Source organism: Hemiscyllium ocellatum, chromosome 50, assembly GCF_020745735.1.
Source record: "Hemiscyllium ocellatum isolate sHemOce1 chromosome 50, sHemOce1.pat.X.cur, whole genome shotgun sequence".
Classification (NCBI taxonomy): Eukaryota; Metazoa; Chordata; class Chondrichthyes; order Orectolobiformes; family Hemiscylliidae; genus Hemiscyllium; species Hemiscyllium ocellatum.
Window position 1 is genome coordinate 5,203,739 of NC_083450.1, and position 136,644 is coordinate 5,340,382.

The 136,644-nt window shown below is 47.1% G+C and overlaps 2 protein-coding genes across 5 annotated transcripts in view; both read right to left on the reverse strand.

Annotated features, from left to right (window-relative positions):
- Window positions 1-15,590: 15,590 nt before the first annotated feature.
- bnipl (BCL2 interacting protein like) lies at window positions 15,591-86,329 on the reverse strand. Of its 4 annotated transcripts, none has more exons than XM_060820534.1 (10): window positions 86,135-86,329; window positions 47,438-47,533; window positions 44,976-45,046; window positions 40,045-40,272; window positions 29,175-29,348; window positions 26,563-26,665; window positions 23,844-23,975; window positions 23,027-23,113; window positions 22,204-22,302; window positions 15,591-18,464 (listed from the first exon to the last, which is right to left on the reverse strand). In XM_060820534.1, the coding sequence occupies exons 1-10, from the start codon at window positions 86,191-86,193 to the stop codon at window positions 18,425-18,427; spliced, it is 1,089 nt and encodes a 362-aa protein (XP_060676517.1). In that variant the 5' UTR covers window positions 86,194-86,329; the 3' UTR covers window positions 15,591-18,424. The 4 variants fall into 4 exon arrangements, with proteins under 4 accessions (XP_060676517.1, XP_060676521.1, XP_060676519.1 ...); XM_060820538.1 differs by lacking the exon at window positions 86,135-86,329 and adding an exon at window positions 61,452-61,567; XM_060820536.1 differs by lacking the exon at window positions 86,135-86,329 and adding an exon at window positions 61,405-61,567.
- Window positions 86,330-110,863: 24,534 nt separating this feature from the next.
- prune (prune exopolyphosphatase) overlaps window positions 110,864-136,644 on the reverse strand; it is a 29,725-nt gene continuing 3,944 nt past the window's right edge. Inside the window, exons 2-8 of the mRNA XM_060820670.1 lie at window positions 129,273-129,368; window positions 123,879-124,084; window positions 121,746-121,930; window positions 119,198-119,356; window positions 117,257-117,351; window positions 114,179-114,337; window positions 110,864-111,882 (exon numbers count right to left, since the gene is read on the reverse strand). Coding sequence (XP_060676653.1) covers window positions 111,466-111,882; window positions 114,179-114,337; window positions 117,257-117,351; window positions 119,198-119,356; window positions 121,746-121,930; window positions 123,879-124,084; window positions 129,273-129,368 — 1,317 coding nt within the window. The 3' untranslated portion in view covers window positions 110,864-111,465. The remainder of the gene's footprint in view (window positions 111,883-114,178; window positions 114,338-117,256; window positions 117,352-119,197; window positions 119,357-121,745; window positions 121,931-123,878; window positions 124,085-129,272; window positions 129,369-136,644) is intronic.

Consider the following 136,644-nt stretch of genomic DNA (forward strand, 5'->3'; position numbering starts at 1 on the left):
TACTGAGTACAGACCAGCGAGTTATTATATAGCAGGATTTTCCAACATTAGCTCCAACTCTGACCATGTGCTTCAGAACTACATTTTTATTCTTTAATGGGATGTAGACATTAAAACTGGCTGCATTTGTTGCCTGTCCTTAAATGCCTTCATTGTTAGGGCAATGGGTAATTAAGTAACTTGTAGGCTAGACTGGATAATCATGGCAGATTTCCCTCCCTAAAGGGCATGGGTGAATTATTTGGGGTTTTACGGAAATTTCTGTCTGAAGGATGTCATAAAATCTCCACATTGTGGAAGCAGGCCATCGAGTACACGCCAACCCACTCCATCCCTGTAACTGCATTTTCCTTGGCCTAACCACCTAATCTGCACAGCCCTGGACACCGTGGGCAATTAGCATAGCCGTCCTAACATGCACATACTTGGACTGTGGAGGAAAATGGAGCACCCAGAGGAAACCCACACAGACATGGAAAGAACGTGCACACTCCACACAGTCACCTGGGGGTGGTATCAAACCCAGGTCCCTGGCACTGAGAGACAACATTGCTAACCACTGAGCCACTATGCTGCCCAGGTCACACTGTTTTGAGGAAAAGTAGGTAGTTCTGGGCCTAGGTTCCACCCTGCTGTAGTGGAGATAAAGAATGTTTATTTATGGGATCTTTGCAAAGTGCAAAATAACTACCACATTTATGTACGTGATAAATGCAGTTGAAAGTAGTTTGTTGATGTGTATATGTGGTAAGGGACTGGTGAAATGCAAGTATTATGACATGTTTTAATGTGGTTTCTTCCTTTAATGAATTGCCACATTCCTAATGACATGACTAACAGTAAGAATTCAATTTGTGAGGAATCACCACACATAGAAGTGCCTCCTCTCTCTTTTCCCCATCTCCCCTGCTCCAGGATAATTTCCAGTATAGCACCAGAGTGAACAGTGTCCTGGTTTCAAATAATTTCCATCAAATGAATTTTCAAAGTACCTTGCAAGCATATTGGGAAATATTCATATTTTTTGGTAAACTAAAGTATGGTTCTCAGTCATAATGATGATTTCATTTGGTTTTGGTGATCTCAATCATAATCAGTAGGTTGGCTTCGGTGATTGAACAAGTTGTTTCTGTTCTTGATTTATGTCCAGTGGTTAGTCTTTAAAAAAAAATATTCACTCATAGGATTCACATCCTTAGCACTGATTCCTGGCCAGCATTTATCCTTAGTTGCCCTTGAGAAGGTGGTAGTGAGCTGTCTTCTTAAACCACTACAAGTCTTACAAGTAAAGCACCACTTCCATTTCCTACATGTTTGACTTGCAAAATGTTGACAAAAAGAAGTGAAGGCCACCAAATGAAAGTTAATTGATATCCTATTTAATTCATACAGTACAGTGCAGAGAATCTCTCTGTGATACACAGGAGTTAAAAGTCTGCAGGATAATTGTGGTAGCCCAACAAATTCTCCAGTTGATGATGCTGAGGTTAGCGGCCTACTGATCCTGTTGGGAAAATTGAGATAAAGGAAAGTCAAGCTGTGAATCGTTTAGTGTTCCAGTCAGAGAGAACAGACGCACAGTTTGCACAGCATCACATAAACCATTTGAACAAGAGTGCATGATTCTTACGTGTCTTGAGAATACTCCCCTGCATTAGAATTTATGACTCACTTTGTACCACTGGGGGAAATAAAGGGATTACTGTTTGGTTAACTGTACACCTTCTTCCTTGTCTGTACACCTTGTCTGGTCAGCCTCTCTGGTGCATTTCTCCCCAGTAAGTTGTTTGTCACAAGAAATTGTCCTAATTTGCATGTATTTTAAAAATCTTCCACTTTCTTTGTGCAAAGTCATAGCTCATTAGCCCCTTGGTAACCAAGCAACTGAACAATGAAGTCCCTGCAATGACTTAAATCTACACTCTGCATTAAAGAACTTTATAAAAATGTTACCAGGATCAGGGAAATGGGAATCATCTTGATGTCTGTTGCTAAAGTGACTTATTATAAAGTATGTTAAAAATATACAGCACAAAAAAAAACGGCCATTCAGCCCCATCTGCCTGTGCTGCTGTCAAAGCTTTTAATGAGCTGCTTCCTCTAATTTTCCATTCCTGTCCCAAACTGCCCGTGCAGACAGATATATAATAAAGCTTCATGAGAATTACACAAGAATGACAGGCTTGTCCCAAAGCATTTGACAGTTAACGAAGCACTTTTGAAATGTTGAATGTAGGAAACATCCAATTTTCACACAGCAAGTACCTGCAAACTATAATAAATTACAAGATAATCTATGGTGGTTTGAGGGAAAAATATTAGCTCCAGGTCAAGAGTGAGTATGTCAGTCTTCCTGGCCATACATGGGATCTTTTACATCCACCTGAGAGAGCAGATGGTATTTGATTTATCTGAAAAATGGCACATCCAACAATGCAGTATCCCTCTGTACTAGCACTGGGAGTGAGTCTTAAATATAACCTAAAGGTCTGGGTTGGGAACTGATCCCACAGCATAGCTAGAGATTTGTGTAGTACAATGCAGAGCAAATCTTTTTTTAAAAAAACATGCCATAAACAATTCTGCAGCTTATTCTTTGAGAAAGCAGCAGACTTGAAGATCATCCAACAGAAATTTTAAGTTATCACAGAGGTTGAGTCAGTTACTGAGTCATTGTAGTTAAAAGTACAGACCAGGATATAAATTTAAATGCTGAAATTAGCAACAAGAATGGAAATCAGGTAAACCATATCACCAAGTGGTTACTTGAATAAGTCATTAGAGAGAAGATCTGCCAGAAGTCCTTCCTGTGACCATCCCGCTTATTGTGATGATTTTATTTGATCCCTGGTTTTGATGACCTTGATCATGGTCAGGGGGTTGGCTTCAGTGATTCAACAAGTTCTTCCTGTTCCTGATTTACTGTGCAATGATCTACTTGTCAGGAAAACAATATGAACAGTTTCTGACTGGAACATGTATAAAGCCATTGGATTTGTCCAGTTTACAGTAGACTGCATTTTGAGTAGGAAATACTTGCAGGTACCTCTCCCTTTCAGACATAATTGAAGAGAGTTGCACCAAAACCACGAGTCATAGAATCCCTACAGTGTGGAAGCAGGCCATTTGGCCCATCAAGTCAACACCAACCCTCCAAACCCTTATACCAGCCTCCCCCTTGCATTTACCCAAATTAAACTACATCTGCCACTCCTCAGCATTGACCTAATTAAATGAATATTTTTCACAGCTTTTACTGTTGTGGTTCTGTTCGCCGAGCTGGAAGTTTTTGCTGCAAACGTTTCGTTCCCTGGCTAGGGAACATCATCAGTGCTATTGGAGCCTCCTGAGAAGCGCTGCTTTGATGTTTCTTCCGGTATTCCGCTATAAATAGCTATAAAGAAACATCAAAGCAGCGCTTCTCAGGAGGCTCCAATAGCACTGATGATGTTCCCTAGCCAGGGAACGAAACGTTTGCAGCAAAAACTTCCAGCTCGGCGAACAGAACCACAACAACGGACACCCGAGCTACAAATCTTCAACCAGACTTTAAACAGCTTTTACTGTGGAGAAAGAAAGGAAGGCTAGAGAACTAGGGGAAATAAATACTGAAGTTTTGAAAATAGTTCATATTACAGTAAAGGAAGTGCTGGAGGTGTTAGAAAACATAAAGGTGGCTAAATCTCCTGGACTTGATCTAGTCTATTCCAGGACTTTGTGGGAAGTTAGAGAGGAAAGCGCGGGCCACCTTGTAAAAATATTTTTATCATCTACAACATCACGACATTCAAACTGCCTGAAGTTATGAGTTGATTTGTAGAATGTGATGGTTGTATGTGGCATGCTGGAGGAATAACTGGCAGACAGTACTTTCAAAAGATAAATGACAGGAGGCAAACCTGTGGAATCACCCCCAAAATTTCTCTGAAAGGCAGAAATTCACCATCTTGCCCTCTCCAACGAAACAAGGGGTTTCTTCCAGCAATGTTTCAAAGAAAATAATTTTAACTGAAGAAGACAACTTCTATGCCAATGGAGTGTGTTTAAAACAAACCTATCCCAGAGCTTCCACTTTGTGCTGTAACTGCCAGGTAATATTTTTTTCATGCACAAATGATTTACTACTGGGCAAGCCACTGAAGAAAAGGCCAAGAATATCGAACACCATTTCATTTTATGATGGTCACACAGTGGTTATGATTACTAACAGAACAGAGAGATTCCAGAGATATGAATTCAAATACTACACAAAAAGATAGAGACAAGCTAGTGGGAGGGATGACCAGGTGGCAGATGGAATCTAATACAGAGAAGTGAGAGATAATTCATTTTGCTAACATGGGGAGGTCAGTGCAGGAGAGAGAGAAAGAAACCCACACTGCTAACTGACACAGGAGTAAACCTGCGCAGTTACTGCCTTTGTTTATGTATTGCTGGACAACGAAGTGCATCTGGGAAAAGTAACAAACAGTGAAACTCACAACTGATGGAGGTCATAGCAGAGACAGATAAGTGAATAGATTTAAGTGGGGCCTTGCTGTAAGTCTGCAGTAGTGAATAGAGTGGGTTCTTTCTTGATTATATGTTTTATTGAGATATGTCTCTTGATTGATCTTTAAAATATTAGCCATAAGAATTAAGTTAGCGTGGAGCAGTATTTTGTAGAGGAATAAGACGGGCTATTTTCTGGGTATGCAGATTAGAAGAAGCAAAAATGGTCCTCAGTAGGGTGATTTGCTCTTGTTGGATGTGGCAGTTTAGGGACAGTTTACGAGTTACTGAGGATTAAATCTGCAATAAATGCTGATAGTTGTGAATAGAATGGAATGGTTGGAGTGACAGAGGCAATGAGGAATTTACAAGAGCAAGGGGGTGTGATGGATTGCAGTTATAGGAAGGGAGAAAAGTTGCAGATACAGTCACGTAGATGAGTCAACTTTAGGAAAGGTAAGAGAGGTAGGCAAGTAGCGGAGGTCGCTTCTGTGGCTATCCCCATTTCAAACAAGTGTGCTGTTTTGGAAAATGTATGGGGTGATGGATTCTCAGAGGAATGTAGCACAAACAGCCAAGTTTCTGGTATTGAGACTGGCTCTAATGCAACAAGGGGTACGTCGGGTTCCAAGAGATCGATTGTGTTCGGGGACTCTTCAGTCCAAGGCACAGAAAGACTGTGGCCAGCAGCGAAAAATCAGAATGGTGTGTTGCTTCCCTGGTGCCAGGATCATGGATGTCTCAGCAAGAGTGCTCAACAGCGAGAGGGCCCAGCAGGAGGTCACTGAAAACATTGGAACCAATAACATAGGAAGGGAAAAGGTTGAGATTCTGAAGAGAGAATACAGAGAGTTAGGCAGGAATTTAAAGAGGAGGTCCTCGAAAGTAGTAATATCTGGATTACTCCCGGTGCTACGCGCCAGTGAGGGCAGGAATAGGAGGACAGATCACATGAATGCTTGACTGAGGAGCTGGTATATGGGAGAAGGATTCACATTTTTGGATCATCAGAATCTCTTCTGGGGTAAAAGTGACCTGTACAAGAAGGACAGATTGCATCTAAATTGAAAGGGGACTAAGGCAGGGAGATTTGCTAGAGCTGCTTGGGAGGATTTAAGCTAGTAAGGTGGGGAGATGGGGGTGAGGAGGAGACAGTGAGGAAAGAGATCAATCTAACACAGGTAAACTGAGAAAAAGAAACGAGCCAAACAGTGCTGGCAGGGACAAAGCAGAGAACAAGGTAAGACTGATAAATTAAACTGCACTTATTTCAATGCAAGGAGCTTAACAAGGAAGGCAGATGAACTCAGAGCATGGTTAGAAACATGGGGCTGGGATATAATAGCAATTACAGAAACATGGTTCAGGGATGGGCAGGACTGGTAGCTTAATATTCCAGGATACAAATGCTACAGGAAGGATAAAAAGGGAGGTGAGAGAGGAGGGGGAGTGGTGTTTTTGTTAAGGGATAGCATTACAGCTGTGCTGAGGGAGGATATTCCTGGAAATACATCCAGGGAACTGAGAAATAAGAAATGGATGATCACCTTATTGGGATTGTATTATAAATCCCCTAATAGTCATGGGAAATTGAGAAACAAATTTGTAAGGTGATCTCAGCTATCTGTAAGAATAATAGGGTGGTTATGGTAGGGGATTTTAACTTTCCAAACATAGACTAGAACTGCCATAGTGTTAAGGGTTAAGGTGGAGAAGAATTTGTTAAACATGTACAAGAACATTTTCTGATTCAGTATGTGGATGTACCTCCTAGAGAAGGTGCAAAACTTGACCTACCCTTGGGAAATAAGGCAGGGCATGTGACTGAAGTATCAGTGGGGGAGCACTTAGGGGCCAGCGACCATAATTCCATTAGTTTTAAAATAGTGATGGAAAAAGTTGACTTTCTAAATTGGAGAAAAACCAATTTTGATGGTATTAGGCAAGAACTTTCAAAAGCTGATTGGGGGCAGATGTTCAAGGTAAAGGGACGGCTGGAAATTGGAAGCCTTCAGAAATGAGATAATGAGAATCCAGAGAAAGTATATTCCTATTAGGGTGAAAGGAAAGGCTGGTAGGTATAGAGAAAGCAGGATGACTAAAGAAATTGAGGGTTTGGTTAAGAAAAAGAAGGAAGCATACGTCAGGTGATCAAGTGAATCCTTAGAAGTGTATAAAGGCAGTAGGAGTATACTTAAGAGGGAAATCAGGAGGGCAAAAAGGGGACATGAGATAGCTTTGGCAAATACAGTTAAGGAGAATCCAAAGGGATTTTACAAATACATTAAGAACAGAAAGGTAACTAGGGAGAGAATAGGCCCCCTCAAAGATCAGCAAGGCAGCCGAAGGATATAGGAGAGATACTAAATGAGTATTTTGCATCAGTGTTTACTGTGGGAAAGGACATGGAAGATATAGAATGTAAGGAAATAGATGGAGACATCTTGAAAAATGTCCATATTACAGAGGAGGAAGTGCTGGAAGTCTTGAAAAGCATAAGGTGGATATATCCCCAGTACCTTATCAGAACTCCGTGGGATGCTAGGGAAGTGATTGCTGGGCCTCTTGCTGAGATATGTGTAACATCGATAGTCACAGGTGAGGTGCCAGAAGACTGGAGGTTGGTTAATGTGGTGCCACTATTTAGGAAAGGTGGTAAGGACAAGCCAGAGAACTATACACCAATGAGCCTGACGTCAGTGTGGGCAAGTTGTTGGAGGGAATCCTGAGGGACAGGATGTACATGTATTTGGAAAGGCAAGGACTGATTCAGGATGGTCAACATGGCTTTGTGTGTGGGAAATCATGTCTCTCAAACTTGATTTAGTTTTTTGAAGAAGTAACAGAGGACTGATGAGGGCAGAGCAGTAGACATGATCTATATGGACTTTAGTAAGATGTTAAAGTTCCCCATTGGGAGACTGGTTAGGAAGGTTAGATCTACAGGGAGAACTAGCCATTTGGATACAGAACTTGCTCAAAGGTAGAAGACAGAGGGTACTGGTGGAGAGTTGTTTTTCAGACTGGACACCTGTGACCAGTGGAATGCCACAAGGATCGGTGCTGGGTCCACTACTTTTCGTCATTTACATAAATGATTTGAATGGGAGCTTAAGAGGTACAGTCAGTAAGTTTGCAGATAAAGCCAAAATTGGAGGTGTAGTGCACAGTGAAGGAGGTTACCATGGATTACAAAGGGATCTTGATCAGATGATCCAATGGGCTGAGGGAAATGGAGTTTAATTTAGATAAATGCGAGGTGCTCCATTTTGGGAAAGCAAATCTTAGCAGGACTTATATACTTAATGGTAAGGCCCTACGGAGTGTTGCTGAACAAAGAGACCTTGGAGTGCAAGTTCATAGCTCCTTGAAAGTAGAGTCGCAGGTAGATAGGACAATGAAGAATGCGTTTCCTTAATTGGTCAGAGTATTGAGTGCAGGAGTTGGCAGGTCATGTTGCGGCTGTACAGAACATTGGTTAGGACACTTTTGGAATATGGCGTGCAATTCTGGTCTTCCTATCGGAAGGATATTGTGAAACTTGAAAGAGTTCAGGAAAGATTTACAAGGATGTTTCCAGGGTTGGTGGATTTGAGCTATAGGGAGAGGTTGAATAGGCTGGGGCTGTTTTCCCTGTAGCTTCAGAGCTGAGGGATGACCTTATAGAAGTTTATAAAATCATGAGGGGCATGGATAGGGTAAATAGACAATGTCTTTTCCCTGGGGTGGGGGAGTCCAGAACTAGAAGGCATGGGTTTAGGGTGAGAAGGGAAAGATATAAAAGAGACCTAAGGGGCAATTGTTTCATGCAGAGGATAGTCCATGTGTGGAATGGGCTGCCAGAGGAAGTGGTGGAGGCTAGTACAATTGCAAAATTTAAAAGACATCTGGTTGGGTATCTGAATAGAAAGGGTTTGGAGGGATATGGGCCAGGTGACTAGATTGGATTGGGATATCTGGTCGGCATAGACAAGTTGGACTGAAGGGTCTGTTTCCGTGCTGTACATCTCTATGATTCCAAGAGCAAGCAGAGGCAATATAAGGGAAAGGATACTATTCGTAGAGGGCTGTAGGAGCTGAAGGACCCAGGTATTGTGTAGAAATCATTAAAAATGGCAGGACAGATGAAAGATGCAGGCAATAAAAACACACAAGTTTTAGCAATAGGGGAATACAGTAAAAAGCAATAAGTAATAAACGCTATGCAATAAGTAATAAACGCTATATAAAGCACTGGTTCAACTTCCACTGCAGTATTAGGTCTGGCACTGCTCTTTAGGAAGGATGTGAAGGCTCGAAATAAGGTGCAGAAGAGATTTACAAGAATGATTCCCGGGAAAATGGACTCCAGTGATGAAGACAAATCAGAAAAGCTGCATTTCTACTTCAAGAAGAGAAAGCGGAGAGGAGGTTCAAAAATCATAAGTGATCTAGACAAAGAGGGAGAAACCATTGTTGGAAGGCTTGAAAACCAGAGGGATATAAGTTTAAGGTGACAAACAAAGAAGCAGCATTGTGAGAAAATATTTTCAGGCTGCCAGTGGTTAAGAAGTAGCAGCATTGTGCAAAAATACTTTCAGGCAGCCAGTGGTTAAAAAGCAACAGCATTGTCGGAAAATACTTTCAGGCAGCAAGTGGTTAAGAAGTTGCAGCGTTGTGGGAGAATATTTTCAGGCAGCCAGTGGTTAAGCTGTAGCATTGTGGGAGAATATTTTCAGGCAGCCAGTGGTTAAGCTGTAGCATTGTGGGAGAATATTTTCAGGCAGCCAGTGGTTAAGCTATAGCATTGTGGGAGAATATTTTCAGGCAGCCAGTGGTTAAGAAGCTGCAGCATTGTGGGAGAATATTTTCAGGCAACGCATGCTGAAGATCTGGAATTCACTATATACAAGTATAGTGGAGGCAGAGGCAATCACAGCTTTCAAAAAATGAATTGGAGCATTATGTGACAAAAAAAATTTGCAAAAGAACAAGAGAGTGGGACTGAGTTGTTGCTTTACCAGAGAGAAAGCTGGCATAAACATTCCAGCCCAAACAGGCTGTGCTATAACCATTTGTTGACTCGAGAAAAAATGGCTGGACAAGCTACTTGGTTTCAAGAAAGTGGCTCAGTACCAACTTCTCAAGGGGCAAATGTCAGGGGGTGGAGAGGGTAGAGAGAGGGTTATTGAGTTAACAGCAAAAACCAAATGCCAATGACCAAGGGCGACAATCTGCTAAAGTGTGAGACCAAACTGACTCTTGTATAAAACTGAACTCCACTTCAAAGCAGGATGTGCTGGCTGCAATGGCCTGCCACCCTCCAATGGGAACCTGGCAAGGTTCTTACCTTGTTGACTGTCTTCTCCTTTGCGTTTTTCCTCAAGAACATTTTAATTTTCTGATAAAGTGCCTGGACTCCCTTCTGCAACTTACTCCAGTAATGCTTGGAGTCCAAAACGCTCTGATAGGCAATGTCATCGAGCACGCAGTCGTACAGGTTGGACTCTAAGCAGGTGACATTGGTGGAAGCGCACTGTCTGTCCTCCTGGCTGCACTGGCAGACCTTATAGTCACAAGGTTCTCTTTGGAAATAGCTAGGCTGGTAGTTCTTGGTATGGAGGATGGCACCCGTCTCCTTGTCCATAATGCCCCGGATTCGCGACATGCTACTATTAAGACAGTTGCAGTACCAGTCACTCCACTGGGCCCATGTATAAGAAGAGGTGTCTAGCGAGATGACAACAGGCATGTCCATGTGAGGCGTAGTTGTGGTCTCTTGCACTGTAGGAATTTTGCCCGGGACCTTCATGATGGCTTTGCTTCTGGTAAGAATAATGGGAACTGAAGTCTTTGGAATGACAGGCATGCGTACCTGCTTGGGCTCAGTCTTTTCCATTTCTGAATAATGTCTGGTTATTACTTCTAAACCATTGTCTAAAACAATCGGGGGTTTGCTGTCATTTATGCTGGCAATTTTGATTTTGGTTTTGTTGCCGAGTAAAATTGAAGTAGCAGTTTCAGTCCAAGCACCGTTAGCACTGGCGACCACGATCTCGTCCCCACTGCTGAGGACAATGGAAGCAGACGTTGCATTTTCTGAACCTTCAGCATCAGAGATGATGATTTCCGTCTGGCTGCTGCTGTCTGTAGGAGAGCTACTGTTGGTCCCAGTGCTGTCCAAACTAGTGACGATGATCTCATCCCCAGCTTCCAAGATGATGGGAACAGCGCTCTCTTTTGCTGTGCTGTCTGAGTTGGCAACAATGATCTCTGCTCCCTTGCCGATGGTGACTGGGGCGGCTGTGGTCTGCCCAGAGTGGCTGGAATCACTGATGGAGATCTGCGAGGAGCCCATCAGGATGATGGGGGAGGAGGAGGTGGAGGTGTGCGTCTGTCTTGCCTGGGTCCTGCTAGCAGATGGGGATGAGCTGGGGCCAGTGAAGGGCCGGAGGCTGGAGTGGCTGTCAGATGGGGCAGCAATTGGGATGGCAGTTTGGGCTGTTGAATGGCTGGAAATTTGGGTATTCAGCTGGATGGGGGACTGAGTGGGAGGCTGGGCAGTAGACTTCGAGTCATACTGCATAGACTGGGTGATAGACAGAGTGGCAGGCTTGTTAGTAGACTTGGCAATGTACTGGGCAGCAGACTGTGTGCCATACTGGGTACCAGCTTTGGTTGTACGCTGGGTGGCATGCTGGGCAGCTGGCTGGGTACCAAACTGGGTGATGTGCTGGGCAGCAGGCTGGGTACCAGATTGGTTGTAATGGTGGGCTCTGGACCGGGTGCCTGACTTGGTGGCATGCTGGGAAGGTTGGGTGCCAGACCTGGAGGCATGCTGGGCAACAGACTGGGTGCCAGACAAGGTGGCATGCTGGGCAGGTTGGGTGCCAGATAGGGTGACATGCTGGGCAGCAGGTTGGGTTCCAGACTGGGCAGCATGCTGAGTGCCAGATTGAGTGGCATGCTGTGTAGTAGCTTGAGTGCCAGACTTGGTGATGGGCTGGGCAGTAGGTTGGGTTGCATGTTGAGTTCCAGAATGGGTGGCATGCCGGCTGCCAGACTGGGTGGCGTGCTGGACGGCAGGTTGGGTTCCAGACTGGGTGGCGTGCTGGGCAGAAGGTTGGGCTCCAGACTGGGTGGCTTGCTGGGTGGCAGGTTGTGTTCCAGACTGGGTGGCATGCTGAGCGGCAGGTTGGGTTCCAGACTGGGTGATGTGCTGAGCGGCAGGTTGGGTTCCAGACTGGGTGGCGCGCTGGGCGGCAGGTTCGGTTCCAGACTGGGTGGCGTGCTGAGTTGCAGGTTCAGTTCCAGACTGGGTGGCACGCTGGGTGGCAGGTTTGGTTCCAGACTGGGTGGCGCGCTGGGCGGCAGGTTCAGTTCCAGACTGGGTGGCGTGCTGAGTTGCAGGTTCAGTTCCAGACTGGGTGGAAGGCTGGGCGGCAGGTTTGGTTCCAGACTGGGTGGCGCGCTGGGCGGCAGGTTGGGTTCCAGACTGGGTGGCTTGCTGGGTGGCAGGTTCAGTTCCAGACTGGGTGGCGTGCTGAGTTGCAGGTTCAGTTCCAGACTGGGTGGCGTGCTGGGCGGCAGGTTGGGTTCCAGACTGGGTAGCTTGCTGGGTGGCAGGTTGGGTTCCAGACTGGGTGCCATGATGGGCAGCAGGTTGGGTGCCAGACTGAGTGGCAGGTAGAACAATAGACCTGGTACCAGAGTGGGTGGTAGGCTGCTTGCTGGGCCGGTTGTCTATCTGGGCGTTTGCAATCTGGGTGGATGGTGAGGCGAGGCGGTTGAGGGCACTCCCCTCACTGGGCACTACAATCAAAATAACACCTCCGGCGACAGCCGGTGCCTTCCCCAGTGCGGCCAAGTGGGCAAGCAGGAAGGTGAGCGCAACAAAGTCCATGGCCACCGCTGTGCTCCCTGGAAAGTGAGATCCAGGAGGACTCTTGACTTCCAGCAACCATCATGGCCGCCATTAGATGGTGGCGCGGTAGAATCCGTTAAAGAGCACGCGAGGAAGGTGGCATTCAAAATGCCCGGGAGCGAGCACGTGCGCATCTCCATGGCGACGGCACTATTATGACGTTGGACGGGAGCCATTTGACCAATCACAAGCCGTCCCGCCAAAACGCGGGTGGGTGGAACTTGACGCGTGGCTGGGGCCGGCAGCCGCCCCTCGGCCTGGCTCATTCCATTTTCATCCGGGAGGGGGATGTGAACAATTTTAAACTTAATCAAAGCGTCGACTTCAGATTAAATCCCAAGGCTTTTTAGCGCCTTCGAGCGATTTCAGATCGCAAACCGGGCATACGCGTGGATGGGGCTGGTGAAAGCGGAGGTTTTCGTCTCCACCCGATCACCTCCTTCGCCGATTTGTGGTACTTACCGTGGTTCTTCGTGTTAAATTTGTGATTTATGACCGAATTATCCTTAATAAACCCAACAACAAAGCACTGGCGACCAAGTGAAGCATTTTAAATGCAAAAAAAATCCTTCTTGCATGCAACATAATGGCTCGCAGATGTTTCCACTCACCAAAGGGCACCAGGTGAATAACAAATATGGCGCCGGGTGACCAAGGTAAAAAGATTCATGTTTGAATGTTCATTATCACATGGATTACAGTTTTTTTGCTCGTTTTTGTTTAAGCTTTTGATTCAAAATGGATATTGGATCACTGCAGAAATGAGCTCATCTCTTTCCAACCCATGCCATCATTGCAGGAAAAACAAAAGCAGAATGATCCTGAGAGCAATAAGAAGGTTGTTTGGAATTCAAGAAGGGTTTTGATTGAGTAAATAGTGCACGTAATGGACATAACAGTACACAAGGAGGAGCATTCTTCCAAAGAACGCTAGGGCATTGCCATCCTTCAGCATCTCAGCTAATTAAAGCAGTTACTTGATGGCAACTTGACAAAAATAAGGACATCTATTTACGCACTGCATTTCACAACTCCACCAACTGCGAAACACTTTGCAACTTCCTTAGTTACTTGCAAACCAGAGCCATGTAGGGAAAGCAACAAGTTCCCACAAACGGCCATTGCATCAGAACCAGCTGATTTTCGTTTTTAAAAGCTGGCTGACAGATAAATATTGGACCCCTGAAAAGAATTTTCCTACTCTTCTTCAGAACAGGATCTTTGGCATCCACTAAATGGGCAGACACAGCTGCAGTTTAATGTCTCATGCTGCTGTGGCACTGGGCATGTCAGCTTGGATTACGGGCTCAAGAGTGCCTGCAAAATTATAGCACTGAACTGTTAGAAATCTAAGTGTGCCCATCTTGAACTGTAAAAACTCAGATGGATGAGATTCTCCCATTCCAAATATATGTTGCGTCCAGAGATCCCATTTTGTGCTGCTTTAGCTTTACACTAGGGTGATGTGGTTGGAGTGGTACTGATGTATTCCCTCACAGCAATCCTTTTGACTTCAATACAGCTGTAACAGAATCTTTCCAAACAAATGCTCAGAGGTACAAGACACAGTTAAGCCAGCCCCAAATCATATAATAGACTAAACTTGCTGTTTTTAAAATGTATTCCTGGGATATGGGAAATATTGAATGTGCCAACATTCATTATCCATCCCTAAGTGCTTGATCAGGTGGTGATGAATTACCTTCTTGAACTATGGAAGTCTCTGTGGTGTAGGGATATCCACAGTACCAGCAGGGACGGAGTTCTAGCATCTTCACCAGTGATAGTGAAAGAAATAGCAAGTTAGGATGTTGTGTGGCCTTGTGAAGAACTGGATTTTTCAATGCCTCTGCTACTGTTGACCTTCTAGGTGGTAGAAATCAAGATAATTTGGAATGTGCTGTCGGAGGAGGCTTGGTAAGCCACTACGTGGCATCTTGTAGATGACTGTGCACAACGTGAGCATTGTGTATGGGGGGGTGGACGGGGGTAACAATGAAGCAGGATGCCTTGTCTCGATGGTGTTCAGCTTCTCAAGGGATTCCTGAGCTACAGCCTTGTAACCAAGTGCAGAGTATTCCATTTCACTCCTGACTTGTCATGATAACTGACAGACAGACGTGGGGAGTCAGGAGGTGAGTTACTCACTGCAAAATTCCTAGCCTCAAATCAGGTCATGTAACCGGAATATTGACAATGGCTAACCTGTTTCTGGCTGTGCATCATGATGGTTACTTCTTCAAACATTGAAGATTGCCACAATGTTGCCAGAACAACAAAAAAAAAAGTCATTGCTGGAAACATTTGTGTACCAGCTTGCAAGCACTTAAGAGTCATAAAGCTGTACGGCATGGAAACAGGCCCTTCCGTCCAATTCATCCATGCTAACCAGATATCCTAAAATTGTCCAGTCCCTTTGCCAGCATTTGGCCCAGATCCCTCTCAATCCTTCCGATTCACATACCCATCCAGGTGTGATTTAAATGTTTCCATACATGCACCTGTGTCCTAGGTCCCTTTTAAATCTTTTCCGTCTCACTTTAAACATATAGCCACTAGTTTTATACTTACCCGCCCCAAGGAAAAGACCTTGACTATTTGCCCTAACCATGCTCCTCATGATTTTGTAAACCTCTATAAGGTCACCTCTCGGCCTCTGATGCTCCAAGGAAAATAGCCCCAGCCTGTTCAGCTTCTCCCTATAGCTCAAACCCTCCAACCCTGGCAATATCCTTGTAAATCTTTTCTGAATCATTTCAAGTTTCACAACATCCTTCTTATAGTAGGGAGACCAGAATTGCACTCAGTAGGTCAAAAATGCACTGACCAGTAAAAGTAAGCATACCAAGCGCCTTCTTTACCGCCCTGTCCACTTGGGTCTTCACTTTCAAAGAACTATTAACCTAGACTTGGCTGTTTGCGGAGCATGCACTTTGACTGTACAATGCTTGAGTGAAAGTTAAAGCACTGAACCTTTGGACTTCTAAGTGTGCCCACCTTGAACTGTAAAAACCCAGGTATACGAGATTCTCCCATTCCAAATGTCAGTTGCGACCAGGGATCCCATTTGCAATACCTGGTCAGACCATTTTGCTGAATTTAGAATGGATAGGATGAATAGTCACATACAGGCAGGGAAGACATCTCGTCAATTTCATAGGATATTGTCTGAATATTTACGTGACAACACTCGATGAAAGATTAATAATTGTGATGTTTATTACTTCAAGTATATCGAAAATCTTTAATTCTGTTGACAGAGAATTTCTAAATCACTAAGACAGTTTTAGAGCAATATAATATTGACATGCAGCTCTTTCTGACCCAGTGCATTCTTAAATACTCTCGATAACAAAATAATGTTTATGTAAAGAAAAGCACAACATACTTTAATGTTCTTAAATATACTCGCTGGTAATGAAGGAAGAACTACACCCAGGAAATGCATACATGTAACTCACAAATTGAGTACTAAAAGCTGAGAGAGAATTTCTCACTCAAAATAATCGCCTGCTGCTTGTTTAAAAGAAGAGACTTGGTTTTCAGCTCCATCTATTGGCTTTTCCTGGGTCTTTGGCAGCTTGAGACACTGGACTTGAATGGAGCCAGTGGTAACAGCGATTATCAGGTTGGCCTAGGAGGCTACGAGGCACTGGAATGGTCTCCTGAAAATGAATTTCTCCATCTAAACCGGCCAAAAAGGTATCTTCCAGGTCGCCCCATCTGCTATACTCCTTGCCCCCTCAAGGGTATGAGACTCAGGATGAGGAAGTGGATGTCTAAGAACTCAGAATTTATGTGGAACAGGCTAATTGGATCAGGAGGTCTCTCATTTTCATTTTTTTTAAGAGACTCAGGTGCCATTTTCAAAATCAAAAAGATAAACAAGTAGTAAAATAAAAATGACAGTGGGGGGGGTTACTCAAAAAACATTCTCCAGATTTTCTAAAAATATATATTATATATACATATAAAATATTAATGGCTTTTTTCCTCCTCCCCCCCCCCCCCCGCCCCCCCAAGCCTATCATCTTGCCATGAGTTCTTTTAAGAAAGATTTGGGGATGGGGCCAAGACAGGGCTTAGACTCTCTGCAGATTCTGTTAACGCTATTGCCATAATTAGCAAATGGTGATGGAGCCCTCTGGGATGAGCTAACAACACCACGTCTTCTCTCCCTGCTTCTACCCAGGGACAGAATATTTCCTAAATAAAGACAAACTGAAGATTTAGCAGCAGTTGAGAGAGAGAAAAACAGAGTTAACATTTTGCGTCCAATAGGTCTCTTTATCAGAGCTGAAGGTGCTGGAAAGTGATGGCTTTTAGGCTAATCAGCTATTTATTATGCTAAATCATTACCTCAAGGTCACAACTTCAGAACTTGAAGACGGTTCTCCATTTTGATTTTATCCTCCACCATTCCAAGTGTCTTGTTTAGATGAGTTTGCTCTAGGCAGAGCTGACCCATTCTCTGCTATTAACACCTATTCTGCATCTATAATCACTCCTCTACCATCGTGAGCAGTCCCTTTGCCTTTTCCTCTGCACACCCCCATCATCTGTTCCAGTTGCTCATCATCTTTTGTAAGTAGCATAAGTACCATCATTTCCCAGCCCCTTCTCCAAACATTTGAAACATTAACTGTGTTGCTTTCTCCACTGAGGCCATCACTGTTGCATTTCTCTAGCGCTTCCTTTTCATTTCATATCACCAGCATCCGCAGCACTTTGCTTGATATTAAGAAAACACTCCCTTTCTATTGGCCTGATGCACCCTGTGCTATATGATAGGTAGCTTGCACTCAGAAGCCTGACCCAGGTTGATTGGGTAATAGTGCTGTGTTAAGCATTAGGTGATTGAGCCTCAAAACTGGAGTTCTCATTAAAATTATAATGGTTAGTGGTTCAACCCCAAAAGAAAGGGAAATATTAATTCTGACAACAAAATATAAAACATATTATTTTGGATATCAATTTAACTTTTTTAATAGAAAGAAAAACCCATATCGCATGAAACTAGTCTCTTGACTCGGGAACAGACTTAATGTAAACCCTCTCCCGCCTCCAACATACAAGTTTCCAATTCAGCGAAACGTTAACAAATCTTGAACTCGCAACCATCTGGTTTTAGTTCAAATTAGATCGTTTTCCCTTGGCCCAGCACTCTTCAAAACCACTTGAAAGACCGTGAGACAAACACAGAGGAAGGGCATTCATCCTTCACAAGGTAGTACAGCAAAAATAAAAAGCCCTCCACACTCACTCTATCATACTCTGACCCCATCATCCCCAAAGCAGATCCCAGACATTGATCCTAACATCACTTGTAAATGGACCCTTGATAACACTTCCTGGCAATGTCAAGGCTGGTTGACACCACCTATTGCCATTGCTGGTCAGTCAACTATTGGGAAACGGCAGAGAGGGGACACCAAAGGTTGCTGATAAAACACTCACTCTCTCTCTCTCTCTCCTGGACCCTAATTCCCTGCTCTACACATTCTAATTGTCGCTGTCAACATCTTCCTCCAACCATCCCTGGTGATCCACTTTGCACAGATTTGCAGTAGGAGTACCACTGCAGGAGTTTTAATTCCCTCCTCATCCACCTTCTGCAAACGAGCTCTTAGCTGGAATCTCGAGCTGGCGATTGCAAACAGAAATCTAGGCCAGTTTTTCATTCTCCTAAACCCCCCTTTCCTGTCCCCCAAAACCCAATGGATCAAACGAACTCAACACCCGCTGGGAATTGAACCCATCACCCCCCCCAGTCCTGTATGGTTGAGTCATTAAAGCTCATGTGTCCATTCAGAAGTTTTTCTTTTAAAGGTCCGCCGTTATGATTGTGTCGGAGGGAAATTTACTTCAAAGTTGAATGTCTTCTGCAACACTGGTCTTGAACATCCCTCTGCTGTTCTTATATTTTGTGCACCATGGTCAACTTGCATTGGCACTCAAAGAATGTCTCTTCCACGTTAGATAGAAAGCAATCCAGCAGAATTCCCCACGCTCACAAAAATAAGAAGACTTCTACGAGCTTTCTGAATTTCCATTTAACTCTGCATCCAGCCTGTTTTGGGAGAAAGGAAAAGGGTTGTAAGAAAATTCAAGGCCATTGTAACTTGTTTCCCTGATTACAGAACTCCTTCAATCACTTATAAAATTCCTCAATTCACTCAGCAGAATATTCATTGCTTTTGACTAAAGATTATTCAGAATACTTGCCACCTGTTGGATAGAGTTTGAAAAGCCAATATCTAATTGACATCTGTCTCCAAGTATACATAAGTAAATATTAGGGACAGATGACAAAAGCTCAGTCAAGGAGGTCGATTTTTAAGGAGTGTCTTAAAGCAGGGGAGAGAGAAACCCTGAGCTGAGGGTTCCAGGCAGTTGTCATGGGGAGGAGTAAGGGTGATGCCTCTGAGGGTTCAAAGAACTACGCGAAATTATACAGAGAGGTGTAGGGACTGGAGGTTGACTGAGGGGAGGGGACTGAAAGAGGTTACAGAGATAAGGAGTGTCATAGGACCCGGAGGAGAGTAGAGACAGGGAGAGGGGATGAGGAGGAATTTGAAAACAAAGATATGAATTTAAGAAATTGAATCCTTGCTGGGGTCAGGGTCCATTTCAAGCAACAAGGAGACAATGATAATTGGGACTTAGAGTAAAGTTTTAGGTGAGCTTGAATTTTTATAGGCGTGAAAATTGGAGACTGGCCAAAGGAGCTTTGAAAGAGTCAAGTCCCAAGGTAAGAAAGGCATAGATGAAGAGCTGTTGTATCACATTATCTTTGTGTATTTATTATTCTGATAATACTTTATTTATATTTCCTTTCTCCCTGTAGATTGTAGAAGTCAATTAGCTGTTATATTTAGTCATTGCCCTTTATACTTGGGATTGGTCTCATCACTTCAACCTTCACCCTCTCTAGTATACTGACAGTCATCAAAAATTATTATGCAGAAGTACGCCATTTGGTCCATGCTGTGCTGCCCAAGAAAGAGCTATCAGCTTAATCCCACCTTTGATCTGTCACCCTGTAGTCTGGGTAGGTGATGGCCTAGTGGTATTATCGCTAGACTATTAATTCAGAGATCCAGGTAATGTTCTGGGGACTTGGGTTTGAATCCCACCATGGCAGATGGTGGAATTTGAATTCAATAATAATCTGGAAATAAGAGTCAAATGCTGACCATGAAACAATTGTCAGGAAAAATCCATCTGGTACACTAATATCCTTCAGGGAATAAAATCTGCCATCCTTACCTGGTCTGGCCTACATGTGACTCCAGACCCACAGCAATGTGGTTGACTCTTAATTGCAATTAGGCAATAAGCATTTATCCAGCCAGTGACGCCCACATCCATTGAATAAATGCAAGAAAAGGTTACGTCACTGCAAACGCATGTCTGAGTACAGCATGTTTTAAGTTTGAAGAGGGGCTCTGATTCAACCATCTCTTCAGGGAACAAGTTTCAACCTCACCTCCCCACCATTGGGTAAGAAAAATTCTCAACTCACTGAATACTTCCATTCGTTGCCCGAAGTCTGTGCCTCTTTCTAGTTTTGACCTTTCCAATCCACTTTAAAAGGAACCATAGAGGTTTATTTCCATTATTTAAATCTCTCCTCAGTTCTGAAGGAAGGAACTCAAGCCTATCCAATCCTTCCTCATCACCAAAATTCAGTAATCCTTATAAATCTCCACCCCTTATAAATCTCCACCCTTTCTACTGATATCTCGTGCTTGGCAAAAGTGTGGAAACTGGAACTGTACACAATATCATACTCATGAGTCAATTCTGTGAAGAACATATAACTTATTTATTTTCTTTAGTGGAAGCTATAGTTGCATTTTGTATGGAAGGCAGATTTTCCTCCACTGGTGATCGTTTTCCATGACAGATTCTCACTTTGGCCTGTCCTATCTTTGTGCTCCAAATCAATGCTGGTGTCCAGTTTACTGCCTGTCCTCTCTGAAGGCCTACAAGGTCATGCCAGACCCTGTTTGCTCTCTGGCCTGCTGCTGGAGTCACCTCTTGAACTGTAACAGCAAGCAATGTCAGGCCATTTGGCAGTGGTGTGCCTCACTGCCATGCTACGTGCTATCCTCACACCTTGTAAGCATAGATGCAGTAGTTGGGAAGAGGAAACTTTTCTCCTCAGTAGCCCATTTACACAGAAGACAAACGTATGGGCTGTATCGCTGCTTTGACCAGGAGGGCCATGATTGTACCTTCAACCTTCTCACTGCCTCAGCATAGGGGTGCCAACCCAGTTTTCCTCCCTTGCCATAAGATGCTAGTATGGAATATGGAATTAGACTGGCAACCTAGAGGTCATGAACTCAAATCCTGCCATGACACACACTGTGCAACTGAACTGTAAACAAAAAATCAACACGAGCACCAGAAAGCTTAGCAAAATTGATAGAAACCCCTCAGTTCAGTGAAGGAAGGGGTCCCTCACACCCCTAACGCTGCATGACTGATGTGTGACTGCAGTTCCACATTGTGCACTTTCAATGCAGTGGGAGAGCTGGGTCCTCTCCCAGTCATTCACACATACCAAGAACAAATACAAAAGCTCTTGCAAAGTCAAGTTCTGCCAGTCACAATGCAGTGGTTCACCCACTGGAGAAGGTGTGAGGAGAGTCAAGTGGATGCCAGGCTGTTCCATCTTTGGGAATGGAGGCTAATTGAGTCTTTGTGCAAGGATTAGTGGAAAGTAACACTTATTGCAATCCCTGAGGGATGTTAAACGTGCAGAGAACTGGCCAAATCCAAGCAACCCGATGACTGGAGGAAGAACACCTCATCTTCTGCGTTGGGACCCTTCAACTGCACAGCACCAACGTCGACTTCCCATTTTCCTTGTCTCCTCTCCCTCCATCTCATCCCAGATCGAACTCTTCAACTCGGCACCATCCTCTTGAACTGTACTACCTGTCCATCTTCCTTCCCACCTATCTGCTCCACCCTCACCTCCAACCTATCATCATTACCCCCACTTGCATTTACCTATCACCTTCCCAGCTACCATGCCCCATCCCCATCCTCCTACCTATCTCTCAGCCCTGTTTCCCCATTCCCCACATTCCTGATGAAGGGCTGATGCTCAAAACATTGAGTCGGCTGCTCCTCGGATGCCTGACCTGCTGCGCTTTTCCAGCGCCACACTTTTCAATTCTGGTCTCCAGCATCTGCAGTCCAGACTTTCTTCATGAGAACTAGTATCATGGCAACATACCTGGATTAGCTTAGTTTCTCAGCATGGATGGGGATCATACCTGGGACCCCCCACAGTCTGCATGATGAGTACAACCAGGACCTCCTGGAGGATATCTCTGCCTGAATCCTAAGATATTCCGTACAAAGCTACTGTTAAAAATATAGGTACATAGAACAGTACAGCACAAGGACAGGCCCTTCAGACCCCATGTCCATGCCATTCTAAACTAATCCGATCTGCCTAACATGGTCCATGTCCTACTACTCCCTGCCTGTTTATGTGTCTGTCTAAATGCCTGTTAAACTTCACTAACATATACGCACATGATTTGGGTGATTACAAAAACTTTTAAAACTTGAAAACGATGGGCCTTTGATAATGCATTACAAACTTTCTTCCGACAAACTAATGTTGAAACAATACATTCACCAATTGAAATGTTTTGGTTTTGTCCTGTGCAGTCAGAGATAAACCAACATGATCAAAGCAACAATGCTTTCAGTGTAAATATTAAAATGCATAAGGAACATAATGGTAAATAAATGGAATGCAATTTCAGCTATACAGTACTTACTCTTTAATGCATTCTGGAATATGTACATGTTGCATGGGAATTAACTGTGAGAGCTCCTGAAGACTATTTACAAACCGAACTTTCCTACTGAATTTTGAACTGCAGAAGAGAAAAAGAGCATTACGTTAGCACCAGCATCAGTCAGTTCAAGAACTAAAGTATGGACTGGCGTAATTGTGGTCCCTCAGTTTAAAATATTAGTCTGGAAATCAATTCCCAACAAATAGAAAACAGAAAGGGAAGATGGAGGGAATGTGAAAGAGAGGGGGGAAGAGGAGATGGGGAGGAGTGGAGAGAAAGGTGGAGAGGGGAGGAAACTGGAAAGAACAAGTACTGAAAAAAGATAGAGGGAGGAAGAAGAAAGAGAAATGAAACAATTTGAATTTTTATAGCACCATTCACAATCTCAGGAGATTGTGCTTCATCACCAATAAAGTCACTGTCGTAAAATATGGGACAGCAGCCAACAGTGTATACTCCCATCAAACTCCCTGGAACAGCAAAGGGTTAGAGACTGTGGGAATTTGTCCCAACATCTCACTCAAAAGATGGTGCTTCCAGCAATGCAGCATTCCTTTTGGGATCATTGACTGAGATTTTGGAATGTGTTCCTCAAATTACAAGCAGTTATCAATCTCTAGTTGGCAGGTTCACCAAAGATATTAAAGGGACAGGTGGCAAATGTAGAATTAACCTACAGATTAGCCACACTTCCATCAAATGACAGACAGGCTTGAGAAACTCACTAAACCTCACCCATGTTTCTGTGAAATAATTAGGAGATGAGCAAGAAAGGATGGGTGGGGTAAAAGGAAGGTTGTACCTTATAAAAGGCCGGGTAATAGCTAATATCACTTTAATGAACCACGATGGATGCACGACAATCAGAGATTTCAAGTTTTTCCGTAACCTGTAGCAACAAAACAAAATAGTAATCAGAACACTGAACTCGACAAGTGTTTCTGTTGAGAAATAATGCTTGCTCCCTGTGTTTTTTTCATTTAGAATCCCTGCAATGTGGAAACAGGCCATTTGGTCCAACAAGTCCACACCGACCATCTGAGCAGCATTCCACCCAGACTCCCCCTATCCCTGCATTTCCAATGAGAAATTTCACCTAACCTATATATCTCTGAACTGTCTGGTAAATTTAGCATGGCCAATCCACCCTAACTTGCACATCTTTGGACTGTGGGAGCACCCGATGGAAATCCACGCAGTCACGGGGGAAAATGTGCAAATTCCACACAGACAGTCACCTGAGGGGGTGGATCGAACCCGGGTCCCTGGCACTGTGAGGCAGCAGTGCTAACTACTGAGCCACCATGCCGCCCCAATCCATGGAATGGTGGAGCAGGCTTGAGGGGCCAGTTATTCCTGCTCTTATTTCTTATGTCCTTAAATGGGACTAGTTCAGTTTAGGATACCTGATCGGTGTGGACAAATTGGACTGAAGAGTGTTTACATGCTGTATGATTCTATGACTACATGGCCCAAATCCATACCTTCCAGCATAGCAATGATTCAGGCAGTCAACCTTCTTTACCATGAATTTCCCTTGACTAGCAATTTTAAAAAAAACTCAATGTTGACTTTCAATTGTTAATTCGTCCTAACAACAGACAGCAGCAGCATCTTACCTCCGGTCAATGGTCTGGTAACACTGTTTCAACCAGCTGATTGATGGCACCCTATTGCGAGTTGTGGCACCGTTTAAATACACAATAACATAGTTTTCAGCCACCAGCAATTCCAGAGTTCCAATAACATACCTGTGGGGACAGAACACGACAGTCGCATTTCTGTGGAATGGGGTCGATTCAGTTTTTGGCACTCAGCTTTTAAGTCACTTACTTAAAAGTCACTACAAAAGGCTAACCGGTTTAAATCAATGACAGAAACTGATGTCGCCTGTAAAAGGGTCAAGAATGAAAGGGTGCAGATATTTTGCCTATGAAGCAAGTGCGATGCGAGGGAAAAAACTGAGTCAATTTTGACTCAAAACTATTTAGCTGTTCCTTCACAGTCACTGGGTCAACATCCTGGAACCTTATTCCTATAAGCTCTGCAGATGTTCTTACATCAGTTGAAGGAAGGTCACTACCACCTTCTCAGGGGCAGTTATGCATGGGCAATAAATGCTGGCTCAACTATCATAGTGGGACATGGGATTTTAAGCGAGCACATGTTCGAGCTTGAAGAATATTCCTTACATTGGGTGCCAGTTATGCCTCAGTGGATAGCATCACATCAGAAGGTCTTGTGCAGGTGTTTCAGGACATTGGGGCTACCTTGAGATGATGAAATGGAGCTGCTCCTCACTGGGGCATAAATAGCACAGTGTGGGTAACATTAAAGATCCTTAGACAGCACCTTGCAAACTCACAACCACTTCCATCTAGAAGGGCCAGGGTAGCAGATATGTGTGCCACTCACTGTACCGATTTGAAAATACATCACCACTCCTTCACTGTTGCTGGGTCAAAATTGCTAGAATCGCCTCCCCACAGACACTGGTAGAATTCCCTCCCTAGAGGCACCATAGACTGCAGTCAATCAAAAAACCAGCTGACAACCATCTTCGCAAGGGCAATAAATGCTGGTCAGCTAGCAACACCATCTCCCATTAGGGAATAACAAAAAGACATATGCAGTGAGGCATGTGGAGTAAATTGTCTAGCATTAGGTGGTAAAGCTTGTAGAATAATCTTTCCACAATACTACAGAAAAACTAAAGCCTGTTATATCTATGAATGCCATGTATTGTATTATTTAGTCTTAATATGTAATAAAGTATTTATAAAGAAGCCCAAATTTGAAGACAGTTGTTAATGTTGCCTTCTCCTCAACCAGTCTGTCTTGAGCCTAAACTCCAAGATGTGGGTATAAACATTATTCAGCAATTTTTGATTTGATTTATTATTGTCATACATATCTAGGTACAGTGCAAAGTTTTGTTTTACATGCAGTACAGGTGGATCATAACATACAAAGTGCACAAGGGTAATAGAACAGGGCGAGGAATACAATGTTAAAGCTGCAGAGAAGCTGTAAAAAGCAAGGTCAACATTAAATTTGAAATTTGAGGGGTCTATTCAAAAGTCTAATAACAGTGGCAAAGAAGCTGTTCTTGAACCTGTTGGTACGTGTGATTAAACCTTTGTATCTACAGCCCGACAGAAGAGGTTGGAAGAGATTATAGCCAGGATGGGATGGGTCTTTGATGATGTTGGCTGCCTTCCTGAGGCAGTGAGAAATATAGATAGATTCAATGGATGGAAGGTTGGATTGCATGATGGAATGGGCTATGTTCACAACTCTCTGTAGTTTCTTACAGTCCTGGGCAGAGCAATTGCATACCAAGCTGTGATGCATCCTGATACAATGCTTTCTATGGTGCATCCAGAAAAATTGGTAAGTGTCTAAATGGACGTGCCAAATTTCCTTAGCCTCCTGAGGAAGTAGAGTAGGTTCTAGTCTTTAAGGATTGGAGTCTAAACTCTAGGCCAGCTCTCCTAGTGTGTGGAACTGAAGGAGTGCTGCACGTCTGAGGTGCTGTCTCTCAATGGTGTTAAACAAAGGACCCTGGCGACCTGGCTAATGTTTATTCTCAAATTGACATCACACGTGAATACAAAAGGAGGTATGGTTGCTGTCTGGGAACTTGCCGTGTGCAAATTGATTGCCATGTTTCCTACATGGCAGCACGGTGGCTCAGTTATGGGGGCGGCATGGGTTCAGTGGTTAGCATCGCTGCCTCACAGGGCCAGGGACCCCAGTTGACTGCCCATGTGGAGTTTGCACAGTCTCCCCTGTTCTGCGTGGGTTTCCTCCAGGTGCTCTGGTTTCCTCCCACTATCTAATGATGTGCAGTTTAGGTGAATTGGCCATGCTAAATTGCCCATTGTGTTCAGGGATGTGTAGGTTGGGTACATTAGTCAGGAGTAAATGTAGAGTAATAGGGTAGGGAAATGGGTTTGGGTGGGATACTCTTTGGAGGGGTCGGTGTGGACTAATTGGGCCAAAGGTCCTGTTTCCACACTGTAGGGATTCTACGATTCTATAATACACTACAGTAGTGAGAGCTTTCCAAAAACAAACACTTCAACAGCTGTGAAACGTTTTGGGACGTCCTGAAACATCCTTTGTAAAAATCTGTTGTTGAATAAATTGCTTCATAACAGACGGCAACCAAGTGGCAGCCATGAAAGTCTGACTAGCACAACTTGGAATCTAAAATCATTCTCCCAAGGAATAATGTTCCTCAATTTCCCAAAATAGTGCAGTTAGCCAAACATCACATCAAAGGCACGAAATAGAAGGCTTTTAAAGATCAGGATATACAAAGTAGTTCATTACCTAAAGAGATTTTCCATCACGTTTTCATAATCAGGTAGACTGCTTTCCGGCAAATAGCATGAGGAAAACACAATGATTGCAGTTAAACTCTCCCCAAAGCAACCTGGTAGAAAGAGAGCAAGCATTATTGATCAGGTCAAAGTTTTCATCTTTCCCACCTCTCCACATCCGAGAGATTTTTATAAATTACCAGGTTGGTTGAAATGAAGGTTGCACACTCCTCTGGATACCAGAGAAGATTTACAAGAACCATCTTGGGGATGAAGGGCTTGTTACATGAGCAGTAGTTAGGGATTCTGGGTCTGCACTTGATAGGAGTTTAGAAGCAGCGGGGTGCGTTCTGATTGAATATTACAGAACACTAAGTGGCCTGGATAGAGTAGATGTGGAGTAGATGTTTTCACTCGGAGGAGACTAGGACCCGTTCACTTTATTACCTATTGTCTCTCCTGCACTTCACCCCATAAGACTTCAAGTTAGAGGCTTTTAAAAAATATGTCATTGCCACGCAGGCAAACATTGCTACACATCCCGGATTGTCCTTGACAACTGAAGGGCTTCCTAGGCCCATTTCAAAGACCAGTTAAGAATTAACCTCTCTGTGAATCTGCAGTCCCATTCCTGTCCAGATCAGTTCAAGGTGGATGATTTTCAAAGTACGTTAATGAATCAGATGGGTTTCTTTGTTTACACAGCAATGACAGATTCATGGCTATCTTCACTGAAACTTGCTTCACATCCAAGATTTATTAATACTTTAAATTCCACCGGTTTCCATGGTGGGATTTGAACTCTTGTCCTCACTCCATTAGCTGAAAATGTGTTGCTGGAAAAGCGCAGCAGGTCAGGCAGCATCCAAGGAGCAGGAGAATCAACGTTTCGGGCATGAGCCCTTCTTCAGGAATGATGCCCGAAACGTCGATTCTCCTGCTCCTTGGGTGCTGCCTGACCTGCTGCGCTTTTCCAGCAACACATTTTCAGCTCTGATCTCCAGCATCTGCAGTCCTCAATTTCTCCTAGAAGATCCTCACTCTATTAGCCTAGACTTCACAATTATAATGGTCACAGGCTTCCAGTCTGAAAAATAACCCTCCACCACCACCCTCTGTCTTCTACCTTTGAGTTTTGTATCCAAATGCCTAGATCTCCCTATATTCTGTGAGATCTAATCTTGCTAATCAGTCTCCCAGGGGAACCTTGTCGAATGCCTTACTGAAGTCCATTTAGATCACATCTACCACTATGCCCTCATCAATCCTCTTTGTTACTTCCTCAAAAACCTCAATCAAGTTTGTGAGACATGATTTTCCATGCACAAAGTCATGTTGACTATCCCTAATCAGTCCTTGCCTTTCCAAATACATGTACATCCTGTCCCTCAGGATTCCTTCCAACAACTTGCCCACCACCGACGTCAGGCTCACTCATCTGTAGTTCCCTGGCTTGTCCTTACCACCCTTCTTAAATAGTTAGCCAACCTCCAGTCTTCCTGCACCTCACCTGTGACTATCGATGATACAAATATCTCAGCAAGAGGCTCAGCAATCATTTCTATTGCTTCCCATCGAGTTCTAGGGTACACCTGATCAGGTCCTGGGGATTTATCCACCTTTACCCGTTTCAAAACATCCAGCACTTCCTCCTCTATAATCTGGACATTTTGCAAGATGTCATCATCTATTTTCCTACAGTCTATATCTTCCATATCCTTTTCCACAGCAAATACTGATTTGGTACAATTGCAACATTTAAGAGACATTTGGATGGGTATATGAATAGAAAGGGTTTGGAGGGATATGGGCCGGGTGCTGGCAGGTGGGACTAGATTGGGTTGGGATATCTGGTCAGCCTGGACGGATTGGACCGAAGGGTCTGTTTTCATGCTGTACATCTCTATGACTCCATTCCTCACCCTGCTCTATCCATGTCTCCAAAATGGCCGCAACATATTTCAGGAAGGATGTGGAAGCATTGGAAAAGGTGCAGAGGAGATTTACCAGGATGTTGCCTGGTCTGGAGGGAAGGTCTTATGAGGAAAGGCTGAGAGACTTGGGTCTGTTCTCATTGGCAAGAAGGTGGCTGAGGGGGGATTTGATAGAGACATACAAGATGATCAGAGGATTAGATAGGATAGACAGTGAAAGTCTTTTTCCTAGGATGATGACGTCAGCTTGTACAAGGGGGCATAACTACAAATTGAGGGATGATAGATTTAAGACAGATGTCGGAGGCAGTTTCTTTACTCACAGAATGATGAGGGTGTGGAATACCCTACCTGCCAATGTAGTCAACTTAGCCACATTAGGGAGATTTAAATAATCCTTAGATAAGCACATGGATGATTTTGGGATAGTGTAGGGGGACAAGCTGAGAATAGTTCACAGGTCGGCGCAACATCGAGGGCCGAAGGGCCTTTTCTACATTGTATTGTTCTATGTTCTACTAATCTACTGAAATTATCACTATGTCACCACTTCCCCTCAATCACGCAGCCGCTGTGGTAGAACTTGAACTCATGTCTTGGGAACATTACCAAATTAACAATCAGCCAACACATCGGTTGAGACCGGTCAAGAAAATAAACTAACCCACACTCAAACCAGGCGCCTCACCTCCGTGAGAAATGACTGCCTTGTACGGATCTACAACAGCCATGTCCACCCGATATTCCTGCTCTCCGATGTGGAAAACCCGCCATAGCTTTCCGTCTTCTGTCTCCTCGTCCGTCACGTGTCCCTGGAAACTCTCCGTGTCTGACAACGAGCGATACACCCGGGGCAGATCATCTGGCCAGGTTGGGGAAGGGTGGAGAGAAAGTAGCACTTAGGCGGAGAGCAATACAGAACTGGAGTGGTTGTCAACTCCATTTTGAAATTGGTATGAATGAGCTATTTGGGCTTTTCTTGGCTTGAACCATTCCAAATGTATTTTTGACAACCGACGAGAAAAATCATTTATTCCCCCCCCCCCCCCCACTTTCCATGCGACTCCTCCATTAACTAGGACCATTTTAAAAATGTTGGTGTGGCCAGGAAATTCTACCTCTGTCTCACTGGGTGGAACTGGAACTGGTTCTTCAAGTTCGAGCTCCTAATCTAAGTTTGTAGTCAGTATCTAATCTTCTCTCGGTTTGCTGCTCTCCAAAAGCTAAAAAACAAACCCCACCCCACCCCACAAATCCCAGCTGAATAAACTAAAGGGCATTTTCTTTATAGTTAATGTTAGTGGAGGAGTGGAAGTGAGGAGTTAGCAAACCAAAGTTTGGAATGAATTGTTTTATCCCCTAGACAAATACAGAATCGTTTTTAAAAATCACAAACTGGTCAATTAAATCTCAAAGTGGAGAGAATCAAAGCTAATTTCCAAGTGTGACAAATTTCAGTTAAGATGGAATAGGAAATCATCAGGGGGTTAGATGTTGCTTCTTAGTCAGTTATGGGTGCAAGAGTGCTTTTGATTGGTTCGTGAACACCAAAATATGTTCATGATTGGCTGTGCATGCAGGGAATCACAGCAGGCGCAACGGAAATTGACAACGCAAATCAAGTCACAATCAACAAATCTGCATGAAGGATACGCAGTCAGAGGCTTACCCATGGCTCATAAAATGGTGTGGCCCCAGAACACACACTCACTCTGGTGTGCGCGAATGATCATGCATCCATCTCACCAAATCTGTTTCCCCACCCAAACGTCCTGCACCATCTCTGCTTTGTGTCCAACACTCAAGGGCGTTTTTTTTTAAAAAAAAGAGTTGAGCTTCAATGCTGCTAAAAGGTCAGCAATGAAACCAAATCTCTGCACATGCTCTCTATTTACCAGTTTAAGATGGATTGGAATTTGAAACACAGCCCTACACGCCCTCAGCACATCTCAGGTGGAGACAAAAAATAAACTGCAGATGCTGGAACCCAAGCAGGAGGCTGGAAGTATACAGCAGGCTGGGCCGCATCAGGAGGTGGAGAAGTCAGCATTTTGGCTGTAACCCTTCTTTAGGACTGGGATAGGTGTAAGGGAAGCTGCAGATAAAGGGGGTGGGGGTTTCATGATGGTGAGATGGGGTTAAGTGAAGACAGGTTGAGTTTGTTTCACTGTGTGGCCAAAGAACTGGCGGGCTAAAGAGGTCAAGGCACTGTGGCAGTGAGAAAGGACTCATTGAGTGCACATGTGAGGGAGGCAAAGAACGTCTTCAAAGTAGGCATCCTTTGAAGAGACTTCACAGTGGTACAAACTTAGTTAGAGACAAAAAGAAACTGCAGATGCTGGGATCCAAACAGGAGGCTGGAAGTACACAGCAAGTCAGGCCGCATCAGGAGGTGGAGAAGTCAACGTTTCGAGTATCACCCTTCTTCAAGACTAGAGGTGGCTGTGAGGGGGAGCTGCAGATACCAGAGCACTTTATAGCCAATGGAGTGCTCCAGTTTGGAGATCTACATATCGTAATACAGGAAACATAGCAATTGATCTTTGCACAGCAAACTCCCACAAGGCAACTCATCAATTTTACTGATAATGGGTGGAAGGGATCAACGTTGCGCAGACTCCAGTTAGAACGATGGACATTGTTTGGATAGTACCAATTGTTGGGTTGACTCAGGAGAACAGAATTTGGAATCATTTTTCTCAGTTTACAGGATGTGGGCTTCACTGGCTAAAACAGCATCAGCTGCCCTTTGGGAAGGTTGTGAGCTGCTTTCTTGAATTCCTGCAGCCTAAAATGGTATAGAGACTCTCCAAGTTCCATTAGGAAGGGAGGGAGGAGGTCTGAGGATTTTGACCCAGTGACATTGAAGGAATGACCAATATAGTTCCAAGACAGGATGGTTAGTGTCTCGGAGGGGAACTTGCAGTTACCAGTCTCCACTCTCCTCTTTCTTAGCTGCGTTAGTAAGTCACATGTTTTGCAGCTGACGTTTTTTTGAAACAGATAAAGGCTCACCTCGTGTACAGGTAGAGCGCACACTGAGCAGGAGCGGACATGGGACTGCTGGGTAAGTGAGGCTTGATATTTGGGCGGTTGCTTTATCCAAAACACTACTCGGGTAGTGTCTTCCACCTGTCCTTCTCTGACCAAATAAAAAGGTTATGTGCACCGGATTGGTAAGGTGACTAGTTTCTTTATTTTTTTAGTTTTTCAGTAATCTCGTTGGGAATTTAGAATAATGGGATGGACGTTAGGGCAGTTGAATGTTCCTCCTGCAGAATGTGGGAGGTAAGGGTCACCAGTAGTGTCCCTGCTGACTGCACCTGTGGGCAGTGCACCCAACTCCAGCTCTTCGAAAACCGTGTTAGAAAACTGGAGCTGGAGCTGGATGAACTTCGGATCATTCGGGAGGCGGAGGAGTTTACTGAGGGGAGTTACAGGGAGGTAGTCACACCTCAGGTAAAAGAAGGTTACCATCAGGGGATGGAAAGGGAGCCAGCAAGCAGTGCAAGGAACCCCTGTGGCCGTTCCCCTCAATAACAAGTATACTGTTTTGGATACTACTGGGGGAGGGAAATGACTTACCAGGAGAAAGCAAATGGGCCCAGGTCTCTGGCACAGAGTCAGTCCCTGTTGCTCAGAAGGAAAGGGGAAAGAGGAGCAGAGTCATTGGGGCTTCATTGTTAGAGGGACAGATAGGAGGTTCTGTGCGAACAAAAGAGACTCACAGTTGGTGCGACGCCTCCCAGGGCCAGGGTTCGCCATGTCTCAGATTGTGTTTTCGGGATCCTTTAGGGAGATGAGAAGCAGCCCCATGTCGTGCTCCACAACGACATAGGTAGGAATAGAGATGGGGATTTAAGGCAGAAAGTCAGGGAGCTAGGGTGGAAGCTTAGAGCTAGAACAAACAGAGTTGTAATCTCTGGTTTGTTGCCCATGCCACGTGCTAGCGAGGCGAGGAATAGGGAGAGAGAGGAGTTGAACACGTGGCTGCAGGGATGGTGCAGAAGGGAGGGTTTTGGATTCCTGGATGATTGGGGCTCTTTCTGGGTTAGGTGGGATCTCTACAAACAGGACGGTCTTCACCTGAACCAGAGAGGTTCCAATATCCTGGAGTGGAAATTTGCTACTGCTCTTCGGGTGGGTTTAAACTAATACAGCAGGGGGATGGGAACCTAACTTGTAGTTTGAGTGTACAGAGGTTGAGAGTAGTGAGGTCAGAACTAAGGTTTCAAGGTCACAAGAAGGCACTGGCAAGCCAGAAGTTGGTTTGAAGTGTTTCTAATTCAATGCCAGGAGCGTCTGGAATAAGGTGGGTGAACTTGCAGCATGGGTTGGTAACTGGGATTTCAATGATGTGGCCATTATGGAGACATGGATAGATCAGGGACAGGAATGGTTATTGCAAATTCTGGGATTTAGATGATTCAGTAAGAATAGAGAAAATGGTAAGGGGGTGGGGGGAGACACTCAGTCAAGGACAGTTTTATGGTTGCAGAAAGTACATTTGAGGATTCATCAACTGAGGTAGTCTGGGTTGAGATTAGAAACCAGAAAGGAGAGGTCACCCTGCTGGGAGTTTTCTATAAGCCTCTGAATAGTTCCAGAGATGTAGAGGATAGGATAGCAAAGATAATTCTGAGTAGGAGCGAGAGTAACCATGTAATTGTTATAGGGGTCTTTAACTTTCCAAATATTGACTGGGAATACTATATTCAACTACTTTAGATGGGTCAGTTTTTATCCAATGTGTGCAGGAGGATTTCCTGAAACAGTACATAGACAGGCCAACAAGGGGCGAGGCCACATTAGATTTGTTACTGGGTAATGAACTTGGCCAAGTGTTAGATTTGGAGGTAGGTGAGCACTTTGGTGACAGTGTCCACAATTTGGTTATGTTTACTTTAACGATGGAAAGGGACAGGTATATACTGCAGGACAAGAGTTATAGCTATGGGGAAAGGCAATTATGATGCCATTAGACAAGATTTAGAATGCAAAGGATGGAGAAGGAAACTACAGGGGATGGGCACAATTGAAATGTGGAGCATATTCAAAGAACAGCCACTGCGGATTCTTGATAAGTATATACCGGTCAGGCAGGGAGGAAGTTGAGTGCAGGGGCCTTGGTTTACTAAGGAAGTTGAAACTCTTGTCAAGAGAAAGAAGGCAACTTATGTTAGGATGAGATGTGATGGCTCAGTTAGGGCGCTTGAGAGTTACAAGTTAGCCAGCAAAGACCTAAAGAGAGAGCTCAGAAGAGCCAGGAGGGGACATGAGAAGTCATTGGCAGATAGGATCAAGAAAAAACCCTAAAGCCTTCTATAGGTATATCAGGAATAAAAGAATGCCTAGAGTAAGATTAGAGCCAATCAAGGAAAGTAATGGGACTTATGTGTGGAGTCAGAGGAGATAGGGAAAGCACTAAATGAATACTCGGTCAGTATTCACACTAGAAAAAGTCAATAATGTCAAGGAGAATACTGAGATACAGACTACTAGACTAGATGGGATTGAGGTTCATAAGGAGGAGGTGTTAGCAATTCTGGAAAGTGTAAAAATAGATAAGTCCCCTGGGCAGAATGGGATTTATCCAAAGATTTTTTGGGATGCCAAGGAGGAGATTGGCGAGCCTTTGGCTTTGATCTTTTTGTCATCATGGTCTACAGGAATAGTGCCAGAAGACTGGAGGATAGCAAATGTTGTTCCCTTGTTCAAGAAGGGGAGTAGAGACAACCCTGGGAATTATAGACCAGTGAGCCTTATTTCGGTTATGGGTAAAGTGTTGGAAAGGGTTATAAGAGATAGGATTTATAATCATCTAGAGAGGAGTAAGCTGATAAGGGATAGTCAACCTGGTTTTGTGAAGGGTAGGTCATGGCTCACAAAGGGTTTAGATCAGAGTGGTGCTGGAAAAGCACAGCAGGTCAGGCAGCATCAGAGGAGCAGGAGAATCGATGTTTCGGGCAAAAACCCTTCACCAGGAATGGCATCTGCAGTCCTCACTTTTGCCCATGCCTCACAAACCTTATTGAGCTCTTTAAGAAGGTGACCAAACAGGTCAATTAGGGTAAAACGGTTGATGTGGCGTGTACGTTTTTCAGTAAGGCATTTAATAAGGTTCCCCACGGTAAGCTATTGCACAAAATACAGAGGCATGGGATTGAGGGTGATTTAGCAGTTTGTAACAGAAATTGGCTTGCTGAAAGAAGACAGGTTGATGGGAAATATCTTGGAGTTCAGTTACTAGTGGTGTGCCACAAAGATCTGTTTTGTGTCCACTACACTGCTGATTGTCATTTTCATAAATGACCTGGATGAAGGCATAGAAGGATGGGTTAGTAAATTTGCGGATGACACTAAGGTCGGTAGAGTAGTGGATGGGGATGAAGGATGTTGTAGGTTACAGAGGGACACAGATAAGCTGCAGAGCTGGGCTGAGAGTTGGCAAATGGAGTTTAATGCGGAAAAGTATGAGATGATTCACTTTGAAAGGAATGCAGAGTACTGGGCTTATGGTAAGATTCTTGGTAGTGTAGATGAGCAGAGAGATCTTGGTGTCCATGTACATAGATCCTTTAAAGTTGCCACCCGGGTTGATAGAGTTGTTAAGAAGGCATACAGTGTGTTAGCTTTTATTAGTAGAGGGATTGAGTTTTGGAACCTTGAGGTCATGCTGCAGCTGTACAAAACTCTGGTGTGGCCGCACTTGGCGTATTGTGTACAGTTCAGGTCACTGCATTATGGGAAGGACATGGACGCTTTGGAAAGGGTTCAGAGGAGATTTACCAGGATATTGCCTGGTATGGAGGGAAGGTCTTTCAAGGGAAGGCCGAGGGAACTGAGGCTGTTTTCATTAGAGAGAAGAAGGTTGAGAGATGACTTACTTGAGACATATAAGATAATCAGAGGGTTAGATAGGTTGGACAGTGAGAGCCTTTTTCCTTGGATGGTGATGGCTAGCACGAGGGGACATAGCTTTAAGTTGAGGGGTGATAGACGTAGGACAGATGTCAGGGGTAGTTTCTTTACTCAGAGTTGTAGGGGCGTGGAACACCCTGCCAGCAACAGTAGTAGACTTGCCAACTTTAAGGGCATTTCAATGGTGATTGGATAGGCATATGGATGAGAGTGGAATAGTGTAGGTTAGATGGGCTTCAGATTGGTTTCACAGGTCAGCACAACATCGAGGGCCAAAGGGCCTGTACTGCGCTGTAAGGTTGTATGTTCTAAAGAGCAGGAGCTGTCATAGTGTGGGAAATGCAGCAGCCAATTTGTGCACAACAAGCTCCCACAAACAGCAGGGCGGCAATGGCCCAGATCATCTGTGATTTGGTGTTGTCGAAGATAAATATTGACCAAACAGGGAGAACCTCCACCCCCCGCATCTGATGTTCTTCGAGTAGCAGTTGTGGGATGTTTTAAATCTGCCCAAAAAGGGTCAAAACCAAGCCTTAGATTCTCATTTTAAAAGATGGCATCATCAGATAATGCTGTGAGGGGAATATTGGCTTATGGGCCTCAGTTTCTTCAGTTAGACTGGAACCTTTTTGACTCTGAGGTGACAGAGCACTGCTTGCTGACCTACAACTAATACGATGGAATACCATCATGGATCCAGGAAAGGAGATAGACATGAGGTTTCACAGATATGGCCATATGGAAATGGCCACACACTGTAAGGAGGGTGGGAACGAGAGAGTAAACAGCCCTTGGATTGTTTGTATATCAGGGATAATAATGTGGAATTAGTCATAGAGTTGTACAGCACAGACACAGACCCTTCAGTCTATGTCGATGAGATATCCTAAATTCATTTTGTCCGATTTGCCAGCATTGGCCCATATCCCTTTACACCCTGCCTATTAATATATCCAGGTAAAAACAATGACTGCAGATGCTGGAAACCAGATTTTGGATTAGTGTGCTGGAAGAGCACAGCAGTTCAGGCAGCATCCGAGGAGCTGCAAAATCGACGTTTCAGGCAAAAACCCTTCATCAGACCTTTCAAATGTTGTAATTGTACCAGCCTCCACCACTTCCTCTGGCAGCTCATTCCATACACACACCTCTGAGTGAAGAAGTTTTCCCTTAGATCCCTTTTAAATTTTTCCCCTCTCACCCTAAACCTATGCCCCTCTAGTTTTGGACTCCCCTACCGATCTTGGCTATTCACCCTACTTGTGCCCCTCATGATTTTATAAACCTCAGTGAGGTCACCCCTGAGCCTCCGATGCTCCAGGAAAATGGCCCCAGCCTATTCAGCCTCTCCCAATAGCTCAAATTCTCCCAAGTCTGGCAGCATCCTTGTAAATCTTTTCTGAACCCTTTCAAGTTTCACAACATCAGGAGCAGATTGTGTATTCTTTCAGGGCCAGTGTGGAACAGATCCTCAACTTACTAGTTCCATTCAGTCAACAGCTTTAAATCCACCTTCCTCACAAATCTTCGAGGAGAAAGTGAGGTCTGCAGATGCTGGAGATCAGAGCTGAAAATGTGTTGCTGGAAAAGCGCAGCAGGTCAGGCAGCATCCAAGGAACAGCAGAAGGGCTCCTGAAGAAGGGCTTATGCCCAAAACGTCAAATCTCCTGTTCCTTGGATGCTGCCTGATCTGCTGTGCTTTTCCAGCAACACATTTTCAGCTTCCTCACAAATCTACCAATATCTCTCACAGCCTAGTTTGCTTAGCAAAGTTACTGAGCTTGCTGGGGGTTTCATTTCCATCTGGCTGTAAAGTCATGTTGTAACTCAAGGATGGAAGCAGGGGCTAGCTCACCACGATCAATCAGTGTTATACATTGACTATTTGTGAGTATGCAGTGCTCAATATAGCAGGTCACAACTTCGGGAGCCCCACTTTGGAAAGGATAGAACGTAGAAAAGTACAGCACCGAACAGGCCCTTTGGCCCACAATGTTGTGCCGGGGATTAGTCCTAATGTGAAATAAAATAACTTAATCTACGCACCCCTCAACTCACTGCTATCCATGTGCATGTCCAGCAGTCGCTTAAATGTCCCTAATGACTCTGCTTCCACCACCGCAGCTGGCAATGCATTCCATGCATTCACAACTCTCTGCGTAAAGAACCTACCTCTGACGTTCCCTTCTAAACCTGTCTCCTAATATTTTTAAAACTATGACCCCTCGTGCCAGTCAACCCTGTCTTGGGGAAAAGTCTCTGGCTATTGATTCGATCCATGTCTCTCATTATCATGTATACTTTGATCAGGTCACCTCCCTTCCTCCTTCTCTCCAGAGAGAAAAGTCCGAGCTTAGTCAACCTCTCTCCATAGGGCAAGCCCTCCAGTCCAGGCAGCATCCTCTTTGCACCCTCTCCAAAGCCTCTGTATCTTTCCTATAGTAGGGTGACCAGAACTGGACACAATATTCCTAGTGTGGTCTCACCAGGGACTTGTACAGCTGTAACAAAACCTCGCAGCTCTTAAACTCGATCCCCCGTTAATGAAAGCCAAAACACCATATGCTTTCATAACAACCATATCTACTTAGGTGGCAACTTTGAGGGATCTATGTACTTGAGTACCAGCGCACAGCTAAAAGATAGGGGAGAACATATGAAGGGAGGGCAGCTGATGGCTCAATCACTGAATTTCACTCGGGAGTTCTGATGTCACGTACATGACCTTGTCCCCACTGTAGCCGTTGAAGAAGGAGACACAGCATCTACTTAATGTCCCTTATATATGGGACCCGTGCCTCTTAAAATATAGGTCTACCACTGTCTAACTAAATGGCTCAGTAGACTTCAAGGGATTAAATGGCCTCCTCCCATTCCTAGGTTGTCTCTCTCACAACTGTGTGTCTTGTGTGAAACATACAAAACACTGGATTGACTGGGGGGAGAACACAGGACAATACAGCCCAGAGAGATTGTGCAAAATGGCTGCATCCAGCCTTTTCCTTCTACTTTCATCTTGTTGCAGCAATCCCCTACTACTGTCCAATCACACAGCTCTGCTTCCTCTAAGGTTGGAACAGAGGGTATAGGACCAGGAGTAGGCCATTTGATCCTTCAAGCATACTGTACCACTCAACTAGATCATGGCTGTTCTTACACCTCAACATCATTTTCCTGCATTTCTTAATATCTAGAAATCTTACAGTGAATCAGTCTTGAATATACTCTGCAACTGAGCCTCCACAAGCCTCTGGAGATAAAGAATTCCGAAATTGCAGCACTTGCTGAGCAAATAAATTCCTCCTTGCCTCAATTGTAAGTGGCCAACTCCTTATTCTGAGACCATTCCCTGGTTCGAGACCTTTCACACCCACTCAGCTATGGGGAAGCATCTTCCTGTTTTTCTGTCCCAACAAGAGCATTTTTCATTCTTTTAAACCCGAAAGGATACGGGTCCAGTCAATTTTATCTTTGCTCAGAAGACAATATCGCCATCACTGGAATCAGTCCGGTAAACCTTCAGTGCACTTGCTCTATGGGAGGCATATCCTTCCTTTGGTAAAGAGACAAAACCTGTATACGTGTGATCGCACTAAAGCTCTATCTGATGGCAGTAAAATTTCTTTACACCTGTACTCAAATCCTCTAGTGCTAAAGGCCAGTGCAGGAAGTAGAGTAGATTAATCTACGTCCACCACCAACCTAATTCAATAATGGGTGAACGACATTAGATTTGATTCCCTACCATATGGAAACAGGCCATTTGGCTCAGCAAGTCCACACTGACCCTCCGAAGAGTTACCCACCCAGACCCATTCCACTACCCTACATATACTCCTGACATGCTTTCTTTTCAGGGCAGCATGGTGGCTCAGTGGTTAGCATGGCTGCCTCACAGCCCTGGGTTCGATTCCAGCCTCGGGCGACTGTCTGTGTGGAGTTTGCACATTCTCTCCCTGTGTCTGCGTGGGTTTCCTCTGGGTGTTCCGGTTTCCTCCCACAATCAGAAAGATGTGCAGGTCAGGTGAATTGGCTAAGCTAAATTGCCCATAGTGTTAGGTGCATTAGTCAAGGGTAAATGGGTCTGGGTGGGTTACTCTTCGGAGGGTCGGTTTGGACTTGTTGGGCCGAAGGGCCTGTTTCCACACTGTCGGGAATCGAATCTAATGCACCTAACACTATGGACGCTTTAGCATGACCAATTCACCTAACTTGCACATCTTTGGATTGTGGGAGGAAACCCACGCAGACGCAGGGAGAATGTGCAAAATCCACACAGACAGTCGCCCGAGGCAGGAATCAAACCCAGGTCTCTTGTGCCATGAGGCAGCAGCGCTAACCACTGAGCCACTGTGCCGCCAATGTGTGCCAGAGGAAGTAGGGGAGAGGTGAACACTCCGAGGAGCAATGCTGTGCTCCCCTCTGGCAGCCTATGCGCAGGAAAGAGGGGCATCGCTGAGAGTGGAGGGGAAAACCTGCCTTCGACCATGAGAGAAATGGGGCTGCCGCAGCTACCAGAGTCACTGTCGAGCTAACATGGAGCTAACTCGATGGAGGAAGAGACAGGAAATGAATGGAGACAGTTGTTCAGAGGAGATGATTAAGAGTATTGATTAGAAGTTGATTGGTTTGTTTACCTTCCCACTCAAATTCATTACCATTCTCCGGCAACTCAAATGATTCACTATCTGAAGGAGTATCTAATTCATCTAAATTTAGATCAGAGGAATCCCCTTCCGGTTCATCTGGAGTCCTTTCCTCGGAGCGTGTGGTCTCCCCATCGCCTTCCAGGGTCAAACTGATTGCTGGCGCAAGGAGTCGCTTTTTATGCTTGTTCCCACACAGTTGTAAAGTGTTGGGCGGCACTGACGGAGAAATAAAGAGAGATGACTTAGAATCATAGAGATGTACAGCATGGAAACAGACCCTTCGGTCCAACTCGTGCATGCTGACCAGATATCCCAACCTAATCTAGTCCCATTTGCAGGCACTTGGCCATATCCCTCTCAACCCTTCCTATTCACGTCACCATCCAGATGCCCTTTAAATGCTGTCATTGTACCAGCCTCCACCACTTCCTTTGGCAGCTCATTCCATGTACGCACCACCCTCTACGTGAAAAAGTTGCCTCTTAGGTCTCTTTTATATCTTTTCCCCTCTCACTCAAACCTATGACCTCTAGTACTGGATGATTCGTCTATTCATCTTATCCATGACCCTCATGATTTTATAAACCTCTAGAAGGTCACCCCTCAGCCTCCGATGCTCCAGGGAAAGCAGCCCCAGCCTATTCAACCTCTCCCTGTAGCTCAAATCCTTCATTAGTATTTTTTAGTAAAAATTACTGTCTGCTACGTTGAGAGGAAAGATGGTCTCCAGTCAGGCCAGGCTTGTTTTCACTGGGAGCAGACACAGCCAAGGGGAGATGTGACTGAGGACTTTAAAAAATCATGACACTTTTAGATCTGGGCTTCCTACACTGCGAGTCCAAGAAGCATGGCAAACTGAAAATTCGGGGGTTGCAAGATCAGAGATGCAGAACTCTGCTATTCTTCCTCTTCTGATTCTTCCTTGTACCCTTCAATAACATAAGAACTCAAGAACTAGGAACAGGAGGAGACAATTATAGTGTCATAGAGTTGTCCAGCACAGAGACAGACCCTTCGGTTCAACTCGTCCACGCTGACCAGATCTCCTAAATTAATCTCGCCCCATTTTCCAGGAGGAAACTCAAGAGACCTGGGGATTCAAGGTACATAATTGTTTGAAGTTTGCATCACATATAGGTAGGGTGGTTAAGAAGGCGTTTAGCACACTTGCCTTCATTGATCAGACCTTTGAGTATAAGAGCTGGGACATTCTGTTGAGGTTGTAGAGGACATTAGTGAGGTCTCTTCTGGAGTACTGTGTCCAGTTCTACTCTCCCTGTCAATAGGCAGGACACTATTAAGCTGGAGAGCGTTCAGAAGAGATTTACCAGGCTGTTGCCACATATGGAGTGTTTGAGTTATAAGGAGAGGGTGGTTAGGTTGGGACCTTTTTCACTGGAACGCAGAAGGTTGAGGGGTGACCTTGTAGAGGTTTTAAAAATCATCAGAGGGTTAGATAAGATGAACGGTAGGTGTCTTTTCTCTCGAGTGGAAGATTTCAAGGTTATGGGACATATTTTTAAGATGAGAGTTTACAAAGACAGGAGGGGATTTTTTTTTAAACACAGAGCAGTTCGCCTGTAGAATGAACTGAGGAAGTGGTGGATGTGGTTATAGTTACAATGTTTAAAAGACATTTTGATAAGCAATGAATAAGACAGTATTTGGAGGGATATGAGCGAGGAGCAGGCAGGTGGGACTAATTTCATTTGGGATTACGTTTGATTAGATTAGAGTGTGGAACCAGTCCACACCGGTCCTCTGAAGAGTCACCTACCCAGACCCATTTCCCCTCTGACTAATGCACCTAACACTACAGGCAATTTAGCACGGCCAATTCACCCTGACCTGCACATCTTTGTACTGTGGGAGGAAACCGGAGCACCGGAGGAAATCCACGCAGACATGGGGAGAATGTGCAAACTCCACACAGACAGTTACCCAAGGCTGGAATTGAACCTGGGACCCTGGTGCTGTGAGGCAGCAGTGCTAACCACTGAGCCACCATGTGGACTGGTTGGACTGAAGGGTCTGTTCTGTGCTTGATGTCTCGTTGACTCTAGAAGCAGTTATTATGGAACATAGGACTTAGGCTCGAGAGATTAAACAGTCTATTCCTGTCTGCCATTCAATAAAATCTGGTTGTGGCTTCATCTCCACTTTCCTCTCTGTCCCTGTCCCATAACTTCCTGGCTGACGTTTGAATCAAGAATAACTCAACCTTGAATAAATTCAATGACAGAGCCTTCACTGCTCTCTGGGTAAGAGAATTCCGCAGAGAGAGAACGTCTCCCGCCCACCTTAAAAGCAGGAATTAGGAAACAGGAGTAGATCACTTGGATCCTCAAGCCTGTTCCACCAATCACTAAGATCGTGGCTGATCTGATTACTCCAGGTTCCCACCATCCCTGATAGCATTTCATCCCCTTGCTTATCAACCACCTATCCACTTCTGTCTTCAAAAACATTGTGCTCCCTCTTCAGGAAGAGTTCCAAAAACTCAGAGGGAAAAACTAATTCTTACCTGCTTCTCATCTTATTCTGAAACTTTTAGATCTGGGCTTCCCACACTGTGGGTCCAAGAAGCATGGCAAATTGAAAATTCAGGGATTGCAAGATCAGAAATGCATTATCTAATCCTCATCTTAAATGGTCAATCCCTTCCAGTGGCCCCTGTTTTGAGACTGTCCCACAACTTCTCCTCGTCAAGACTTCTCAGGACCTTAGAATGTTTCACTAACATCACCTTTCATTCCTGCAAACTACAATGGGTAGTAAAGGATATGGTTTGGAAAGGCACTGCCTGATGCAGAGGTGGACACAGCTTCAATAGTCAACTCTTAAAAGCAAATTTGGTAAGTACTTGAAAGAGGGGGTTAAAATAATGCAATGCTGTAGGGGACAGAAGGGTGTAACGGGATTGTCTGAAATGCTGCACAGTTTCGGTCTCCTTACTTGAGAAACTGGCACTGCAGAGGAGGTTCACTAGGTTGATTCTGGAGTCGAGGGTTGGCTTATGGAGGAGAAGTTGAATAGATTGGGACTATACTCATTGGAATATAGAAGAATGTGAAAAAAAATCCTATAGAAATCTATACAACAATGAAGGGAATAGATAAGATCTAAACAGGGAGGCTGTTTCCAATGGGAGGTGAAACTAGAATGAAGGGACGTGGCCTCAAAATAAGGAGGGAACAGATTTAGGATTGAGCTGAGCTTCTTCACCCAGAGGGTTGGAAATCTGTGGGATTCCCTGCCCAGTGAGGCAGTTGAAGCTACCTCATTGAATATTTTTAAGGCATCGATAGATGGATTTTTGGGTTATGGTGTATGTGGAGCTGAGTCCACAAAAAGATCAGCCATGGTTTTATTGAATGGTGAAGCAGGCATGACAGGCCAATGGCCTACTCCTGCTCATTATGTTCACCTTACCCTTCTAAAAGTATCAACTACATCGCTGAATAGCCTCCTACGTTGTACGATCCTACCTGTGTCTGCACTGGGAAGTGGGACATTTTAGCGTGGGTTTAAAAATGTCAAGAATTCTTCACTTTGGAGGGAAAGCTTGATGCAGACGACTGGAGGCCAGTCAAGAGTGATAAAGGAGCTCAGAATTTCAAGGTATTCAGGAGGTTTCCCAGAACATCAGCAGGAGTTAGTTAGACTGAACGGGTTATGTAGCGTAAAGACATGAGCCCTCATTCATCCGTGCCTGGAGATTGCACTGCTGATTGATCTCACATTCTGTTTCTGTCCTCACCTCGTGACATTTTGCTATATACTATGTTTTCAAATCACAGTAATTACCTATAATTTCGGTCAGACTCTCTTAATTCTGAGCAGCTGAAAAGGGAAGTGCACAGAGGCACACTGTTACTTCAAGAGGATGAACATTACTGGACTTCTCCATCATTCCTCAGCGCATTCCTTGCTTGTATTACAGCTGCATCTCATTCAAGTTTCTAGGCCTTACAAAGGAACTACAGAAACCCAGTTGTACAGTGGTCATGTCACTGGACTAGTAATATAACATTCCTACAGGCCATTCGGTCCATCGAGTCTACAAGACCCTCTGAAGAGCATTCCACCATGATCCCACCGCCCCTACCCTACCCTGTCCCTGTATCCTGCATTTTCCATTGCTAACCCTCCCTAACCTGCACATCATTGGACACGATGGGCAATTTAGCATGGCCAACCCACCCTAATCTGCACATCTTCTGGCCGTGGGACGAAAACAAAGCATCCAGAGAAAACCCACACAGATACAGGGGGATAATGTGCAAACTCCACACAGACAGTCGCCCACGGCTGGAATCGAACCCAGGTCCCTGAATTGCTGCGAGACAGTAGTGCTTATCACTGTGCTGCCCAATAGAGAATCCCAAGTTGATGATCTGGGTAAATGGGTTAGAATCCTGCCATGGCAGGTGGTAAAATTTGAATTCAGTACAAATATGGAATTTTTAAAAAAAGCTGATCAATTATTGTAAAAATGATTCACTAATGTTCGTTAAAATGAGGGAATCTGCCATCTTTACATGGTCTGGCCTATATCCTGAACCTATTTTACCTTCTCACAAGGTGCAGTTGAGTCTCAACTGCTCTGTGTCCAATAATGGATGGACAGTAAATGCCTTCCTAGATCGTGACAATCACATCCCATAAACAAATGAAAGAACAGTTTCTTTAGGTGGGTGTGAAGGGAGGAAATTAGTCTGATAGCAATGGCCATTGAAGACGCAGGAGGAGCTAACCATCAGTGATAGGTCCTTGCTGAATAATAAGGCTCTCTCTCTCTCTCTGCACACACACAGAGACAGAGACAGACACACGCACGCACGTACACACACGCATTATATAGAGACAGACACTTGTACTGATATTCACACTTTTCCATATACGCCCAGTATCATTACCCGGTCTGTTGCCATCTGTATTGGCATTCAGCTCATCCTCTGTCACAGCCTCATTGTCTTCTGGAAGAGGTCTGCAGGTTGGAAAAAAGAATATGCACTGTGGTTACAGCATGGAAGGAGGCCATTTGGCCCATTGTGTTTGCGCCAGTTCTTTGACTGAGCATTTCACTCGGTGCTGTTTTCCCACCTTAACCCAGTAACCCTGCACATTCATTCCTTATAGATTTAGACAGTCTATTCCCAATGCTATGATCCATCTATGAAGGTATATTCATACCTGTGACATCCGGCCAGCATTACATTAAATATTTAACCCAGGGGAACACAGCAACAATTACAATTAGTGCACAAAAGTTTGTAGCAGGACAGTGCATGTTTCAGTGGAAAGAAGTCTGTTTGACTTCACACTAACTGCACAGCAACCCAGAATTTTACTGGAAGCGTCAATTTGTAATTTGACTGATCATAGTCTGATCACAAGACTGATCATAATTTTTGCTATGTATTTTACAACAAGTTTAAAGTTTAACGTTGGTAATAGTTAAAAGTTTGCTTAGTTGTTTGGCAGGCAGTTACTGGTACCACATTCATCAAGTATAACTCTTGCCTCTTTGTCCTCAGACTGTAGTACCCCAACTATTGATTGCGTCTCCTGTCAATGCAGCTTCTCGGACAACAGTCTAATTCCCTCCTGGAAAGCTCAATTGAACCTGCCTCCACCACAATCTCTGGCTGTACATTAGAGTCATAGAGCTGTATAGCATGGAAACAGACCGTTCGGTCCAACCCGTCCATGCCGACCAGATATCCCAACCCAACCTAGTCCCACCTGCCAGCACCCGGCCCATATCCCTCCAAACCCTTCCTATTCATGTACACATCCAAATGCCTTTTAAATGTCGCAATTGTACCAGCCTCCACCACTTCCTCTGGCAGCTCATTCCATACACGTATCACCCTCTGGGGCAAAAAGTTGCCCCTTAGGTCTCTTTTATACCTTTCTCATCTCACCCTAAACCTATGCCCTCTAGTTCTGGACTCCCCCACTCCAGGGAAAAGACTTTGCCTCTTTATCCTATCCATGCCCCTCATGATTTTGTAAACCTCTGTAAGGTCACTCCTCAGCCTCCAACGCTCCATGGAAAACAGCCCCAGCCTGTTCAGCCTCTCCCAGTAGCTCAAATCCTCCAACCCCGGCATCATCCTTGTAAATCTTTTCTGAACCCTTTCAAGTTTCACAACATCTTTCCGATAGGAAGGAGACCAGAATTCTGGACCTTACCAAAAAAGGCACTGTATAAATGCATTCTCTGACTGCGTGGAATGGACGAAATACCTGGCATCTGCTTCTTCGCTTGCCCTTTGACCCAGATCTATGAAACTCACTATCTTGGCATTTGACCGTGCAAGAGGATATCTTGTTACATGAATATAGTTCACTGGGCAACGTGGCTTTATCAGTTTGGAGAGAGACTATTTAAAACCAAGAAAGGAAGAGAGCAATTTTATAATTGCTGCTTAAAATCAGGAATCTGCTACTCTCATTCTCCAGTTTCACATTTCACCTCTACTTAGGAAGAAGGTGAACAAAGTGAAGGCGGTGGAAAGGTGGCTCAGTGGTTAGCACTGCTACCTCACAGTGCCAGGGATCCAGGTTTGATTCCCCCCCTTCAGGGGACTGTCTGAGTGGAGTTTGCACATTGTCCCCCCATGTCTGTGTGGGTTTCCTCCGGGCGCTCTCGTTTCCTCCCACAGTCCAAAAATACCCAGGTTAGGGTGGATTGGCCATGCTAAATTGTCTCATAATGTCGAGGGATGTGTAGGTTAGGGTGGATTGGCCGTGCCAAATTTTCTCATAATGTCGAGGGATGTGTAGGTTAGGGTGGATTGGCCATGGGAAATTGTCCCATAGAGTCGGGGATGTGTGAGTTAGGTGCATTAGTCAGGGGTAAATATAGGATAATGGGGTAGGGGAATGGGTCTCGGTGGGTTACTCTTCGGAGGGTCGCAGTGGACCTGTTTCCACACTGTAGGGATTCTATGGAATGACTGCATTAAAAACAAAAATCAAAGTTGCTGGAAAAGCTCAGCAGGTCTGGTAGCATCTGTGGACACAAAAGCAGACTTAGTGTTTTAGATCGAGTGACCCTTCCTCAGAACTGCAGACGCACTCCGACTTTATAGAGTCGCAGAGCACGGAAACAGACCCTTCAGTCCAACCAATCCATGCCGACCATAATCCCAAACTAACAACTGGATGCTGAGCTTTTCTAGCAATCTCTAATTTTGTTCCTGATTTACAGTATCCGCAGTTCTCTTGGTTTTTATTTTGATCGTATTAAAGGGAACCGCAACAAGTTATAATTAAATGCAGAGAAAGGAGTCATTCCCTTTGAAAAGAAACTGCAAGCCCCCCCCCCCACCCCAATCATTGTAGAAACACACAGAAGGCATTCTCTTACTTTGGAAATTCCTCATCCTGCCACTCTTCCCGGAGTTCCATATCCTCGATCCTAACGCCTGGAGAGCTTGGATTCTCCAAATGTTCCTTCGGTACGCTGAAACAGTAAAGATGGTTGTGAGCCCTGGGTCTGCCAACTATTGGAATAGAGATCAAGACTTTGCAAACTCTGGAGGGGGTGGGGGGGGCGGAGTTTATAAAATTGTGAGGGGTATAGATAAGGTGAATGGCAGGTGTCTTTTCCCTAGAGTGGGGGATTTCGATACCACAGGGCATATTTTTAAGGGGAGATTAGATTAGATTAGATTCCCTACAGTGTGAAAACAGGTCCTTTGGCCCACCCAGTCCACACCGACCCTCCGAAGAGTAACCCACCCAGACCCGTTTCCCTCTGACTAATGCATCTAACACTATGGACAATTTACCACAGCCTATTCATCTGACCTGCACATCTTTGGACTGTGGGAGGAAACCAGAGCACCCGGAGGAAACCCACACAGACAAAGGGAGAACATGCAAACTACCACACAAGCAGTCGCCTAAGGCTAGAATCAAACCTGGGACCCTGCTGCTGTGAGGCAGCTATGCTAACCACTGAGCCACCATGCCACCCAATGTCCAGAGTGGGAAGAGGAGAATGATTTCCAAAACAGACATGGCGGGCGGGCAACCTCTTTGTTAACAGAGGGTGGTTCGCATGTGGAATGAACTTCCTGGGAGTGGTTGGTGTGGGTATGCTGACAATAATTTAAAAAACATTTGGATAAGAACATGAATAAAACATATTTGGAAGGATTTGAGTCAACCACAGGTGGGACCACTTTAGTTTGGTATTATGTACGGCATGGACTGGTTGGACCGAAGGGTTTGTTTCCGTGCTGTACGGCCCTGGAAGGGTCAGAATGTGTCCATGTGCTCGTGGTGTGTGGTGGTCAGAGGGCATCAGTATTTCGGTCACGAACCTGCCACAGGTTTCAGATCGAGTTAGAACAGCCACGTTGCCATCCCTTTTAAATCTCCAACCCACATGAAGGTGGCTCAGTGGTTAGCACTGCTGCCTCAAAGCACCAGGGTCCCGGGTTCGATTCCAGCCTTGGGCAACTGTCTGTGTGGAGTTTGCACATTCTCCCACCCGTGTTTGCATGGGTTTCCTCCCACAGTCCAAAGACCTGCAGGTTAGGTGAAATTGGCCACACTAAATTGCCCACAGTGTTCAGGGATGTGTAGATTAGGTGCATTAGTCAGGGATAAATATGGGGAATGGATTTGGGTGGGATACTTTTGAGAGGATTGGTGTGGACTTGTTGGGCTGAAGGGCCTGTTTCCACACTGTAGGGATTCTAATTCTCACATCTAACAGCTCTGCACCTCCCCAACACCTTCAGCCTTTTACCGATCTCTCCTCATTGACCCCACAGACCCAGATCTCACAGAAAGGCTACAACAATGATCACACCTTGAAAACGGGGACAAGGTAAGGAAAGGAGAAAGGTTTGGGAAGTGGTGTGTCAATGTCTCCCATTACCGACGGCATTGTCAAGGAAGAGGTGCTGATCTTCTGTGAGCTCCTAAAGGCTTCACTGCCCCCAAGTCAGGTGGTGTGGGTTCGACACCCCACACTGGAGACTGGAGCAGAAATCCCAGGCTATTGCTCCAGGCACAAAGCTGGTGGAACGCCACAGTGACCGAAGGTCAGCACTGCACTGTCAGCAGGAAGGAAAAAAAAACTGAGGGGGTGGGAGGGAAGTGAACTCTTAGAGTCATAGAGACGTGCAGCACGGAAACTGACCCTTCGGTCCAACTCGTCCATGCCGACCAGATATCCCAACCCAATCTAGACCCATTTGCCAGCACCCGGCCCACATCCCTCCAAACCCTTCCTATTCATATCCCCATCCAGATGCCTTTTAAATGTTGTAATTGTACCAGCCTCTACCACTTCCTCTGGCATCTCGTTCCATACACGCACCACCCTCTGTGTGAAAATGTTGCCCCTTAGATCCCTTTTATATCTTTCCCCACTCACCCTAAGCCTATGCCCCTCTAGTTCTGGACTCCTCCACCCCAAGGAAAAGACCTTGTCTATTTACCCTATCCATGCCCCTCAGGGTCTTATATACCTCTGTAAGGTCACCCCTTAGCCTCTGACGCTCCAGGGAAAATAACCCAGCCTCTCCCTGTAGCTTAAATCCTCCAACCTGGGCAACATCCTTGTAATCTTTTCTGAACCCTTTCAAGTTTCACAACATCTTTCTGACCAAGGTCATTAAAATTCTGCAAGTTCTCTATCGACCTAGAGATGTTTTCACTTTTTTTAAATTAAAAGGAGGGAGAGTAAGGGCCAGTCGGACTATGTGGCCATCAATTTAAGACATCATGAATAAATCCAAATTGGGAGTTCAGTAGAATCGTCCTCACCCAGAAGACAATTATGCCGAATCTGCTCCAACAGGGAGTGGTTGAGGCAAACACCAGAACTTCATTGAATGAGAAGCTGGATAAACATGAGGGAGAAAAGGAATAGAGGGATAGGATGACGAGGTATAGTAAACATTAACGCGGAGCTGAATGACCTACCAGTTTGACATAATCCCGTACATTTCTTTTATACAGCATAAGCACCAATAGACAAGAGATTCCCGACAACACAGCCACACCTGTGTGTGTGTGTGTGTGTGTGTGTGTGTGTGTGTGTGTGTGTGTGTGTGTGTGTGTGTGTGTGTGAGAGAGAATGAGTGTGTGTGTGTGTGTGTGTGTGTGTGTGTGTGTGTGTGTGTGTGAGAGAGAATGAGTGTGTGTGTGTGTGTGTGTGTGTGTGTGTGTGTGTGTGTGTGTGTGTGAGAGAGAGAGAGAAAGAGACAGAGAGAGAGAGAGAGAGTGTGTGTGTCTTTGTGTGGAGAGCATTTGTTTTTTTAAAAAAAATTATCTTGCACTCTTAAACAAACACACAGGCCCAAGCTTATTTACAATGTGGAACAATTAAACTGAAAGCAAGCTGTGAGCGAGAGAGAAAAGAGATTTTCCAGTTAACTGCCTCAACATTGATGGAGTACCTCAATTATTTAGCATGCGCAATAAGGCAGGGAGTTTCCAGAAACAGTGAGTACTGGAGCTTAGGATTGAGCTGGGTTTTAAAGTCTTCTGTATTAATTTGAGAAAATTAAAAACCAGTCATTGTGGTCAGTCGTTATGCCTGCCACACTCAATCTGTCTACCTTTGAAATGAAACAGATTTTTAAACATAAACTTCTACCATTTGGAAGGACAAGGGCAACAAATACATGGGAACATCACCACATGCAAATTCTCCTCCAAGACATGTGTCATTCTGACTTGGAATTAAATGGGCTGCTTCTTTGGTACCCCTGGGTCAATATTGATTAGATTAGCTTCCCTACAGTATGGAAACAGGCCCTTTGGGCCAACAAGTCCACACCAACCCTCCAAAGCATAGCCCACCCAGACCCATTCCCCAACCCTATATTTACCCCTGGCAATTTAGCATGACCAATTCACCTGACCTGCACATCTTTGTGACTGTGGGAGGAAACCGGAGCACCCGGAGGAAACCCATACAGACAATGGGAGAATGTGCAAACTCCACACAGAATGTTGGAATCTAACCTGGGTCCCTGGTGTGGTGAGGCAGCAGTGCTAACCACTGAGCCACCATGCTCAGCCCCAAACTGTGGTACTGTCTCCCCAGTAGTACTGTGGATGGTACCTGAACCACACAATAAGGCACCCCCTTCTCAAGGGGCAATTTCCACATCCCCTGAACAAACTTTTTAAAAAGATGGGATTCAGACCCTCCTTGTAAATCGAGGGCTTAAAATGGCTGGGTTCCTTCCACATTCTCCCCATTCTGTGAGTGAAAACGTTTCTCCTGAATTTCCAATTGCATTTACATGTGAAGGTCTTCTATTGATGATGACTCCCCTCCACCGCCAGAGTACCTCTCCTCCAGTCATCACCCAACATTGCCATGGGACCCTCTCTGTCCATCCAAAAGGCCATTCTGGGGAGGTTTTATTTCAGAAACAACATGGATATCTAGGGAGAGTATAGGGCCCCTCAAAGATCAGCAAGGCGGCCTTTGTGTGGAGCTGCGGAAAATAGGGGAGATACTAAACAAGTATTTTGCATCAGTATTTACTGTGGAAAAGGATATGGAAGATATAGAAAGTAGGGAAATAAATGGTGACACTTTGCAAAATGTCCATATTACATTACAGAGGAGGAAGTGCTGGATGTCTTGAAATGCATAAAGGTGGATAAATCCCCAGGTGTACCCAAGAACTCTGTGGGAAGCTAGAGTAGTGATTGCTGGGCCTCTTGCTGAGATATTTGTATCATCGATAGTCACAGGTGAGGTGCCTGAAGACTGGAGGTTGGCAAACGTGGTGCCACTCTTTAAGAAGGGTAGTAAGGATAAGCTAGGGAACTATAGACCAGTGAGCTGATGTCAGTGGCAGGCAAGTTGTTGGAGGGAATCCTGAGAGACAGGATGCACAAGTATTTGGAAAAGCAAGGACTGATTAGGGATAGTCAACATGGCTTTGTGTGTGGAAAATCATGTCTCACAAACTTGATTGAGTTTTTTGAAGAAATAATAAAGAGGATTGATGAGGGCAGAGCGGTAGATGTGATCTATATGGACTTCAGTAAGGCGTTCGACAAGATTCCCCATGGAAACTGGTTAGCAAGGTTAGATCTCACGGAATACAGGGAGAACTAGCCATTTGGATACAGAACTGGCTCAAAGGTAGTAGACAGAGGGTGGTGGTGGAGGGTTGTTTTTCAGACTGGAGGCCTGTGACCAGTGGAGTGCCACAAGGATTGGTGCTGGATCCTCTACTTTTCGTCACTTATATAAATGATTTGGATGCGAACATAAGAGGTATAGTTAGTAAGTTTGCAGATGTCACCAAAATTGGAGGTGTAGTGGACAGTGAAGAGGGTTACCTCAGATGACAACAGGATCTTGATCAGACTGGCCAATGGGCTAAGAAGAGGCAGATGGAAATAAATTCAGACAAATGTCATATGCTGCATTTTGGGAAAGCAAATCTTAGCAGGACTTACACACTTAATGGTAAGGTCCTGGGGAGTGTTGCTGAACAAAGAGACCTTGGAGTGCAGGTTCATAGCTCCTTGAAAGTGGAGTTGTGGTAGTTAAGATAGTGAAGGCGGCGTTTGGTATGCTTTCTTTTATTGGTCGGAGTATTGACTACAGGAGTTGGGAGGTCATGTTGCGGCTGTACAGGACATTGGTTAGGCCGCTATTGGAATATTGCGTGCAATATATAAAAGAGACCTCAGGGGCAACCTTTTCACACAGAGGGTGGTGCGTGTATGGAATCAGCTGCCAGAGGAAGTGGTGGAGGCTGGTACAATTGCAACATTTAAAAGGCATCTGGATGGGTATATGAATACGAAGGGATTGGAGGGATATGGGCTAAGTGCTGGCAAATATGACGAGATTGGGTTGGGATATCTGGTCGGCATGGATGGTTTGGACCGAAGGGTCTGTTTCCATGCTGTACATCTCTATGACTCTATGTCTGACGGTGCTCGCTCAGTATGGTGTTCAGGTCATCTGAAAGCTATTTTTAAAAATGAAGGTAGAGCAGAGGATAAGTTCAAGGGCATCAGGCAGAGTCAGAGTTGTGCGGCACAGACACAGACCAACTTGTCCATGCCGACCAGATATCCTAAATTAATCTCGTCCCATTTGCTACCATTTGGGCCATATCCCTCTAAACCCTTCCTACGGTAAGAGCGCAGGTAAGTGAGACTGAGTCCACGAAAAGATCAGCTTTGATCTTATTGAATGGCGGAGCAGGCTAGAAGGGCCGGACTTATGTATTCATATACCCATCTCGATGCCTTTTGAATGTTGCAGTTGTACCAGCCTCCACCACTTCCTCTAACAGCTCATTCCACACACGCACCACCCTCTGCGTGAAAAGTTTGCCCCTTTGGTCTCTTTCAAATCTTCCCCCTCTCACCCTAAACCTATGCCCTCTAGTTTTGGACTCTGTTGCCTTGAGGAAAAGTCCTCATCTATTCACTCTATCCGTGCCCCTCCTGATTTTATAAACCTCTATAAAGGTCGCTCCCTCAGCCTCCGACGCTCCAGGGAAAACAGCCACAGCCTGTTCAGCCTCTCCCAATAGCTCAACCCCTCCAACCCTGGCAATATCCTTGTAAATACTTTGTGAACCCATTAAAGTTTCACAACATCCTTCAATACAGTTTCATGAAAGATAAACCATGTTTGACCAAGCTGTTGGAGTTCTTTGAGGTGGTAAAGTGCTGTGGATAAAGAGAAACTGGTCGACATGCTGTACTAGATTTCAAGAAGGCATTTAGTAAGGTATCAGGGGAAATAAAAGCCTGTAATATAAGGGGTAGCAAATTGGCAATATAGAATATTGGCCAGCTAACAGAAAGCAGGGAGTAGCAATAAATGGTTTTTCTGTTCGTTGAATCACAGAAAACATTTGTGAAAGCATAAATCACAAGAGAACTAGAGCTGTAAGTAATAAAGGCAAATGGAATCTTAGCAATTAGAGTCATGGAGATATGTACAGCATGGAAACAGACCCTTCGGTCCAACCTGTCAATGCCGACCAGATATCCCAACCCAATCTAGTCCCACTTGCAGCACCCAGCCCATATCCCTCTAAACCCTTCCTATTCATATACCCATCCAAATGTCTTTTAAAATGTTGTAATTGTACCAGCCTCCATCACTTCCTCTGGCAGCCCATTCCATACACGTATCACCCAAAGTTGCCCCTTAGATCTCTTTTATATCTTTCCCCTCTCACCCTAAACCCTCTAGTTCTGGACTCCCCCTCCCCAGGGAAATGACTTTGTCTATTTATCCTATCCATGTCCCTGATAATTTTATAAACCTCTATAAGGTCTCCCTCAGCCTCCAACGCTCCAGGGAAAACAGCCCCAGCCTATTCAACCTCTCCCTATAGCTCAAATCCTCCATCCTTGTAAATCTTTTCTGAACCATTTCAAGTTTCACAACATCTCTCCGATAGGAAGGAGACCAAAATTGTATGCAATATTCCAACAGTGACCTAACCAATGCCCTGTACAGCTGCAACATGACCTCCCAACTCCTGTACTCAATACTCTGACCAATAAAAGAAAGCATACCAAACGCCTTCTTCACTATCCTATCTACCTGCGACTCCACTTTGAAGGAGCTATGAACCTGCACTCCAACGTCTCTTTGTTCAGCAACTCTCTGTAGGACCTTACGATTAAGTGTGTAAGTCCTGCTAAGATTTGCTTTCCCAAAATGCAGCAGGACTTTGCATTTATCTAAATTAAACTCCATCACAGCCCATTGCCCCATCTGATCAAGATCCCATTGTAATCTGAAATAACCTTCTTCACTGTCCACTACATCTGCAAACTTACTAACTATACTTCTTATGCTCACATCCAAATCATTTGCATAAATGATGAAAAATCGACGACCCAACATCAATCCTTGTGGCACTCCACTAGTCACACACCTCCAATCTGAAAATCAACCCTCCACCACCACCCTCTGTCTTCTACCTTTGAGCCAGTTCTGTATCCAAATGGCTAGTTCTCCCTGTATTCCATGAGATCTAACCTTGCTAACCAGTCTCCCATGGGGAACCTTGTCGAACGCCTTACTGAAGTCCATAGAGTCACGTCAACTGCTTATTGCTCAAGTATAAAGAATAGAGATGTTGCTGCAACTGTGCAAGACATTAATGAAATCACACCTGGAGTACTGCTTACATTTTTGATCCCATTATTTGAGGGAATTGTACTGAACATAGTTCAGTCGTTTACTATATTGATAAGGGGCTTGTCTTATGAAGAGAGATTGAGCAAATTAGGCTTATACTATCTAAAAGTAAAAAATGAGGTCTGCAGATGCTGGAGATCACAGCTGCAAATGTGTTGCTGGTCAAAGCACAGCAGGCCAGGCAGCATCTCAGGAATAGAGAATTTGACGTTTCGAGCATAAGCCCTTCATCAGGAATAAGAGAGAGTAGCCAAGCAGGCTAAGATAAAAGGTAGGGAGGAGGGACTGGGGGGGGGGGGGGGGGGGGGCGATGGAGGTGAGATAGGTGGAAGGAGGTCAAGGTGAGGGTGATAGGCCGGAGTGGGGTGGGGGCGGAGAGGTCAGGAAGAGGATTGCAGGTTAGGAGGGCGGTGCTGAGTTGAGGGAACCGACTGAGACAAGGTGGGGGGAGGGGAAATGAGGAAACTGGAGAAATCTGAATTCATACCTTGTGGTTGGAGGGTTCCCAGGCGGAAGATGAGGCGCTCCTCCTCCAGCCGTCGTGTTGTTATGTTCTGCCGGTGGAGGAGTCCAAGGACCTGCATGTCCTCGGTGGAGTGGGAGGGAGAGTTAAAGTGTTGAGCCACGGGGTGATTGGGTTGGTTGGTTCGGGCGGCCCGGAGGTGTTCTCTGAAGCGTTCCGCAAGTAAGCGGCCTGTCTCACCAATATAGAGGAGGCCACATCGGGTACAGCGGATGCAATAGATGATGTGTGTGGAGGTACAGGTGAACTTGTGGCGGATATGGAAGGATCCCTTGGGGCCTTGGAGGGAAGTGAGTGTGGAGGTGTGGGCGCAAGTTTTACATTTCCTGCGGTTGCAGGGGAAGGTGCCGGGGGTGGAGGTTGGGTTGGTGGGGGGTGTGGATCTGACGAGGGAGTCACGAAGGGAGTGGTCCTTGCGGAACGCTGATAGGGGAGGGGAGGGAAATATATCCTTGGTGGTGGGGTCCGTTTGGAGGTGGCGGAAATGGCGGCGGATGATACGTTGTATGCGGAGGTTGGTGGGGTGGTAGGTGAGAACCAGTGGGGTTCTGTCTTGGTGGCGGTTGTAGGAGCGGGGCTCAAGGGCGGAGGAGCGGGAAGTGGAGGAGATGCGGTGGAGGGCATCGTCGATCACGTCTGGGGGGAATTTGCAGTCCTTGAAGGAGGAGGCCATCTGGGCTGTGCGGTGTTGGAACTGGTCCACCTGGGAGCAGATGCGGCGGAGACGAAGGAATTGGGAATATGGGATGGCGTTTTTGCAGGTGGCAGGGTGGGAGGAGGTGTAGTCCAGGTAGCTGTGGGAGTCAGTCGGTTTATAATAGATGTCTGTGTTGAGTCGGTCGCCCGAGATAGAAATGGAAAGGTCTAGGAAGGGGAGGGAGGAGTCTGAGACAGTCCAGGTGAATTTCAGGTCAGGATGGAAGGTGTTAGTAAAGTTGATGAACTGTTCAACCTCCTCGTGGGAGCACGAGGCAGCGCCGATACAGTCATCGATGTAGCGGAGGAAAAGGTGGGGGGTGGTGCCAGTGTAGTTGCGGAAGATGGACTGTTCCACATATCCTACGAAGAGGCAGGCATAGCTGGGGCCCATGCGGGTGCCCATGGCAACTCCTTTAGTTTGGAGGAAGTGGGAGGATTGAAAAGAGAAGTTATTCAGGGTGAGGACCAGTTCAGTCAGTCGAAGGAGGGTGTCAGTGGAAGGGTACTGGTTGGTACGGCGGGAAAGGAAGAAGCGGAGGGCTTTGAGTCCTTCGTGATGGGGGATGGAGGTGTACAGGGACTGGATGTCCATAGTGAAAATAAGGCGTTGGGGACCGGGGAAGCGAAAATCCTGGAGGAGGTGGAGGGCTTATGCTCGAAACGTCGAATTCTCTATTCCTGAGATGCTGCCTGGCCTGCTGTGCTTTGACCAGCAACACATTTGCAGCTTATACTATCTAAAGTTTGGAAGAATGAAAGGAGATCTAATTGAGGTATATAAGATGCTAAAGTCAAGAAGATGCAAAGTAGACGTAGAAATGATGTTAAGTACAAACTGAAAGATTCTGTAAATCAGAAACCAAAACAAAATTGCTGGAGAAGCTCAGCAGGTCTGGCAGCATCTGTAGAGAGAAAGCAGAGTTAACATTTCGGGTTGAGTGACCTTTCCTCAGAACTGAGCGTGAAGAAGAGAAATTATTGCTCTCAAAGGGTCAGGAATCTGTGGAATTCACTCCCCCAGAGTGTGGTGGATGCTGGGACAGTGAATAAATTTAAAAAGGAACGAGACAGATTTGCAATAAGTAATGAGTTGAAGGGTTACGCGGAGCAGGCAGGAAAGTAGAGTTGAAGCCGAGATGAGATTGGGCACATTCATATCAAATGGTGGAGCAGGATTGAAGGGCATTGACCAATGAAGGCAAGCATACCTAACACCTTCTTCACTACCCTGTCTACCTGCGACTCCACTTTCAAGGAACTATGAACCATGGTCTCTTTGTTCAGCAACTTACCATAATGTATAAATGTCATGTTCCTCAAGCACATGTGCCTGGGTTAATATTAAGTTCTGAGGTTAGCAGAGGAGCAGGTTTCAAATGGAGTGCCATGCTTCAAGTGAATGGAGACATGATGGAGTCAGAGAGCTTTACATAAGACCATAAGACATAGGAATGGAAGTAAGGCCATTCGGCCCATCGAGTCCACTCTGCCATTCAATGGCTGATGGGCATTTCAACCCCACTTACCCGCATTCTCCCCGTAGCCCTTAATTCGTCAAGACATCAAGAATCTATCAATCTCTGCCTTGAAGACATTTAGCGTCCCGGTAAGCCCCATTTGGAGTACTGTGTCTAGTTTTGATCCCCACACCTCAGGAAGGACATATTGGCACTGGAACGTGTCCAGCGGAGATTCACGCGGATGATCCCTGGAATGGTTGGTCTAACATACGAGGAACGGCTCAGGATCCTGGGATTGTATTCATTGGAGTTTAGAAGATCAAGGGGAGACTTAATTGAAACTTACAAGATAATACATGGCTTGGAAAGGGTGGACGCTAAGAAATTGTTTCCGTTAGGCGGGGAGACTAGGACCCGTGGACACAGCCTTAGATATACAGGGAGTCAATTCAGAACAGAAATGCGGAGACATTTCTTCAGCCAGAGAGTGGTGGGCCAATGGATCCCGTGCTATGATGTGATGATATCGGGAGCACCTCTCTTTAGGGTATCGACATTTCCTCGATTTATTTTTTCTGCTGCACAGATCTGAAAACCAAAATTCATCATCTTCCAAGTTGTGGATATAAAGAGAACATTGGCTTTAATGGCGGTTGACAAATCAGTCAATCGACACCACATTTCATAGAATCCCTATAATGTGGAAGCAGGCTATTCAGCCCATCGAGTCTGAAGACCCACAGCACTGCAAACCTGCATTCCCCACAGCTAATCCACCTAACCTGCATATCCGTGGAACTGTGGGCAATTTACCATAGCCAATCCATCCTAACCTGCACATCACTGGGCACTAAGGGACAATTTCTCATGGCCAATCCACCATAACCCGGACATCCCTGGGCACTATGGGACAATTTAGCATGGCCAATCCACCCTAACCTGGACATCCCTGGGCACTATGGGACAATTTAGCATGGCCAATTCACCCTGACCTGCACATCCCTAGGTATTACGGGACAATTTAGCAAGGCCAATCCATCCTACCCTGCACATCCCTGGACAACAAGGGACAATTTCCCATAGCCAATCCAACCTAACCTGCACATCCCTGGATACTATGAGACAATTTAGCATGGCCAATCCACCCTAACCTGCACATCCCTGGGCACTATGGGACAATTTAGCATGGCCAATCCACCCTAACCTGCACATCCCTGGGCCCTGTGGGACAATTTCCCATGGCCAATCCATCCTAACCTGCACATCCCTAGATACTATGGGACAATTTAGCATGGCCAATCCACCCTAACCTGCACATCCCTGAACACCAAGGGACAATTTCCCATGGCCACTCCACCCTAACCTGCACATCACTGGGCACTACAGGACAATTTAGCATGGCCAACCCACCCTAACCTGCACATCCCTGGGCATTATGGGACAATTTCCCATGGCCAATCCACCCTAACCTGCACATCCCTGGGCATTATGGGACAATTTCCCATTGCCAATCCACCCTAACCTGCACATCCCCGGGCATTATGGGACAATTTCCCATGGCCAATCCACCCTAACCTGCACATCCCTGGGCATTATGGGACAATTTCCCATGGCCAATCCACCCTAACCTGCACATCTTTGGACTGAGAGGGGAAACTGGAGCATCTGGAGGAAACCCACGCAGATACAGGGAGAATGTGCAAACACCAACTGGCGTGACATGCTATTTAGATTAATATAAAATATCAATTTCCCTTATTTCGATGGCAGTTTGCACTTGAAATCTGCCACCCTTCCCCACCTCAATGGTCCTGCAATATTAGATTAGATTAGACTTACAGTGTGGAAACAGGCCCTTCGGCCCAACAAGTCCACACCGACCCGCCGAAGCGCAACCCACCCATACCCCTACATTTACCCCTTACCTAACTCTACGGGCAATTTAGCTTGGCCAATTCACCTGACCCGCACATCTTTGGACTGTGGGAGGAAACCGGAGCACCCGGAGGAAACCCACGCAGACACGGGGAGAATGTGCAAACTCCACACAGTCAGTCACCTGAGTCGGGAATTGAACCCGGGTCTACAGGCGCTGTGAGGCAGCAGTGCTAACCACTGTGCCACCGTGCCGCCCATATCTGTATTGAAAGGCCAGCAGCAGCACTCCAACTGTAAAGTTGGATAAAATGCAGTTTATCTAAAGTACCTGGTTTAGGACTGTCCTGGTCTCCTGATGAGCAGGAAAGATTGAATGTTTAAACAGCACCTTTCTTGATCCCCAGTATGTCCGAAAACACATTACAATAAAGTGTTTTGAAAGTACAGTGTAGGAAATCAGGCAGGCACAGAAAGATCCCACAGTCATGCATAGTCACCCATATCACCTCTTTTTTTAAAACGCATTGCTCGACAGACAAATGTCGGGAGAAAGTGAGGACTGCAGATGCTGGAGATCAGAGAGGAGAGTGTGGTGCTGGAAAAGTACAGCAGGTCAGGGACAGCATCCGAGGAGGAGGATCGACGTTTCGGGCTTCAGGAATTGGTCCCACTGCACCGGGGAGACGTCAGCTGCTCCTCTTTACAACTGTCATGGGATCTCTTATGCGCAACTGAGAGAGAGTGGGGTGAGGGCCTTGGTTTAACAGCGCAGTCAAAAAAAAAACGCACCTGCAACAATGTGGCACTCCCTCTGGTGTTAACACTGGGTACGCTGGCATGGATGGGGAGTTGGAGGCGGTGGTGGTGGGCTTGGTTCTACAGAGCGGATCCTTGAACCCCAGAGTGACATCAGTGCCATTTACCAAGGCACAGCCGAGAGACAGAAAGTCAAACAACGAGAAACAAATTTCCCAAACTGTAGAGAGCTGAAGGGCAGGGCAAGGCCGGGGAGAAGCTCAGACCGAGTTAGTTCTTGCGCTGTTTCCCTTAGATAGGATTCTCTGCTGAAGGGCATGAGGTTTCATGTCCTCGACAGAACATGTTTTTGCTCGTTACTAGATATGCATACGTTCCTGTGGTGGTGACTCAGGAATGCCAGTGAAGAAAGACGCTTGTCTGATTGATGTTTTCAGTAATGTCGGGATTGAGAGAGAGAGAGAGAGAGAGAGAGAGAAAAGGAGGAAAATATTTGAAAAGCAAGAATGGTACTTGAAGAGGAAGGGGGTCAAGGAGGGTAGTTTAAACCTTTTGAAAAGTGCCTGAAATTTCAAAACTCAGGGCTATAGACCAAGCGCTGGAAAGCTGGACAAGGGTAGACCTTTTTTGACTGGATAGGCAGAAGGGTCTCTTCTCTCCACTGTTTGACTCTATAGAACACTAGACAGGAACCAACAAATTGGACTAATAAATGCAGCACTATTTAAAATTTACAATATGTTCCTTTATATTTAAAAAAAAACACACCAAGTAACTTGACGCCTTCCATACAATGCCTCACAATTAGAACTGGTCCATCAAAAGCCTATGAGTAAAGTTACCGTGCACTCAGTCGCTCCACCAGGTGTAGTTTTCACGCAGCGCTTACCAAGCTTGGGAATTAAGTTATTGTCTGACCCAACAGAGGACAAAACCGTCCAGGTGTCCCAACTTGCTCCTCTCGAACAGAAAAGGCAGCCTCGCGCTATGCTACAGAACAGACTGTAGGCTGTTTACATCACTGCAGCTCACCTGGGGACCTGGGCATGTACTGAACAGCCACACCTAACAGTCCAGTTCCCCAGGCAACCCGACACACAATTCAGCTTTATCTGCTACTGACTATACAAATTAGAAGGCTCGATACTGCAAATTTTAGATTTGGATTGGATTCCCCTACAGTATGGAAATAGGCCTTTTGGCCCAACAAGTCCACACCGACCCTCCAAAGAGTCACCCACCCAGACCCTATGACTAGTGCACCTAACACTATGAGCAATTTAGCATGGCCAATTCACCCTTACCTGCAAATCTTTGGACTGTGGGAGGAAACCTGAGCACCCCGAGGAAATCCACACAGACACGGGGAGAATGTGCAAACTCCACGCAAACAGTCACCCAAGGCTGGAATTGAACCTGGGTCACTGGCACTGTGAGGCAGCAGTGCTAACTACTTTTTCAGCGTGCTGCCCATCTCTCTCTCTCCCTCTCCCTCCCTCCCCCTCTCTCTGTCTGTCTCTCTCCCCCTCTCTGTCTCTCTCTCTCTCTCTCTCTGTCTCCATCTCTCCCCCCGTCTCCGTCTCTCTCCCCCTCTCTCCGTTTCTCCCCCCCCCCGTCTCCGTCTCTCTTCCCCCCCCCCCCCGTCTCTCCCCCTCCCCTCCGTCTCTCCCCCTCCCCTCCTCCGTCTCTCTCCCCCTCTCCATCTCTCTCCGTCTCCCCCTCTCCCCCCTTCTCCCTCACCCCCTCTCTGTCTCTCTCTGGCATCAGTCATAAGTGCTCACTGAGTAGTGAGATACCACTTCCTCTAGTGTAGGGGACAAGTTAACATAAAACCTTTGAGCAGTGCGGGGAGGGGGTGGGGGCCAGTGTTCAGGGATGATATCAGGAAACATTTCCTCACACAATGGGGAGTGGAAATCGGGAACGTCCCCTTCCATAATGCAAAAGGTTTAGAAGACGAGTCCTATTGGACTCAAAAGTGTCAACTTTGTTTCTCTCTCCACCGATGCTACCTGACTTGCAGAATTTCTCCAGCCCTGCCTGTTTTGACTCCAAAAAGCTGGAATGAAATGGGTTCGATTAAGAGCGGAGATGGATAGTTTTTTTTTGTTGGGTTATGGAACCAAAGTGAGCCGATGGGAGGGTTTTCTTAAATTCATGGTAAGGCCAGCTTTTGTTGGCCGTCCCTAATTACCCAGAGGGCAGATAAGATTCTGGAGTCACGGGGAAACTAGACTCAGGAAGGACACACTGGCACTGGAGCGTGTCCACGGACACTCACACGGATGATCCCTGGAATGGTCGGCCTAACATACGATGAATGGCTGAGGATCCTGTGATTGTACTCATTAGAGTTTAGAAGGTTGAGGGGAGATCTAATAGAAAATAGGACGCTGGGAAGTTGTTTCCATTAGGCGGGGTGACTAGGACCCGTGGGCACAGCCTGAGAATTAGAGGGTCAATTTAGAACAGAAATGAGGAGAAGTTACACAGAGGGTGGTAGGTACCTGGAACGCATTGCCAGCAAAGGGCAGGCTCGGTAGATTCGTTTGGACAGATGCATGAATAGGTGGGGAGCAGAGGGATACAGATGCTTAGGAATTGGGCGACAGGTTTAGACAGTAGATATGGATCAGCTGAGGCTTGGAGGGCCAAAGGGCCTGTTCCTGGGCTGTAAATTTTCTTTGTTCTGTGTTAAGTTTCTTCAGCCGGAGTGGTAGGTGTGTGGAATACATTGCCACGGAGCGCAGTGGAGGCCGGGACGTTAAATGTCTTCCAGGCAGAGATTGACAAATTCTTGACCTCGCAGGGAATTAAGGGCTACGGGGAGAGTGCGGGTAAGTGGATTTGAAATGCCCATCAGCCATGATCGAATGGCAGAGTGGACCCGATGGGCCGAACGGCCTAACTTCCACTCCTATTTCTTATAGGTAAGGACGGCAGTTTCCTTCCCTAAAGGACATTAGTGAACCACATAAGTTTTTCCGACAATTGACAATTGATTCACAGTTGTCATTAGACTTTTAATTCCAAATTCTTTATTAAATTTAATTTCCACCATCTGCCATGGAGAGGGTGTTCAGCATTCCACAAACCAACGTTGAGAACGGGAAGAGGAAGGACAAGGATTGTTTAATAGTGAAGCGAAACCCCAATGTTTTAGAGGATCTGGGAGCAGGTAGGAAGGTGCAGGAGCAAAACACTGCAGAGGTTAAATAGGAGGGTTTTATTTGGATTAAAAGGAACACACCCTGGGGCCTTAAAATAGAATCACTTCTCAACTGGAGTACTGAAGACAGTAAACAGGGTTCCTTCACATCCTTCCAACAATAGGCAGCTGCTTTTGATGTTTGAAAACTGGAGGAGATCACATGTTAATTCACAAAGCGCAACCTTTTACCAACAGTAAACCCAACCAGTTGAGGTGCTGCAAATTTACAAAGCGAAAGGAGCTCACTGTCTCTTTCACAGACCTTTCTCTCCCACTCACTTTAATTTGCAGAGAGTTTACTCATGGGGGGGGCGACCTGTCATGTGCTACCCTGGCCGTTAGAAGCCAAGAAAATGAGGGGGGTTGATGTGCAACCCTCATCATTCTTTGTACTGTGTTTGTGCATCTGCCCACCTTCCCCCAGTGTAAAATCACCTCCTTCGTGACTTCCTGTTTAAGGAGCAGAGTTGTTCCTTTTGCTGCATATTCCCTGTCTTGATCTCAGCCTTGGCTGGGTCACCTCTGATTGAGAAGGGGATGTGTTCAAGTCACAGTCCAACGGCCTGAGCTCAAAGTCAAGGCTACGATCCTGGTGCTGGAGGGAATGCTGTATTGACGAATGATGCCATAATCAGGTAAGACATTGCAGCAAGGTCCCATTGGTCCCCCCCGATCCTCAAAGAACAATAGTAGGGGACGGTTGGTTGGAAGCTGGGACCAGTGGTTTCTTCCTTGTCTTGATCAACATTTACTCCTGAGCCAAGGGAATCAACACCTAATTCTGATTCTTCTTGCTGTCTCAAAATTACTGGTCACAATTCCCACATTATAACAAGTCACACGCACCAACACTAGCACCCTTGACCAGGCTAACGCCCCAGCAGAGGCACTGACACCCTCGCCGCCGATCACCTGCGATGGGCTGGGCACATTGTCCCCATGACTGACACAAGACTGCCTGAGCTGATGCGCTACTCACAGATCCGAAACGGCAGGCAAGCCCCAGGTGGTCAGAGGAAGCACTTCAGGGATATACCTCAAGGCCTCACTGGCAAAGTGTGGCACCCCCACAGACACCTGGGAATCAGTGGCCCCAGGACTATCTGAAGTGGAGGAGCAGCATCTGGGAAGGAGTCGAGCACTTGAGACTGGCTGTCAGGAGAGAAGTCAAAGCTAGGCGAGAGGAGGGTGCTGTCACATCAATGTCCCCTTCCCATGACCACCTTCTGCCCCCAAGTACAACAGAGCCTGTAGTCACTGCATCGGTCCGTACAATCATCTACGATCTCATCCTGAGAGTCATCCTCATCTGCTAATGATGGGATGATTACCACAACGACAAGAGAATCATTTTATTGACCGTAAACCAATCTGGGGCCATCCTGACGTTACAAAAAAAAGGATGTAGGTTTGCTCGCTGAGCTGAAAGGTTCGTTTCCAGACGTTTCGTCACCATACTAAGTTAACATCTTCAGTGACCCTCTGGGCTTCATCTGGAGGCCCACTGAAGATGTTACCTAGTCTGGTGACAAAACGTCTGAAAACGAACCTCCCAGCTCAGCGAGCAAGCCGACATCCGAAACCTCAACCTGAGCTACAAATCTTCTCAGGACTCAATGACAAAAAATACAGTTTATTTTTTGTCCTCTTTTTATCTGCACGTTGGGGAAGTGGCGCTTTACATTGCAAATCTCAATTTTCAATTGTTTAAAAAAATGAAAATGTTGTTTATACCTTCGGTGCTCGGCAAAACATCTGTCAATGTCATAACGTCTTCAATGGTGTATGACTCTTAAAGGCTATGGTGCTTTAGAAATATACATTTTGGGGCAAATGTTCTGAGAAAACAAAATGGAAGGCAGAGAAACGCACCCAACCAGGCGAAGCCAAACCAGAGGTGATCACATCGTAAATATGTTCTGTAATCTGGTGAGCATCTGGTTTGACAAGGTTCAACACGTTTACATTCCTTTCAGTCAGGTAAGCCTGAATATGGGTGTGCTCTGGTCAGATTCCAACAAGCTCAGTTCACCTCCAAGGCAGGGGTCCGCCCTTGGGATCAGACCAGGCTCGAAGGCGAGTAATCATTGCACGTTGTGCAAACACCGTGCTGAGGCGAAGTCTTGAAGGAAGGGCAATTGGGTAACGTGTGAAGGAACACCCTGCTGATTGGGTCAGCTCTCTAACCTCAAAAAACACTCCAGGCTGTCCCTCGAGTTGTCGACAGCCGAGAAACCATCCTCGAGTCGCATGAGACTTTCCTACACTCACCCCTCCCTTCCCCACGACTGCCTTCTGCCCCCAAGTGTAACCGAGCCTGCGGAAGCTGCTTTGGGCTATCCCGAAACGGACCCGCCCAGAGAGTGGAAGAGAGTCAGCCTTGTCTGCAAGGGTCCACCAGCAAATGATGACTTTCTCCATCCCCACGTTCCCCTCTCTCTCTGTCTTTCTCCAACATCCCCCTTCAATGCATCACTCCGATTCATTTTCACCATTCCCTGTGGGAGCAAGTCTGACATTCTCCAGATGTTTCTCCCGAATCCCCAATTGGAGAAATTCACAGGCTGCCTTATATTGTTGGCCCATTATTCTGGTCTCCCTTCTTATGCCAAAGCAGGACTCTTGGTTCTTTATAAACGGAGAGAAGATGATAAAGTCAAGAACGGTATTCAGGTTTGGACATTAAAGTCACACCAGTATAAATACTGCTTTACATGTTACTTATACATAGACTGTGATAGTTAGATTATCTAAGGTCTACTCTGTAACAGACGTTGCTGGAAAAGATCAGCAGGTCTGTCAGCACCTGTGAAGAGAAATCAACGTTAAAGTTCTGGGTCCGGTGAACCTTTTCATCTGCCTTCCTTTAAGCGATCAGTTTTCTTCGCTCATTCACTCCTCCCTTCCAGAACTGTCACCTTCTATCTTTCATAGTCACTGCACCCGAAATGTTGACTTGGAGAAAGGTCACAGGGCCCGAAGTGTTAACTCTGATTGCTCTCCACAAATGCAGCCAACTTTTCCAACAACCTCGGTTTTTAGTTTCTGATTTACAGCATCTGCAGTTCTTTCGGTTTTTATAAGGTCTAATCTATCTGTGTTCAGACCTATGTGCTCATTTGTATCACCGCAACATAGAACCGTCCGCAATGTTGTGCCGAACGTGACACCAAGTTAAACTAAATCCCTCCTGCTTGCCCATGATCCATATCCCTCCTTTCCTAGGGCATATTTATAAGCTTATCTAAAAGCCCCTTAAATGGCCCTATCGTATCTGCCTCCCCACACCCTTGGCAAAGTGTTCCAGGCACCTCTGTGTAAATAAAAACAACCTGCCCTCATCGCCTTTGAACTTTCCCCCTCTCGCCTTAAATGCATGCTCTCCAGTATTAGACATTTCAACTCTGGGGAAAAGATTCTGATCGTCAACCCTATCTATGCCTCTCGTAGTTTTACAGACTTCGATCAAGTCTCCGCTCAGCCTTCAGAGAAAACAACCCGAGTTTGTCTAGCCTCTCTTTATAACTCATACCGTCTAATCCAGATAGATTTACCAAAGTATTATTGCTCTTACCTGCTGTAATCTGTCTTATTCTGTTCTAACTAACTCCATCCACGCGGTGCTATTTATGCCCAGTGAGGAGCAGCATTATGACATCATGGCAAGGTTGCCATGGCAAGGTTCCACTGCAAGTGGAAGCATCCTCCCGACATCAAACCCTTTCATCATTTTACAACAATAGACGATAGGTGCAGGGGTAGGCCATTCTGCCCTTTGAGCCTGCACCACCATTCAATATGATCATGGCTGATCATCCTTAATCAGTATCCTGTTCCTGCCTTATCTCCATAACCCTTGATTCCACTATCTTTGAGACCTCTATCCAACTCTTTCTTAAATGAATCCAGAGACTGGGCCTCCACTGCCCTCTGGGGCAGCGTATTCCACACAGCCACCACTCTCTGGGTGAAGGAGTTTCTCCTCATCACTGTCCTAAATGGTCTACCCCGTATTTTTAAGCTGTGTCCTCTGGTTCGGCACTCACCCATCAGCGGAAACATGTTTCCTGCCTCCAGAGTGTCCAATCCTTTAATAATCTTATATGTCTCAATCAGATCCCCTCTCAGTCTTCTAAACTCAAGGGTATTACAAGCTCAGTCGCTCCAGTCTTTCAGTGTAAGGTAATCCCGCCATTCCAGGAATTGACCCCGTGAACCTATGCTGCACTCCCTCAATAGCCAGAATGTCTTTCCTCAAATTTGGAGACCAGAACTGCACACAATACTCCAGGTCTCACGAGGACACTGTACAGCTGCAGAAGAACCTCTTTGCTTCTATACTCAATCCCTCTTGTTATGAAGGCCAGCATGCTATTAGCCTTCTTCACTACCTGCTGTACCTGCATGCTAACTTTCATTGACTGGTGTATAAGAACACTCAGATCTCTTTGTACTGCCCCTTTACCTAAATTGATTCCATTTAGGTAGTAATCTGCCTTCCTGTTCTTGCCACCAAAGTGGATAACCATACATTTACCCACATTAAACTGCATCTGCCATGCATCTGACCACTCACCTAACCTGTCCAGGTCACCCTGTAATCTCCTAACATCCTCCTCACATTTCACTCTACCATCCAGCTTAGTATCATCAGCAAATTTACTAATGTTATTACTAATACCATCTTCTTTATCATTAATATATATTGTAAAAAGCTGCGGTCCCAGCACTGATCCCTGCGGTACCCCACTGGTCACTGCCTGCCATTCTAAATGGAGCCGTTTATCACTACTCTTTGTTTCCTGTCAGCCAACCAACTTTCAATCCAAAACACCTTTCAATTTCAAAACACCTCGATCAGGTTCGCTTCTTACTCTCCACTTAACAAGAGGAGAGAGCTGTAGCCGAGTCAATCTTTCCTGACAAAACCCTTTGGTTCTGGTATCATTCTCATCTGTTTTTTTTTGCCCTTGGTACACTTGGAGACGTGATCATAGAAGCCAGAATTGCACACTACTGCAGGCTAAGCAAGGTTCGTGCAAAATATTGTTGCCTTTCAGTTGTAGGCTGCTGGAAGTGGGGCGGCACAGTGGCTCAGTGGTTAGCACTGCTGCCTCACGGTGCCAGGGACTAGAGTTCAATTTCTACCTCGGGCGACTGTCTGTGTGCAGTTTGCATATTCTCCGTCCCCTCCACCTCCCTCCCCGCCATGTTTGCATGGGTTTCCTCCAGATGCTTTGGTTTCCTCCCACAGTCCAAAGATGTGCAGGTCAGATGAATTGGCCATGCTAAATGTGTAGATTAGGGTGGATTGGCTGTGCTAAATTGTCCCGTAGTGCTCAGGGATGTCCAGGTTAGGGTGGATTGACCATGGGAAATTGTCCCGTAATGTCCAGGGATGTGCAGGTGAGGGTGGATTGGCAATGCTAAATTATCCTGTCGTGTGCAACAGGGATGTGCAGGTGAGGGTGGATTGGCCATGCTAAATTGTCCCATTGTGTCCAGGGATGTGTAGGCTAGGTGCATTAGTCAGGGGTAAATATAGGGTAGGGGAATGGGTCTGGGTGGGTTACTCTTCAGAGGGTCATTGTGGACTTGTTGGGTCTATTTTCATAGTGTAGGGAATCTAATCTAATCAAAAATGAGTAATATAGAACTATTAAAGATAGAGGCTAACAGGTTGGCAAAGGAGGAGTGATTAAACAAAGAAAACTGATTGTCGAAAGGAAAGCAGATGAAATCGATACGAATATTCTTGCTTATTTACAATTTGCGGAGATCTGTTTTTACCAAAAAAAAATCAATGGTGATTTCCTTAACAGTGGTCAATAAGTCTAAGGGAAAAAAAAAGAACTAACTGTGGAATTTCCTGATACCTCCCAGCTACAGGAAACTAAAAAAAAATCCAATGACTAATATCTTACACAAGCCAAGCCTGATGTTTTTTTCTTGTCAGCAACTGGATGACGTGGTGCAGAATCCACTGGTATAACTTACCCATATCAGAGCAGAGAAGGGGCAAAGGGAATTTTGCTGGGGACTTTGTAATCACAAATTAAAATAAACTCAGTGCAGTGGCTGGAGGGTGTGTAATCAAAGGACATATCGAGACTGGAAGATCTGGGGTCACAAGTGGAAAAGTCTTTGAATAGGACAAATGTTACGTGGCTGTGCAGGACATTGATGAGGCTACTTTTGGAATGCAGCATTCAATTCTGGTCTCCCTGCTATAGGAAAGATGTTATGAAACTTGAAAGGGTGCAGAAAAGGATGTTGCCAGGGTCAGAGGTACAGGGAGAGGCTGAATAGACTGGGGCTGTTTTCTCTGGAGCGTCTGAGGCTGAGGGGTGACCTTATCAAGGTTTATAAAATCATGAGGGGCATGGATAGGGTAAATAGACAAAGTCTTTCCCCCAGGGTAGTGAAATCCAAAACCAGAGGGCAAGGGTTTAAGGTGAGAGGGGAAAGATTTAAAAGAGACTGAAAGGGGCAGTTTTTTCACGCAGAGGGTGGTGAGTGTATGGAATGAGTTGCCAGAGGAAGTGGTGGAGGCTGGTACAATTACCAGGCATCTGAATGGATACATGAATAGGAAGGGTTTGGAAAGATATGGGCCAAGTGCTGGCAAATGGGACTAGATTAATTTAGGATAACTGGTTGGCATGGACTAGGGCTCTGTTTCTGTGCTGTAGGACTCTATGACTCTACAATTTGCAAATAGGCTGCCATTATCTCTCAATCTAAATGTTCAGTACCCGTGCTGCTATTATCTCTCAATCTAAATGTTCAGTGTCCGAGCTGCCATTATCTCTCAATCTAAATGTTCAGTACCCGTGCTGCTATTATCTCTCAATCTAAATGTTCAGTACCCGTGCTGCTATTATCTCTCAATCTAAATGTTCAGTGCCCGTGCTGTCATTATCTCTCAATCTAAATGTTCAGTACCCGTGCTGTCATTATCTCTCAATCTAAATGTTCAGTACCCGTGCGTTTCTCTCTCACATCTCCTGACAAAGGAGCAGCACTCCGAAAGCTTGTGATTTCAAATAAACCTGTTGGAACTATAACCTGGCATGGTGGCTCAGTAGTTAGCATTGCAGCCTCACAGTACCAGGGTTCTATTCCAGCCTCAGGCAACTGTCTGTGTGGAGTTTGCATATTCTCCCCATGTCTACGTGGGTTTCCTCCGGGTGCTCCGGTTTCCTCCCACAATCCAAAGATGTGCCGGGCAGGTGAATTGGCCGTGATAAATTGTCCGTACTGTTAGGTGCATCAGCCAGGAGTAAATATAGGGGAGAGGAATGGGTCTGGGTGGGTTACTCTTCGGAGGGTCGGTGTGGACTTGTTGGGCCGAAGGGCCTGTTTCCATACTGTAGCGAATCTAATCTAATCTAAACCAGGCCCAACCAGGGATGCCAAAAAAGGAATAAAATGACAAAAAAGAAATCAAAAATGTTCCTGGGAGGCTGCAGTTGTCCAGGGCAGTAGATACAGGGGAACACCAACCCTGAAAATTCTCCCCTGAGCCCCACACACCATCCTAATGTATCAGCCATTCCATCAGTGGGGTCAAAATCCTGGAACAGCTTCCCCCCCGCAGCACTGTGGGGGCTTGCCCACACCTGAAGGATGGCAGGAGTACACAAAGTTATGCAGAGTAATTAGAGATAGCCCAGCCAGGGACGTCCAAATCCTGTGGACAAAGATTTCTTTAAAACCTTAGGTCGATAATGGGCGGCATTGTGGTTAGCACTGCTGCCTCACAGCGCCAGAGACCCGGGTTCAATTCCCGTCTCAGGCGACTCTCTGTGTGGAGTTTGCACATTCTCCACGTGTGTCTGCGATGGTTTCCTCCGGGTGCTCCGGTTTCCTCCCACAGTCCAAAAATGTATACGTTTGGTGAATTGGCCGTGCTAAATTGCCCGTGGTGTTAGGTGAAGGGGTAAATGTCAGGGAATGGGTCTGGGTGGGTTGCGCTTCGGAGGGTCGGTGTGGACTTGTTGGGCCGAAGGGCCTGTTTCCACACTGTAGGGAATCTAAATCTAAGATACATACAGATTCAACCTATCAGCATGATGGGGAGGTGCTAGTGTTGGACTGGGGTGGACAAAGTCAGAAGTCACACAACACCACTAATGCACCTAACACTATGGGCAATTTAGCCAATTCACACCCTGACCTGCACATCTTTGGACAGTGGGAGCACCCGGAAGAAACCCACGCAGACACGGGGAGAATGTGCCAACTCCACACAGACAGTCGTCCAAGGCTGGAATCGAACCTGGGACTCTGGTGCTGTGAGGCAGCAGTGCTAACCACCGAGTCACCGTGCCACCCTGTGCTGTATGATTCAGTGACTTCCTCCAGATCAGCTGACTCACGAAACTGGCCAGGAGAACCTCCCAAGGGAGGCAGGTGCTGTCATGGTAACTTCTCTGATGGTCATAAAAACCATCTGGTCCACTAACACTGTTTTAGAGAAGGTAGCTGGTTGGCCTTTCCCAGTCTGGCCTACACGTGACTCCAGACCCACAGCAATGTGATCGTCTCTTAACTCACCTCTGATGCCAGTAGCAAACCATTCAAATGCTGGACCTGCCACTGACACCCATGTCTCGTGAAATAATAAACATCCCCACCTTGTAATTGCTACAAACTGAAGTCCCTTGCTGTCCTTTTCTGGACACACTAAATCCTGTTCTCCCGAAACCAGTCTTGTGCCTCCTGTCCAGCAAACCCTCAGTCTTTAAAATGATCAACCTTGTTTTCAGGTATATGGACAGTCTCCCCCTGTTTCTGTCTGGCTAACACACCCCACTCTCCAACTATCCTTCTTCCATTGGATTTGTGTATCTACATGGAGTAGGCACGAGGTAGTAGGTCGAATCTGAGGAAGCGCTTTGGCGCTGTTGAGGGGGTCAGCTCTGAGGGAGCACTGCACCGTCGGGGATCGGATCGAAAGAAGTGCCGCACCACCAGATGGGTCAGGCTTGAGGGAGTGCAAAACTGTCAGAGGCGCTGCTTTCAGATGAGATAATCAACAATGCATCTGGTCTCTCGGTGACAAAACGTTCTGTGGTTCTTCATGAAGTGTAACTGAGAGTGTTCTTCCTGGTGTCCTGCCAATAATTATCCCCCAACTGGCATCTTTGACCCTCCTGAAGTCAACTTGTCAGGAGATATGTTCAGAGATGCAGGAGCAAATCTCCACAAATGCCCTCTGGACCACATCTGGAGGTTTACACCTCTACTGTGGAGGTTGATCTAGAACCAGAGATTCCCATCAGCCACTGCCAATCCAGGAACAGAGATTCCCATCAGCCACTGCTAATCCAGGAACAGAGTTCCCATCAGCCACTGCCAATCCAGGAACAGAGATCCCATCAGCCACTGCTGATCCAGGAACAGAGATCCCATCAGCCACTGCTGATCCAGGAACAGAGTTCCCATCAGCCACTGCATATCCAGGAACAGAGTTCCCATCAGCCATTTCCTATCCAAGAACAGAGATCCCACCAGCCGCTGCTGATCCAGGAACAGAGATCCCATCAGCCACTGCCTAAAAAAACAAATGATCTGAGCCATTTTTGTTGGATCTGACAGTGCAGAAAACGGGCTGCTACATTTCCTGCCATAGAACAGCAGAGCATCCTTTTAAGAAGTACCTAATTGGCTGAGGAGTGATATGGCAGCTTCTCTGATTGTGAAATTTGTTGGAGAAATGTAAATTTCTAATCCACTGCCAGAGCAATGGGGCGGATTGTCTCAATTCTAACATCTACACAGAGGGAGCACACGACCATTGTACTCGTGGTTCTGTTAATAAGGCCAAAGATTCACTGATACTGCTACAGATTCACTGCCCCTTCTCTGTGCTCCTGGTTCATTGTTCTCAGGGCTGTTATGAAAAACACAGTCATAGAGTTAAAAGTCACACAATACCAGGTTACAGTCCAATAGGTTTATTTGGAAGCACTAACCTTTGGAACGCTGCTCCTTCATCAGGTGGTTGTGGAGTATAGTAAGACACAGAAATTAGAGCAAAAGATTATAGTGTGATGCAACTGAAATTATATATTGCAAAAAACTGGATTGTTTGTTAAGTCTGTCATCTTTTAGAATGACCATGTTGGTTTCAGTTCTAACAGATGAGAGACTTAACAAACAATTCAGGGCTTTTTCAATGTATAATTTCAGTTGCATCACACTATAACCTTGTGCTATAAATTCTGTGTCTTACAATCTTATACTCCAAACCACCTGATGAAGGAGCAGCGCTCCGAAAGCTAGTGTGCTTCCAATTAAACCTGTTGGACTATAACCTGGTATTGTGTGATTTTTAACTTTGTACACCCTATTCCAACACCACCATCTCCAAATCAGTCATAGAGTCATACAGCATGGAAACAGACCCTTCTGTGCAATCAGTCAATGCTGACCATAATTCCAAACTAAAACTAGTCCCACCTGCCTGGCTTGGCCCATATCCCTCCAAACTTTTCCCATTCATAAACTTTTAAATCCAAACGTCTCTTAAGGTTACCTGTACCTGCATCCACCACTTCCTCTGGCATTTCACTGCACACATGAACTGCTCTGTGTAAAACATGTTGCCCCTCATTGTCCTTTTAAAATGTTCTTCTCTGCTAAAATATGCTCCCTAGTTTTGAACTCCCTCCACTCTAGGGAAAAGATCCTTGTTATTCATCTTATCTACACCCCTCATCATTTTATAAACCTCTAAAAAGTCACTCCTCAACCTTCTACACGCCAGTGAAAAATATCCCAGCCTATCCAATCTATTTTTATGTTTCAAATTCCTCCATTCCCATCAATATCCAGGTAAATCTTTTCTGAACCCGCTCCAGTTTAATAATGTCCTTCCTATGACAGGGTGACCAGAACTACACACAGTAGCGTACAACATCAGTTTCAAATGCTTCTATACTCCCAGCAACTTCCACTCTCACACCACCAACCACCACTGACTGACTACACCCTGTACACGCAGGAATCCCAACTGGAATTCAGGATTCTGTTTAAAAAAAAGGGCGGATCCCATTTACCGGGTTCTTGCACAGACAATGGGAGAGGAAACACAATTAATCGTGAGAATGCATGATTCAACGAGCACTCCTGAAGTCAACTTGTCAGGAGACATGTTCAGAGATGCAGGGCAAATCTCCAGAAACTCCCTCTGGACCACATCTGGAGGTTTACACCTCTACTGAGGAGGTTGATCTAGAACCAGAGATTCCATCAGAAACTGCATATCCAGGAACAGAGATCCCACCAGCCACTGCCTATCCAGGACCAGAGATCCATCAGCCACTGCTGATCCAGGACCAGAGTTCCCATCAGCCACTGCCGATCCAGGACCAGAGTTCCCATCAGCCACTGCCGATCCAGGAACAGAGATCCCATTAGCCACTGCTGATCCAGGAACAGAGATCCCATCAGCCACTGCCGATCCAGGAACAGAGATCCCATTAGCCACTGCTGATCCAGAGACAGAGATCCCATCAGCCACTGCCGATCCAGGAACAGAGTTCCCATCAGCCACTGCCGATCCAGAGACAGAGATCCCATAAGCCACTGCTGATCCAGGAACAGAGTTCCCATCAGCCACTGCTGATCCAGGAACAGAGATCCCATCAACCATTGCTGATCCAGGAACAGAGTTCCCATCAGCCACTACTGATCCAGGACCAGAGATCCCATCAACCATTGCTGATCCAGGAACAGAGTTCCCATCAGCCACTACTGATCCAGGAACAGCGATCCCATCAGCCACTGCTGATCCAGACCAGGAACCAAGTATAGGTTCAACAGCTGAAATTGCTGGGAAAGTTCAGCAGGTCTGGCAGCATCTGTGGAGAGAAATCAGAGTAAACATTTCAGGTTGAGTGACCCTTCTTCAGAATTCATTATTGGTTGCACCCTACCCCCTCAACACCCCTTGGTAGCAGGTTTGCACTCTGACAAATGGGTCACTAGACTCGAAACGATAACTGTTTCTCTCTCCACAGATGCAGCCAGGCCTGCTGAGTTTCTCCAGCACTCTCTGTTCTTGTTTCGGATTTCCAACATCTGTAGTTTGTTGTTTTTAATCCATGTCTATCTCGCCCCAACGTTGCAAAACACTACAAGGTGCTTCACAGGAGTGAAACTTGTAAAGGTTCAGAAAGGTTTTCCAAGGATGTTGCTGGGGTTACAGGATATAAGCTATAGGGAGAGGTTGAATAGGCTGGAGCTGTTTTCCCTGGAGTGTGGGAGGCTGAGGGGTGACCTTATAGAGGTTTATAAAAACATGAGGTGCATGGCCAGGGTAAATCGACAAAGTCTCTTCCCTTGGGTGGGGGAGTCCAGAATTAGAGGGCATTGGTTTAGGGTGAGAGGGGAAAGCTATAAAAGAGATCTAGGGGGCAGCTTTTTCACACAGAGGTTGGTACCTGTATGGAATGAGCTGCCAGAGGGAGTGGTGGAGGCTGGTACAATTGCAACATTTGAAAGACATCTGGATTTGGAAGGGTTTGGAGGGGTATGGGCCGGGTGCTGGCAGGTGGGACTAGATTGGGTTGGGATATCTGGTCGACATGGATGAGTTGGACAGAAGGGGTTGTTTCCGTGCTGTACGTCTCTGTGACTCAATGACTTAACCTTTTGACACAAAGTTACACAAAATAAATATGTCAGGACAAGCTTACTGCAAGAGATACATCTTCAAGGGGAGAAGATGATGTAGTGGTAATATCATGGACTTCATAATCTAATGTTCTGGGAACACAGATTCAAAACCCAAAATGACACATGGTGAAATTTGAGTTCAATATATATCACATATTCACGTATAGATACATAATCCTGCTAAAAGGAATCAGTAAATTGCTCTCCCAGTTTTTCCCTATGTCCATCACACCAATGTTTTTAAATCCCTGTCTGTGCCTGTAGGGGAATGTATAAAAGCGAGTACAGTACTTGCATAACCTTTAAAGTTTTGTTACGACTCTGGGGATAATTGGTCGTGTTGTCCACCATGCTGCCCTAGTGAGACACCCTAACGTGAATGTGAAAAGAGATGAGAAAGTTAAAATTGAGACAAAGCCAGACCAAGAGTCAGTGTAAATCAGTGAGTATGGGGAGACAGTGGAGGAATAGGATTTGGGATGTGGGGAAGATTGTGTAAACTCATCAAAAACACAATTGTACAACATGGATACAGACCCTTCAGTCCAACTCTATGCCAACCAAATATCCTAAATCTCATCTCATTTGCCAGCATTTGGTCCATATCCCTCTAAACCCTTCCTATTCATGTCCCCATCCAGATATCTTTTAATGTTATAATTTTGCCAGCCTTCACCACTTCCTCTGGCAGCTCATTCCATACATGCACCACCTTCTGTGTGAAAACGTTGCCCCCTTGGTCGCTTTTGTATCTTTCCCCTCTCACCTTAAACCTATGCCCTCTAGTTTTGAACTCTCCTACCCTGGGAAAAAGACCTTGGCTACTCATCCTATCCATGCCCCTCATGATTAGATAAAGGTCTGTAAGGTCACCCCTCAGCCTCCGACGCTCCAGGGAAAATAGCCTCAGCCTATTCAGGTTCCCCCTATAGATCAAACCCTCCAACCCTGGCAACATCTTTTCTGCACCTTTTCAAGTTTAACAATATCTTTCCTACAGCAGGGAGACCAGAATTGAACGCAGTATTCACAAAAGTGGCCTAACCAACGTCCTGTACATCCGCAACAGACCCTCCCAATTCCTATACTCAATCAATAAAGGAAAGCATACCAAACGCCTTCCTGTCTACCTGTGACTCCACCTTCAAGGTGGAGTTGATGATGAAGGGTAGGAGGCCAGACCAGATGAACACGGAATAGCTGAGATGGGAGATAACAGAAGCACAGACTAGAATTTCAACAGTATTTTGGGACGGGGGTAAGACGCGGACAGGCAACATTACAGACACATGTACAATCTTCCTGAATGCCTCACTCCAATGGCTACATACTTGCTGAATGAGGATGCTTGAGAAAGGAACACTTTCTCATATCAGACTCTTGCTACAATTAGAATCAGAGTTATCCAGCACGGAAACAAACCCTTCGGCCCAACCAGTGCATGCCGACCATAATCCCCAAACTAAACTAGTCCCACCAGCCTGCTCTTGATCCATATCCCTCCAAACCCTTTCCTATTCATGTATTTATCCAAATGTCTTTTAAACATGCACTCTCATCCAACACTTGCTCTGCAAGCTCATTCCACACACAAACCACTCCCTGTGTTTAAAAAAAAAAGTTGCCCCTCATGTCTTTTATAAATCATTTTCCTCTCACCTTAAAAAACACGCCTCCTAGTCTTGGAATCCCCCGCCCTAGGGGAAAAGACACCCGCGATTCAGCTTCTCTAAATCTCTCATTATTTTATAAACCTCCTACGCTCCAGTGAAAAAGGTCCCCGCCTCCCCTTATAAGTTAAAAACACTGTTCCCTCCCAGCAACATCCTGGTAAATCTCTTGTGATTATGAATCTCGCATACACAGCTTTGATGAGACCCCATCTGGTACTCCCTCAGCGTTGGACCCTCCAACCCTTTGAAGACAGGATAGGTGCAGGGAGAGATGTTCCCAGTGCTGGGGGTTGGGGGGAAGGAGTCTATAACCAGACGGTCAAAGTTGAAGGATACAAAGGTAGGACTGAGATGGGGAGAAATGTCTTCACCTGGACAGTATTCGCTACATCCGAACGCAGCCGAGACCAAATCATTGCATTATTTCAGGAAGGACTTGGATTCAGCAGGTGGGATTAAGGGATTGAAGGATATGGGAGACAAGCAGGAACAGGCTACTAAGTTGAATGTTTAGCCATGATCATAGTGAATGCTGAAGCAGATTTAAAGGCATGCGTGACCTACACTTGCTCCAATTTTATACGTTTCTATATACCCTGGTCACTAGCATCATAAACAATCCAAACGTCTGCTAGAGAGAAATAAATAGTTAGAAGATGGTTAAAAGGAGCAGTTGGAGCCATTAAAGAACAAAATTGAAAACTATCGCAGAGTCAAAGACTGTGGCTGAGTTGTTAAATGATCAATTTTCAACTGTTTTCACTACTCAAGTCATGGTTGAGAGATTGAATGGGCACAAAGATTAAAATGAAAACTTGTAGAAAGGTTAAAATCGCTACAGTGTAGAAGCAGGCCATTCGGCCCATCAAGTGCACATCGACCCTCCGAAGTCATCCCACTCAGATCCACTCCCCCTCCCCTATCCCTCCCAGTAACCCTGCATTTCCCACGGCTAAGCCATCTAGCCTGCACATCCCTGAGCAATTTAACGTGGCCGAATAAACCCTAACCTGCACATCTTTGAACTGTGGGTGGATTGCACGGAGGAAACCCAGGCGCAGACACAGTGGGAGAATGCACAAACTCCACACAGATGGGTGCCTGAGAGTGGAATCAAACCAGGCGTTGAAAGGCAGCGATGCTAACCACTGAGGCACCGTGCCACTCCTGAAGGTGACCAAGAACCAGTGAGATGCATCTGAGGTGTCCGAAGAATTCAAATTGTACAGAGAGCGTCTGCAATATTCAAATCCTCCTCGGAGCAGCAGTCGTGCCTCAGGACTGGAGAACTGCACATGTACACCCACGATCAAAACAACAAATAATGTAAGGAAAAATGCAGCAACGGGGCCAGTCGGCTTAACTTCATGATGGGAAAACTGGGAGAAAGGGTATCCCAGGACATAATTTCCTCAGACAAAATGTGGAATCTGGAACTCCCTCCCTAACAGCAGTGTGGACCATCACTGCAGCTCAGCATCACCTCCCCCAGGGTAGTGAGGGACAGGGAGCAGTGTGGACCATCACAGCAGCTCAGCATCACCTCCCCAGGGTAGTGAGGGACAGGGAGCAGTGTGGACCATCACTGCAGCTCAGCATCACCTCCCCCAGGACAGTGAGGGACAGGGAGCAGTGTGGACCATCACTGCAGCTCAGCATCACCTCCTCCAGGGCAGTGAGGGACAGGGAGCAGTGTGGACCATCACTGCAGCTCAGCATCACCTCCCCCAGGACAGTGAGGGACAGGGAGCAGTGTGGACCATCACTGCAGCTCAGCATCACCTCCCCCAGGACAGTGAGGGACAGGGAGCAGTGTGGACCATCACTGCAGCTCAGCATCACCTCCCCCAGGGCAGTGAGGGACAGGGAGCAGTGTGGACCATCACTGCAGCTCAGCATCACCTCCCCCAGGGCAGTGAGGGACAGGGAGCAGTGTGGACCATCACTGCAGCTCAGCATCACCTCCTCCAGGACACAGCCAGTGACATCCACAATCCTTCAATACTTAGGAGAAAATTGAGCAAAGCCAGTTGGATCTCTTAAAGGCAAAATTTGTTTCACCGAACTGGATTGTGTTTCTTCTTTGATGAGGCAACAGAGTGCGTTGGTGTATATATGGACTTCCAAATTGCTGCTGGTAAAGCAACACACATTAGGCTGATCTACCAAATGTCACCGTAGGAAGCAAGAGTGCTGGTGAATGGTTGATTTTTACACCAGAAGGGGGTGGGAACCGACAGAGGATTGTATCCTGACCAATCCCTTTTATCCTCATTGGATGGCAAGGCCAGAATTGACCACATTATCCCGCTCAGACAATTGGTTTGCAGATGCAGCAGGTAATTACGAAGGGAAGTGGAATATTGTCCTTCGTCGCTAGAGAGAAGGAGTTTAAAAACAGGGAGGTTATACTGCAGCTGTACAGGGTGATGGTGAGGCCACATCTGGGAGTACTGTGTACAGTTTTCTTCAGAGAGGACCCACTGGCATTGGAGGGGGGGGGGGGGGGCACAGAGGAGATTCACTCAGAGTTGAGGGGTTCGGCTTATGAGGAGAGATTGAGTAAGCTGGGACTGACTAGAATTTAGGTGAATGTGGGGGCATCTTATAAAATGGTGAAGGGCCTGGATAAGTATCGAAGCAGGGAGGTTGTTCCCGCTGGAGGGTGAAACTAGAACGAGGGGGGGCGTACCCTCAAAATAAGGGGGGGGGGGGAAAGCAGATTTAGGGCTGAGCTGAGGAGGAACCTCTTCACCCAGAGGGTTGGGAATCCCCGCCCAGTTGAGGCTACCTCATTGAATGGTTTGAAGGCTTTTTTGAATAATAAAGTAATTTTGGTGAGCTGGGTTCATAAAAAGGTCAGCCCTGATCTTATTGGATGATGGTGCAGGCTCAATGGGCCGAATGGCCTACTCTTGCTGCTGCTCCTTACATTTTTATTGTAGAGGGAGGTTCAGACTCAACCACATTGATGTGGGTCTGAGATCATATATAGGCCAGACTGAGTAAGGACAGTAGATTCCTTCCCCGAGGGATATTAGTAAACAAGATATGGTTTTATAATAATCAATGATCATTTTCTCAGTCACTGAGATTTGCTTTCAATTCCAGGTCTATTAAAAGAATCCCAGAATCCTTACAGTGTGGAAACGGGCCATTTGGCCCAACAAGTCCACACCAACCCTCCGAAGAGTATCCCACCCTGGCCCATTCCCCTAGATTTCTCCTGACTAATGCACCTAACCTACACATTCCTGGACACTACGGGACAATTTAGCATGGCCAACCCACCCTAACCTGCACATCCCTGGGCACTACGGGACAATATAGCATGGCCAAATCTTAACCAGAACATCTTTGAACTGTGGGAGGAAACCCACACAGACACAGGGAGAATGTGCAAGGTCCACACAGATAGTCGCCCGAGGCTGGAATCGAACCCAGCTCCCTGGCACCGTGAGGCAGCGGTGCTAACCGCTGAGCCACCGTGCCACCCATGAAGTTAAGTTCAACCAGCTGCCATTTGAATCCTTGAGCCCAAAGTCTATTGACATTCCTTCAACACCAATGATTCCCATCTTGACGCATGTTCATGTCCTAGACCTGAACGTGATCGGCACAATCACAGAGTTTGTGGTCAGTAATGAAATTTTAAGTATGCATAATATGAGGATAGCAATAAGACTTCAAGAGGAAATGGTGGAGTGATATAAAGTAAGAGATTTTAAAACTTTGCTAGATGCCTAGCTAGGTCAGCTTTTATAACCAAGCCAATTCTAAAGGGGATTATATATGCACCAAGTGGTTGAAGGTATCAAGACAAGATGAGAAAGCAGCTAATAAAACATTTGGAACCCAGGGCTTCATAAATAAAATCAACTAGAATATTACATCCAGCTCTGGGCACTGCACTTTCAGACTTATGAAGGCGTTAGATGAGGGTGAAGGGTGAAGAACATCATACAGCACGGAAACAGACCCTTCGATGCAGCCAGACCATAATTCCAAACCGAACTCGTCCCACCTGCCTAATCTTGGCCCGTATAGAGTCACAGAGATGTACAGCATGGAAACAGACTCTTCGGTCCAACCTGTCCACGCCGACCACATATCCCAACCCAATCTGGTCCCGCCTGCCAGCATCTGGCTCATATCCCTCCAAACCCTTCCTATTCATATACTCATCCAGATGCCTTTTAAATGTTGTCATGGTACCAGCCTCCACCACTTCCTCTGGCAGCACATTCCATACACGCATCACCCTCTGTGTGAAAAAAGTTCCCCCACAGATCTCTTTTGTATCTTTTCCCCTCTCACCCTAAACCTATGCCCCTCTAGTTCTGGACTTCCCCATCCCATGGAAAAGATCTTGTCTATTTACCCTATCCATGCCCCTCATGATTGTATAAACCTCTATAAGGTCACCCCTGCAGATGCTGGAGATCAGAGTCAGGAGTGTAGTGCTGGAAAAGCACAGCTGGTCAGGCAGCATTCGAGGAGCAGGAGAATCGACATTTCGGGCATAAGCCCTTTATCCTCTCCCTATAGCTCAAATCCTCCAACCCTGGCAACATCCTTGTAAATCTTTTCCGAACCCTTTCAAGTTTCACAACATCCTTCCGATAGGAATGAGACCAGAATTGCAATATTCCAACAGTAGCCTAACTAATGTCCTGTACAGCCGCAACATGACCTCCCAACTCCTGTACTCAATACTCTGACCAATAAAAGAAAGCATACCAAAAGCCTTCTTCACTATCTTATCTACCTGTGACTTCATTTTCAAGGAGCTATGAACTTGCACTCCAAAGTCTCTTTGTTCAGCAACACTCCCTAGGACCTTACCATTAAGTGTATAAGTCCTACTAAGATTTGCTTTCCCAAAAGGCAGCACCTCGCATTTATCTGAATTAAACTCTATCTGCCACTTCTCAGCCCATTGGCCCATCTAGTCAAGACCCTGTTGTAATCTGAGGAACCCTCTTTGCTGTCCACTAACCTTGCTAATCAGTCTCCCATGGAGAACTTTGTCGAAAGTCTTACTGAAGTCTATATAGATCACATCTACTGCTCTGCCCTCATCAATCCTCTTTATTATTTCTTCAAAAAACTCAATCGAATTTGTGAGACATGATTTCCCATGCACAAAGCCATGTTGACTATCCCTAATCAGTCCTTGCCTTTCCAAATACACGTACATCCTGTCCCTCAGGATTCCCTCCAGCAACTTGCCCACCACCGAGGTCAGGCTCATTGGTCTATAGTTCCCTGGCTTGTCTTTACCGCCCTTCTTAAAACAGTGGCACCACATTTGCCAACCTCCAGTCTTCCCACGTTTGCCAACCTCCAGTCTTCTGGCACCTCACCTGTGACTATCGATGATACAAATATCTCAGCAAGAGGCCCAACAATCACTTCCCTAGCTTCCCACAGAGTTCTAGGGTACACCTGATCAGGTCCTGGGGATTTATCCACCTTTATGCATTTCAAGACATCCAGCACTTCCTCCTCTGCAATCTGGACATTTTGCAAGATGTCACCATCTATTTCTCTACAGTCTATATCTTCCATATCCTTTTCCACAGTAAATACTGATACAAAATACTCATTTAGTATCCCCCCCTCCCCATTTTCTGCGGCTCCACACAAAGGCCACCTTGCTGATCTTTGAGGGGTCCTATTCTCTCCCTAGTTATCCTTTTGTTCTTAATGTATTTGTAAAAACCGTTTGGATTCTCCTTAATTCTATTTGCCAAAGCTATCTCATGTCCCTTATTTAAATGCTTTTTTATACTGTGTAACTGTACCCACAACCATGACTTTCTCTGGACATTCATTCCACAACCACTTGGTGTAAAATAAAAAATGCTTTTTATAAAAATCTTTTTTCCTCTCATCTTAAAAAATGCCCTCAAGTCTGATGCCCCCCCCCCCCCAACCCAAGGGAAAAGATACCTACCGTTCTACCTTATGTTTACCTCTCATAATTTTATAAATCTCGATAAGGTCACCCCTCAACACCCCCGCCCCCCCCCCCACGCTACCATGAAAGAAAGTCCCCGCCTATCCAGCCTCTCCCTATAACTCAAACCCTCCTTTCCCAGCAACGTCCTAGTAAATCTTTTCTGAACCCTCTCCAGCTTAATAATATCCTTCCTATTGACAGGTATATGGATAGACTGGAGTTGGTGAGACTGTAGAGGAGGGGGTTGATACGAGATTTGATACTGTGGGATGAATGTGGACAGAGTGCAGAGCGAGAAGCAATTCCCCAGTGGGTGGAAGAACCAAGAACGAGAGGAGACCGCTTTCAGGTCATCAACAGAAGAAGCAAAGCCGAGACCCAGGAAGGTTTGTTACGCAGTGAGTGGTTAGAATCTGGAGATTTACCGGTGGTCGAAGCCGGTTCAGCCAAAACTTTCAGAAGAAAGTTGGACAATGAACCAAGGGAAGAAAAATGGTAGGCCCCTGGGGAAAAAGTAAGGGGAGGTTCTCAGAGAGAGCTAGCACAGCCATTCAGGCTGAGTGGCCTACTCCTGAACATAAGCAGCCTCTAGATAGGACTAATTTTCAGAAATCTGCCTACTCTCATCCACCTGTGAGTGGCTCCGTGGTTAGCACTGATGCCTCACAGCACCAGGGTCCCAGGTTCATTTCCAGCCTTGGGTGACTGTCCGTGTGGAGTTTGCATGTTCTCCCCGTGTCTGCTTGGGTACCCTCTGGGTTGTGCAAGATGTGCAGGTTAGGGTGAATTGGCCGTGCTAAATTGTCCCATCGTGTTAGGTGCGTTAGTCAGAGGGAAATGGGTCTGCGTGGGTTACTCTCCGGAGAGTCGGTGTGCACTTGTTGGGCCGAAGGGCCTGTTTCCACACTACAGGGAATCTAATCACTAAATGGCATAACCTCTCAGGGTAAGGCGAGAGGGAAAACTGATGATCGACCCTTTCACGAAAGAAATAGGAGCCATTCAGCATCTCGAGTCTGCTCCAGCTCTGTCGCTTTTCCCCCCTTCTTCCCCCCATCCCCAACTCTCGATTCCCCTCCCTGTCAATCTGAGACCTGTCTTTTTCAGCCTCCCCTGCACTGGGTTGAGGGGAGAGAATTCCACAGACTCTCAACTGCCCCTCAGAGAGAAGAAGAAATTCCTCCTCACTCCCACTGTCCGCCAGTGCTAGCACTAAAGAGGAACCACCCCATCTCTCAGGTGGTCTGAGACACTGTCAAGTGGGGTGGGGAGGGGGGTAAATCATCCCACAGCTACTATTTTGCTGAAATCCATTGTCCCCTCTCCCCAGAATCCTGGGTCAATATTTATATTGCATACCATTACCATTTTTTAAGGAAAGCATCTGTTCCTTAACCATGTGCTTGTAAAATCCACGAGCTGTCCATCCTATCTCCCAGGCAACTTCTCAAATAAAAAGTCTTCTCTTCACAGATGCTATCTGACCTGCTGTGATCTCCAGCATTTTTTTTCTCTCTTAGTTGTTTTCAGTTCCAGAATAAGTAGCTACCTAAATTATTTGCCAACCTGAGGTAGGGGGAAGGTGTGAGCAGAAACCCAGTCATGATCTGTTCCATCAAACTGACAGAAAGGGGGTCAAAAACGAGGAGGAATTTCTCCTCAGAGGTTCAGCTGAGAGGTTGAGATCAAAAGATACACAACAGTGCAGGACATCCAGTCAGCAAGGACATTATGGGGAAATAAATCATAGCGCCAGATATCTTTGACATTAAAAAATCAATAATGTGTTTTGCAATGGCACATGACAATGTTTTTACAAGAAAATTTGCTTCTTCTTTAATCTTGTGTAAGTTTGAATCGACACATGGAAAGTTAAAAGTCGATAGCGGCGCAACTTAATGATTAACACGGGGAGAGCTAGGGGTGGTGATCTGGGAATGGGGGGGGTAAACAAGACCCCTCCTACAGCCCGACCTGGAGTTTCAAAGTTATAATATAAATGAAAAGAGGAGCCCCTCTTTCTCCTTATCACTCACCTGCCATCCTGCTCCTCTTGGTCAGCTTTCTCGCCAGTGTTGTTGTCCTGTGAACTCATGTATTCCCCCAAAACTTTTCCAGCTTCCTTGGGGGAAGGATGTTCAGGAAAAGTTGCAAACTTTTTCTCTTTACCCCCACTCGTCCTTAGATTGCCTTCTCTCTCTCTTTCTCTCTCCCTATGGTTTTTTTAATCTCTCTCCACCTCTTCCTCTTCCCCTTCCCCTCCCACCCCCGGTGACGAGAGAGCAGTATGTGAAATCAAGCTGTTGGCAACATCCTTTTTTCTCTTTTCAATTGACCAACGCGTCTGGCGATAGAGAGGGAGGGAGACTGACAGACAGACAGCAGCTGTGGCTGGGTCCTAGTGCCGCCTAGAGTTCCACAACAGATTCAGACAGCTCTCAAATTCACCTAATTAGTGTCATACAGCAAGGCCGTCAGTCTATGCCGACCATAATCCCAAATTAAACTTGTCCTACCTGCCCTGCCCCACCCCACGTCCTATCCATGTACTCATCCCAATGCCCCTCATGAGTTGTTAACTGTGCTGGAGTCCACCACTCCCTCAGGAAGTCCATTCCACACCTTCTGTGTAAAAAAAACTAGCCTCCCTCATACCCTTTCAAAATCTTTATCCTCACATCTTAAAAATGTGACCTCTAGTCTTGAAATCCTCCCATCCTAGGAAAAAGACAACTTCATTCTGAAATTGAAATGATTGGCCTCAATGATTGTGGTAAGAACACTTTGGTGTCACATATGCCCCGGGGGTGTCATACTGGTATTTGTCATGCTGAATACCAGATAGAGTCCCTACAGTGTGAAATCAGGCCATTTGGCCCATTGAGTCCACACCTGAACATTCAGAAAGCATTCCATCCCACCCAATCCCTGTATTTCCCTAGCCTGCACATCCCTGGACACTATATGGACAATCCACCCTAACCTGCACATCTTTGGACTGTGGGAGGAAACCAGACTTCCCAGAGGAAACCCACGCAGACACGGGGGGGAGAACGTGCAAACTCCACACAGACAGTCGCCCGAGGCTGGAATCGAACCTCTGTCCCTGGCGCTGTGAGGCAGCCATGCTAACTGCTGAGCCACCCTCATAAATCATCAGAAAAACTTCCTCCTGCTTTGCCGATGCCCATGTCAGGAAGAAAATCTGCTGCCTGTTCCTGTTCTAGCCTCCAGGTGAATCCAGCTACCCACAATAATGTGGCGTTGACTCTTCCCTGCTCCCCCAGGAAATGGTGACTGAGTGATCTCAAGGCTGGGTGTTTCAAAATTGCAGACAGATGAGAAGGAAAGTAAGGGAGGAGTTACACTGTGGTAACACATCGACTGATTCGATGAGCCATTTAGAATTAAGAAGAACCAAGCAGAGCGTCTCCTCGTTTGCAGATTTTTACCTTAAATTGGTCCCATTATTTGCAAACTTTGTTATGACAGAACCCATCTGGCTCACTATTGCCCTTTAGGGAAGGAAATTCACCATCTTTACCCAGTCAGGTCCTACATGTGACTCCAGACCTAACTGTGCTCTGAAATGGATGGAGCAAGGGATTCAGTTCAGTGTTGATCTTGTCAATGATATATACATTCCATAAAAGAATAAAGGTAAATACATATTTTAAGTGAGAACTTAGAGAAGTGGCTTTCTCGGTTATGGTAACCCTTCCTTCCTCAAGAACCTCCTGTAATTTAACCACATCTCTGACTGATCCACAAGTAACACTGTCACCTCCAAGTCTGAGTCACAGAGTCGTACAGCATGGAAACAGACCCTTCAGTCCAACTCGACGTGCTGACCAGATATCCTAACCTAATCTAGTCCCATTTGCCAGCATCTCCCTCTAAATGGGGCGAAAGTGAGGACTGCAGATGCTGGAGATCAGATTCAAGATTAGAGTGGTGCTGGAAAAGCACAGCAGGTCAGGCAGCATCCAAGAGCAGGAAAATCAAAAGCCCTTCATCATATCCCTCTAAACTCTTTTTATTCATATATCCATCCAGATGCCTTTTGAGTGTTGTCATTGTATCAGCCTCCATCACTTCCTCTGGCAGCTCATTCCATACACGCACCACCCTCTGCGTGAACAAGTTGCCCCTCAGGTCCCTTTCAAATCTTGCCCCTCTCACCTTAACCTTATGCCCTCTAGTTTTGGACTCCCCCACCCTCGGAAAAAGACATTGGCAATTTACCCCATCCATGCCCTTCCATAAAGTCTCTGACCCCTCCAGGGAAAATATGCCCAGTCTATTCAGCCTCTCCCAAAAAGCTCAAACCCTCCTGCCCTGGCAATGTCTCCTTGTAAATCTTTTCTTTCAAGTTTTCCAGCATCTTTCCTGGAAGATGTTGGTGTTGTCACTGGATTACCAAGTGAGGTGTCCAGGCTCATGCTCTAGAGACACGGGTTCAAATCCTGTCAGGACACCAGTTGGTGGAATTTAAATTCAACTAATAAAATCTGCAACCTGAAGCCAGCCTTAGTGACGGTGACTGACTAACCATCATTGATTGTCCTAAACACCCGTCCAGTTCACTCATGCCGTTCAGGGAAAGAAGCTGATCTGGCCTACATTTCAGTCTAGCCCCACAGCAATTGGTTGCAATGGCCCAATCAAGAATGCAGATCTCAAGGACAATTAGCAAGTATGGCCAAAAAGAGATACATGTTGCCGACTCTTCTCATCTTGCATCTTCAGGACAGATGCAAGAATACCAAATTTCAACGGCTCGGACTGATTTATACTACTGGAGGAAAGGGTCTTTGATTGGTTGACAAATTGACTGATTAACCGAATCACGGAATTACTATGTAGAATACAATTCCTACAACGTGGAAACAGGCCATTTGGCCCAACAAGTCCACACTGACCTCCTGAAGAGCATCTCGCCCTCTAGCCTCTTCCTGTAACCCTGTATTTCCCATGGCTAATTTACACATCCCTTAATACTATATGGGCAAATTAGCAAGGCCAATCCACCTTGATCTGCACATCTTAGGAGTGTGGGAGGAAACTGGAACAACTGAAGGAAACCCACGCAGACACAGGGGGAATGTGCAAACTCCACACAGACAGTCGCCCAAGGCTGGAATCAAACCCAGGTCCCTGGTACTGTGAGGCAGCACTGCTAATGACTGAGTCACCGATACAAGCAATAAGGTGTCCAAATCTCAGAGAAGGTGCAAAATTTGAACATACCATTTTTTCTGTTTACAGAGAATGGTATGAATGCGGTTCAATTCCAGCGGGTGTAAATGAGTCAGGATATGAGCTGGACGAATTATGTTCAATTAGCGTTGCTTTAGCGCAGTCAGGATTGTGCAATGATTGTTGTCCAATGGCAGGAGCGAACTTAAAAGTTGTTCTGGGTTTTGCAAGTGGGGCTGGCCAAGCTGGGCATGCAATTAACTTGGCACAAGCAACGTGTCTGATTTATTCTACCAATTGTTGGGCTGTACAGACCAACACTACACCACTCCTGAAATTCATAGACGGTTGCTCCATAGTGTGGCTTGATGGGAAAAGGAAAAATAATCTTAAAAGGGACCTTTGTGTCAGCAATAATGCGGTCATATAGCATTATGGCACAGGTGGAGGCCATTTGGCCAACCCCACCTATACTGGCTCACAAGATCAACTTGTTCCCTGTTCCCAATTGCTATTTTCTTCTTAGGTGTTCATTCAATCCCCTCTTTCCAAAATTCCGATTGAATCTGCTTCCACCGACCCTTCAGGCAGCACATTCACGATCACCCTCTGTGCCAGAAAATAAAATCTCCTTCCTCGAAATCTCTCTCTTGGGCCCTCACTACATCAACACCAACTGCGACCACTCTCCTAATAACTGGAACGTTGGAGATCGAGGGGTGACCCGACAGAGGCTTACAAAATCATGATGGGGCACTGATAGGGTGAACAACCAAGGTCCTTTCCCTGGGTGTGGGGGGGCTCAAACACTCAAGGTGAGAGGAGAAAGATTTAAAAGGGAGCCGAGGGGGTGGCTTCATCGTGGAGCGGGTGTGGCCTGAACTGCCAGACTAAGTGGTGGGTGTGGGTTCAGTTACAACATTTCAGAGAGATCTGGACAGGTACATGGAAGCTTTTTCACACAGATGCCGGTTCGTGCGTGGAATGAACTGCCAGAGGAAGTGGTAGATGCAGGCACAGTTCCGACATTTACCAGATATTTGGACAGGTGCGTGAATAGGGAAGGTTTGGAGGGCTGTGCGCCAAATGCAGAAGTTGCCTTTGGGAGATTTGCTCAGCACGGCATGGTTGGACTGAATGGTCTGTTTCTGTACTGTATGACTCTTTGAAATCCTTTCTTCCCCACTGTGTAAGTTTGTAATCAGAGTGTGATTGGCACAGTCCTATATTTACATCCCTTGTTTCTATCTGTGGTTCAGGGTGTGTGGGGTGATGTAACTCAGGAAAAATTCCACGCAGTCTGTTTTTGGTTTCCTTTCGGGCCTACAGTGATCCCTTGGCCCGCCTCCTGTCTCCTGCTCAGCGGCAGCAGTTCTGTGAATGGAACCCTCATCATCACTCCTTATCCACCGCGTTGTCGTCATCGCTCGCACCCTGTCACCCCATTCCCAGAGACTGGCCTGGGGAAGAATAAGGTGTGTGCATCTGGGGGAATAAAAAAAAAGAAGAAAAACAAACAAGAAATACACGCCATAAAGGCAGTGTGATGAAAGTTCACCAAACTAATTCCTGGGATTAGCCAGACCCGAGGGTGGATTCAATGGATCAGGGCTACATTTTTTTTTAGATTACTTACAGTGTGGAAACAGGCCCTTCGGCCCAACAAGTCCACACCGACCCACCGAAGCGCAACCCACCCATACCCCTACATTTACCCCTTACCTACCTAACACTACAGGCAATTTAGCACGGCCAATTCACCTGACCCGCACATTTTTGGACTGTGGGAGGAAACCGGAGCACCCGGAGGAAACCCACGCAGACACGGGGAGAACTTGCAAACTCCACACAGTCAGTCGCCTGAGTCGGGAATTGAACCCGGGTCTCAGGCTCTGTGAGGCAGCAGTGCTAACCACTGTGCCACCGTGCCGCCCGTAGAATCCCTACAGTGTGGAAACAGGCCATTTGGCCCAACAAGTCCACACCGGCCCTCCAAAGAGTAACCCACCCAGACCCATCCCCGTACCCCATTACTCTACATTTACCCCTGACTAATGCACCTAACCTGCACATCCCTAGACACTATGGGACAATTTAGAATGGTCAATCCACCCTAACCTGCACATCCCTGGGCACTATGGGACAATTTATCATGGCCAATCCACCCTAACCTGCACATCCCTGGGCACTACGGGACAATTTAGCATGGCCAATCCACCCTAATCTGCACATCCCTGGGCACTATGGGACAATTTCCCATGGCAAATCTATCCTAACCTGTACATCCCTGGGCACTATGGGACAATTTAGCATGGCCAATCCACCCTGACCTGCACATCCCTGGGCACTACGGGACAATTTAGCATGGCCAATCCACCCTGACCTGCACATCCCTGGGCACTACGGGACAATTTAGCGTGGAGAAAGTGAGGACAGCAGATCCTGAAGAAGGGCTCATGCCCAAAATGTCGACTCTCCTGCCCCTTGGATGCTGCCTGACCTGCTGCACTTTTCCAGCAACACATTTTCAGTAATTTAGCACGGCCAATCCACCCTATCCTATACATCCCTGGACACTATGGGACAATTTAGCACGGCCAATCCACCCTAACCTGTACATCCCTGGGCACTATGGGACCATTTAGCATGGTCAATCCACCCTAACCTATACATTCCTGGGCACTATGGGACAATTTAGCATGGCCAATCCACCCTAACCTATACATTCCTGGGCACTATGGGACAATTTAGCATGGCCAATCCACCCTAACCTATACATTCCTGGGCATTATGGGAAATTTAGCATGGCAGTCCACCCTAACTTGCACATCCCTGGGCACTATGGGACAATTTACCATGGCCAGTCCACCCTAACCTGCACATCCCTGGGCATTATGGCCAATGTAGCATGGCCAATTCACCCTGGCCTGCACATCCCTGGGCATTATGGCCAATATAGCATGGCCAATTCACCCTGGCCTGCACATCTTTGGATTGTGGGAGGAAACTGGAGGAAACCCATGCAGACATGGGGAGAACATGCAAACTCCACACAGACAGTCGCCCCGAGGCTGGAATCGAATCCAGGTCCCTGGCGGCTGTGAGGCAGCGGCGCTAACCAGCTGAGCCACCGGTTCTCCCTAACCCCCCAGATTCTGTGGGGTTTAGAAGCTTGAGACCTGATCTCACTCAAACATGCACAATTCTTACAGGATAGATACAGGTAGGACCTTTCCCTTGCCCAGTGGGAGGTGAGGCAAGCAGGTAGGGTCTAGAACCAGATGGCAATCTTATGTCTGATAGTTAGAGTGCCCCTTAAAGCGACATGTTCAAGTTATCACTGAATGGTATGTGACTTCTGTCACTCCCCATCTTACCGAGGCCACTTGCAGCATGACATGCTGGAGGAAACACACTACAGTTTGTAACTGAATTGCTTTTTACTAGCCCAGGTGCAGCTTTTTGTAAGGTATGCGAGTACTGGGAGTTGTAAAACACCAATGTGGTTTGACTTATTATTGTCAGACGCACCGAGATATGGTGAAAAGTATTGTTTTGCCTGCTGACCAGACAAATCTTACAGAAGTACGTTAGAGTGATAGAACAGAATGCAGTGTTACAGCGACAGAGAAGGTGGAGAGAACTCCAGTATATGAGAGGACTTTTCATGAGCCTGGTAGTAGCGGGGAAGAAGCTGTTCTTGAATCTGTTGGTAGGTTCTGGATGTAGGTTTGCTCGCAGAGCTGGAAGGTTCATTTTCATCAAGAACCTCAACCTGAGCTACAAATCTTCTCAAAACCCACTGTTGGTGTTTTGAAAGTTCTGTATCTTCTTCCCAACTGGAGGACAGTATAATGGGATGGGATAATCACATACGTTGCTTTTCTCATGCAATGGGAAGTATAGATGGAGTCAATGGATGGAAGGCAGAGTCTTTCAGTGCTATGTTACCCACATTGAGTTCATGTAGGAGTTAACATAAGTATCATCAATTGAGTACAGATACCTTACTGAAAGTCATAAGCCCATCATTGTACCCACACTGGCAAGTGACAGCAGATCAGATTAGATCAGACACAGTCTCTGGCTTCCAGCATCTGCTGTCCTTACTGTCTCCACGGTCTCAGAATAAGAGGCTAGGCCAATTTAGTACTTTTGAGGAGGAATTTCTTCACTCAGAGAACGGTTGGAACACTCCAGTGAGCTGTGGAAGCTCTGTCATCGAGTACGATTGCAACTGCACACAGGTTCCGTTCTGCTTGCAAGTCAGAACACGATGCAAGACAAGATGTAATTACGGGAAATGTTCAAATGTTGGATCGAACATCGAACAGTACAGCACAGGAACGGACCCTTCAGCCCATGATGCTGCATCGCCCATGACGCCAAATGTGCTACTGAGATTTATAAAGCTCTGGTTAGGCCCCATTTGGAATACTGTGTCCAAGTTTGGGCTCCACACCTCAGGAATGACATACGGGCACTGGAGCGTGTCCAGCGGAGATTCACACGGATGATCTCTGGAATGGTAGGCCTAACATATGATGAACGGCTGAGGATCCTGGGATAGTATTCATTAGAGTTTAGAAGGTTGAGGGGAGATCTAATAGAAACTTACAAGATAATGCATGGCTTAGAAAGGGTAGACGCTGGGAAATTGTTTCCATCAGACGGGGAGACTAGGACCCGTGGACACAGCCTTAGAATTAGAGGGTCAGTTTAGAACAGAAATGAGGAGATATTTCTTCAGCCAGAGAGTGGTGGGCCTGTGGAATTCATTGCCACGGACCACAGTGGAGGCCGAGATGTTAAATGTCTTCAAGGCAGAGATTGATAAATTCTCGGTCTCACAAGAAATTAAGGGTTACGGGTAAGTGGAGTTGAAATGTCCATCAGCCATGATTGAGTGGCGGAGTGGACTTGATGGGCCGAATGACCTTACTTCCACCCCTATGTCTTATGGTCTTATAAATTAAACGCATCCCTTCTGCTGTCCTTGGTCGATATCCCTCCATTTCTTGCATACTTATGTGCTTATCTATAGGCCCCCTATCATATCTGCTACCACCACCATCCTGGCAGTGCATGCTTATCGGTCTCTGTGTAAAAAGACATGCTCATTTACATCTCCTTTGAACTTCCCCCTCTCACCTGACATGGATGTCCCCTGGTATTAGACTTTTCAACTCTGAGTAAAGATTCTGACCGTCAAACCTAACTACGCCTCTCATCATTATCTGTCAGGTCTCCCCTCAGCCTCCGCCACTCCAGAGAAAACAAACCGAGTTTTTCTAGCCTCCTCTTACAGCTCATGCCCTCTAATTCAGGCAGCATCCTGGTAAACCTCTTCCATACCCTCTCCAAGGTCTGCACATTATTCCTGTCATGTTGGCGCCCGGGATATTTAAAGTTACGCCTTTGTGTGAGATTACATTGAAGCATTCATAAGTCAGACGTTTCTAACTTGAGGACCTCCTGTGTTAAAAAACATTGAGGGATATGGGGAGAATGCAGATCGTACAGATGTACATCACGGAAACAGACCCTTCAGTCCAATTTCTCCGTGCCGACCAGATAGCCCCACCCAATCTAGTCCCACCTGCCAGCACCCAGCCCATATCCCTCCAAACCTTCCTATTCATATACCCATACAAATGCCTCTTAAATGTTGCAATTGTACCAGTCTCCACCACTTCCTCTGGCAGCTCATTCCAAACATGCACTACCCTCTGGAATAGCATGGAGATAACAAATCAGTTCTACTCTAGAATGGTGGAGTAGGCTTGAGGGACTGAAAGGCCACATTCTGATCCTCCTTAACATATAAATATCAGATTCAGCCTTACAAACCCATGGGGCGGCACGGTGGCTCAGTGGTTAGCATCGTTGCATCACGGCTCCAGGGATCCAAGTTCGGTTCCAGCCTCGAGTGATTCTGTGTGGGGTTTTTGCACATTCTCCCTCATGTCTGCGTCGGTTTCCTCCCACAATCCAAAGATGTGCAGGTTAGATGAGTTGGCCTCGCTAAATTGTCCAAAATGTTCAGGGATGTGTAAGTTTGGTGCATTAGTCAGCTGTAAATATAGGGTAGGGGAATGGGTCTGGGTCTGGGTGGGTTACTCTCCGGAGAGTCGGCGTGGACCTGTTGGCTGTTTCCACACTGTAGGAATTCTATGATTCTCTGAAACCCGCTCTGCCATTCTGTAGCATCAGGATTTTAGTCTCAACTCTACACTCCTGCATCCTCTCAATAATCTCTCATCCCCTTGGATAATAAAAAAAGCTACCTCTGCCTTAAAAAAATTAAAGGTTCTTTGACCCACTGCCTTTTGAGGAGGAGAATTCGAGAGACTGTTATAAATTCTAAAGACTTTATTGGTGAGAACATCAAGTATAGGAGTTGGGTGGTCATGTTGCGGCTGTACTGGACATTGGTTGAGCCACTTTTGGAATACTGTGCTCAATTCTGGTCTCCCTGCTATAGGAAGGATGTTGTGAAACTAGGAAGGGTGCAGAAAAGATTTACAAGGGTGTTGGAGGGTTTGAGCTACACAAAGAGGCTGAAAAGGCCGAGATTGTTTTCCTTGGAGCATTTGAGGCTGAAGCGTGACTTTATAGAGGTTTATAAAATCATGAGGGGCGTGGATAAGGTGAATAGACGAGGTCTTTCCCCTGGGAGAAAGTGAGGACTGCAGATGCTGGAGACCAGAGTTGAAAAATGTGGTGCTGGAAAAACGCAGCAGGCTTTTTCCCTGGGGCGGGGGAGTCCAGAATTAGAGGGCATAGGTTTAAGATGAGAGGGGAATGATTTGGAAGGGGCTTAAAGGACAACTTTTTCACACAGAGGGTGGTGCGTGTATGGAATGAGCTGCCAGAGGAAGTGGAGGAGGCTGGTACAATGACAATATCTAAAAGGCATCTGGATGGGGACATGAATAGGAAAGGTTTAGAGGGAAATGGGCCAAATGCTGGCAAATGGGACTAGATTAATTTAGGATATCTGGTCAGTATGGACGAGTTGGACCAAAGGGTCTGTTTCCGTGCTGTACAGCTGTATGACTCTAAATGTTCTTTCCAGTGAGTATTCCTCATATTCCCAACCATTGATCAACAGACCCAGGTTAAGACATGGTTAAGAGAAAGAGTATTGGCACTTTGCCACTCACCCACAGTCAGCTCCTTGGAACAGGAGCACACGGTGCCCACAGCTGGAGAGGCATTCAACAACGGTTTGATACAGTCTTCTTACATTCCCCGGGCAATTAACTCCGACCAAAACATCATCAGAAGACAGACGACCCGATTATTGTGATGTTATCATTGATGGGAAGAGGGCTTTGTGCAAATCGTCTGCCTCAGTTCCCGCACTGCAACTGTGGTTAGTAGGCGCAGGGCCGCAGAAGGAACCTCCCAGGGGGAGATCAGAAATGTCTCCGGGATCTCCCACCTGACACCCTGGGGACCAGCCAGAAAAGGCAAGGGAGAGTGATAGGACTGATTGAGGGCACTGTCAATAAAGTGTATGAGTTTTATCGAAAGAAGAGTCTAAAAGCAAGACAGTTACAATAAATGGGTATAAAACCTTCAGGTTCAGCTGGATCCAGTTTATAGAATCCCTACGGCAGGCCATTCAGCCCATCAAGTCCACACCACCCCTCCAAAGAACATTATGGCTGCTAACTCTCAGCCACTCTATCCCAATCACCCCTACTTCTAACCCGCTTCTCCTGCACGCTCCCGACAATTTAGCTTGGCCAATCCACCCTAGACATCTTGGACTGTGGGTGGAAACCAGAACGCTAGGACAGGACCCATGCAGACACCAGGGGAGAACACATGCAAACCCTACACGGCCAGTTGCCCGAGGCTGGAACTGAACCCAGGTACTTGGTGTTCTGGGGCAGCAGTGCTCATCACTGAGCCACTGTGTACGCAAAACGTCATGAACAGGGTGAAGGCTTGAGAAAAGATTGAAGAAGCTGTGGCTGTTCTTGAAGAGATGTGATTGATGCTTCCATAACTGATTAAAAATATGTCTTGGCCATGAATGTACTTTATAACACGGCGATAGAGAATTCCACAGATTCAGTATCCTCCAAGAGAAATGCTCACACCAAATGTAATTCTTAATGGGCGTGAATCACTGCATTTCTTAAAAGGATATTCACTTTTATTTTTACAATTGTTTTTCCTCAGAATTTCTACTCGAAAATCTGTGCCTAGGTACCTTTGTTTTTACCTGAGATGATGCAGCAATTGGCAACTTGTAAAGTTTTCACTGTACTCTTGTGAGTGCATGTGACAATAAAGCTAATTCAGTTCAATTAAAACTCTGAAACTCAGTGAAAATGCAGCAACAGGTCAGGATCCGGAGTACGGAGTGCGTGGGGCTGAGGATTCATTATCTGAAGGCGGACAAAAATTGCAGAGGTACAGGGGTCGCAGAGAACGGGGGGGGCGACATGAGGTGAATTGCTCTGACAGAGAGCCAACACAGACAGGATGGACTGAATGGCCTGCTCCAGTGCTGTAACTATTCCTAAAGCCGTGTAGCTGAATAAGTGAGGGCCATTTTCCCTGGAGCGGTGGAGGCTGAGGGGTGATCTTATAGAGGTTTATATAATCATGAGGGGCATGGATAGGATAAATAAACAAGGTCTTCCCTGGGGTGGGGGAGTCCAGAACTAGAGGGGCATAGGCTTAGGGTGAGAGGGGAAATCTATAAAAGAGACCTAAAGGGACAACTTTTTCACACAGAGGGTGGTGCGTGTGTGGAATGAGCTGCCAGAGGAAGTGGTGGAGGCTGGTACAATGACAACATTTAAAAGGCATCTGGATGGGGACATGAATAGGAAGGGTTTGGAGGGATATGGGATAAGTGTTGTCAAATGGGACTTGATTAATTTAGGATATCTGGTTGGCATAGACGAGTTGGACTGAAGGGTCCGTTTCTGTGCTGTACATCTCTGTGACGTTGTGACTCTATAAATAGGAAGGGTTGAGAGGGACATGGGCCAAGTGCAGGCAAATGTGACTAGATTAGGTTTGGATATCTGGTCGGCATGAATGAGTTGGACTGAAAGGTCTGTTTCCATGCTGAACAACCCTGTGACTCTGTGAACCTGTGACTCCATGACTCTGACTCTATGACTCGATGAGTCTGTGACAGTGTCACAGCAAAATGGCAGCAGTGACGTCTCCTCAAAACAAAAGTGAAATGCATTGCTTGCTGCCAAGTGTTTCAGTCACCACCTTCAGGGTTATGTAGACACCACTGTGAATTTAATTCTTTCTGTTCACCTTCTTGTACTTCAGCAAAGTTTTGAAGGTCTAGCAGTCACAGTGGAACGGAACAAATGGAGGATGGTGTTCCATTCCATCCTTGGGCGACAGTCTGTGTGGAGTTTGCATATTCTCCCCACGTGTCTGCGGGAGTTTCCTCTGGGTGCTCCGGTTTCCTCCCACAGTCCGAAGATGAGCAGGTTAGAGTGGATTGGCCATGCTGAATGGCCCATAGCGTCCAGGGATTGAATTAGAATCCCTAATTTTTAAAAAAATTGAAATCCCTACAAGTGTGGAAACAGGTCCTTCGGCCCAACAAGTCCATACTCACCCTCCGAAGAGTATCCCACCCAGACCCACACCCCTATATTTACCCCTGACTCGTTCGCCTAACCTATACATCCCTGAACGCTATGGGCAATTCACCTAACTGGCACATCTTTGGATTGTGGGAGGAAACCGGAGCATCCGGAGGAAACCCACACAGACACGGGGAGAATGTGCAAACTCCACATAGATTCCGAAGCAGGAATTGAATCTGAGTCCCTGGTGCTATGAGGGCAGCAGTGCTAACCACTGAGCCATACTGGTTAGGGTGGGTAGGCCATGCTAAGTTATCCATAGTGCCCTGGTGTGTGCAGGTTAGGGTGGATTGGCCGTGCTAAATTGTCCTGTAGTGTCCAGGGATGTACAGGTTAGGGTGGATTGGCCATGGGAAATTGTCCTGGAGAGTCCAGGGTTGTACAGGTTAGGGTAGATTGGCCATGCTAAGTTATCCCGCAGTGCCCAGGGATGTGCAGGTTAGGGTGGATTGGCCATGCTAAATTGTCCCGTAGTGTCCAGGGATGTGCAGGTTAGGGTGGATTGGCTATGCTAAATTGTCCCATAGAGTCCAGGGATGTGCAGGTTAGGGTGGATTGGCTATGTTAAATTGCCCCAAAGTGCCCAGGGATGTGCAGGTTAGGGTGGGTTGGCTATGCTAAATTGTCCCGTAGTGCCCAGGGATGTGCAGGTTAGGTGGATTGGCCATGCTAAATTGTCCCATAGTGCCCAGGGATGTGCAGATTAGGGTGGATTGGCCATGCTAAATTGTCCCGTAGTGTCTTGGGATGTGCAGGTTAGGATGGATTGGCCATGCTAAATTGTCCCGTAGTGTCTTGGGATGTGCAGGTTAGGATGGATTGGCCGTGCTAAATTGTCTCAGAGTGTCCTGGGATGTGCAGATTAGGGTGGATTGGCCATGCTAAATTGTCCCACAGTACCCAGGAATGTGCAGGTTAGGGTGGATTGGCTATGCTAAATTGTCCTGTAGTGCCCAGGGATGTGCAGTTAAGGTGGATTGGCCATGGGAACTGCAGGGTTATGGGGATCGAGTCTGGGTGGAATTCTGTCCGCATGGTCGGTGTGGACTCAATGGGCTGAATGGCCTGAATTCCACACAGGAGGGATGCTATAATTCACTGAATGTGTTTGAGAAAACAACTGGGTGGGTGTTGAAAGCACCAAGCGATATGGGGAGAGCCTGGAGGGATAACGTCGAGGTAAAAGTCAGCCACTGAACGGCTTTAATGGATTGACTGTTCTGTGTTATTTATTATTTATGTTTCTAACAACGAATGCTGATTTGGGCTGGAAAGGGGAGGGGGTAAGGTGAGGGTGGGGGGAATCTCTGACTTGGATTGAAACTGCTGCAAATGTGTTGCTGGTCAAAGCACAGCAGGCCAGGCAGCATCTCAGGAATAGAGAATTCGACGTTTCGAGCATAAGCCCTTCATCAGGCTGATGAAGGGCTTATGCTCGAAACGTCGAATTCTCTATTCCTGAGATGCTGCCTGGCCTGCTGTGCTTTGACCAGCAACACATTTGCAGCTGTGATCTCCAGCATCTGCAGACCTCATTTTTTACTTGGATTGAAACTGCCCCTGGCATCACTCACTGCCCATCTCGTGACAGCGTGAGGAAGGAGGAAAAATTAAGCTCCGCGCTAAGTGCCAGAAGATTCCTGGCCCTGTTTTTCCGCTGCACACAAGCAACAGCTTCCTGAGTTTGATTCCTCAGGGCTGGCTGGCGTGCACTCTTCCCGTTTGGCATTCTCCCACCAGTCTACAAGCCAAGCTCAAACTCTGAAGGGAGGTACCCCTTGGTTCTGGCTGGCTTGGATCATGGAGCAGGCTGCCCTCTGCTGGGCTGGTTGGGTCTAAACAATTCTTGTTGGAGACAGATGCCCAGGGACTCGACGTACGGCACGGAAACAGACCCTTCGGTCCAACTCGTCCATGCTGTCCAGATATCCCAACCTAATCTAGTCCCATTTGCCAGCACTTGGCCCATATCCTTCTAAACCCTTCCTATTCATGTACCCATTGTCTAGTCGTGTTGAGGCTGTTGGTGAGGCCTTTTCTAGAATATTATGTCCAGCTCTGGTCGTCCTGTTACAGGAAGGAGGTTATTAAACCAGAGAGTGTTCTGTAGAGGACATCGGTGGGAGTGGAGGCTTTGGGTTATGGGGAGAGGCTGGGATTTTTTTTCATTGGAGCATAGGAAGTTGAGAGGTGACTTAAAGAGGTTTATAAAATCACCAGAAGCATAGATAAGGTGAAGAGCAAAGGTCTTTTCCCTAGGGTAGGGGATTTCAAGATCAGGGGGTAAATTTTTAAGGCGAGAGGAGAAAGGTTTAGAAAAGGACACGCGGGGCAATCTTTGGTTTTAGGTAGAGAGTGGTTCAGTGATGGGAAATGCCCATCAGCCATGATAGAATGGCGGAGTGGGCCGAATGGCCTTACTTCCACTCTTATGTCTTATGGCTCATGTGTAGAATGAATGTCCAGAGGAAATGGTTCGGGGGAGGGTACAGTTACAACGTTTAAAAGACATAAGTACATGAATAACAACTGTCTGGAGGGATATGGGCCAATCGCAGGCAGGTGGGATGGGTTTAGTTTGGTCGCCATGGGCTGAGGGGTCTGGTTCCGTGCCGAATTACTCTATGCTGTCAGTCAACCCCAAGTTGAGCCAATCATGGACAGCGCAGCGGATTTACACGCATCTGTTTTCAGTGATGTGAAATATTATCACTGGGACAGGAGGGGGAAAATCCTCCTTTCTCTTTAGTGTAGGGGCCAGGGGATCTTTCCATCTCTAACTCCCAGCTGGCACGGTGGCTCAGTGGTTAGCACTGCTGCCTCACAGCGTCAGGGACCTGGGTTTGATTCCAACCTCAGGGTGACCGTCTGCGGGGAGTTTGCACTTTCTCCCCGTGTCTGCGTGGGATTCCTCCTGCACATCTAAAGATGTGCGGGTTAGGTTGGATTGGCTGTGATAAAACTGCTCGTGGTGTGCAGACCAGGAGAAACACAGGGTCTTTGGAGTGCGATGCTCCTTGGAGACTTGGCCAGGGCTTGAATGGCCTGTTTCCTCACTATGGGGCATTCTGCATGAAAAAGGGCAAGCAGGGCTTGGATTTAATACCCCATCTGACAGTGCGGTACTCCCTCGCAGGGTCAGTAGGCCTCAAACAACAGTCGCTGCTCTGAAATCCCTCCCGAGTCACCCTCACGAAGATAACTGCAAGTCGATTGATGATAAAACTGTTAGACAGGAAGTTCAGTGAGCACACAACATAGTGGGTGTACCTTGCCTTTGTCTCACACCTGCATTTATTGCCCAGTTTATATCCTAGTTCCAGTCTCTCTCTCTCGTCGTTCTACTGTGCCAGGGATGACACAAACAAGCCAGCCAAGTCATTACAACAAGAGGAAAGACTTTGATCTCGAATAGCACCTTTAAACTTAGCAGATGGCCCGATAAGCTTCACAGGAGTCCGGCAACAAAAGCATATCGACGCAGAACCACCTGAAAAGCTTTGTTTGTAAGGAGCGTCTTAGAGAGGGACAGAAACAGGGAAGGATTTTAATGAATTCAGGTCCTAGGTAGCTTAAGGTGTGCAAAACTCTAACTCGCCCTCCTCCAATTCCTGTTTCTCACAGCCGATTTTAACCGGTCCACCAACACAGGTCAAATTAGATCAGATTCCCTAGAGTGTGGAAACAGGCCCTTCGGCCCAACCAGTCCACACCGACCCTCCGAAGAGTCACCCACCCAGACCCATTTCCCTCTGACTAATGCACCTAACACTACGGGCAATTTAGCACGGCCAATCCACCCTAACCTCCACATCTTTGGACCGTGGGAGGAAACCAGAGCACCCGGAGGAAACCCACGCAGATACGGGGAGAATGTGCAAACTCCACACAGACAGTCGCCCGAGGCTGGAATTGAACTTGGGAACCTAGTTAAAGGCCGGCCATCTTGATAAAGGCCTAGTGTCACACATAGACATGTTTGATTCCCTAATTCGTAGTTCTTTGAAAGTGGAGTCACAGGAAGACAGGATAGTGAAGAAAGCATTTAGTACGCTTGCCTGCGTTGGTCAGAGTATTGAGTATAGGGGTTGGGTAGTCATGCTGTAGCTGTACAGGACATTGGTTTGGCCACTTATGAAATGGTGCCTACAGTTCTGGTCTCCCTGCTATAGGAAGGATATTGTATAACTTGAAAGGGTTCAGAAAAGGTTTACAAGGGTGTTGCCAGAGTTGAGCTTTAGGGAGAGGCTGGTGCTGTTTTTTCCTGGAATGTCCGAGGCCGATAGGTCACCTTGTAAAGGTTCATAAAATCATGAGGGGCATGGACAGCGTAAATAGACAAGGCCTTTTTTTTCCCCCGGAGAGTGTGTTCTGGGAAAGCACAGCAGGTCAGGCAGCATCCGAGGAGCAGGAAAATCGACGTTTCCAGCCTTCGTTCCTGCTCTGGCCCGGAACGCGATTTTCCTGCTCCTTGGATGCTGCCTGACCTGCTGTGCTTTTCCAGCAACACACTCTCAAGGTCTCTTTTCTCCCCAGGGCAGGGGAGTCCAAAACTAGAGGGCAGAGGTTGAAGGTGAGAGGGGGAAGATTTAAAAGGGACCTAAGGGGCCTCTGGATTATTCTTCCAGTGACATTGTCAGTATACCACCGTCTCCCAACAACAAAGTTACTCCCAATCAACACAGGATTCAATCCCAGCTGCGGGGGCGACTCAGTGTGTGGAGTTTGCACATTCTCCCCGTGTCTGCGTGGGTTTCCTCCAGGTGCTCCGGATTCCTCCCACAGTCCAAAGGTGTGCAGGTTAGGTGAATTGTGTTCAGGGATGTATAGGTTAGGTGCATGAGTCAGTTGTAAATATAGAGTAGGGGAATGGGTCTGGGACTGGGGTGGGTTACTCTCCAGAGAGTCGGTGTGGATTTATTGGGCTAAAGGGCCTGTTTCCATACTGTAAAAGTCTATGAATCTATGAAGCACAGGAAATATCATTTCACTGGAGGCGCTTCAGAGAAGGTGGACTGGATTAATTCCAGGCTTGTTTGTTTTGAGGACAGGGCAAGCGATTTAGGTGCACACTGGCTCAGGTTTTGAAGAACGAAGGTCACTCGGTGGTTAACAGCGTCAGAGACCCAGGTTCGATTCCAGCCCTGGGCAACTGTCCTGGGTGGAGTTTGCATGTTCTCCCTGTGTGCGTGCGGACTTCCTTGGGTCCAAAGATGCCCAAGTTAGGGTAGAATAGCTATGCTTAGTTACTCCCGTGGTATCCACAATAGGTGGGTTAGCCAGGGGAAAGGTGGGGTTGTAGGGATGCTATTCGGAGCGTCGGTGTGGACTTAATGGGCCGAATGGCCTCCTTCCACACAGGAAAGAGTTCCATGATCTCAAATGAGGTATACAAGATGCTGAAGGAGATTGACATACTAGATAGAATGTGATAGCTCCTCCACGTGAGGTGATCTAGAATGAGAGGCCACAGGTTTGGACTCAGGGCTGGTGGATTCAAAACGAGGAGGAATTACACAGACTGGAGCAGTTTTCCCTGGAGCGTCGGAGGCTGAGGGGTGACCTTATAGACGTTTACAATATTACGAGGGGCATGGATAGGATAAATAGACAAAGTCTTTTCCCAGGGGTCGGGGAGTCCAGAACTAGACAGCATAGGTTTAGGGTGAGAGGGGAAAGATATAAAAGGAATCTAAAGGGGCAACTTTTTCACGCAGAGGGTGGTGCGTGTATGGAATGAGCTGCCAGAGGATGTAGTGGAGGCTGGTACAATTGCAATTTTAAAAGCATTTGGATGGGGACATGAATAGGAAGGGTTTGGAGGGATATGGGCCGGGTGCTGGCAGGTAGGACTAGATTGGGTTGGGAATCTGGTCGGTATGGACGGGTTGGGCCGAAAGGTCTGTTTCCGTGCTGTACATCTCTACGACCTATCTCAAAGTGTTGTGGAATTTACTAAAGCAGAGTGCAGGCGATACCAAATCAATCAAAGGCGACTTAATCAGTAACAGGTTGAAGGTTATAGGGAACAGGCAGCAAAGTCTTGAGAGGAGATCAGCCATGATTGTAATAAATAACAGAATAGGCTTAGAGGGCAGAATGGCATTTTGCAGCTCCTAGTCCTAATGTCGTTCTTACAAAGCACAAGGTCCGACCGAGCCAAAGAACAAAGCTGTAAAGAAATGATAGCTGACAAGAGGTTTCGTACAATTAATTGGTTTTAATTATTGTAAAAAAATCAAAACAATTTTATCCTAATGCCTTCATTTTTTTGCCAGATCTGTTCCCAAGGCCTACACCAGACTCCAAAGGCTCCATTAGACTTCCCTCTTCCTGATGTACCAACCCCCAAACTCCCTGCTGCACTTCTCCATCCCCAACGCCTCAAAGACAGACATGGCGAGGACTGAAATCAGAGCAGGGCACCATAATTCAGTTCCACCGCGTGTGCGACCTGAAACACAGGTCGCCAGACCCTGCTGAAAAATCACTCGCCTTCAGAGATTTATGTCCTCTACTGTAATTGTGGCCAGATTAAAACACCATAAAACCACAAGGAGAGATAAACATAACCTACACAATGCAACCAACCATGCCCAGACTGTGTCAACATGTCCACTTCAGTCATCTTGTAGAATTCCCTGTAAATGAGCACCAGATCTTCTCTCAACAAACCTGTAGTCGTTGATAATTAACAATAATCCAATCTGTTGACACTGTCCTCAGTTAAACATTAACAGTTGATTAGTTTGTCCTCTTTAGCTTAGCTTGCATGTCATCACTAACCAGTTTTGACAGGGACTCGAGTTTGCACTGCATTTATTTTTTTGCAAACTCTGCTTTAAAACTAATGTAAAGATAAAAGTCACCACAGTCCTACCAGACCATTAGAGAGACTTCTTTCTCATTTGAGAGACGACTGGTGGTTTAATCAGAGGGTCAGCGCTCCCGTAGGCAAAACGTGAAGAGGTTGAGATGAGAATCCTTCCTGGTAATCTCAGGGGGAACTGAACCCACACCACTGGCATCACAAACCCGTGCCCAGCCAACATTTAAACACAGCAAAATCCCTCAACACGACGGTGGGCAGATTTGGGTTCTCTACTAAGTGGTTGAGGTTACACATTTTGGGACCCAGGATTTACACTGCTGCGTGGAAGATTCGCATACGCCAATCCGCATACGACTTACTGACTTCTGCTGTTGGAATCTGAGGTCTGTGCAGCAGAGGGAACGTTGCCCGGGACATTTTTTCTGCTCTTCAAAATATCGGGTGTGGGAGCAGCGAGAGAAGGGGCAGCATCCCCAGGTGGTCTCACCCAAGACGTTGCAGACACTCCATGTCAGTTTTAATACTGTGCTCATCTCTGATTGTGGATACTGGACCCATAACCTCGTGGCTTGGGGTGACAGACAGAGGGTATGTTACTGACGGAGCCCTGGCCATATTAATAATCAGGGTCAGTTATTAAAATCACTGGCTCTCACAAACACAAATGAACATAGGCTAGATGTAGACTTGCACGCTAGTTACTCGTGTTTCTATTTGGCCTGGGATCAGGAAAATTTGAAACCACCTTAATATATCTGACAATATAACAGAATCTGAAACAAGTAAATGTTGAAATAGCCAGCACCAATAGTGCAATGTCTGGGGCCCCTGAAACAGTGAATCCCGCAAACATTGATCTATACTTTGTTAGACATGCAACGCACATTACATCTAGTGGCCAGTTATCCTGCAATAGCTGATTTCTCCCTCTGAAAGCCAACCATCACACCCCAGCTACCAGCTCCAGAGTCTGTGTGTGGCCGTGTATACATTTTGATATCACGCATAAAGTTCTGGTTTCTTGAGTAATGACATAATGGTTTTGCTGTCTCCCTGAAGGAACTAAATTAACTTGCAAGTATTTTTGTAGCCATGGTGATTTTGTTTCAAGAGAGCTAGTTTTCGAAACTAGATTAACCTAACTTCTTAGTAAGGGGTTAGTCTAGTCCCAGATGAGAAATGTTTGCGTTAAAATGTCACAGATGCTGAGTATGCTGGAAATCACGGTGAATGAAAGCTCTCGGAAGACGTTAATAAATTTTCCAGAGTTAACTTTAAGTCTGTTGAGGTATTTTAAAAGTCATTTGGAATACTGTGTTCATATCTGGTCTCTTTTTTAGCAAAGATGTTGTTAAACTTGAAAGGGTTCAGAAAAGATTTCCAAGGATATTGAAGAGTTTGAGCTAGAAGGAGAGGCTGAATAGACTGGGGTTTTGTAGTATAAGATGCTGAGGGGTGACGTTATATTGAGGTTTACAAAATCATGAGGCGCATGGACATGGGTATGAAGTGATAGGGCAAAGATTTAAAAGGGACCTAAAGGGACAACTTTTTCACAGAGGGTGGTACGTGTATGGAATGAACTGCCAGAGAAAGTGGTGGAGGCTGGTACAATTACAATATTTAAAAGGCATCTGGATGGGGACATGACTAGGAAGGGTTTGGAGGGATATGGGCCAAGTGCTGGCAAATGGGACTAGATTTGGTTAGGACATCAGGACGGGTTGGACTGAAGGGACTGTTTCTGCGCTGTACATTTCTATGACTCTACCACACACGGGGTAATTTTTAGTACTTTGCACAGAATGTTTTGGAATCGGTGAAGGAGTGTTTGGGATTAAGCTTTTATCGTGTATTTAAACACTTTTAAAAGTTTGGTGTTATACATGGATCAATTGGTGTTCTATTTTATCTGCATTTATTTTGACTATTTTATCGTTAAAACAAAAATCAGCAACATTTTGTGTTGCCATCACATTCAAACCAAAACTAGATTAGTCAAGCCAGACTGGAGTCTGGGATCGGACTTGCCCAGTAATAACATTAACTAGGCTCATAAAAATCACCATTGAAATTAGTCAGTCAGTAACGAATTGAATCAGGGACTCAGGAGGTACCAGGAAATAGCAGATGGGACCGAGTGATTCAAGGAGTGTACAGATATGGTTTGGAGGGAGTGCAGAGAAGGTTTACCGGGACATTGCCTGGTTTGGAGGGTTTTTAATTATGAGGGTGGGTTAAATAAACGGTTTTCACTGGAAAGACAGAGGTTGAGGGGGCGACCTGACAGAGGTCAACAAAATGATGAGAGGGGCATAGGTAGGGTTGGTAGTTTCTGTCCCCTCCCCCAAAAGGTGGAAAGGTCAGCTACAAGAGAGCACAGGTTCAAGGTGGGTGGGGAGTTCAGGGGACAGGTGTGGGGAAAATATTTTCACACACACACAGAGTGATGGGAGCCTAAAACGCACTACTAGTGGTGGCAGAAGTGCATATGTCAGCAACGTTTAACGTGAACATGAGGCGAGCAGAGGGATAGGATCGGCGCAGGCTCGATGGGCCGAAGGGCCTGGTCTTGTCCTGTATTGGATTGAGAGCTTGAAGGAGCAGGTCTGCACGTGAGAGAAAAGGGAATTAAAGGGACTTTGGTGAGGCCTCTCGTCCAAATCAGTTCTGGTCGCCCAGTTATCCCAGGAAGGTGGACAGGGTTCAGAAGAGATTTACCAGGACATTGTCAGGAATGGAAGGGGTTCAGTCATGGGGAAGAGGCTGGATGGGCTGGGACATTTTTCACTGGAGTGTAGGAGGTTGAGAGGGTGACCTGATGGACATTTATAAGGAGTATAGAGTGTTAATGGTCGATGTCTTTTCCCTGGGATGGGGGGATTTCAAGACTCCGGGATGGATATTGTTTCGGATGACAGGAGAGAGATCTAGAAAAGACGCAAGGCAATGTTTTATTTTACGCAAAGGATGATCCTCTGTGCAATGGAATGAACTTCCTAAGAAAGTGGTGGATGGATTACAACACATAACAGACATTTGGAGAAGTACGTGAACAGGAAAAGTTTGGAGGGATGTGGGCCAGGGGCGGGGCAGGTGGGACTAGCCCGGTTTGGGATTATGTTCGGCACAGACTGTACGGGCCGAAGGGTCTGTTTCCGTGCTGACAGGTGGGGATCGATAATCGGAGAGAGGTTCGGCAGGAGGCTTATTGGGCAGCAGACAAACCGCTACGACGCGGAACGGCCTGTATCGGAGTACCAGGGAGTGCCACACAAGTACAGTGGTATGGAGAAAGAGAAAGGCAAGGGATTGGAGGGCAGGGTGGAGTTAAGGGTTGAGAGATGGGATTGAAGGAAGTTGGTGGGGGGGGGGGGGGGGGGGGGGAAAACAGGACAACTGCGTGGGCCCTCCATTCTCCTCCACTCCATTCCCTTCTGACCTTGTGTGTGAAGGGGAGGTGGTGAATACACTGAAGATGTTCAACTGAGTAATTCAGAGATCACCGTGGAAGAGGTGAGTCAGATGCGGGGAGGTCAAACAGACGTTCTCTGGCCCGGGATGGTGTACCCGAAGGCAGATACAAACTCCCAACCCCTGAAAATACCAATTTTACAATCATCTCCCCCCAACACACACACACGCCCCCCCCACAGACGCATTTTGCGCTCAAAACCCGCGCCAGAAATTTCAACCAATCACGTTTCCACGTACGCCCGGTCAAATCTTTTTCCATTTGGGCTTCGGAAACACGAGGGATAGCAGGAGAACCTGTCGACGACTCCGGGAGGTGGAAGGCTGCTCGTCTGAGGCGTCGCAAGCCGGCCGCGGAGCGTTCGTTCTCAGACCCCCAGCTCCCGGCTCGTTTGGACCTCTCTGACCTCACCGCGTCTCATCACCAGAAGAAGGGGTTTAGGGACAGCCCTTCCCGGCTGGAACGTACGGTTTATTCTGATATAACCGCCCCGGTGCGACCCCGCGTTGTAAGAAAATCGCATCATCGCACCACCATTTATGCCAATCGCGATCCAGCCGACAAAAGGGAAGGAACGAGGTACAAACAATGTCTGCAGGATGCTGGAAACCAGATTCTGAATGGAGTGGTGCTGGAAGAGCACAGCAGTTCAGGCAGCATCCAAGGAGCAGTAAAATCGACGTTTGGGGCAAAAGCCCTTCATCAGGAATACAGGCGGACAGCCTGAAGGGTGGAGAGATAAATGAGAGGACGGATTATCTCTCCACCCTTCAGGCTCTCCGCCTGTATTCCTGATGAAAGGCTTTTGCCCGAAACGTCGATTTCGCTGCTCCTCGGATGCTGCCTGAACTGCTGTGCTCTTCCAGCACCACTGATCCAGAATCTGGGTTCCAGCACCACTCTACTCCGGAATAAGGGAAGGAACGTTTCGCTTCTAGACGGTCGAAATTTTTCAGTCACCAACTCGTGTTGAAGAAACGGGCGTTGACAGCAAAACCGACGAATCTCTAACGGCCCACTGCGCTCAGGTCGAGAGACCCCCCCCCATCCCCCAAGCCAGGTGCAGAGCCGATGAATACTGGCCATTCCCCTGCCACTTCTTCATTTGCTCCTAACCCACTCTCCCCACCCTCGTCCCTCCTTAACCAAGGGCCCTGGCGTCCTGTGAGCGCTGACGAGGGATCAAACTCCTTTATCGCAGTGCTCACTTTATCGCTTAGGTTAGGAGGCAGGAGAGGGGGAGGGTCGGGGTTAGGGTGCGCTTTCTGTTGCCATAGCCACCGAGACGTGACCTTGAGTTCTGGGGTTTCTGGCCTTGCCAAGGGAGTGTGGCACGGTGGCTAGCACTGCCGCCTCACTGCGCCAGGGACCATTGGTACGACACCACAACCCTCTGAGGATCATCCGCCCCTGGCGCCGTGAGGCAGTAGCACCAACCACTGAGCCATCGTCTCGCCCAAATCAGCTCATTTTTAGAAACGTGAAAAAAAATAGGAATGGGAGGCCATTCGGCCCTCCAGGCCTAGGCAGAGTGAGAACTCCAGAATCCCTGCAGTGCAAAGAGAGGCCATTCAACCCCTTGAGGCTGCACCAACTCCCCCTTCCACCCCCCTCCCCAGAGAGCATCCCACTCTACCAACTCCACATTGACCGAGAGTTAACCCAACTTGCCCTGGGGGCAATTTAGCACGGCCAATCCACCTAACCTGCACGTCTTTGGACTGTGGGGAGGAAACCGGATGCCCCACTGAAAGGAGGAAGAGACTGAAGGGGCTGAATGGCCTCCTCCTGTGGATGTTGGTGTCAGGATGCCAAGGAACAGGACAGCAGAGGAAGACGCCATTAGCCCCACTGCGCCCTTTGAACCTTCAACATCCGCACCCCCCCACCCCACCCCAATTATTAAACGCTGCCACAAAATCACACCATGGTCACATTTTCCCCAGAAGATTGACACGCAGTAGCAGGAGGTAGGAAAAGCGAGGATTGGTGGGAAAGTGGGGGTGGGGTGGGGTGGGAAGGAATACCAGGTGTTAAGTCAAGGAAAGTGTCTCCTTGCCTGGAAGGGAGGCAAAAGTTCATCGAGGGCAGGAGCCTGGGCAAGACTCCAGCTAATTTCAAACCTGCCTCTTTCCCCACTGTCGAGTCAACTCCTCTCCCATTGACAACCTCGACCGTGAAAACCAGAATCTCCATCCCACCTCTGCAGTTCCGGGCCTAGCTGTCGCTGGAATCCACTGCAGGGGCCTCGGCGGCCATTTTGTCAAACCGCTCCAAGATGGCCTCCTGCGAGAGTTTGGGCAGCCCCCCGTCCAGAGGGCAGCCCTCCACCAGGCTGTTCATAGGAGTGGGGGGTAGGCAGACCTCTTCATCATGGGCAGCCTCCTCCCCATCCTCCTCCTCCTCCTGGACCCCCCTCGGGGCCCGCAAGCCGGTTACCCACCCTCGGCAGATGACGGCGGAGTCTGACCGGCCGGCCTCCCGAGCCTTCAGGAAGTCCCCGACGACCGGCAGCACCTTCTTGCGAGAGGCCTGCGCATTCCCCTGGTGGTAGGCCGCGATTTCCGAATCTGGGCTGTCCATTGGCGTCAACTGTAGCGAAGGGTTCTCGGACTCCTCCAATGCCTGGCTCACCTACAATCACAGAATGAGGGAGACTCAGAGGGGAACAGTCCATCCCGTTAGTTACAGATCAAACCAGAGACCCCTTCCAAAGTAGCATAAGGATATAGCCTAAGTTTAAATAAATATAAAAGTGCAAGCGTTAAAGTTGCTGCGATTCGGATAGGGTTTATAGGCTCCGGCCTGAAACGTCAACCTTTCCTGCTCCTCGGATGCTGCCTGACCTGCTGTACTTTTCCAGCAAAATAAATAAAACCACACACACAGGCCTAGTGGTATTATCCCTGGACTGTTAATCCAGAGACCCAGGTAACGCCCTGGGTTCAAATCCTGCCACAGTGATTACTGCAATTTGAACTCAGTAACATCTAGAAGAAAGGGTCTAAATGATGACAGTTGAGTCCATTGTCGATTCCCTAACATCCTTTAGGGAAGAAAGCTGCCATCCTTACCTGGTCTGGCCTACGTGTGACTCCAGACTATAGTTAACTCTCAGGTGCCTTCTGCGCAATGAGGGAGTGACAATAAATACTGACCCAGCCAGCAACACCCTCAGCCTGTGAACGAATCACACAATGCCGTGAAAGAAGGGGAAGGACTGGCAGAGTTTTACTTTATTTTTTTATTTTATACGTTCCCAAACTCATTTAACGTAGGAGCAAATTACTGCAGATGCTGGAATCTACACTGAGAACAAAAAAGTGCTGGAAATTACAGCAGGTCAGGCAGCATCAGTGGAGAGTTCTCCCTTCCTGGGGTTGGATGGTCCTCTCTTTGAACCCCTCCCCTCACCCTGGCAGTGCCTACGGAGCAGGGTTATGCAAGTCCCAAACAGGACTCCCTTCCCTGCTGAAACAGCTCTCGTACGGGGTATGGACAAAGGCCAGGAGTCTGTCTTCAGGACAATAGCAAGAATTCCAAATCTCGCCCGCACACAACAAGCTGCGAGGTGCGCTGACTCGGTCGCTCCCCAGAGAGTTGACGACCAATCCCTGACATTTTCGCTCTTGCTGGAGTCAATTGTCATATCGATGCTGAAACTTGGCGTTCTTGCATTGGTCCTGACGAGTGAAAGAGGAACAAGGTAATGGTAACACAGGCCTGCCCCTCTCTCCCCTAAAAAGGATTGAGGGGGAAGGGGTGACCTGAGAGAGGTTTATAAAATCCTAAGGGGTGTAGATCGGGTAAATAGCTAAGGTCTAATAGGGGAGTCCAAAGCTATAGGGCTTAGGTTTAAGGTGAGAGGGGAAAGATTTACAAGGGACAACTTTTTCACACAGAGGGTGGTACGTGTATAGAACGAGCTGCCAGAGGAGGTGGTGGAGGCTGGTACAATGACAGCATTTAAAAGGCATCTGGATGGGGACATGAACAGGAAGGGTTTAGAGGGATATGGGCCAAGTGCTGACAAATGGGTGTGAATGAATTGAGGATCTATGGTTGGCACAGATGGGTTGGATTCAACATCAGCTCTGAATGAGGCTGGGACCTTTCTCACTGGCGTGTAGGAGGTGGAGGGGGTGACCTTATAGAGATTTATAAAATCATGGGGGGCATGGATGAGGTGAATGGCAGATGTCCTTTCCCTCAGGTGGGGAATTCCAAGATTAGGGAGATTGTTTTTAAGGTGAGAGGGGAGAGAGATTTAAGTGGTGGATGTTGGGACAGTTACAACATTTAAAAGACATTTGGATAATATGTGAACGAGAAAGGTTTGGAGGGATATTTAGTTTAGTTTGGGGATTATGGTCAGCACGGACTGGTGGGGCCGAAGAGTCTATTTCTGTGCTGTAGGACTCTATGATTGGTCAGGTCGCTGCTCTGAGGAAGGAACTGGTGAATAGCTGTCACCCAGTTTGTTAAATTGGGCAACTTGGGAACCAACACTCCCTGTGCTTTTGACAGCTTCACTGTAAGTTCCTCTAGCATCCCACCCATTGAAAGGTGAGAGGCCTCAATCAGTCTCTGCCCAAGAAACTTGCAAAACCCTTTCATTTTCAAACACACAGCTCCGTAACTTACTGGAGTTACACCCACTTGGAGAATGACCAAGACTCAATTCTCGTGACGCATCCCACAGTCAAACTGAACGTGACTCCTCCCAGGAACCGAGACTACCGTTTGTTGTGAAACACCCGTCTGGTTTGCTAACGTCCTCCAGGGAAGGAAATGGGCCATCCTTCCCCAGTCTGGCCTACACACGATTCCAGACCCACAACAGCGCGGACAGCGCTTAACCTCCCTCCAAGACTCTCACCCCAGGGCCCGACCCAGACCAGATCCATCACGTAGCCCCCTCAGAACCTACCGATTCCCTCAAGTCACAGTGCGGGCTGTAGACTGCCAATTGGCGGAAAGGTTGGCTCTCTTGGATGAAGGAGATCGTCATGACAACCAGAACGCCATAGCCCCCGCCCCGACAAAATTTCTCGAGCCCCTCCTTCAGGCCGGGTCGGGCCAGTAAATCCTGCAAAGGGGAGCAAAGGTCAGAGGTCAATGCCATTTGTTAAAAACGACACGTCGAAACAATAACACTTCACAGAAATGTTGGCGGGACAGGCCGGAGGCCTGTGAGCAAAGTGGGGCAAATCAATAGAGTCAGGCTGAATAGACTGGGGCTGTTTTTCCTGGAGCATCATGAGGAGTGGGCGTTATAGCAGTTTAGAAAACCCTGAGGGGCAAGGATAGGGTAAATAGGCAAGACGTTTTCCCTGAGGTGGGGGTGCTCAGAACTAGAGGTAGGTTTAGGGTGAGTGAGTGAAGATTTAAAAGAGACCGGAGGGGCAACGTTTTCACACAGACGGTGGTGTGTGTATGGAATTAGCTGCTGGAGGAAGTGGTGGAGGCTGGTCCAATGACAACATTTAAAAGGCATCTGGATGGGGACATGAGTAGGAAGGGTTGGGAGGGATATGGGCCAAAGGGGACTAGATTAGTCTGGTCGGCATGGACAAGTTGGACTGAAGGGACTGTTTCCGTGCTGTACATCTCTACGACTCGAACTGTGCTGTGCATCATGACTGGACCCCCTTACGCCAACTCTCACACTCTAGGAGGTGGCACTCACATTCACGATCCATTTCTGAAAGATGGCAACAGGGAGGGGCCTAGGGACAGAGAAGAGGCCATTCTGCTCCTCTAGCCTTTTCCAGCTTCCAACTGAATCGTGGCTGACCTGAAAACAAACAGTGTGCCCCTCCTCAATACTCCTCCTTCCCGACTGAAACCTGGAATTTTTAAATTTTCCAATGGACTCCCAAAGTTTACAGCCACTTTTAAAAGAGGATTAACTGGTGGGAATCCTAGATTTTGACTTCCTCTTGTGGGAATAAGTGCTTCCCAACATCCTGGTAAATGATGTGACTCAGATTGGAGTCTTGTTCTGTACCCAGGGCGGTGGCCAGAGAATTCCGACAGCGCAGACACAGACCATTCAGCCCATCGAGTCTGCATCGGCCCTCGTGACATGCACCTCAGCCAGATCCGCCCCTCATCCCACCCCCACACGCACACAGTTCAGCACGACCGATCCACCGAATGGCACATAGAGTCATAGAGATGTGTAGTATCGAAACAGGCATCTTCGGTCCAACTCGTCCATGCCGACCAGATATCCCAACCCAATCTAGTCCATGGTCCTCATGATTTTTAAAAAACCTCTATAAGGTCACCCCTCAGCCCCCGACGCTCCAGGGAAAACAGCCCCAGCCTGTTCAGCCTCTCCCTATAGCTCAAACCCTCTAACATCCTTGTAAATCTTTTCTGCACTGCTGCCTCACAGCGCCAGAGACCCGGGTTCATTTCCCACCTCAGGCGACCGACTGCGTGGGTTTCCTCCGGGTACTCCAGTTTCCTCCCACAGTCCAAAGATGTGCAGGTTAGGTGAATTGGCCCGTGCTAAATTGCCCGTAGTTTAGATTAGATTAGATTACTTACAGTGTGGAAACAGGCCCTTCGGCCCAACAAGTCCACACCGACCAGCCGAAGCGCAACCCACCCAGACCCCTACATTTACCCCTTGCCTAACACTACGGGCAATTTAGCACAGCCAATTCACCTGACCCGCACATCTTTGGATTGTGGGAGGAAACCGGAGCACCCGGAGGAAACCCACGCAGACACGGGGAGAACGTGCAAACTCCACGCAGTCGGTCGCCTGAGTCGGGAATTGAACCCAGGTCTCTTGGCGCTGTGAGACAGCAGTGTGAACCACTGTGCCACCGGGCCGCCCACTTACCTAGTGTTAAGTAAGGAGTAAATGTAGGGGTATGGGTGGGTTGCGCTTCGGCGGGTCGATGTGGACTTGTTGGGCCGAAGGGCCTGTTTCCACACTGTAAGTAATCTAAAGTAATCTCTTTCAAGTTTCACAACATCCTTCAAATAGGAAGAAGACCAGAATTGGTTCACAATATTCCTAAAGTGGCCTAATCAATGTCCTGTACATCTTAGGGCTGTGGGAACACCAGGAAAGAAACCCACGCAGACAGGGGGAGAACGCAAAATCAGACAGTCACCCAAGGCTGGAATCGAACCTGGGTCCCCGGCACCGTGAGGTAGCAGCGCTAATCCCTCAGCCACCCGTGCTGCTCCCTGCATTGTCTGTGAACCATATCTACAAATACCTGAGCTAGCTGCCCACTCTGAGGGGAATTAGCATTCCACAACAGATGCTGGACTAGCCAGCGATGACAACAACCAAATTATAAACTGGATAAAGCAGTTGAGATGGCAAGTAGGATAGCTGTCCTTATCAGGCAAAGCATTGTGTACAAGAGTGAGGCGGATATGATGGAGCTGTATTTCTGGTCACCAGACTATAAAGGAGGGTATGATTGTTCTGGACAGTGAGATTCGTAGAGTTAGAGACGTACAGCACAGAAACAGACCCTTTGGCCCAACCCATCCATGCTGACCAGATATCCTAAATGACTCTAGCTCCCCCCTTGCCAGCACTTGGCTCATATCCCTCCAAACCCTTCCTATTCATGTCCCCATCCAGGTGCCTTTTAAATGCTGTAATTGTACCAGCCTCTACCACTTCCTCTGGCAGCTCATTCCATACACGTACCACCCTCTGTGTGGAAAGGTTGCCCCTCAGGTCCCTTCTAAATCTTATACTCTTGCCTTTAACCTTCTTTACTGTCCACGATATTGTCGGTTCTCTTCAACTGTCTGTAAAATGCAAACAGATTATGGTTGCTGCTTTCACGGGATGCTTTTACTAGGAGGTAATCTTACCGCGTTGGTCAAAACTCGATCTAATATAGCTCTCTTTCGCCCCGGTTGGTCCCACATGTCGGTGTAAGGTAAGGGATTGCTGATGGGTGAAACGCTGGGTTTTTTTTGTGTGACTGATGGAGGAGAGATCGATTCGTTAAACCCCTACCTCTAGTCTCAGGTAGACAGCACTGATGGCCAAAAGGATATCCTCTCCAGACAAAACCTTCAGGTCTTTCCTCAGCATCTGCTCAATAGTCAGCCCTGGAGAGAACAGAACAATTTGTATCAACGGGACGGTTGTCGACACCCTCGGCATATTGACCAGTGGTGCCTCACTGGGCGATCTCTCTCTCTCTCTCTCTCATCTCCCAGAGATGGAAGCTTTCAGGTATCAGCCCACCCACCCCACTACAGAGGCAACCAAACAAAATAACCAGGCGAACATTCACGGATTGTTCCTTTTGCTCTCTCGCTCGGTCGCTGGTGGACTTTAACAAGCAGCTATTTCGACCCCAGGCCAGTTGGCCAAGTGTCAAACCAGAAAACGTTACTCTCTTTCATAGAATCCCTACTGTGGAGTAGCAGGCCCTTCAACCCATCAAGTTTATACAGCCCCTCTGAAGAGCATCGCACACAGACCCACATCCCCTACAACCCTACATTTTCTCACAGCCAGTCCACCCTAACCTGCACATCCCTGGGCACTACGGGACAATTTAGCATGGCCAATCCACCCCAACCTGCACATCCCTGGGCACTACGGGACAATTTAGCATGGCCAATCCACCCTAACCTGCACATCCTTGGGCACTGTGGGACAATTTAGCATGGCCAACCCACCCTAACCTCTACATCCTTGGGCACTGTGGGACAATTTAGCATGGCCAAACCACCCTAACCTCTACATCCTTGGGCACTGTGGGACAATTTAGCATGGCCAAACCACCCTAACCTCTACATCCTTGGGCACTGTGGGACAATTTAGCATGGCCAATCCACCCTAACCTGCACATCCCTGGGCACTATGGGACAATTTAGCATGGCCAATCCACCCTAACCTGCACATCCCTGGGCACTATGGGACAATTTCCCATGGCCAATCTACCCTAACCTGCACATCCCTGGGCACTATGGGACAATTTCCCATGGCCAACCCACCCTAACCTACACATCCCTGAGCACTATGGGACAATTTCCCATGGCCAATCCACCCTAACCTGCACATCCCTGGGCACTACGGGACAATTTAGCATGGCCAATCCACCCTAACCTGCACATCCTTGGGCACTGTGGGACAATTTAGCATGGCCAACCCACCCTAACCTCTACATCCTTGGGCACTGTGGGACAATTTAGCATGGCCAAACCACCCTAACCTGCACATCCCTGGGCACTATGGGACAATTTAGCATGGCCAATCCACCCTAACCTGCACATCCCTGGGCACTATGGGACAATTTCCCATGGCCAACCCACCCTAACCTACACATCCCTGAGCACTATGGGACAATTTCCCATGGCCAATCCACCCTAACCTGCACATCCCTAAGCACTAGGGGACAATTCTGCATGGCCAATTCACCCTCGTCTCCACATTTTTGAATGCCACGTGCGTCTGCCCTCTACGTACAAGCTTGCTCTTTAGATGCTCCAAGTATTTCATCAAATACATGGTGGCAGTTCACCTCCCACCTTCTCAAGGGGCAATTAGGGATGGGGCAATAAATGCTGGGCCCACAAAATGAATTTTAAATAAAAACACAAGGCTACTGTTACAAGAGTGGAACTTTTCCCTTGGGGACTAGAGCTAACATATCATTTTGCCCCACATTCATATGAGGAGACAACTGCTGCGCATTGCGAACCTCCTGTGCGTGAGTTGGCTGCACCCTCCATTACACTACACCAGCATCGTGCTGCGGTCTCAGTGGATTCTGTGCTGGGGACAGTCAAAAGGTGAACCTACTGACTTGAGATAGCACCCTGGCCCCTTGAACCAAGGTCAACACAAAGTGACAGGCTTCACATGCGACCCGGCATGGTCCCCAATATTATTTCCCCCTCGTTTCCTTTCTCTCCCCTCCCCACCGCGGGAAGAAGCCATTACCGCTGACATCGAACTTGGCTCTCTGCAGTGTATCAAAGACGACAGCCCTGGGCGGGAGGTCGTTAAACCTCGATTCCAAGGCGGTGACGTATTCGGCGTCCTTTGGTGTCACTTTCCCGGCTTCGGGCGCCATGTTAATGCAGTCCAGAAGAATGGTACCTGTGACAGATAAAGACAGGAGCGAGTCAGACCTTCCTTTACAATACCAAGGGATTACACCCCACACCAGTTCCCAACCCTCGCCTCTCTCCCGGCAGTATCCCCATTCCAGTCACCGTAGCCTACAGATTCAAGAACAGCTTCTTCCCCAGCGTTGTCAGATTTCTGGACGGCCCTCTCAAATTCAAACACAGATCTCGCCCTTTGTGCGTCTTCTCGCTCGCTCTGTCCTATAACCCTGACGCACTTCGTGTGTCACTTTCTGCAGGCAAAACAGAACTCTTCGCTGTGTCTAGATGCGTGCGACCATCTCAAGTCAAAAACATATCGTAGGAGTCATGAACAGTTCGTCTGCAGGTACAGCGGGAGACTCGTGTGGCCGAGGGAATGCCATCTTCTATCACAAGAGGGATTTAACATAAAAGAAAAAAAGGTTCCTCAAACTAAACTAGCTGCATTTTCCTGTGATTAGATTAGATTACTTACAGTGTGGAAACAGGCCCTTCGGCCCAACAAGTCCACACCGACCCGCCGAAGCGCAACCCACCCATACCCGTACATATACCCCTTAACTAACACTACGGGCAATTTAGCATGGCCAATTCACCTGACCCGCACATCTTTGGAATGTGGGAGGAAACCGGAGCACCCGGAGGAAACCCACGCAGACACGGGGAGAATGTGCAAACTCCACACAGTCAGTCGCCTGAGTCGGGAATTGAACCCGGGTCTCGGGCGCTGTGAGGCAGCAGTGCTAACCACTGTGCCAGCGTGCCGCCCTACATCCCTCAACCCTTCCTGTTCACATGTCTTGTAACTTGTTCTGGACCATGTGTTTTAAGACGGTAACCTCAACCCTAATTTTGTTCTTATTTTAGAAATTTGACATAAAGTGCTGTGTCCTAGATGCAATGTGACTGGTCAAAACTTTTCAGCGTGAAGCCAAACACAATTTATTTAAGCACTGTAGTTAAAATACAACCAAAAGAGAGAGGAATTTAGAATAATTTAACTATTGGAAGACTTAACCGAGTAATAGATGCAGAATCTATTCCTAATTAAACGGTTCCAATACTGCAATATTATAGACCTTGGCAAAAACAAAATGGCAAATTCAAACACAGATTCTCACATATACAATCCAGAAAGACAGGATTCAGAGAATGTCTCCTGGCTGGTACTATTCAGTGAAGCTCCCTGTTTAAAAACTAAACCAAAACAAAACGTAAACCAGGAAGGCTGCTCTGAGAGCGCTGGCCATACCCACGCTGTTTTCAACTTTAAAATGAAGAAAACAAAAACCCCAAAGCCTCAAAAAACTTCTTAGAGACAGCTGGAGTCTGTCCTTACAACCCCCTCAAGTCTCAGCATCGTCACACACCGAACCTGGATCTACCACTCCCTCTAGCCTTCCCCTCACAATGCCGAGCAAGTACCCCAGCCGCACTCTGTGTAGAAGTGTTCCACCCATCCCCCCGGTTTCTTTTAAATATGACTCTTACATTTCAGCGAGACAGGTGAGAGTAGCGTGCGCTGTATTGGTCTCCTTACTTAAGGAAGGGACATCAGAGGGGGTTCAGAGTCAGTTCACTAGGAATGAGTGCTTGTTTTGAGAGGAAAGGTGGCTCTGCGCAGGACCATACGAAACTACAGAGAATCACGAACACAGCCCAGTCCATCTCACACGCCAACCTCCCATCCATTGGCTCCATCCACACTTCCCACTGCCTCGGGAAGTCTGCCATTGAAGACCCCTTCCACCCTGACTCTACTCCTTTCCAATCTCTCCCGTTGCGCAGACGATACCGAAGCTTACGCAGTCGTACCAACAGGTTCAGGAGCAGCTTCCTCCCAGCTCTTATTGGATTCCTGAATGGACTTCTCAAATCTCAAAGCTGACCTTGCTTTTTGTGCGCCTTCAGTAACATTGTCTTCCTCGCACAGTGTCCAGGGATGTGCAGGTTAGGGTGGATTGGCCATGCTAAATTATCCTGTAGTGTCCAGGGATGTGCAGGTTAGGGTGGGTTGGCCATGCTAAATTATCCCATAGTATCCAGGGATGTGCAGGTTAGGGTGGGTTGGCCATGCTAAATTGTCCCGTAGTGCCCAGGGATGTGCAGGTTAGGGTGGATTGTCAGGGGTAAATATAGGAAAATAGAGTAAGTAGAGTGGGTCTGGGTGGGTTACTCTTCGGAGGGTCGGCATGGACTTGTTGGGCCGAAGGGCCTGTTTCCACACTGTAGGGATTCTGTGATAATTGCACGATCACAGTTCCCTTGCTGTCCTGACTTTACTGGGAAATAAACCACACATACCATACCATCGCCCCCAAAAAAAAACCAAATCCCCGTCCCTTGCTCACGCCTCAAAGATCAGCACAGCCCCTTACAGCGCAGGATGTAAGCAAGCTGCCTGTCTAGAATGTCGGGCGCTGTTTGGACGATCCGTTCCGTCACCAAGGTCGTGCAGGACCCCACGGGCTCGGCGGTCACCACGAGGCCAGGGGCCAGGGGGCGCTCCAGACGCCGGTGGTCCACCACCTCCTTCACCACCTCCTCCAGAGACGAGTCACCTCTAGGACAAAGGACAGAGTCAACACACAATAAGCAAGGGCAACCCAGGAGCATTGAAACCTCACCCAAACCTCTACAAGCTAAAAAAAAGAGAGAAAATTCTGGAAAATCTCAGCAGGTCTGGCAGCAGCTAAGGAGAGAAAAGAGCAGACGTTTCGAGTCTAACTGATCCTTTGTCAAAGCTTAGAAAAGTGGAGAAATCGGGAGGTATTTATACTAGGCTGAGAGAAGGTGAGTCATGGCTCCAGATACAAAGGTAGCAATAAAGAGGTGATAATGACAGCGCATGGAGAGATTAGAGGGAGATTAGGAGCTGTGAATGACCAAGGCTTGAAGCCAGTGCTATGTGACAAGATATCTGGGGGACGGGTGAAGCAGAGGCAAAATGGAAAACAGGGGGGGAAGGGTAGCAAAGGGGGAAGGGGACAGGAAAAAGGTGATGAGAGAGTGCGGAGCGAGAGAGAGAGACACAGAGAGACACAGAGAGAGACACAGAGAGACACAGAGAGACACAGAGAGACACAGAGAGACACAGAGAGACACAGAGAGAGACAGAGAGAGACAGAGAGACACAGAGAGACACAGAGAGACACAGAGAGACACAGAGAGAGACACAGAGAGAGACACAGAGAGACACAGAGAGAGACAGAGAGAGAGAGACAGAGAGACACAGAGAGACACAGAGAGACACAGAGAGACACAGAGAGACACAGAGAGACACAGAGAGACACAGAGAGACACAGAGGATACAAGAGGTACAGAACAGTGAAAAAATATAGAAACTAAAGATAAATGAAATTAATAAAACAAAATTACGGAGCAGAATGAAAACAGAGGGGTGGAGATGGGATAACCATCTGAAGTTGTTGAACTCACCGTTGAGACCGGCCGGCTGTAACGTGCCGAGTCGGAAGGTGAGATGCTGTTCCTCCAGTTTGCGTTGAGCTTCACTGGTACATCGCAGCCGGCCAAGGACAGACATGTGGGCATGGGAGCAGGGGTTGGGTGGTGAAGTGGCAAGGACCAGGAAGGTTGCAAGCTTCCGAGGGGCATAGTTGTACAACACAGGAACCCTTCGGGACAATTTGCCCAGATATCGAGTCATTGGGGTCTACAGCTCAGAAACAGACTCTTCGGCCCAACCCGCCAATGCAATTCAGGTTCACTAGTCCCATTTGTCTGTGTTTGATCCATATCCCTCCACACTTATCCCACCCAAGTTCCTGTCTAAACGTTCCTTCAGTGAGGAATTGTACACATATCTGGCAACTTGTAAATTAACTTGGTCCCATTCACCAGCATTTGGCCCCTATCCCTCTAAATCCTTTCTACTCCAGTCCCCCTCCAGATGCTTTTTAATTGTTGCAGTTATACCAGCCCCCACCACTTCCTCGTTCCACACTCGCACCACCCTCTGCATTAAGTGTCACCTCTCAGGACCCTTTCAAAGTTCACTGTGTGTTTTCAAATTACAGTCAATCAGCTGTGAAGGTTCAGAGAGGAGAGGAGAGGAGAGCCGGGGGGAGAGGAGGGGGGGGAAGAGAGGGGTTGGGGGGGGGGGGAAGAGAGGGGTTGGGGGGGAAAGAGAGGGGTTGGGGGGGAAGAGAGGGGTTGGGGGGAAGAGAGGGGAGGGGTTGGGGGGAAAGAGAGGGATTGGGGGGGGAAGAGAGGGGTGGGGAGGAAGAGAAGGACAGACAGAGAGAGAGAGTGAGGGAAGGGACAGAGGGTAATGGGGTGGAGGTGGGAAGGGGCAAGGAAGAGAGCAAGTGGAAGTGGTGGTTGGAGGTGGTCTGTTGGGCGAGGCAGGAACAGGAAATTCCCGAACTCACGCCACTCAACGGCTGGTCCTCGCACAGCCATGGAACTCAGGGAAGGTCAGAATTGGATTAGAACTCGCCACAAATAAACCCACTGCCCCTTCGCACCTCACCGTCACCGAGACCCCATACCTGGGCAGGACGTTGTGGTCAACCAGGGTGAGGGCGAGTTGACCATTCTTGTGGAGGGCGTGCAGATCGATCTCATCCCGGAACACCAACAGCTCCTCGGAGAGATGGCTCTCCCGCAGGAGGAACGTACACTCTCCCCGCAGAGGAAACTCGGAGCGTGGAATATTCAGGACGGGCAGGAAGATGGCCTTCTTCTCCGAGGCAGTCTACAACATGGGAGAAGAGAATACCAGAAGGTGCAAGTCAGGCCGTAGTGATCGACACGACAAAGACCAAACTCCAGATACCAATGTCGGGCGCATTGGGATCTGGCAATCTCTCTGGTGCCAGGGCTAACATCAAACACCGTTCATGTTGCTGATGCACTGCCTTTTCCTTTTTGGAATTAAACTGAAGCCCGGGGGGACAAGAATTTCCCAGGGCAGGCTCTTTGGCAGCAACATTGACAGAGCAAGAGACAAAGGTCTCGCTGCTCCATTGTCCCCAAAACTTGGGCTTGGATTTTTCCCAGTCGTCGTTTCTGAAGTGTAGGTAGAATTGGCACGAAGACCCCCCCCTCAGTGTAGCGGACCCCCAAAGGAATTGACTGGCAAATTGAGGATTCAACTTCTCATGGAGTCAGACAGCCCGGAAACAGACCCTTCGGCCCCAACCAGTCTGTGCTGGCCATAATCCCCAAACTAAGCCAGTCCCGCACCTGGCCCACGTCCATCCAAACCTTTCCTATTCGTCTACTTCTCCAAATGTCTTATAAACATCCTCAGGAAGGTCATTCCACACTCGGACCACCCTCTGTGTAAACACTGTTGCCCCTCATGTCTCAAAATCTTTTGCCGCTCACCTTAAAAATATTCCCCCCCAGGTCTTGAAATCCCACCCCCATCCTGGGAAAAAGACACCTTCCATTCACCTTATCTAGACCCCTCGTGATTTTATAAACTTCTATAAAAGGTAACCCCCGCTACATCCTACACTCCAGTGAAAACAGTCCCAGCGCTATCCATAACTCAACCCCTCCATTCCCAGCAACATCCTGGTAAGTCGCTTCGGAACCCTCTCCAGCTTGATAATATCCTTCCTATAACAGGGTGACCAGAACTTGACACAGTAAAACCATAAGACATAGAAGCGGAAGTAAGGCCATTCGGCCCATCAAGTTCACTCCGCCATTTGATCATGGCTGATGGGCATTTCCACTCCATGTACCCACACTCTCCCCGTAGCCCTTAATTCCTTGAGACATCAGAATTTATCAATCTCTGCCTTGAAGACATTTAACGTCCCGGCCTCCACCGCAATGAATTCCAGAGGCCCACCACTCTCTGGCTGAAGAAATGTCTCATTTCCGTTCTCAATTGACTCCCCTCTAATTCCAAGGCTGTGCCCACGGGTCCTAGTCTCCCCGCCTAACGGAAACAATTTCCCAGCGTCTACCCTTTCTAAGCCATGCATTATCTTGTAAGTTTCTATTAGATCTCCCCTCAACCTTCTAACCTCTAATGAATACAATCCCAGGATCCTCAGCCGTTCCTCGTATGTTAGGCCTACCATTCCAGGGATCATCCGTGTGAATCTCCGCTGGACACGCTCCAGTGCCAGTATGTCCTTCCTGGGGTGTGGGGCCCAGAATTGGACACAGTACTCCAAATGGGGCCTAACCAGAGCTTTATAAAGTCTCAGGCGCACATCGCTGCTTTTACATTCCAACCCTCTTGAGATAAATGACAACATTACATTTGCTTTCTTAACCACGGACTCAACCTGCAAGTCAACTTTTAGAGAATACTGGACTAGCACTCCCAAATCCCTTTGTACTTTGGCTTTATGAATTTTCTCACCGTTTAGAAAATAGTCCATGCCTGTATTATTTTTTTTCCAAAGTGCAAGACCTGGCATTTGCTCAGGTTGAATTTCATCAGCCATTTCCTGGCCCACTCTCCTAAACAGTGTAAATCTTTCTGCAGTCTCCCCACCTCCTCAGTGCTACCTGCCTGTCCACCTATCATCGGCGAACTTCACCAGAATGCCCCCAGTCCTTTCATCCAGATCATTAATATATAAAGTAAACAGCTGCGGCCCCAACACTGAACCCTGCGGGACACCACTTGTCACCGGCTGCCATTCCGAGAAAGAACCTTTTATCCCAACTCTCTGCCTTCTGTCAGACGGCCAATCCCCAATCCAGTAGCTCACCTCAATCACCACGGGCCCTCACCTTACTCAGCAGCCTCCCATGAGGCACCTTATCAAAGGCCTTTTGGAAATCTAAATAGATAACACCCACTGGGTTTTCCTGGTTTAATCTACTTGTTACCTCTTCAAAAGGTATTTTAACAGGTTTGTCAGGCACGACATCCCCTTTGTAAATCCATGCTGAGTTGTTCTAATCCAACCCCGCACTTACAAGAATTTAGAAATCTCATCCTTAACGCTGGATTCTAGAATTTTACCAGGTTAGGTTAATCGGCCTATAATTTCCCATCTTTTGTCTTGATCCTTTCTTGGACCAGTGATTTTCCGATTATCTGGGACTCTCCCTGACTCCAGTGACTTTTGAAAGATCACAACCAATGCCTCCACCATTTCCTCAGCCACCTCCCTCAGAACTCTAGGATGTAGCCCGACGGGGCCAGGAGATTTATCAATTTTTAAACCTTTCAGCTTTTCTGGCACTTTCTCTTTTGTAATGGCTACCATACTTAACTCTGCCCCCTGACTCTCCTTAAGTGTTGGGATATTACTCATGTCTTCCACTGTGAAGACAGACGCAAAGTACTTGTTAAGTTCTCCTGTTATTTCCATATCTCCCCTCACTAGCCTTCCAGCATCAGTTTGAAATGGCTCAATGTCTACTTTTGCCTCTCGTTTGTTCCTTATGTATTGAAAGAAACTTTCACTATCATTTCTAATATTACTGGCTAGCCTACCTTCATATTTGATCCTCTCCTTCCTTACTTCTCTCTTTGTTATCCTCTGTTTGTTTTTGTAGCCTTCCCAATCTTCTGATTTCCCAGTGCTCTTGGTCACTTTATAGGATCTCTCTCTTTTTCTTGGATACATTTCCTGACTTCCTTTGTCAGCCATGGCTGTCTAATCCCTCCCCGGATAATCTTTCTATTCTTTGGGATGAACCTCGGTACCGTGTCCTCGATTACACCCAGAAACTTCTGCCATTGTTGCTCTACTGTCTTCCCCGCTAGGCTCTGCTTCCAGTCGATTTTCGTCAGTTCCTCTCTCGTGCCCCTGTAATTACCTTTATTTAACTCTAACACCATTACATCTGATTTTGCCTTCTCTCTTTCAAACTGCAGACTGAACTCTACCATGTTATAATCGCTGCTTCCTATGTGTTCCCTTGCTTTAAGATCTTTTATAAAGTCTGGCTCGTTACATAGCACTAGGCCCAGAACAGCCTGCTCCCTTGCGGACTCCATCACAAGCTGTTCCAAAAAGCCGTCCTGCAAGCATTCCGTGAATTCCCTTTCTTTGGATCCATCGGCAACATGATTCAACCAGTCCACCTGCATATTGAAGCCCCCCATGATCACCGTGACCTTGCCTTTCTGACATGCCTTATCTATCTCCCGGTACACCTTACGCCCTTGGTCCTGACCATTCTATTTTTATTTGACTTTGTGGTTCATCACCTCTACCCATGCAGACTCCACATCACCTCACCCTATGTTACTGAGCGCCAGAAGATGTCTCACCAACATCCTGTACGACCTCAACATGACGTCACAACTCCTGTACACAAAGGTCTGACTGACGAAGACTAAACACCTTCTTAACCGCCCACGTGACGCAAACTTCAAAGAATTATGTACTTGAACGGGTAGGTCTCCGTTCTACAATACTCCGCAAGGCCCTACTTTCAACTGCACAATTCTTGCCATACCTCGCATTTATCCAAACTAACCTCCATCTGCTACTCAGCCCATTGACCCAACAGATCAAGGTCGCTTTGTAACCTTAGATAATTCTTCCTGCTCCACTCAAAGCCGAGAATTGGGAAGGTGGGAACGTGGGGGTGAACAGCAGGACGTGTGTAGTTTTACTAGGGGCGGCACGGTGGTTAGCAGGGTCCCAGGTTCGATTCCAGCCTCGGGCGACTGCCTGTGTGGAGTTTGCACGTTCTCCCCGTGTCTGCGTGGGTTTCTCCCGAGTGTTCCAGTTTCCTCCCACAGTCCAAAGATGTGCGGGTCAGGTGAATTGGCCATGCTAAATTGTCCAATAGTGTTCGGTGCATTAGTCAGAGGGAAATGGGTCTGGGTGAAGTACTCTTCGAAGGGTCGGTGTGGACTGGTTGGGCCGAAGGGCCTGTTTCCAAACTGGAGGGAATCTAATCTAATCATAATATTTATCTTGGTGCAGGGGTCATGGGTCTCTCCTACACTGTAGCAGACTCAGATAAAATTAGACAATTAGTTAGCCCGTCTAATTCCCGAGTGACTGTAAAACTGACCTCTCCTCCCCAGCTTTCTGTGCCTAACCTCACTCGCAGCTCCCAACGCACCATCCCCACCGACAGGACAGCCACCCCCTCCTGGGATAAGGCAGCCATCATTTGGACCTGACCCCTACCACCCAGACCCCTCACCCAACCCTCCCTCCCCACAGCCGGCCCACCCTAACAACGCCATCACTTGATCTGGTCTCGTGTTCCAGCACCCAGCCTCCAACTAAACTCACACCTACCTCAGGCCCAGACCTGCTTGACATCAGCTTGGTCAGTGAGCCCAGTTTCAAACTGAGTCTGAAGAGGGATTTCGGAACGGACGGACTTGAGGAGGGAATTCCCATACCCCAAAAAGCAGGGGAACAACAGAAATTGAGTGACGCCCATAAAACTAGAATGAGAGGAACACAGCTGTGGGGGCTTGGGGAGGTTACAGAACCCAGCGAGCGTGTACAGGCTGGAGGACACTCCAGATACATGGAGCGTTGTTGGGCTGGAGGGGGAGTGACAGAAATAGGGAGGGGTTGTAGGGGGCTGGAGGAGGGAACAGAGATAGGGAGGGGGTGTAGGAGGCTGGAGGGGGGTGACAGAAATAGGGAGGGGGGTGTAGGGGGCTGGAGGAGGTGACAGAGATAGGGAGGGCGTGTGGGGGCCGGAGGAGGTGACAGAGATAGAGAGGGGGTGTAGGGGGCTGGAGGAGGTGACAGAGATAGAGAGGGGGTGTAGGGGGCTGGAGGAGGTGACAGAGATAGGGAGGGGGTGTAGGGGCCGGAGGAGGGGCCAGAGATAGGGAGGGGGTGTAGGAGGCTGGAGGAGGTGACAGAGATAGGGAGGGGGTGTAGGGGGCTGGAGGAGGTTTGAGAGATAAGGAGGGGGTGTAGGGGGCTGGAGGAGGTTTGAGAGACAGGTAATGATTGTCTTTGATCCTTACGGACCTTGCTCAGGAAGTAGGCAAACGCGATGGCGGAAACCATGGAGTCCAGATCACAAGCTTCATTTCCCAGGACGACATGTACGGTGGGAGCTCCCCTCTGAAAGAGAACAGCACAGTCAGAACCAGACACACAGACACACACACACACACACAAATCTGTGCCTCTTTTCTCAGGGAAGAGGCTCTGTTGCGTTGGGACTCCACCAGAAACCACCACTGGCTGGGATCCCCATGTGAGGGAAGAGCCAGAGAATGCATTTCGGAGCCATTGGCTCAATCTCAGGTGGACAGTCCCGCCTTGGGACGGATAGCTCCGGGAGTCACCCTCTGAGTCAGGGGTTTGGATTGGTGTGCCTCAGTCCATAATCCAGCCAGTGACTGTCCTACCGGAGTGCTGCTCTGTCAGAGGCAACCGATTTCGGGGGAGATGTAGAACCTCAACCCCGTTTACAGGTGATGGTGTCACCGGAACCATTGGCTATTGCTTACGGCGTCCAGTCCCACCCGAGTGCGAGAAAAGTGATGGATGTGCAACCATTGCTAACTATCTTAGAAACCCCCTCTGCATCACTGGGCCCATCCACCATCTTGCTTTGGCCTGGCCTACACTGGACCCCTGACCCACAGCAAATTGGCTGGCCCCTCGCACTTAGGGATGGGTTGTAAATGCTGGGCAGAGCCAGCCCTGCCCACATCCCATGGGGTTATGGAGTCAACCAGCACCGAACCAGGCCCTTCGGCCCAACTAGTCCGTGCCGACCATAATCCCAAACTCAACCAGTTCCACCTGCCTGCTCCTGGCCTCCAAACCTTTCCTGCTCACGTACTTATCCAAGTATCTTTTAAACGTTGTAACCGTACCTGCATCCGCCACTTCCTCAGGAAGTTCATTCCACATGTGAACCACCCACTTTGCCCTCTCATGTACCTTTTTAAATCTCTCTCCTCTCACCTTAAAAACGTACCCTCTAGTCTTGAAATTCCCCCATCCTAGGGAAAAGACAGCTACCATTGACATTATTGTAACCTCTCATTATCTTACAAACCTCTATAAAGGTTCGTCCTCAACCTCCTACGCTCCGGCGAAAAAAGTCCCAGACGTTCTTTATAACTCAAACCCTCCAGACCTGACGCCATCCTGGTGAATCTCTTCTGACCCCTCTCCAGTTTAATAATCTCCTTCCTGTAACAGGGTGACCAGAACAGGCCTCAACAACCTCAAAGCGACGTCCCAACTCCCACGGACGAATTCAGAAAAGAATCCCCCTTTTCTCTGCCCCCAAGAACCTGTTTTCCAAACAACTTGCCGATGAATTACATCCCGCAACGGGTATAGGATTCGTTTTCGGGATGTAGTCAGAGCTGTACTGTAGGAAAGACAGCACAGCATCTTAGAATTGCCTTCAAACAAGAGGTCAGAGTTTAGCCTATCCACGTGATATATCTGAAGGCAGCTTGGTCTGGTCCATTTAACAAAACAGTAAAGTTACAGAAGGCACTTTCTACCAGCTGGTCATTTTGAAATCATCACAAGTGAAGTATTGTCCTTTGTTGTTAAAGAGATGGAGTTGAAAAACAGAGAGGTTATGCTGCAGTTGTAGAGGGGGTGTTGCTGAGACCATACCTGGGAGTACGGTGTACAGTTTTGGCCTCCTTACTTGAGAAAAGGGTTCCTGGGCTCTGAAGGGGGTCACACAGAAGGTTCATTAGGTTGAGTCTTGAGTTGAGGGGGTTGCCTTATGAGGAGGGATTAAGTAGATTGGGACCGCACTCAATAGGATTTGGAAGAATGAGACAGGGAATCTTCTAGAAAAGAGATAAAATGATGATGGGCCTAGATAAGATAGAAGCAGTTCCCCTAGAACAAGGGGCCCTACTCTCAAAATAAGGGGGGGGAGGAATAGGTGGGAGCTGAGGGGTGAACTTCAACACCCAGCGGGTTGGGCATCTGTGGGATTCCCCGCCCAGCTCAGGCTACCCTGTTGAATATTTTCAAGGGAAAGATGGATGGATTTTCGGACAGTAAAGGGATTAAGGCTGAGGGTGAGCTGGCGGGTAAGCGGAGTTCAGTCCATGAAATGATCAGCCGTGATTTTATTGAATGACAGAACAAAGGGGGAGGGGGGCCGGACAGCCTACTTCAGACCCTAACCTTTTCTTATTTTGAAGGTCAGTGTCGGGTGTTGCGTTCCCAATGCAACTAAATTGGTCACACTCCTCCATTTTAAACAAAACACAATGTTGTTAAAGAGGAAGGGCGGATATTGCAATAACTTGGCTCTATTAGAAACCTTAACAGAATGATACTTTATTTAACTGCAAAACAGTAACTGTTCCAATATAGTAACGCCTCATAAACACGGTGGCTCAGTGGTTAGCCCTGCTGCCTCACAGCGCCAGGGACCCGGGTTCGATTCCAGCCTCGGGTGACTGTCTGTGTGGAGTTTGCACATTCTCCCCGTATCTCCTCCGGGTGCTCCGGTTTCCTCCCACAATCCAAAGATGTGTAGGTTAGGGTGGATTGGCCGTGCTAAATTGTCCCATTGTGTCCAGGGATGTGTAGGTTAGGGTGGATTGGCTATGCTAAATTGTCCCATAGTGCCCAGGGATGTGTAGGTTAGGGTGGATTGGCCATGCTAAATTGTCCCATAGTGTCTAGGGATGTGCAGGTTAGGGTGGATTGCCCCACAGTGTCCAGGGATGTGTAGGTTCGGGTACATTAGTCAGGGGCAAGTGTAGAGTAATGGGGATTGGGTTTGGGCTGGATACTCTTTGGAGGGTCAGTGTGGACTTGTTGGGTTGAAGGGCCTGTTTTCACACTGTAGGGATTCTAAGATACCCTAATTTGCAAAGGCAAAATCAGTAAAATGGATTATCTCGCATGCAACTTCACAGTCCAGGATGGAAAACACTCAGGGACAGTAGCAGGGAGAGATATATTGCAGCTTCCAAACCCCAGCAACTGCTACCAACAAACAAACTAAAAATCCTAGTTCTGTGGGAGTTTGATCCCACCCATCCAGGCTGCATCTATTGTTCCAACTTTATATTAAAAAAAAAACACTCCAAGGTCTCACAAGCTGTTTAAGGTTTTCAAAAGACAGCCTTGTGTATTGCTTTCCAAAGAAAAACCCAGGACAAATATACACCTTTTAAAGGGATAGTATCCTGAGACAAGGAAAGGCCGCCAGTTCTGCCAGATGTCACTCTGGACTGGTGGGGCAAACCGTTCACCCCTGAATCTACAATCACCACATGTCTAATGTCTCGGCACTGAAAACTAAAAGAATCAACTTCATTTCTGCTACCTTGGCATTTTGCAGACGGCGGGCACTGCTGGTCAGAGTACAATGACCGGCACTAAGCACGGAAGAGGCATTGGTGGGGATCCAGCACTAGACGCTGCCAATCTGACAGACCCGCAGGAAGACACAGCCAGCTCTTACAGACAGATCGCTCCGCACGCACCCACCACCCACTCTGGGCGTGCCTCAGCTCCCGTTCCTGAACCGTTATTAGATCTCTGCAGAACCCCCACCCACCACGATCCCCACCCAAAACCGTGCTTGACAGACTGGACTCCCACTTCTGCAATTATGGGCTCAAGTCCCATTCCCTGAAGCTGGTAACTACAGCGATGTTAATTTGCGTACTATTTAGAGGGAGGCGATGGTTGAGTGTGTTATCGCTGGACTCTTCATCCAGAGACCCAGTTCTGGGAACCCGGGTTCAAATCCCACCATGGCAGATGGTGGAATTTTGAATTCAATAAGAAATCTGGAATTAATCCAACAATAACCCTAGTCATACAGACCCTTCGGCCCAACCTGTCCATGCCGACCAGATATCCCAACCCAATATGGTCCCAGCTGCCAGCACCCGGCCCATAGCCCTCCAAACATTTCCCACTCATGTACTTGGCTAAATGTCTTTTAAATGTTGTCACTGTACCTACATCCACCACTTCCTCAGGAAATTCCTTCCACACACAAACTGCTATTTGTGTTAAAGAAAAGAAACTGCCCATCATGCCCTTTTTAAATCTGCCCCCTTCTCACGTTAAAAATGTGCCAATCTTGAAATTCCCCACCCGAGGGTAAAGACACTCGCCATTCACCTGATCAATGCCCCTCATGATTTTATAAACTTCCATAAGGTACGGGGCGGCACAGTGGCTCAGTGGTTAGCACCACTGCCTCACGGCGCCAGGGACCCGGGTTCGATTCCAACCTCGGGCGACTGTCTGTGTGGAGTTTGCACATTCTCCCCGTGTCTGTGTGGGTTTCCTCCCACAGTCCAAAGATGTGCAGGTTTGGGTGGATTGGCTATGGTAAATCTGCACATCCCTGGGCACTGTGGGACAATTTAGCATGGCCAACCCACCCTAACCTGCACATCCCTGGGGCACTATGGGACAATTTCCCACAGCCAATCCACCCTAACCTGCACATCCCTGGGGCACTATGGGACAATTTAGCATGGCCAATCCACCCTAACCTGCACATCCCTGGGGCACTACGGAACAATTCCCCATTTCCAACGAAATATCCGAGATTCGGATTCCAAAATAAAAACAGAGGAATAAAGAAACCGTGTGGTGTTGCTGTGTTCTGTTGGAGTTCCCTTACTGAAGTCTCAGAGACTGCCTCGAAAGGGTTACAGGAGTTCCACAGCCCCAGGCAGCTGGATGAACAGCAGCACAGCTGCCTTCTGAATCATCCCTGGCTTAGTGGTTCCACCCGCCGCTGACTCAAAGCCCTTTCCACTGAGGTCAGGCTCCCCTTCCCAGCTGCACAAGTGGCCGGTGCAGAGGTAGGCCGTTCGACCCAGCGAGTCTATTCCACCGTTCAACCAGATTGTGGCTGATCTGATCAGCCACAGCCTGCCACAGAATCCCTACACTGTGGAAGCAGGCCATTCGGCCCATCCCAGCCCACACCGACCCTCCCAAGACGATCCCCACTCTATCCTTGTAAGTCTGGATTTCCCATGGCCAATCTACCCTAACCTGCACATCCCTGGGCACTATGGGACAATTTAGCATGGCCAATCCACCCTAACCTGCACATCCCTGGGCACTACGGGACAATTGAGCATGGCCAACCCACCCTGACCTGCACACCCCTGGGCACTATGGGACGATTTAGCATGGCCAACCCACCCTAACCTGCACACCCCTGGGCACTATGGGACGATTTAGCATGGCCAACCCACCCTAACCTGCACATCCCTGGGCACTATGGGACGATTTAGCATGGCCAACCCACCCTAACCTGCACACCCCTGGGCACTATGGGACAATTTCCCATGGCCAATCCACCCTAACCTGCACATCAGGGGACAATTTGCTATGACCAATCCACCCTAACTTACACATCTTCGGACTGTGGAAGGAAACTGGAGCAGCCAGAGAGAGTGCAAACTCCACATGGTCAGTGACCCCAAGACTGGAATCGAATTGGGGTTCCTGGTGCTGGGAGGGAGCGGTGCTAACCACTGAGCCACTGTGCTTCCCCTGTCTGCTTTTCCCCCTTTACTGATTAAAAATCTGCCTCAGCCTTGAATGCACTTATCAGCCCAACCTCGACAGTATTCTGTGGTCAAGAATTTACATAGATTCACTCCCCTCAGAGAAATGAGAATCTAGGAGGCAGATGACATCAAGATTGGTGGTATAGTGGACAGTGATGAAGCTTATCTAAGATTACAAAGAGATCTTAGTCAATTGGGTCCATGGGCTGAGGAGTGGAAGATGGAGTCTAATTCGGATAAATGTGAGGTATTACATTTCCATAAAACAGGGACAGGACTGATACAATTAAACATAGGGCCTTGGGTGGTTTTGTAGAACACAGAGACCGAGGGGTTCAGGTACATAATTCTTTGAAGTCTGCACCACGGGTAGTCAGGGTGGTCAGGAAGGCGTTTAGCACGCTTGCCTTCATTGCTCGGACCTTTAAGTACAGGAGTTGGGGACGTCATGTTGGGGTTGTACAGGTCATTGGTGAGGCCTCGTCTGGAGAACTGTGCCCAGTTCTGGTCGCCCTGTTACAGGAAGGAGATTATTAAACTGGAGAGGGTCCAGAAGAGATTTACCAGGATGTTGCCGGGAACGGACATTTCAGTTATAAGGAGAGGCTGGGACTTCTTTCCCTGGGGCATAGGAGGAAGAGGGGTGAGCTGGTAGAGATTTATAAAATCACGAGGTGTATAGGTAGAGTTAATAGCAGGTGCCTTTGTCCTAGGGTGGAGGATTTCAACACAAGGGGGTGTACTCTTAAAATGAGAGGAAAAATATTCTAAAAGAGATGAGGGGCAATTTTTCTTTTTGTTTTAGAGAGAGTAGTTAGTGTGTGGAATGAACCTCTAGAAGAAATGGTGGTTGTGGGTACAGTTACGACGTTTAAAAAACATTGGGGTAAGTACATGAGTAGGCATGGTTTGGAGGGTTATGAGCCAGGAGCAGGCAGGTGGGCTGAAGTTTAGTTTGGGATTATGGTCAGCACGGACTGGATGGACCGAAGGGTCTGTTTGCGTGCTGTAGGTCTCCTCCTTTCAGATGAAAGACAGTAACACAGCCTGATGGTCAGTTCAATTTCATCAGTTCAGAACTAAAGTGTAGGTCACTGAGCTGGCCACAAGCTCTGCAGGGGATAGGAGGGAGAGACGTAGATGTCAGAACTCCGAGGCAACCCCATCTCACGTTTCTAATACCCATCAGCTCTGTACACAGCGCCGCGAGGTATAAACAAGACCCTCCGACAGTGCGGAGCTCCCTCAGCGCTGGCCCTCTGTCAGCGCGGCGCCCCCTCAGCGCTGGCCCTCCGACAGCGGTGATACTTAAGGACCAAGTCTCGACAGCTCTCTGCAGTAAATAATTCCACAGACTCACTCCCCTCAAAGAGAAGAAATTCCTCCCCGACAGGTTGAGGGTGAGAAGGGAAAAGATATAAAAGAGACCTAAAGAGGCAACATTTTCACACAGAGGGTGGTACGTGTGTGGAACGAGCTGCCAGAGGAAGTGGTGGAGGCTGGTACAATGACAGCTTTTAAAAGGCATTTGGATGGGTATATGAATAGGAAGAGTTTGGAGGGATATGGGCCAAGTGCTGGAAAATGTGACTAGATTAATTTCAGATCTGGCTGGCATGGAGGAATTCTGTGCTGTATGTCTCTATGACTCTAAAAGGAACTGGATGAATTTAGGATATCTGGTCGGCATGGATGGGTTGGACCGAAGGGTCAGTTTCCGTGTGGTATATCGTGTTCCCCAGCACCCATGCTCCCCCTGCCTTTGTGAGAATTCACTGCCAATGGGGAGAGGTTCCATCCTTTAGTAAGTGCAGAGCGGGAGTGAGGAGGAGCAGCAGGCT

Coding starts and splice junctions, on each gene's coding strand:
- bnipl (XM_060820534.1), bottom strand. CDS start 86,193: ATGAGTTCACAGGACAACAACACTGGCGAGAAAGCTGACCAAGAGGAG. Junction 29,349..40,044: donor TAATGAATTTGAGTGGGAAG/GTAAACAAACCA, acceptor CAACCTGGCCAG/ATGATCTGCCCCGGGTGTAT. Junction 18,465..22,203: donor ATTCCAGAATGCATTAAAGA/GTAAGTACTGTA, acceptor CTCCCAAAACAG/GCTGGATGCAGAGTTAAATG.